Genomic DNA, 139,018 nt, shown 5'->3' on the forward strand with positions numbered 1-139,018 from the left:
CCTCAGGCCTGTTGTGCTTTTTATCCATCCCACTCAGCACAGAAATGTCCAGAAGATGTTTTTTGAACATCTTGTTGTACGTTGAAAAGACATTCCCAGAGGAGCTGGAATTAAAGTTTTGATGTCCAGTGTTGACATCCACAGGAATTTTAGCCCATTTGTTTAGTCACAAGTGTAAATGTTTAATTAATCTCATGTCTATTTGCTGCACCTGTCTTGCATCCAAAAATCTCCTTGAACTGCATGTCAGTGTCAAAGACAGGTCATATTCAGATGTCCACATACCTTATTTGCACATCATGCAGACAGATATGATCCCAGACTGACCAGTGCAAATAGACATGATCTGCACATCTGGCAGATGTCTCATATTTGTTGGAATCTAGACTGTTTTGGTGTAAGTTGCAGAGATTTTGAGATATTGGCCTTTATATTATTCTCTGAGCTGGTGCACCTTCCATCTGTGCAGTGATACGGTGTAGTTCATTAGAAGGAAAGAAGTTCCTACATGAAACTGCTCACAACGAGGTCTGTGGATTATCTCGAGCAACTGGGTCATTTGAGAGAAGGCAGACATTTGACACTGATATCTTCACAATTCTGCAACTCGAACCCAACTCTGCAAAACAGTCTAGACGGGTAAATCGTGCTACAGGTAAGAGGAAAAACATGCATTTTTGATTGTGGGGTAAACTATCAATTTAATAATGACAGTGAAATGAGACTTCCTCAGAAAGTCGTCTGCATGCCCTCAGCTCAGCCAATAAAAATAATGAGCTGAAACAATGAATTAATATCATGCCTCTATTATGTGTTTTTAGTGCAAATACCATCAATGCACTGTATCTTTCATGCCATGACTCTGCTGTGCGCTCATTCAGTTTCAAGTAAGAGTTGAACATTTGCTGGTGACATGTTCAGATAAACCTGAAACAACAGACGTTGTGCTGTTTCTTGCCTCAGATACCTGAACTCCAGATCAAGTAACTGGATCAGGATTAGGTAGTCTGCACTATATTTGGGGCTGTCTTTAGTTTACACACATTTCTACTGGGTGTCATTAGAAGAGCTAATTTTAGATTTTGCTTTCATGCAGTTTCTCAGGCAGAGCCTCCACGAAACCAAGACCAGTACAGATTATTACCTGTATCCTTTGTATCAGTGTCAGGACAACTACTGTAACTGGAGCTGTGATCCTTCCTAAACATCAGGGCACCTCAAAAATATATATTTATGGTCAGAGCAATTACAGAATTGCTGGTTATGACAGGAAGTGTGGGTCTGTTTACGGAAACTATGGTTTTGTCCAACCAATAGTACAAACCCCAAATAAATTAAAGTCACTAACAGGAAAAGAAACAAATACGTTTTTTCCTAAACTGATGCCAGTATTGGAAAGGCCTCCAGTACAGCCCCATGTTGTTCATTAGTACCAAAACACGTTGCTATACAGCTGATAACAAATAATAATAATATATAAATGCACTGGTATTTCACTGGTAGGCAAAGTTCAAGTATCTGAATCATACTGGGAGGCAAAAAATGTTATCAGAAAATCTCTAAAGGTGTTTTCATAGTAGATAGAAATTTAAGTTTGATCGTTCCCCAAGTGGAAACTGGCATGAAAAGATTTAAGTATGACAAATACTCAGGTACAGTACTTGAGTAAATGTATTTAGTTACAGTTAATGAATTTAGTTTAGTATATGAACTTGAAAAAAATATTATATAACAAGATGTTTTTCACATTCTAACAAATAATTTCACATTATAACATGATAATTTCATAATTAATAAATTATCAATTTCATGATAATTTTATTAAATACTTTGATTAGTTATCTGCAGAACTCTAAGGTCCGTTATTTCTGTATAACAGACTGTTGGTTTGTATTATAGACTATTGCTCTGACTAACAGACTGTTATATGCACACAGTTCTGATCAGGGACCAAGTCATTTTTAAATCAATAATTTATGAACAATTAATGATTTTTTTTTTTTTTTAAGTAAGTACACATGTCATTTGCAAGATAATGTACAGTGATTATTGCATTTTAAGAGTCCTGCTTACTACCCAGGCTTGGTTATAACAAAAAAGTTTCTTATTATCACGTGATACGTTTGTATGTTGTAATTACGTAGAAATATGTTGTAATAACAATTCAAACATTTTTTTTCTGGCATGACAGTGCTGCAATAACATGTTAAGAATGCAGAACTGATAATGGTACCAGTTTTATTATGACAGGCACACGGACTTTATAACCACCGTCTGTGGCCCACCGGCAGGCCACGCACTTGTTGCAGCAGTAGTCCCGCGAGAGAGCTGGAGCCGTGGTTGGATAGATGGATGGATGACCCTGCTGCTCCCTCCCTACCAGCCCCAGCTGTCAGCTCCCCCTCCTGACTTCCCCACCCTGCCCCCGGTACCATGGCGTCCAGCGAGGAGGACGGCACGGTTGAGGAGAAGGAAAACAACAACAAGAAGAGAACGAAAAGCGCCCTCGCCACCGCATGGCTCACCTTCTACAACATCGCCATGACCGCCGGGTACGTGCCCAATTCCGCCCCCGTCGCCTATTAATAAGAAAAGCCTTTAAGTTAGCCGCTCCCTAAAAAACTGAAGCGTGTGTTGCTGTTTATAGAGCTGTGTGTGTGTGTGTGTGTGCGTGCGTGCGTGTGCGTCCTGCCGAAAGTGCCCGTTCAGCTCGCTCAGATTCACAGGTTCAGTGTGGCTGGGAAAAAAAAAACCTGAGTGAAGAATTTAATGTTTGAGACAAGAGATAGAAATGCCAGTATGAATGTGAGCGTTACACAATGAATGAAGTGTGTTTGGTGAAAGAGACGGGCTGGCGCTGCAGCCGTGTCCAAATAGGGCTGACTGCACGGTGTCAGCGTCAAGGCCCGCTGCGCTTCCGACAGTTGCAGTGATAAGTATAGCCGGACTGAGCGCTGACACTGGAGCTCACGACTGGGACACCGAAATGCTCAATGGGCAGATTTTTTATTGACAACATAACATTTGTGAATTGCAAAACAGAGCGCGCCGCGAACCGATCGATTTCGTCTCGTGTTTGTATGATAAATTGGCAAAATCAATACTTCTCTCCTTGTGTCTGGCGGTGGCGGAATAAGTTCTCAGATCCTTTACTTAACTCAAAGTACCAATACCACAGTGTAGAATAGGTCAACTAACGATTACTGTCAGTATCGATTAATCTGCTGATCATCTTCTTGATCAATCAATTAGTTTTCTCGTCAGAAAAGGGCTAGAAAATGTTGATCAGTGTTTCTCACAGCCCAAGGTGACGATCTCAAATGTCTTGTTTGTTTGTTTGTCTTGTCTTGAAAAGCACTGCATCCTTTTCAAATCCAAATTTTACTGGAGTAAACATACAAGTATCTGCAAAAAATACATACCAAAGTAAGCGCAAAAATATACTTTAAGTACGAAAAGTACTCATTATGCAGAATGGCACATTTCAGAATAATATATTTGTAGTTATTGATACATTAATGTGTTCATTATTTTAATGTTGTGGCTGGTAAAGTTGGAACTTATTTCTTATATACTTGATATAATTGATTATCAATTGGTTTGCAATTAGTTTAATAGTTGACAACAAATTAATTAATTGCCTGATCATTGCAGCTCTAATTTACAGGAACACATTCTACCCGTGAGCAAGCATTTGGCAATAGTGATGAGGAAAAACTCAATTTTACCACACAAAAAAGCCATAGGTTCAAAATTGTGTCCATAAGTAGTAGCATAAAAATATGCAGCTAACAGTTATTTTAATTATAAATTAATCTGATGATTATTTTCACAATTAACTGATTATTTGTTTAATCAATGATGTCATAAATGCACATCATAATTTCCCAGAACCAAAAGTGACGTCTTCAGATTCCTTCTTTTGTAAAACCAACAGTCAAAAAAACCAAAGAATCTTCATTTGTTATCATAAAAGACAAAGAAAAGCAGCAAATGCTTAAATTTAAGAAGCTGCCTTTTCCTTGAAAAATGACAGAAACAACTGATTGTCAAAATAGTTGGCTAAGGACAAATTTTCTTTTCAATCAACTAAATGATTAATCAATTAATAACTGCAGCTCTGATGTAGAAATACTCTTTCGCAAGTAAGTCAAGTCAGTTTTATTTATATAGTGTCAGAAGTGATCTCAGGGCACTTTTCATAGAGAGCAGGTCTAGATCTATTTACAGAATTACCAACATGAGAAAGCACCTGGCAGCAGTGGCAGGAAAAACTCCCCTTTTAACAGGCAGAACAGCCCTACATTCAAAATTTTACTGAAATAAATATTCATGAGTATAAGCTGAAAAATATAAAAGTACAAAAAATAAAAGTAGTCATGATGCAGAACGGCCTATATATTTTTACTATATGTAACATCATGGCTTGTGAATTGTTTGTTGCATCGTTACTCTGAATCTGCAAAGTAACTTAAGGTGTCAGATAAATGTAATGGAGTAAAAAGTACTAGTATTTCCTTCTGGAATGTAGTGGAGGGGTCATGAGATAGTTACTGGGAGAGGAAAGAAGAAAAATCAAAGTTCTGCCTCAGAAATTTAGACCAATATTTTAGACTTTTCTTTTATATTATCTTATTTTATCTTATCTTTTTAGTGAAATATTGTATAATGCGATATCTTTGGGATTTAAACAGTTACTTGAATGAAACCATGTGAAATGTTTAGAAGAAAAATGTCCAATCAGCTACTCAGAGACATCTGAGACATGACATTGGAGCCAAACGAGACCAATCATTGGTTTCATTTTTAAGAAACTGCATTTTCAAAACTGATCACATGTTTCTTTTAATGTAAAACCTCAATTTGTGAATAGTCATGCACGGGTAGTGTGAATGATCATTTTTGCTCCACTTTCATTTTCACACAAACAAAAAAACAATTAAAAGTATGAAGGTGTCACATTTGTTGGCGGCAACACGTTTTCTTACATCTGGAGAACAAGATTTGTAGGTCAGGGCGTCTCTGCAGCGCTACAGTACTGTTTTTTCATACAGTTTACCTTTATCAAAAAAAAAATGCAGCTTCTGTTATTAATGCACCCATAACTGCAGTTATTTGATAAATACAGAACTGTAAACTGAAAGCAGAATGAAGAGACGGGTGACGTAACAGTTTGTTTAAAGTTTTGGATTATATTTTGGTACTAATGCCCAGAGCTCAGGAACACTCTGTTACATCTACTCAGAAATTTTTTAAAGCCTTAATTAAGGAATATAGAGATTTTTGCATCAGTTGGCTGTTGTTGACCTCATTCACCCCAAAGCTGCATAATAAGACACATGTTCATTGTTGGATGTTAACTGTGATCATCTGTTTATGATATCTCGTCATAAAGGAGAACTGTAGAGGAAGTGGATTAAATCAGAGAACGATTTTCACCTTGAAAAATAAAACTGCAAAAATGGATGCACACTAATATGTTGCACAATACCCATAAATGTTGGACAGTTAGCATGTAAATAAAACTTACGCAAGCATCACTTTGAAGCAGACATTATAAGATTGAAATTGCAAGGACTAATGCAGAGTCACCTTAACTTTTGTTGAACAGTGTCATGAACTCTAAGAAGATGTACATTTTTTGTAATAATGACACATCCGGTCAAATGTCAAATTTAAAAGTGCTACAGTTCTGTGTTTCTGTCTTTCACCATCTCAAAACCATGATTTTTTCAACGTAATTATTCCTTTTTATTATGTTTTATCAAGTCAGTCATCACCCGTAAACATTTCTTGTCATATAACTTGCACATTTTGTTGATTTACAATATGAGGAAGCACCGGAGCAGCCAGATATTCTGTGCACGCCTAAAAACTGTCCTCACACGGTGTTGATGCTACACTTGGTCTCCTAACTGAAACAAGATTATACAGTATGTATGTGAGGGAATTGATTTTGAAAACTTAATTAGGATTATTACTATTTGTATTTGCTATAATTTGCTGTAAAGGCTGGAGAAAGCTGATGATTTTTCTGCTCACACTTAGTAATTATGTAATATTATTATTATGGTGTAATATTATGTAATATTGCCTGTTGTTTGTGCTGCAGGTGGCTGGTTTTGGCCATGGCGATGATGCGCTTCTACATCCAGAAAGGCACACACAAGGGTCTGTACAGAAGTATAGCAAGGACACTCAAGTTTTTCCAGACCTTTGCGTTAGTTGAGGTAAGAATTTGAGGAGAACAGTGCTTGCTTTCAGATCATAATCAACTTACATGTTATTATCGATGAGGTAAATTAACTTTTTTGTATGTATTTTGTCTTGCAGGTGGGACATTGTGCCATCGGTACGTGATATTTTGTGTTAATGGCTTATGATTTGTGTTAAAATGTGAACATATATGCTCCAACACGTCCGCAGCTATAAGCAGTTTTATGTTCTCCGGCTCTGCTGCAGGAATCGTGAGGACTTCTGTGATTGTGACTGGGGTGCAAGTGTGTTCACGGATTTTCATGGTTTGGTTCATCACCAACAGCATCAGACAGGTGACTGTCACAGCACAACACAGAGCCTGCTGCTACTGTATGTTTTTTACTTTTCACTGTACACACAAATGAAAAATAACATCAAAGGTAAAGGAGATGGAAGAATTTAGATTGACCTCCACACATACAGTGAATATAGTGATAATATTCTGTAAGAAAAGATTCTCAGAGACCAGGTTACACCGACAAAGATTAAATTAATCCAAGATTAGTTCTTATCAGAGTTTAGTAAAACTAGATAACCAGATTTAAAATTAACATCTCTTCCTTTCTCTGTATATTTGCCGCTTTTTCTGTCCTAAATGAAGATCCAGAGCGAAGAAAGCGTAATCCTATTCCTGGTTGTGTGGACGATGACAGAGATTACCAGATATTCCTACTACACATTCAACCTGCTCCACCACCTGCCGTACTTCATCAAATGGGCCAGGTGGAGATGCCATTACTCGGTGGCCGGGATGAGCTTGAATTGTCATTACCGTGTCGGACATTGTGTCTGAGCATGTCGGCTCTGATCTGGCCATCTCACCTCTGGCATGCTTCCCTCCCCGGGCCTAGACCGGCTTTACATCAGGAAGTAGTGCAGCCGTTTGTGTATTAAGTATCGCCTGGCTCACACAGAGAGGAGAAGCATGTGTGTGTTTATTGATTAGCACCTCATTAGCTTTTCTGTGGGCGAACTGACCACTAACATTGTGCTCTGACAATACTGATGATTCAGAACAGAGGTTACAGAAGATAAGCTGAGATTTAGAGCTGTTTTATCAAAGATTTATTCATCTTATCTAACTGTAAAGGAATGAATCTCTTTATGTTTGTCTTTTGATTTTCTTGACAACTGTTCATCTGATTGACTTTGCGGATGCATTGCTGACGACCCAAGGGAGTGCAGTGTTGAATTTGGTGCAATTTGGCCTGTAATTTTTGAGCTGTAAGTCATCAAAAATCTTTCTTTTTCCTGAATTCCAGACAGATCTATCCCTATAAGCCACACCTGTTTGAGTCTCAGTCAGTTTTCCGACATTTTGAATTTGATTGTTTGCTATTCCTCCTACAAATTTTGAGCAATCTTCACCAAATTTGGTACAGAACATCTCTGGACCAAGCTGGAAAAAGTTATTTTCCTGGACCCCTGATATTCTGTACAGTTTTACTATAGTCGGCCCTCGAATTCCACTCAAATGCTTTGGGAATATATTATACGATAAAAAATGTCATAGCTCCTGAATGCTTTGTGCTATTGCAACCACATTTGGTGGACAAGTGTAGATACGATACCTAAGTGGCTATGACAAATATAATGTCATTTGGTCAATAGGTGACACTGCAGGAGCATCATCTAATTAAAAAGGAAGGAATCTGTCTGTCTGTATGAGTGTATGGTTGTCCTTCACATATCCCAGGAACTGTTCATTCAATTGACTTCACACTTGATGGGATCATTGCTGAGTAGCCAAGGGAGTGCAGTGTTGAGTGTAAAGTTGATCAGATGAGCAGTTTTCAACAATACTGCAAGCTAGACCTCCAGTGGCGAAGAAATCTGTGTGCACACTCTCTGAACGGACCCAGAATAGATTTGAAAATATAATTAAACATGATGTATAATGCGGTATGTTTTTCCTAACATACAGTTTGTAACTCGTTCTAACAAACTGTTAAAAAACATAATTTCTGGAAACGTTAGCAAGCAAAGAAGTATTGTTTTACATCAGAAGCCTTAGAGGAGCAATATGTAAGACCCTAGTGTTAAAAATGAGTACTGCAGTCGTAATAGTGAGTTGGAGCCATAGATTGAAGCCCTATTTGATATACAATATATGGTTGAAGCCCTCGCCCCTTCCTCCACTCAGGCAGGTCAATTTAGCATGTATCCTTAATCTCTGATGGTCATTTTATGATTTACCACATTAAATTTATTACATATTTCTCCTTTAATTGGTAGTGCAGAAAAAATTTAAACAACTGCATTGATTATCTGTGAAACGTGACGACGATCAACACATTTCTCAGCTCTGGAGTGACATAATGCCTGCCCGCCTGTCTACTACTGTATGAAGAGCAGTTGTGACGTGGCAGTCTGGCCTTACGTGTCCCTCTGCTACAGTAGCTCAGCTGAAATTGGAGTCCTCGCCGGGAACGTCAGCTGTACACATTGATAGCCGTCCAACACACAGGCTTGGCATCTTACAGCCCAGAGACAGCTTCAGAATACTGAAGTTTACATATTACATCAACTCGTTTACAAGGTGAGACATTGTTCTGTCTCGGGGTTACCACAGTCGGCAAAAGATCCATTTTTCCGCGCCTTCTGTGTGTCATGTAATCATCAGGAGAGAATGCAGCTTTGTGCCAATCACTCTTTTGTCCTGGGTGTTGATTCTCATGCATTGAATGCCTCTCTCTTCCTCCCTGCCCCCCCCCGCCCCGCGCTTGCTTCACGTCTTTCTTTAAGCATGGAGGAGACGCCAGGCCCCCGGGAGAGGGGCTCATGTTCAGCTGCTCCTGTTTTTAAGACCATCTGTTTTGGTCATGGAATGTTCACCCAACATTTCTCTCACATCCGCTGAGACGCTCCCCCGAGCCTTTGCTGTGGTCTCGACTAAATGCAGGATCTCTGCGGCCCCTGAGTCATGGCATACACCGTACGAGAGGGGCCATGTGTCGCCTCAGAGGGAGGCAGGCCATCTCACACTCATGTGAAGTGACAGGCGGTTGTAGTAGACAGTTAGTGAATAATTTAGCAGTGGTTCTCCACACTTACCTCTGAGAGATGGTGTCCACTAGATCTGGACAGATAACATGCAAGTGAAACCACATACTATACACAAGGGAAAAAAATCCATGCAACACTTTAGCGTCAAACAAAGATTTTATGGATTATGCATTTTGTTGATTGTTGAACTCGTCCTTGAAACTTTGCATTTGAGTGCAGCTTCTGTTTGTTGAGTGACTTTCTGTGTTTGGGCATCTAAGCATGTGTGTGATTTAACATCCGTAAACGAGTGTTTGCTGCTGAATGTTAAAATCGATGTTTTCACTCCCCAGATACAACCTCTTCATCGTCTTGTACCCTCTGGGAGTGGTCGGAGAACTGATGACCATTTATGCTGCTTTGCCGTTCGTACGCAGATCCGGAATGTACTCCATGAGGCTCCCCAACGTGTATAACGTGTCCTTCGACTATTACTACTGCCTCATCGTCGTCATGCTGTCCTACATCCCACGTAAGCATGAACATTTTAAATCCTACGCTGCACTGTTTGATAAAACACGTGGAGGAGGATGACTCTGTTGTGGAGATCACTGGTCAGATTATGATGCTAATGGCCTGTTATTTCATAATAATGATAATTAACATGTCAAGTGAGCTGTTAACATCCCACAGTAGATAATGACTGAATTAATAAATCTACATGATTAAGTCTGATGCCATGTTGTTGATGTGATCATCACAGAATGACTTTCTACTGAGGATTCACTTCATCTTCCACTACATGAGGCTTTATAGAAAGCTACAGTCTCCTGCAGTGTTATGACAGCTGCTCAAATGGTCTGAAATATTGTTCATTTTATCAGCTTTTTGTCATGTAGTCTCAGTCTTGTGTCAAATGTTTTTGTTAAAAAGTTTAAAACTCACCCTGTTTTTCTTTAGTCAAGTTAGCTCAGGATGTTTCAGTCTTATCTTTGTCATCTTTTGTGGGTTTTATTTGTCATCACATTAAACTGAGCATTTCAGTCGAGCTAGTCTTGCCATTTTAAGTCAAAATTATTTCACATTATTTCACAGATTTTATCTTATCGTTATCTGATGAAAAACACAGCAACACAGCCTACATAATGTCACACCACCGCCTTACCCCTCTGATGAAGCGATGCATTTATTTTTTCTCACCCACATTATGACGAAAATGGGCCCAAATATCACCTTGTCTCTTTCTCCTAAGCCCTCTTATTGTCATTGTTAATGTTAATTTGCTTCCTGTAAAATAGTTGAAAGTCATTCTGCTGGTGTGTTTTGTATCCTCCTGTTTGTCAGTGAAAATGACAAGAAACTTATTTTTAAAGTTTTGAGAGTGAAATTGTTTCCAATTCTTGCTCGATGCACGACTTCAGGTGCTCAACAGTCCAGGGCCTCCATTGTCGTGTTTTGTGCTTCATAATGCACCACACAGTTTCAGTGAGAGACAGGTCTGGACTGCAGGCAGGTCAGTCTAGTACCTGAACTCTTTTACTACAGAGCCACGCTGTTGAACCACGTGCAGAATGTGTCTTGGCATCAACTTGCTGAAATAAACAGGAATGTCTCTGAAAAAGATGTTGTCCAGAAGGCAGCAGATGTTGCTCCAAAATCTGTATGTACCTTTCATCAATGCATCAATGGGGCCTTTGCAGATGTGACTATTACCCATGATGCCATGGGCACTAACACACCCCCATACCATCACAGATGCTGGCTTTTGAAGCTAGCGCTGGTAACAATCTGGATCGCCTTTTTCCTCTTTAACCTGGAGGTCATGAGGCCTGTGATTTACAAAAAATCTGAAATGTGGACTCATCAAACTACAGAACACTTTTCCACTATTTCAGATGAGCTCTGGCTCAGAGACGTCTGCAGCGTTTCTGGATGTTGTTGATATATGGATTCCTCTTTGCATAGTAGAGTCTTAACTTGCATTTGTAGATGCAGCGACAATTATGTGCATTTTTAATAGAGTTTTTAATGCAGTGCCAACTAAGGGGTCCAAGATTATGGGTATTCGATGTTGGTTTTCAGCTTTGCTCCTTACATGCAGAGATTTCTCTTGATTCTCTAAATCTTTTAATGATATTATGGATTGTAGATGGTGAAACCCCTAAATTCCTTGCAGTTTTGTGTTCAGAAATGTTCTTAAACTGTTGGACCCTCTGCCCACAGAGTTTTAAAGTGGTGAACCTCACCCCATCCATGCTTGTGAACGAATGAGCCTTTCAGGGATGCCGCTTCCATATCCAATCATGTTACCAATTAATTGGTATTTTGAGCTTTCCGCAACTTTCCCAGTCTTTTGTTGCCCTTGTACCAACTTTTTTAAAACATGTTGCAGGCATCAAATTCAGATTGAGTGCATATTTACAAAAAAAAAAAAAAACTTTTTTGGGATTGTGCTTCTACAAAAGTGATTGATCTTGTTTATTTCTTTTTTTTTCCAGTGTTTCCTCAGCTGTACTTACACATGCTGCGGCAGAGGAGAAGGGTGCTTCATGGAGAGGTCATAGTAGAGAAAGATGACTAGATGAGCAACAACCTCGTGCCTTCGTTTGAGCCAGCCCCGCCTCCACATCACCCTCACCTCCCCCACTTCATCTCCACCTCATCTTTAGCACCATCGGCCGTTACCTTCTGCACTGCGCGGGACTGGAAAGAGCCACGCAGATGACGACCTGTCTGACGAGAGCTGCAGCCAGTGATAGTTAGGAAGAAAGGAGCAATAATAACTGATCCTAAGTATTTATTTGCAGGATTAACTCCTGTCTGAGTGGTAATATTGGAAACATGTTTACAGTCCCAGTGTTGCTGGAGCTTGAGACAGAAGCCTGACATTGTGTCCGAGTTCACCCACCAGCCTTATTGCACCTTGCTGCACTGAAAAAACATGAGCCACCCACCTGTCTGAAGGAGAATAAGGCAAATGAGAGGCTTCCAGAGAAATGTGAAATGAAACATGGGAGGAAGATTGTAAGTTGTGTCTCCTGAGTCGCCCCCACTTCAACCCCCCCAACCTACACAATTGGCGGTTTTATTCTTTTTTAAGTGTATCGCACCACGGTGATTTTATACAGACATAGTGTGGCTGTAACAAAACAAGGTTTCAAAAGAGAGATTATCCATAGTTCTATCATACCTCAACAATAAATCTACATTTAGACAATATGCTGCTTCTTTTGTGTATGTTTGTTTTACCTGATGTGTAAATGGTGCGATGTGAAATGAGCAGTTAAAGGGATCATTTGGACGTTTTTAAGTGGGCTTATATGAGGTGCTTATTGATAGTCAGTGTTTTACCACTGTAGATGGTGGTTCGCACATATGGGCTGTTTTTTCGCTGGTGGTGGCAGCGGCGTGGTGACAGATGGGTTGAAATTGTATGTAGCTTGAGTATTGTGTTTCATAGAAGATCTGGATTGAACTTGGGTGAGAGTATCTGCTGTCCACGGTTACTGTATGAAAAGCTCCTCCTTTAATTCATGACATGCCTGCAGTATCTGAAGGCAGCAGGACTGATATGTTGATAAATCCACAGCTGCTGAGAAGTGCTGCGTCAGAGTGCAGCGCTGTTACACACGGCCTGAAAATCACCTGAAAACAACACCAGGCTGCCACAGTATAACCATACAGACTTGTACATACATCAGACTGGTTGGTTGTAACTCCTTATGTAGTTTTCTTTATGAAGGAGACATCTAGTCATCAGGGCTCATCATAGCCTCATCGTTTCCAACTCTCTTTTTAACAAAATAGCTAATGCTACGGGAGTTTCCCTTGTTGCTGGGTATGCCCCCAGTTTGGAGAACACAGAACAACATTTTACTTTGCAGAACATGGGAGTTGCTGGTTTACCACTGCCTTGAATATTTAGTTTGTTTGTGTTATTGTGTGACTTTGGTGAGTCTGAACTAACGTTTTAAAACACCAAAGTCACACAATAACACCAACAAACTGACAGATTGAGGCAGTGGTCGACCAGTAACTCCCGTGTTCTGCAAACTAAAATGACTGATTTCACCTATGGAGTTTGGTTGGTTTGAAATATTGATTTTTATAGGTGGCTGAAATACCTTTTGTTTCTGACCCTGTCCACAGCAGTACATTGCTGAGCTTCCTACACCGGGACTCCTGCTGCTTCTCCAAACTGAGGGCATGTTGATATCTATCTAATGTAGGAAATACAACTATGGATAAGTGCCTCATACAATCCCACTACAAATAATCTGAATTATCCCTTTAATAATAAGCATGTTTCTTAAAGATAATGTGTTCCCAAACTGTATCACTTAGAGCAAGCACAGCTCAAACTTAACATTTTGTCTGCTTGGCTCAGCTCCTGCATTCTTTTATGTTGCTTTGATGTTTATTGTGTCAAATTAATTTGCAAAGAGTGCATCTTAAACTAATTTGAGTCGTCCAAAGAAAGCAGCTTTCTCTGTAGACCGCTTTTTCGTGAGCACTCGCAGTCTTCAATCGCTGTTGTGTTTGTTTTTTAACATAAGGAATCTCATGTTCGTGTTGATAGACCGGCCCACTAAAGGTGCTATTCTGACATCATTTCAAACTTCTGTGCAGCTGAAGAAGAGACTGATTGACCTAAAGTAGGAAAGCAGGATGTGAAATGATTGAGCAGAAATGTTAGTCAATGTACTGCATATTGTAGCCCATGATTATCTAAGAAAATCAACACTCTTTTCCTATAATCTGGGTTAGAACGGAGAAAAACAACAAAAGTCAATGTCAAGTTATTTTTCAAGAAACAACAACAATAGAAATGTGAAAATACCTTTTTGTGCAAAAACAATAAACTAAATTCTACAATACTGTGGAGAGTTTTGTGATGACCCTCACGCTGAGACTAATCTGATACCAGATCTGTTTATCTGAGCTGCATAAAAATGTAGAAGCCAACAAATACAAACATCTGCGGGATTTTTTAGCTTTTTATTTGTGTTTCCTTCATCTTTTGTAGTGTTGCTTAAACTCAAGTGTTTTTATAACAGGAAACAGTACCTGAGTGCAGAAAATGGCACATTTTATATTTGTAGGTAGGATCCACAGATTCATATTAAAATATGTACGTCTGTAATAGTGAAAAATAAATCTCATAATTACAAAATACTGTATCATACATAGATTATTCTACTGTAAACTTGCAGTCTTGTCTGATTGTGACATTTTTCTGTATTTATGTGTAAATACTTCATTTGTTTCTACTCATATAAATGAAAATGCTATAAAGACATTCATGAGGTTAGATAAAAGGCTCCTCAAAGATAGCATATCAGCGACATTATGTTTTTTGCGCATCATTTTGCACCTTTTTATTTTAAGACATATTATGAAAAGCACTACGGTAAGTCCACTTGGCTTCATAGAATTTATAATTTCCTACAAAACTTGCATAATGAAATATACATTCAGATACTCAGTTGCACATGGAATACAGTTTTATAAAATGTATTTCAAATAACCATAAAAATATTTATATATATAAATCAGTTGGTGATTTAAAAAATACAAGTCCTCCTTCTTTGGTTGCCCTGCTGTATTGCACTTGCTGGTAAAGTTGGTTCACTCTGGAGGAGAAAGGCGTCTCTTCAGCTGCTGCAGCCCTGGGCTCATTTCAAAATTGTCCCTTTGCTCTCTCCGTACGTACGGACTCTCCATGTGCTGCTGTGTCAGTGGACCAGTGCCGCATGGGGGAAGTCTAGCTGCTCGCTGCAAGCTTCCTTCAAGAAGACGTCGCTACGATCCAGGTGATCTCGCTGCAGAAGAAAATACAGAATGGCACATTTAGGACACCTCAAAAATCAACTTTAAGATACATGTGAATAAAGACAGAAGTAGACGTACAGGTCTCCATGTCCTTCTCACAGACGTAGCTTATGAGATCTTCACAGAAGAAATCATTCCACAACCCTTCGTGGATCAGTCCAGCACAGTCTTCTCCCATTTCATGCCCGTGGCCCCAGTTGTCAGGCTGACCGGGCTTCCACTTTCTGCAGGCAAACGACAGGGGGCGATCACACATTAGATTTATGGCGTTCATACCAGAGACTGGTGGAAAACCACAGCAGTAGAAAAGAGAAAGAAAGAGAAACTACAGCAAGCTGATGTTTGATCATCTGATTTCTTTGGCAGATTTAAACACTTTAATTGACCACCAGTGCAGATCGAATAATTGTCCTTTATTTGCAGTGTCATGAGCTTCAGTGTTTGTCTAAATGTTGGATTTTGGCTTTTTGCTTTTGTTGTCCCGCATGCACATGTGAAAGAGAGGGTGAGCTGGCCTGACTGGACCACCCTTAATAAATCTTTTTTTTTTTAACCTTAATTTTACAAGGAATATTCTCACTGATGTTCTGACTCTCCTCTACAAAAGAGTCCTGATCAAGACAGCAGCTTCAAAACACAGGAAAAACAAACAATAGACTTAAAACAAATAGGACATGTACATTCGGTGGTCAAATAGTTCTTAATCCAGTTTACATAATCCAAACTTTAAACGACAGTGCAGGTTCAAGAAGCGATGTACATAATTTGCCCGTGTGACAAAGGTAACTACTGATATTTTCTAAAAATCTTACTGTTAATTATTTAGAAAGCCATGTCTTGATAAAACTCCTTCGGTTGATTACTTATAAGCTCATCTAAGACTTTAGTTGAAACAGAAATTTTGGCCCTCAGCTGTTAAGGTTAGAAGGATCTCCAACTTTCAATAATGGAGTGACATATTCTGCCTTCCCTATTTTACCACTTTCTATGGTTTATTTAATGTGAAAGTATTTGTTTTGTTTTGTCAGCACGAATAGAGTTTTGCATGCTGGTCAGAAAGTTGAGATTTTATTCAAGAGTTTATTTGGTGTTCTTTTATATATCTGAAAGCCCACTGCTTGTTATTATAAGTGAAAAGAAGCTCTTTGCACCACTCTGAAACAAAATATCCATCACAGCTTTCATACAGGTTCCCTGTGATAGAGGTATTTTCTGATGTGATACTGACGTGAAAGCAGGTTCAGTCCCGTCCAGCCAGCGCCAAACGTTCTCCTCCTCCCTGTCGGTCAGACCCATCCAGAAGTAACCTTTTCCAAAGGTCTGCTTCTTCAGCCATTTCTGAGGTCATATGAGGAGAGAAAAAGCACTGAGTGAAAAATAAGGACTGACCTCACACATTACACAGCGATTCCTTCCATTACATAATGATTTTAGGGGGGGGGCTTCACTCTTTAAGGGCCAAAAAACACAACCATAACTAGTCACCTGTTCCTCCACATCGTTGATGATCACTAGTGAGGCGGACGTTGATTCACAGGTTGCCTTCGCGTCATCGAAACTGTGCAGGTCTTTGGAGAAGAAGTAGCACTTGTCTCTGTAGTTTAGCCACTCATGGGGGCATCCTGTAAAACAGTGGGTGATTTAATTTGAACACAATTTGGTTTTTGGATTAAACAAGCAAAATATAAGCTACTGTGTTAATTACTTCACTTTGAAGGCGCTGGTAGTCAGATTCTGTTTCTTTTCGACAGAGCCAGGTTGGCTGTTTTCTCCTGCCTCCAGTCTTTTTGCAAAGCTAAGCTAACTGGCTGCTATCTCTAGCTTCATAATCACCATATAGATATTAAAGTAGTGTCAATACTGTCATCTATTGTGGGAATATTCTAGTAAATTTGTGCCAACCAGGGCAAAGACTGATGCTAGCTGATTTAATGCCTTACTTCAGGATTTTATGGGTAGATTCTAGTGTTAATTAGGACATTAGGACAATTATTTTCACTTTCTTATTAGGGCTGTGTATTGGCAAGAGTCTGGCAATAAGGTACATATCAAAATACAGTGCAATACAATGAAATATTTTGGGATACTCTAAGCAAAGTGATATATTGCTCTTTTTAATCTAATTTTAGGGAAACTGTCATAGTAAAGAACACACCGCTGTATGCAATCTATACAGTGTTACAAAACATAATATTGTGATACTCATGTGTATCCATATTTTGTGGATGGGACCACTTCTGTTTTTTTTTCATTACTCCTCTGTTAAAGTATTTAAAGGGTTTAAAGGTGGAGCTATAAACACTGCAGTCTGTTAACTGGACAATAGAATTGTCTCTTCTTGAGCAACAAAGGACTCAGTGCACAAACCCACCATTTTAAAATTTCCCAATGATTGCAACAAAGACTCTAAATAAATGTAATACCCAGCCACATACTGACAAGAAATAACACAATATACTCCATGTCCTCCATTGTGTTTTGTGCATGTAGGCACAGGTTGGGAACGAATTTCAAAGGTACTATACGAAAACTGTTTGGTGGAAACACAGGTTTGATGAGTGAAGTCGTACCTGGGGCCCACAGTGTAGGAGCTACTGCCTCATCCTGCAGAGACACAGGGCCATAAGGAAGTACTGGACCGCGGATTGGCACTCCTGGTTGTCCCGGAGGTCCTGGTGGCCCTGGAGGACCCACTGGTCCTGGTAGTCCCCTTGGCCCTTGCTCCCCTGCTGGTCCCATCGAGCCTCTGATACCCGGCGGGCCCTGCGCCCCCTGAGGACCAGGCTGTCCGTCTCTACCAGGCAGACCGGCGGTACCTGGCTCTCCTTTAGCTCCAGGAGGTCCGGCCCTCCCTCCTGACCCACGGGAGCCCTTGGACCCTGGGCTGCCAGGTACACCTGGCAGACCTTTTAACCCTGGCAGACCAGGTGGTCCTGGGATACCCTGTTCTCCTCGGGCTCCTCGTATACCAGGAGCACCCTTGTCCCCTTTCTCTCCCTTCTGGCCAGGCTGACCAGCTGGTCCCTGAGGTCCTTTGTCCCCTTTTGGTCCTCTGGGACCAGGAGGACCTGAAAAATGAGACATACTGTAAGATAGTGAAACAAATTGTAAAGCATTTTTTTAAACGAATGATGCTGTAGTTGCTGTACTAGTTACTGAGGGTTAGTTGAATAGATTGATATCACATTCATGTCTTTAAATTTAATGTGAAGCTACAGCCGGTAGCCAGTTAGCTTAGCTGCAACTTTGGTTTTTAACACTTTAATTTTTGTGCGAATTAAACAAACAAGATATAACATGTTAATCAATGACTTTTACAAATGCTGTTAGGTGTATTTTGTTACCTTTAAACCAGGCCAGGCTAGTTATTCCTTCATTTCTATGTCTTTGTGCTGAGCTACGCTAACTAGCTGCTGGCTGTATCTTCATAATTAGTGTACAGGCCTGAGAGTGATCTCAATCTTTTCATCTCACTCTTGAAGATCCCATGATGTTAAAATTCATGCTTTAGTGTTTTCATCACATATGTATTACACTGTACATCACTGGGGAAGGTGACTCACTGTACAGAAGCACAACTCTATAACCTTATTCACTAATTTGGTTGAAACTGCATAAAATATTTTGTGGTTTCTCCCCTGATGCTCTCTGGCTGCCCAGCCACAACTGTTGGCCTTAAGCTTACTTGTCGCTAAAGTACCTTAGCAGCCTCACAGTGAATACAGAGGATACAGTACTGAAACCACTTGCAGAGTTTCCTGATGGAAAGACTTCTTTAATGTTGCTAAAGTAACTTAGCTGCTGTTAACTCGGTTAGCCATGACCCGGCCCCAGGGTTCCAGCTGTAAACCTTGCAATAAAACCACCTCTACACTGTGGCATATTATCTCTTGTCAAACTGGTCTCTGTTGACCTTGGAGGCTGTTTTCAGTCCCGATCTAGCTCTGAAAGCTCTGTCCGGCAAGTCAGGTAATCGGACCATTCTCCTAAACAGAACATTTCATTACTACATCACACTGCAGACACACATCTCTCACCCTTTAAAATAGTGAAGTTGGTTATTAGTTGTGAGTGCTTGGTGTCCACCAGCTTCATCTCCTCCATGACAATAGAGAGGTTGCTGACCTCCTTGTCTAAACGTGATGCCAGCTCCTCTTGCTGGGACTTCAGACTGGCGGCATCTGTCCTCACATCCGTTACGGTGCTGTTGAGGTTTATCAGGAAGTCTGAGTGACGGCCGACGGTCTCCGAACACTTGCGTAAGTCGTTCAGGTTAAGGTTGATGGCGCCCAGGAGCTGCGTGGTGAAGCTGATGTTACCGGTCACGCGGTCAACACCCTGCTCTGCCTCATCCAGACGCACCTCTAGGCGGTCGAACTTGGTGGATGTGAGGTTACTAAAGTCCCTCTGCTGGTCCAAGATCTCCCTCAGGCTCTGGTCATGAGCGTCCGCCAGGCTGCTGGTGTTCTGGAGCTCGCTGGCCATCAAGGCGAGCTGTGATCCCACCTCTTCCAGGCTGTCATTGTTGGCCTTTGCAAGAACTGAGACATTACTGGCCAGGACCTGTAGGTTTTCCACCTTACTACGAAGCCACTCAGCATCAGCACGTGTCTGTCTCGCCGTCTGCTCGAGGCTCTGAAAGTCATTGCGCATTTTCTGGATGGCCTGGCTGGTGTCATCCACTGAGCGCTGCAACACGGCGATGAGGCCTCTTTGCTGGGTCTGGGTGAAGTTGAGGCTGCTGATGCTGAGCAGCGCCTGGTCCTGAAGCTTCACCTGCTGCTGGAGTTCTCTCTGCAGCCGGGCCGTGTCGTCCTGCAGACCCCCGATGATGCTGCCATAAGACTGCAGGGTGCCGTTTATAGAGTGCAAGGTGGCCGTGTTGCTATCCAACAGTCCCTGAACGGAGCCCTGGTTGTTCTGGATGTCTGAGCCAATGTTCTCCAGCTGACTCAGCTTAGCTTGATCGCTGTGAATGCGCTCCTCCACCGCAGACAGCTGCTTCTGGAGAGTCCAGATGTTGTTCTTGAAAGCCTGGATCTCTGTGGTGGTGTTCTCTGACTTCTCCCCTGCTTGATCATCTGAAGACAGAGATTTGTACAACAAATTACAAACATGTTTCAACGTCTCACTGTAGCTTTTAGTCAAATTTTAACCCAGGAACTTACCTAGCTTTTTCAAATCAGTCTCAACAGCAATTATCTTTCCTCCATAGTTTGCAATACCTTCAGACACACTGTCGACTCTTTGCACCACTGAAAGAAAAATAGGACAGGCAGGACAAAGGTTAGTCCAGACCAGAATTGCCTGCAACCACAGACATCATATATAACAGGGATCAGAGCGGAAACCAATGAAATTCATGGAGAGATACTATAAGGGATGTGTCTACATATCTCGTAGGCATGTAATAATGGTGGACTTGGTTATGGTAATCTCTTGGGTTTGACCAGATTTAGAGTGTGACAGAGGTGCAGAGACGTGGAAAAAGCGGAATTTGGAAGTTGGAGCACAGTTACATTGAGGGTGTGCGGAAGGAGGGAGAAAATAACATTGACTCAGCAAAGATGGAGTGGGTGGTCATTGACAGAAACTGTGGTTGGAGATGCATGGGGAGACACTGGCGAGGGCCCTAGGGGACAGGAAGTGACCTGGAGCGGGGGGGGTCTTCAGTAAATAGGTGGATCAAAGACAGCCCAGAGGAGACAGACGCTGTGGCAGGGAGGCTCTTCACGCCCCCACAGGCGACACCAGCGTTCATTTCCTCTGGAATGTGTCTGGGATTCCAGGGAATCAGCCCACTTCTACCACCAGCCTTGCCAGGGGGACACATCCTCTGACTGGGAACTGTTTGGGCTCCTCTGCTGGGAAGCTGCATCCCAGCTGTTTGCTCCAGCAGTTAAGTCAACAGTCCAGTCACAGGGCTTCCACCTCCGGAGGTCAAATCACCAGAAAGACAAGATGATCTGGCTTAAATCCACCCATCTCTCCAGAAGAGGACACAAGTTAAGCCTTTTATTCACGGCCTGATTAACTCTAATAGTAGCCTTAATTTTGTGGCATAATAGTTAGCCATGAGTTTATATCCCAATAATCCTGTGTATATTAAACTTGAAGCAAAACTTTGACATTGTCGGGAATAGGCTTACTTGGTTTAGTGCTGAGAGTTAGATGAGAAGATGATACATCTGCCTGAGGTGTAGATTTGGGTCACATGACTTGGACTTGAGCCAGACTCAAGACACAAAGTTGATGACTTTAGACTCAACTTGATAAAATAAAAAACTCAACTTGGACTTCAACATTAATGATAACAAAGGCATTTTTGTTATCTTTGGGATCAAACCACAAGGTGGTGAACAATAATTGCATTAGTTATTTAAAAAATGAAAAGAAAAAAAAAGTTTTGGTTTTATCATGGTTTTTTTGGGCACAGTGAGAATTACCTGCAAATTGTGAGACTAATTAAATGCCAGGTGGGAACACTACTTCTCGCTCTTTAACAAAAGCAACCAACCAACCAAACAAACAAATATTGATTTGAAAATGTTGATAATCATGGCAACAGTAGCTTTGAAGCTTCAAACCATTCGAGCTAGCCCCAAACAGCTAGCTGCTCCCTGCCTGAATGCTAAGCTATGCTAACTATTGTCTGTCTCCAGCTTTACATTTACCCTACTGATAAGAGAGTGGTATTGATCTCTCTGTGAGAAAGTGTTTAATTCTCAAAATGTCAAATAATTCCTTTAGCTCAAAGACTTCATAAAAAAAATAATCCTATTCTTCAGTTCCAAGACTGCAAATAGAGAAGAACTTTTATTGTTATGGAAATAAATTGCAGAGGTACCTCAGAGAAATTGACTCTGAAATGTTTGGGAAACTTTAAATTGGAAAATGAATGTTTAACCAATATGGTCAAAGCTGTTTTTTGTTTCCTGTCTTCACTCAGTTTGACATCTTAGAAACATACCTAAAGTTGTCTCATGGAACAAATAAACACTTTTAAAACCATATGAACCAATAAAATTATCCAAGGACTACCACAATATTTTAGTTGTGAGAGAAACTGGTCAGTTGGACAGAAAATGTTCCACACATCAAACTAAATTTCCAGACACAGAACGTACAGTTCAGCAGAGCACAGAAGACACTTTGACTTCAGGTCAGCAGGCTGAACCATAGCCTCCACCTATGGTGCATTGTTTCTTCCACCAACACTTAAACATACACTCGCCTGGAAACTGAAACCAACGCAAGCGGACTATCACTTACGGTCGTTTCTGGGCCTTTTCCACATGTTCTGTTCATGCACGGGCCTCCAGAGAGACTCACTGCATCACATGTGGCAAAATTAACCATAAAACACACAAAAAAGTTGCAACAGGGCCACAGAGGAAAGCGTTATTTTGGCAAGGACCCTCTAGCTCCAAATGTTGTAAAAAATGAGCCTTTTTTGTACCCAGTGTGAACTCATTCCAGCTCTTGTGTGGGTGGTTCTTAAAACTGTCCGGGTTGTCCTGTAAAATCCAACTTCCTCACATACATAAAGTCATAAATAGTAAAAATAGTTATGAAGTGAGTAGAGTGTAAACTCCATGCTTTGGCTATTTTATCATTTCTCAGAGCCGCAGGGCAAGAATCTAAAACCTCACTGTACAGCTAAAAGTACAACTGTTAGTAGAGATGAGAGACAGAGAGACTGAGATTTGAGGGGCAACTAACAATTTAAATAGAAGTTAATTCCTGATCAGTTTTCTGTGTGTAAGTAAAATAGACCTGAACAGGTTTTCAGCTTCAGGACAGCGGTCGCATTATCTTTGAGTCTGAGCACAGAGTAGAAACAGAGTAGAAAAAAGGCATGCATGTGATGGGCGAGTCGTGCTGACTGTAGCCTGAGAGCTAGCTGTAGCAGCAGTCTGTTATCATCTAAATGAATCAAATGAAATAATATTTGTACAGCATATAGCATACGATATTTACCCGTGGTAATGGAGCCCATGTTGCGTAGACAGATGTCTAGTATCTACAGAAGACACTCGACCGACTTGTGCAGGATGTTTAGCTTCTGTGACACTTTTTGCAGCTGGTCTTTGAGATTAAAATGGCATTCACACTGCAAAAGTTAGATTATGTCCTCTTCCAGTCACTTTTCTTACCCTCTTTAAGGAAAATTTAAAGAGATTTAAAGCCTACAGCGTCTTAAGAATGACCTCATATTGCCTTTGGTAGTGTCAATCAAGACAGAACAGGCTGTAGGGGAGACGGCAGGAGGTCACTGAATCTCTGCCAGACTTTAAGGTCAAACTGCACCAAAACAAAAGAGCCACATAGAGGATGAATCTGTGGGTCACTGATGGAGGACAGAGGAAAGCACACATGTTAAGTGCATAGAGCTCTCTGGGTCTCACTACATAACCATCTGGAGCTGGGAGTGTGTTTAGGCTGAGCTGTGGTTCCCTTGACAGAGCCGTGCCTCAGTGCCAGTAAAAACCCAATTTCAGTGGGTTCTGCTGGAATTGCACTGAGTTCACTCGCTGCTCATCTGGGATCAATTAGGCCCGCATGAAAACATGCAGCATGGAACAAGTAGGACCGACTGAGCTCAGAGAGTGAGAGGACATCATTGTTAATGTACTCGGGACTCACAGATAACCCCTGAACACGTTAGCTTCATGCACTTTTCATGCACTAACTGAGAATAAGGAGGGGATACACAGATGCATAAGGGAGTGTTTAGCGCAATTAGAGGGAGGAACATTCAGAGTTCAATTCTCCGAAAGACGGCGGGACCGTCCCCCGACCTGGAAAAAATGCGAAAAAGCCAACCAGGAAGTTCAGCCCCAGAAAGGCTGAGGAGGACCCTCCCCGGAGGTGTGAGCTTTGGGGGTGTTGGTAAAATAAACCAAGAGACGGCTGTGGGGTGGAGACAGAGGAGCTGAAGCACAGATAGAGAGGGGACAGGGCTGCAAGGGAGTCTTTGCCAATTTTAGACATAATGTTCAGCCTACTTGTCATGAAGAACACATGCGACATGTAAAAACATGTATTATGCTCTCTGTGGCTCTGAAGATTGGAAACCTATTTCTGCTATAGTGAAAGAATAATAATTATTATTATGAGATAACAAAATCTAAATTATGAGATATATTAAAAAAAGAGATAAAAAGTCAGACTTTTTTCTTATAGTAATGACTTTTCATCTTCTAATTATGACTTTTTTGGCTTTACTGAAGAAAGCTTTGTAAAGTCTGAGAAAATAACCCTGACAATGTTAGTAAAAGACAGAGTTGCATTATGGGAAATGTAGGATCCAGTATTTTTGGAGATTAATCCACTGTAGTGCCAAAACATTAGGATATATCAGCTATTGCTTCGGTATCGACCAAAAAAAACTGTCTATTGTGATTCTTCCAATGTTATGGAACCACATTGCCTGAGACATGACTCGACTTGATTTGTGGTGCTCCCAGAATTGGAAAGCATGGTAAAAGCAGTATTTCTCAACAGTTTTCATTGGACTGATTACATGGCCTCCATAAAAACTGTTGACAGCGAGGTCTATGGAAAGTAATAGGGACTTTGTGTAAAAGAGAGGATGTTGATGAATTCTTTAAATGGACTTTTTCAGTGCTCTACACACTGAAAACATAATTCCATTTTACTCCATTGTGTTGAGGCAACGATCGAAACCTCAGAGACAGATATCTCAAAGCGCTGACAAATAATGCCAAAACTGTGGTTTCTGCATGGCTGGATGCTGCTCAACATTAAAGAAACAGCTCAAAATTTGGGGAAATACACTTATTCGCTTTCATGCTGAGACTTAGATGACATTAACAATACGTCTCTAATGTCTGCATGCCACACATGAATCTACGGCCAGTTAGCTTATCTTAGCTGCAAACGGGACAATGGCTAGTCTGACTGTCTGAAGCAAACAATATCACTGAATCACCACCTCTAAAACTCACTAATTAACATGTTGCTTATCTTGTTTATGCGGTACAAAACTCCACTTGTGCTTTACAGTGACATAATAACCTTTCCTTCTTTTTTGTTGTCTTTGGAGGTTTGTTGTCAACATGCAGTTGCCAGACAATCAGTGGATATTAAACAAACAAGGTGTACCATGCTAAATTATTGAGCTTTACCTGTGCTGGGTGAATTCTGTTTCCTTCAAACAGAGCTAAGCTAACTGATTCCCTCTGCTCCCAGTGTTTGTGCTAAGCTATGCTACCTAGCTGCAGCTTCATTTACAGCAGACAGATAGAGTATCAATCTTTTTTCCATCTCTGAGAGAAAAACTGCTGAGTTTTCTTTTAGGTGTGGTGGTCATATCCTCATGTTTTCCATTACCGATCCACCGCCTTTAAAAATGACACAGAAAAACTGCCAAAGAACATTCATGTCATGCTTGGACGCGCAGAAAGCCACTCGGTGAGTTCCTCATCACCAAACACCCACGAGGTCTCAGCGTACTCATGCGCTCATTAAACAGCAATGCTCTTATTTCTTGGCAGCAGTAAGAGAAACCAAAAGCTATGTTTGGACACCGGCGCTCTCAGCGCAGTGTAAGCAAATCATTTTAACTTTTTAGGAAACAAATTGCATCAGTGAAGTGATGTTTAGACATGTTTGTCAGCCCGGGCCCCTGTAATTGCACCCATCAGATCACAGTGATGGAGGAGCGTAGAGTGGAGTTTACATCTTACCTTTATATCCCAGCACAGCTACAGCGATGGTGAGGAGGGTACACAGCACATAGAGCAGAGCAATGGAGGTCTTCAGCGCCCATTCATTCTTACACTTGGTGCACTGGGTGCCCTCCTGGATCCCTGTGCAAAAACAACAAAGAAGACCACATGATTCGGTTCATTTTGCTGCTTGGTGGACATTTTCCTGGAGGTCTAAAAAGGACATGTGGGTAGAATTTGGTGTTAGCTAGGGACTCTCCATGTCCAGGAGTCACACATCTGGACAAACAGCCTGGAGTCTACATTAAAGAGTCCAGCAGGTCCCTGAGGGCCCGGGTGGTGAAGGGGCAGGGGACACAAAAACAATCCCCCCCACTGACTTGTTTACACTCTGCGACAAGCTTATTTTCCTGAACTCAGTCTTCACTCAACAAACTTCCTCTTTTTTCAGTCGATAAGCACAAAGATTCCCTCCCAGAGAAACACAAACAGACTTCAGGAATTTAACACAAGAAGCACTGAACTTTAATCATGTGTAACATACTTTTGTGTAACCTTAAAGGGGCATTTTTCCTCCTACCTGTAGTGCTATTTATCCATCAAATTAGTTTTGGTGTCAGTTGCTCAGTGCAACTCTGAAGCATTGCTTTAAATCTCCATCCAGATGGGCCTTTCAGCAACATTTCAGGAATAATCCCAGTCGATACTAAGATGCATGAAAGTGCATATTGCATGAATGACCATTCACTGCACAATTAGAGGGAGGAAACAGGAAGCAGACAACAGGACAAACATGATGAGACGGGGAGACATGCATGCTCCTAATTTCCCTTGTGGATAATGCTATTTTGTTATTAACATACTGGGACTGATAAGACCTAATCAGGGAGCACACAGGGGTGTCTGCATCATTATTTCAAGAAGATCTGCCCATCTGGACTGCAGCACAACCCCAGAGTTTTAAAATTGAAACTGGACCAGCAGCTTTTCCAAACATCTCCATTTTAAGTGTGGGTGTAAATGTAGTAAAACTCATGCATTTTAAAATGAAAACACAGCAGTGTGTAGCCTCAGATGGCACTCAGCTTGTGGTGGGGTGACAAAAAAATATACATTTGAAAAACTCAACAGCAATGTCTCTTTCCAGAAATCAAGACCTCGATGCTCCACAGGTAATCCGCAGTTGTGAGCAGTTTCATGAAGGAACTATTTTCTTTTTCCACTGACCTTTACCTTTGTTGAGTCCTGAATATTAGTTATGCAAAACATTTATTCAAGAAGCGCAAACAATTGTTCTTGTCTGTCTGTCCTTAAGGGCAGAGAGGGCAGACATCCTTATCTCCAAAACTCTGCAACCGACACCAACACTATCTAGGTGGATATATGGCACCATGGTTAAGAGGAAACGTATGTATTGCTGATTTGAGAATGAAACGCCCCTTTAAATGCAGCTTCTTCATGAATCTGCACCTTTTAATTCTCCTCCTGCAGGGTCAGTTGACTTTGGAGTCGAGCTAAAAAGCTAGTGGGGACACTTGTGGAATAATTTTTCAGAGGATATCTTTCATGACAGATGAGTGGTGAGATCCACAGTGCTGACGGGAACACAGCTGTGTTTCATTTTCAATTCAGGAAGTGTGTGTCTGCGTTGTGTGTGTGTGTGTGTGTGTGTGTGTGTGTGTGGAGAGATTGGGGGGTGCGTGCTGGGGTACGGGGCGGTTCTGGTTTTCATGCACCTGGAATGAAACTCACTTCACATTCACAGTGTGAAGGAATAGCTCTTATTCAGCATGGCAACACAAGACTATCACCATCTCAAGTTCAGTCAATCACATGACCATTATTCATCAACCTGTAAAGCGCAGTGCCAAAGATTTCACCACACATGTAGTTCAAGTGCTTTCTAACAGGTGAGGTAATACTTCTGAATTAAAAATGCAGCGCCGATTGGCTCGTCAGGGTCTCAGTGGGAGTTTAGATGCCAAAGTTAACAACTTGACTTGTTCTTATGGGTGTGAAGGGATTGTTAATGACCACCGAGTGTTAGACCGCAGTGGAGCACCAAGTCCAGCTGGAAGGGAGGCCGACCTGAGAGAACATGAGATTGGATTTACCGTAAGGAGCACTGGCAAGTGCTGCAAAAAATAAAGGTTACAAAGGTTTTTAAATGTAATACTTCCAGGGTGTTGAATCTTTGCCAATGACAACAGCATCTCGCAGGCCAAAATACAGACTTACTTTACTTCATTTGCCTGAAACTGCACTCTGAGTCTCCAAAAATGACTCTCATCAAAGTCTCGTTCAATCATTGCATATACAACATTGAACGTGTTGGCTGATAAGTAACAAGACAAAACCAGGTTTGAGGTCATTTAGCAGCAGTGTCGTTACATCAGTGTAACATCCCACTAATCTGTGCACATTGCCTTTTCCTGTTTCATTCTGAAAGACTAACATCTCCTCTTTCCTGCCCCAGTGTTCCTTCCTGGTCCTGATCTTGCCCTTGGTAAACCCTATATATGATATATGCTCCCCTGCACAGAAATATATGTAGGTGCTACCTTGTACTTAAGCGTCATCGCCATATTGGTCCAGGCAAGACTGACCTGCAATGCTAAACAGAAGCACCAGCTCTGTGCGTCTTGCGTCCCAGCTGCGTCTGACTGGTGAGCTGAAAGGTTTATTTAAACTTCAAGTCTATTTTTGACAATACGCATATAAATGCGAGGCTAGTGTCCATAAAATATGCACCAAAAACATACAGTCTTTTACCACATTATGTAATCTATGCAGAGCAGAGTGTGCTTCACTGCCAGAGCGCAGCTCACTCTCCTCTGGTTTAAGTCCACAGACTCTCCCTTCACTTCCCCCAGCATCTCATCTCATCCACACCCGCTATGCACACACAAACACACACACACACACACACACACACACACTGCAATGCATATGAGTCGTGCTGATGGAAAATAGATCAGGAAAATTCACACATACTGAAGGGGAAACTGCATATTGCATGAAAATTTTGGCCGATCATTTGTTGCTGCACAAACAACATGGAGCCAAAGGGACAAGGGGTTGGGGTTTGGTGACTCGGGTCGACTCAGGTCAGCTTTGAAAAAAAAAAAAAAAAGGTTTAATGTTATGCTTCTTTCAACTCTTTGCCAACAGAGATTGACACCGCTGCCTCTCAGGCCAAGTAAGAGCTATATTTTACTTTTTCTGCTTAAAGCTGCACTGAGAAATCGGAAAATAAATCTTATCTTGAACATCTGTTCCAGAGAATGACAAAGTATAAGTCCATAAATTTCATCGAACTGTTTCAAATCACGACATCTTTACATAAATGAAATCAACTATTCGTGACGTTTGTCGATTTCTTGCCAAGTCTTCATATCTTCAAAGCAAGCAGCTCATTATGTTGGGAAAAAATGTTTTAACAGAGTTTGAAAAAACTGTGCAGTGTTGATTTCAACCTTATATATTGTACCACACACCTGAAAATGACATCAGCTTTTAGAGCCTCCAAACATGGCCGATGCTCGTGTCCAAATCACGTAAAGAGCCTCAGCGGGCTCTTTAAAATGTATTAACAAGTGTATATGCCTGAGAGACATTTGTCTTTTAGAAGCACAGCTCCAGCTCTGGGTGTGGAGTGAGTTACTACACACAAAGTGGTGCACAAACACAGCTGTGTATGAAACATCAGGAGTTACCAAAGCCTTCCCTCGCCACCGGTTTAACCGGACACTATCAGGAATAAAGGTGCTAAGTAGAACGATAAAGTGTTCTTTGGCTTGTCCCTGTAGGAAAACCCTTTGTGGTCCCTGGATTAACCACTCCACTTAGAACCCTTTCATAGAGTTCTACCTAGAACCCAACATAAAGGGTTATACCTCAAACTGTGAACTGTTTTACCCACAACCCCCAGTGAGAGGTTCTACAGAGATCCTTTCTATGGTAATGGTTCCACCCAGAACCCTGTCTGAGAGTTCTGTATCCAAAACCTTTAGAGCCTCCAAGGATGCTAACAAAAACTAACCCAAGGGGTTCTATCAAGAACCTTTTTCATATTATCAGAGTTTCATCTAGAAACCATCAAGGGGTTTGTACTGAGAACCCCTTTATATTCCAAGGGTTTCATCTAGAACCCACCAGGAGGTTCTACTGCAAACCCTTTTATATTCCATGAGTTTCATCTAGAACTCAACCGGGGTGTTCGCCCAAGAGCCCTTTTATAATCCAAGGGGTTTTATCTAAAACCCACTCAGGGGGTTCTCCTGAGAACCCCTTTACATTCCAAGGATTTCTATTTAGAATGCTCCCACAGGGTTCTACAGAGAACACCTTCATATTTTAAGAAGGGTACAAAGAACCCTGGATGATAGAGTTTGTCAAGGAAAAAAGTCCCTTTGTCTTACAAAGAAACCTTTCTTTAAAAAAAAGGCATTTCACAAGCGAATGGTTTTGAGGAACCTCTGAGGAAGAACCCTTTTGGCACCCTCATTTCTAAGCGTGTAAGCGGAGAAGTGCACTCTGGGAATAGAGCCACGATAAATGATTGCATTTCAGAATCATTCATAACTGCTGACATGTTTGAAGTGTCAGCTCATGCATGCTTCCACAATAAAGCAAACATATCAGTTCATCAGTTCACAGTAATCAAAGTGCTGCTGCCCAAATTTGCTGCTCCAATCCAAACAGGCTGACAGTGTTTACAAATCTACTGCGCTGAAATGATACCCAAACACTTTGTAAACTATTACACAGGCAAAAGGCTTTTCCATTTCGCCGCTCACTTGACTGATGAGCTTCAGATGCTCGATGGATAAAGCGGAGAATTTAAAGTTGGCTGTCAAATGTGGAGGACACCTGGCATAACACAAAACACATGGCCGACAACACAACAACAAAGGAGAGATTTTGGTTTCACAGCTCCTCTGCGAGCGCACAGACAGAGAGAACAGACTTCATATGGAGCAGCTGTAATCTGTTCAGTGTCGACACACCGGTGGGCTGTCGAAGGCTCTATCAGGGGTTGCGACCTGCTCGCTGTTCATTTCCCAGTGGGTCACTTCCTGGATGAGCAGGACAAATAAGAAGACAGACAGATGCTGGACTGGACTGCTGAGTGAGGCTTCAGCATAATATTTGTGTTTTTTAAAATTTGTGTCAATCATTTGTGTCTCATGTCTCTTTTACACTGATCTGTGTGACGTCTATAAAATACATATGTACGTCATCAACATAAGTGAAGACATCAGGTTTGTTTTCTTGCCTTCAAAAAGCTGTTTGCCGTTCATGTATTGTACAGATCAAGCTTGGTGTTTTTACAATCAATCAATCTTGATAGATGCCCTTTACATTAGGTAACTGTACCTTACCACACAATCAAATGTTAGACTGACTTTATGAAAAGTTTCATCATGCTAAGAATATTATATTAAGAGGTCAAGCTCATCTAATAAGCAAATATGCGATCAAAGCGAGCTTTCATTTCTTGCAGCCATTGTGGATGCAGCACAATGTGGCCAAGTTTAACGGGCATGCTTTGTAATGTTTCCTTGCAAATGCTACCAGCAGCCACCGGCTACTTTTAAGGTGTTGACACTGTGAATCAATGCAACTATGCAAAACTGCATATTAAATATTCATTTCCAATTTTTCTCCCAAATATTCAAAAAAGTAAAAAGGTTCAAGAACAAGTCTTATTCATGCTAAGTTCTGCTTATTTGCAGGGAGGAAGAAAGTAGACATCCAGCAGTTGAGGTTTACACTGGGATAGTGTAAGTAACTGTCTAGGTTGCGTACAACTGCTCTTTCAACATCATTTAAATGACTACATTTCAAAGTGAGTCAGGCAAAAGGTAATCATTGAAATCAGTTAAAACAATGGTTATATAGCCATAAAGCTCATGTTTCGACTAAATTTAGCCCGGTTTGAGCTCAGACGCCTAGGTGTCCTTTAACCTGCAAATTATCAAAGCCGTGCTTACATGGGATGTGGCTGTGTAAAGTATATTGTCCCGTTCATGTCTTCTTACTCGGAGCAGCGGAGTAGAAAGTAAGGTCAAGCTAGATTTGACACAGTTGGTTCAAGATGACAAAAAAACAACTGCAAACTAAACTAAAACCAACACATTATGCTTTACAATAGCACTGGGACCTGCACTATAGACAAAGAGAATCATATTTTGTCATTAAGTACCACAGGGACACATTCCCTAACTGTCTGTTTAGATGACAAATGGCCAGATGGATATGAGACAGTCAGGACAAATGTCTTTCACACGTTCTCAAATATCTGTCATACTAACGGGGCCCAGATGCACAAAGACATGGATAAAATATCTGGAGGTTGTAACATGAAGTTTGGCTACATGTGGAGCTATTTGTAAGAAGTTCACTCCTGCTGATAAAGTGAAAAAAGACGCTTCCAGGGTTACACAGTTATTAATGAATATTCAAAATTAGGAATAAGAGAACTGTGGAAAAACATACGTGAACACTGACCTCCTTGTTCACAGTTTAACATCAGAGACTCGGTTTCCTTTAGTTTGGCTGCTCGTCATTAAAACAGACACTGATTCGTCATCTTTCCCCTTCGCCTGCACAGTCAGACGCAGGCGGATCTGACCGACCGCAACCGCAAAAACAACCGTCGTCCAGGATGCTCCGACCACGAGCTGACAACAACACTTTTGCTGCTCAAATCAAAACAAAAAGGATGCGCCGAAGACAAAGAGCCTTTCCAAAACAAGAAGAACCAGTGGTTTTTTTAAATTGTGAACGGACTGTTATTGTGTGTTTTTGGATAAAGACACCCATTGTTCCTGCAAAACCTCTATGCTGAAAAAACATCTGAACAGTGTCCACCTTACTGATAATTGAGTGTCTCCAAGCCCGTGTCTTTCACCAGCCTCATTTCCTGCAACAAAGGATTACCAAAACATCATCTTTTTCATCTCAAGACAGCCATTAATTTACTCCTGACATGCCATAACAACGTCCACGGTCGATTCACGGGCCTCGCTCATTAAAAGACAATGTTTATTTACAGTAAATAGCAGAAGGGACGCTATAGTAACGGATGAGAACACAAAGCTGTGAGCAGCTGAGGTCACACAAACTGTGATTTGGATCCCTGCCTCGCCTAACACACACTCAAACCCTTTCCAGGAACCAGAGTGCAGATTACTCCAAGAGGGCAATCAGCGAATTATACCTGGCACCAGAGACAAAGAGACGAGTTCAAGACAAACTACAGCCGTGGAGGAGGTCCTCAAAGGCCTTGACTTCAGGGAAAGTAGGACAGAATACACTGTCACAAGTCCACTATTTCAGGGCAGTTGAATAAAGTTAGTAAAAGTAGTAAGAGACCAGTTAAAGAGGGAAGTTTGTTAGAAAGAAGGGAAGAAAAGGGGGAAGAAATAAGCAAAGGATCAAAGAGGGACAGAAAGAAGAAACAAAGACAGAAAGAACAAATCATCCAAATTAAATGACAAAATCCATCCAGTGTCCTCCAGAATGACACACACAAGCTCTTTCTGATGTTACGCCACTATTGACATCATCTCTGTTTCAAAAGTCAGTCTGTTTTATGATGTGACAATGCAATGGTTAAAGTTCGGTTAGGTTTAGTCACAAAAAAGAACTTGGTAAGGTTTAGACACAGATCATGTTCTGGGCTCAAATAAGTGGGAATCACCTCAGTTTGGGAGGTAAGCTCTACTTTGCTTCATCATCATGGTTAGAATAATATGTGGTTATGGTCAGGGAATGACCGGATCATGACTGACAGAAACTAACATTGACTGTCAGCATAGAAACAGGAAACAAACAGCAGTCTCCCATGTTAAAATCTGACAGTTCATCCAACTGCTTCAACCTCCTCCCTCTATGACTTCATAATCATCATGGCCACTAGCGAGCTTTGTCATGTGCGTACACAAATGTTTTTGGATATGATGAAATGAAGTCTTGTACAGCTTAAAGAATCCTCTTAAAGCTTCAGTGTGTAAGATTTAGGGGGATCTATCTGCAAAACATGGCAGAAATGCAAGTATGTTTTCATTAGTGTATAATCATCTGAAAATGAGAGTTGTGTTTTTGTTACTTTAGAATGAGCTGTTTAAATCTACAGAGGGTGAGGGTCCACCATGCTGCATCACCATGTTTCTACAGTAGCCCAGAACAGACAAACCAAACAAGATACCACCTTTTGTGTTTTTGCAACCACCACAGGTTCTCCTTCTTGGAAGGGGAGTGTGAGCCAAGGTGTTTTGCAATCTGCAATCCTCCACACTGGTCTTTTAGGTTGGAGAAACAGGTCTCCTTACTTTTAACTATGTGTTTGTGTGCACATGATGGCTGCCTCAAATATTCTGCATCCTTCTGAAGTGTCTGCAAACGTTTTCAGAAATGAACGCTACTATGCACATGAGTGGGTGGGGCAGTATGGGGATGTGACAGCATCAGGGGTCAGTAGGCAGGTCAGCAGTGACAACAATGGTGGAAAGTTGTGGAGTGTGTAATCATCCACATCTGCACAATGTGTCATTGCCACTGCACAGTGACACATATGCTTGTCAAAATAGTTTGGCAATTGTTTTACATACCATCTACAGTGGCAATGCTGTTGCTTTTCTGCCGTTTTCATAGAATTAACTAAGTAGAAACCTCCTCAAGTGCTGCCATGTTTAGTTTTTACATCGTGCAAATCTGGAAGTTATGTACGGCCTGAGTTCTCCAGTGTGCCCTCTAGTGGAGTCCTCCAGTAACACACAAAGCACACAGGCAATTAAGTACGTCTGTTCATAACACAGCTGGCTTTCTCTGCAAACACGCGGTTAAGAACCAACTTTATCTCCAGCCTTAAATCCTTGAGAATGCCTTACAGACTTAAGACTTTATCAGGGTTCCCCAAAAACACATTTCTTTAACAGGACTTGTTCTTCTTCTGCTTCTTTTTTGGTAGTATCTAAGAAAGTTTTTCCTTCAGAGATTATGCACAACTCTTTTTCAGAAGAGACAAAATCAGCTGAAGTGAGTGTAGTAACTTTTTGAGAAATTGAGAGTTTTTTTTTTTTACTTTTGCCATTCCCATCAATCTTTTCTGATGAGATCCTTCAAAATGTGCATAAAAATGCATTGATAGAAACACAGCTAGTAATCCATGCCACATATAGAAGGAAAGAGACACAAACTTCTTCAAACAAAAGCTGTGCCTCAAAATTGTACTCAAGTCCTGGACATGAGTAAATGCATCCCCCCCCCCTCTGACAGTCTCATGAAATCACAAAGACAATGGACGGGGCTGATTGTGAAATGTCTTTTTTTGTTTTGTTTTGTTTGCTTCCAACAGCTTTTTTTAAAGCAGCGTGTCATCTGACCTTCATTACTCCAACAGAAATGAGAAGTTTTACAAGATCTGTGATACTCAGTAATCGAAGCCAACATGTTTTACAGTCAGGAGGGAGATGATGGCTCAATGAATGAGTCATACACCGCTCAGCTTTCTCAATGGCACGGTGAGGTGGCCTGCACTGAATCATGTGCTGCGATGGTGTGCGTGCACCAATGTGTGAGTAACGAGTGCGCTGGTGCATGAGTTTCATTGTTTGTGGACATAAATCAGGGGCTTTCTAACCACTGCTTTCATTTTAAAGAAATATTTCCCCTTTTGGCTTTTGATTGATATGTGATTGATGCACTCCAGGAGAAAGTCTCTGATGTTTTAATTTACCTCAGTGCCTACTTTTTTAGGTCATTTAGAGGCATCATCATCACATTGAAACTGTTTCATAACCAATTAAAACCTTCTTGTTGTAGCTTTAAATCAATCTTTGTTGGTGCAATCCAGTCATAGAGATGAAAATGACATCACTAACAGCTCTTGTAGCTGCACTTATGGTTTTTCCCTGAAGAAACGTGTAAGGAGAGGTGCTATACGGACACGCTGAACACGATCCACAGCCAATGCACAAAGCTCTCTTAGTGGAGGTCCTGACTGCATGGTTACTCCACCTAATAACTGACTGTTTAACAGCTTGGAGAATAAACTCAGTCCTACAGCGTGCCCACTGCGCTCACTTTGAGGCTGTACCTGCCAATGATGCAATCAGAGGAAGTACAGAATTAGGGCCAAGGGGTTCTGAGTTCATGGGATGGCTCTGGGGCCCTGCAGGAAACCAACACCATCCCGGCGCCATGTGTGGCCTGATTTAGGCTCCATCTCTTTTATTGCATGTGATGGAAACCATACGCCTCCATCACAGGAGACAGCAGGGCATGATGCTCATGGTTATAAGTGAAAGGGTGAGAAGAGGAGTGAAGACAGGCACGACAAGGAACAAAAGGAATAGCTCCAGAGAAAAAAAACTGAGAAAATACACGGCAAAATTATTTAAAGATTTGAGAGGTGGAAAGAAAGCAGTGACGGATGAACTTTAAAAGCCAGTAACTCCTCTGTGACATCGTCCACAGCGAGCCAAGAACCCCCCGGAGACTGTGACACGGGCCAGTAAAAAGTCCACGTAAAAATGGGAAGGAGGGGAGAAACGTGGTGCCTCTGTGGCAGAATATCTATGCCTGGGCTCTGTATCACGTCCAACAAAAGGCATTGTCAAAATATGAGGCAACCAAGATTGCAGCATCCAGCAGCTCTCCCTGGCTCCAGCTGTCTGCCGCCTCACCGTGGGGGAGCGAGGCAGAACTTCATTTTTCCACATAAAGATTTGATTCAAGTGTCAGATCTGCTTTGATCAATGACAGGTTTATGGGGTTATATTATTAAAAAGAAAAGAGTATGACATAACACAACTACATATTAACAAAAGCTCTAATTTTCTACTTCTTGCTCGTGCATAAACACTTAGATCAGCAAACATGCAGAAAGTTACTGTTTATAAGCATTGCAACACTTATTTTATGGAAAACTGATTTATGCATGTATTTATTTTTTGGCCACTTGAGGACAGCTGAAATCATAAATATCATGTCATAAAGTTGTTATGGTCGTGGACAGACTATGAGACGATGGGCCCCTGGACACAGATATATATAAAAGTCAGGACACATAGGCTTTGTGATTGTTTTGCCTCCATTTTGTGTCTCTTTGTAGTTGTTATGCATTTTTCTGTAGATTTATGTCTCTTTGTGGTTATTTTGTGTCTCCTCGTGGTGGTCGTCAAATGCAGCAGTTCAGTCAGTCGCTGTAAATCTCCTCCTTCAACCGAGCCTTCACTTGCACTGACAGTTGAGCTCAATATTGGCTTTTTATTCCTCCAGTGCTCTCGCTGTTTGGTTAATTTCTGCTCAGGCATGTCGTTCGGGTCAATTTAAGGGATATTTCTGGTACCAAAGACTGAAGCAACCAAAGGTACTGACATCTTATATTTCTTTGATTCATGAGATTTGTCTGGGCTTTGATAAGCCTGTCGCTACGCGTTTCAGACTGTGCAATCACACAAGGAAACATTAGAAAGATGTGCATAACTTGGAAGCTTTGTCTCTGACTCCCCTGGCTTTCTCACAGAAATAACATCAGATGTGATTGCTGTCTGTGTTGTGCACGTGTAGAGCTTCGCAGTCAAGTTATCAATAATAAACATGAAACTTCCAGGTAGACTTTCAAAATAAAGGCACAAAAACGACTTGGTTAGGATGGGAAACAAAACTACATTAGAAAGTTTAGAAAAGTTTATGAAGTTTAAATAAGTCTGATAATGTAACATAACATGATGTAACTTGCATAATGTCTTAAAGGTTGATGAGTGGAGTTGCAAGCTGTAAAAAACAAAACTGTTAACTTCCATCTTGAAAGAATATTAATGTTTTGAGTTTTTTTTTAAATCAAGTGTTGCCTCATGTTGTTTCTGTTTTTTATGAAAGTTCCAAATAAACGAAGAAAATTGTTGTGATATATGACGACACCATGATACAAAATTAGATATATAGTAGATTATAGGCAGCTTTTCTGATTTAAAAATTAAATGCAAGTGTGTTTGCTTTGTTTCTTTTCATTCTTTGAACATACAGAATCTTGAGGTGTCCTTCAGCTTGAAATAATTCAGACAGACGGAGAGCCGGCCAAACTGCCCACTCCTCATCCCACCATAATGACGTCTCACCAGCTGATAGTAAAGGTGGAGAAATAAACACCTCCAAAATGGTTTTCAGATGAGCTGTGGTCAGACACGCACGCAGGCGGCGGCAGCATCCCCGGCCTCGCCCCTGTCCTGCAGCCCTGCCCCCTCCTCCCACGAGTCCAGAGGCCCCCGCTTGGCTCTGCACAGACTCAGCCGCGCTCGCTGCAGTTACACAAACAGGTCGTCTTTCCAGAAAACTCCATCAACAATGGAATGGGGAGCGGGAATGGACTTACTCAGCGCAGGGATTTGGGGCCCGCGGAGCGACTTGGGTTTTAGTTACAAAGCAAAACATCGAAGCTTAAGCACCCCAAATGTTGCTGCTCTCTAGTAAGTGTGTGTGTTTCTTTATGTCTGTGTGTGTGTGTGGCCCTCTGGTTAATGACCATCACATTAGCATCCAGAATTTGATAGCCTGTCTACGCTCAACCTTGAAAGAAATACAACACCATCAGCAAAAAGAAGAAGTGAGTTCAAAGTGAGAATGCAGGAGAGCAGGACAAGAAAAATAAAACTTTATCCAATGAAAAACAAGATTCAAAGGCTGTTTGTCTTCAGTCAGCTGCCATTCAACTGTGAGACATGATCACAAACTGCAGTACTTCACAGTATAACCATAAAGTATTTGAATTTGAGTCTTATTTCCTTTCAAATAAAATTGCAACACAGGAAAAACTGAGAATCTGTAAATCTCTCTCAGTCAGCATTTTCAGGCATCCAGAACCTTCCTGAAAAGTCAACCTGGATCTGAGTTTCTGTCTCTGAAACCTCATCTGATCGAGGTCTACCCTCCCGGGTCTCCGGCTGGCTGCTTCAGGTGCCAGTCAAAATGTGAAAACAACTACAAAGACCCCCAGTGCTGACGGGGAATTGGCAAGGACTTTAAAGAAAAACAAACAGCTAAATGTCGCCAGTCAGAGAAAACCAGAGATAAAATAAATAACGTGACGTTTTCCCTCTGATGAGCAGCTGAGATAATAAACCACAAAAGGGTATTTCAGGCTTTAAAATCTACCCCTTTCTGTCCTGTTGGCAGGAATGACTCCCCCGTGTCCAAAACTACTTGCTAGCAAGAAGTGTACATATACTGTATTCTCCTGCATGCAAAAATAACACTAAAATATTAAGGTTGGAGTCACTCCTCTGAAAGAGGAGATGCATGCTTCAGAACAGAAGACATCTGGATTCACAAGATCATGTGAGTCCATCTTTCCAAGCTTCAAGTTTGAAAACAACAATGGCAGCTGCTAAAGAGCTTAGATGCTGCTATAGCATCAGCTGAGTATTTCTTCACTGAAAGAAGAGCAAAGAACAGCAGTGAAGGCTTTTCTCAACGGAAAAATGTTTTCGCTCTTCTTCCAGCTGCCTTTAACTACATCACAGGGTTCTGACTGCCTGCAGTTAGCCCCGTGGTAGACGGAAATAGACATGGTTCCAGTCACCTGCCATGTATTTTTCTGAAAGTGCCTGCCCTTTTCCAAGGACAATCTCAGATGATTGCACTTGAGGTTAAACCAAGATGCACCCACCACAGCTGAATCTTGGTAACGGTGCCTTAAGATGCGGATCCGATAAAAGGCTTTAGCAGGTTCACTCTTAAATGTCCGTTTCCAAAGCAAAGTTTGAGTCCAGCGTGCACAGTGCCCAAAACAAGCTACACCAACAGGCGTAAACACTCCAGGGTTCAGAGGTCATCTGCACAAAACAAGGTTGACGCTCATTTTAATTTTCGTACAATGTATTGACTTGTGATGCATTTTGATTTCTCCACAAAATCGGCAAAATCAGCAACAGAATGACCCCTGTTTTTTTTTACAGGCCAGTCTTATCTCCAGACAAAACTTCACAGTGCTCTTTAAACCTCTAAAACTAAAAATATCCAGTTGTTGTGAGCTCAGATGAAATTTCCAGTCTACTGTTGCACTTGTCCTACTAAAACAGTGTGTGAAGTGTAAATGGACTGAAGCACGGTTCCTGTTCTGCTGACGTGCTGCCAGATTAAACCGGGAAGGCTTTAAAGAGCTGTGCAGATTTTCTGGATGCTTGAAGGAAAGCCGTTCGGGGGAAAGTCTCAAAGGGACAGTTCTTACAGGCCGTGCCCACATCAGCCAAACTCATCACCATGTTGACCACATCCGTCACTGACTCTGCCAGATTGAACGAGGACACCGAAGCAGCTCTTGTGTTTCTCCACCAACACATCGACCGTGGACTGACATTTTCTCTCCGACCCGGCGGTTTCTGCTCTGGTGTCGCTTGTGGGTAAAGTCGGTATAACATTATGGTCATCGTGGGGTGAGCCGCTCTATGATTTCAGGGTTGCCTGTAATAAGAAGCTCTATCATTTGACGGTGGCTTTGAGAGAACATGGAGGGCTGCAAAATGTAAATATGACTGTGGCCTGTGTGTTGTCAGGTGGTTAAGCTGAATTAAAGAGGCTTAGAATTAATTCAGCATGCAAATTTGGAAAATGTGAATGGTAAGGAAAACTAAGCTGGTGTTACTTTCATAATGAGAAGGCTCTTCTTAATCAATTTTCAGGTGCAGGAAGGACACATGCACACGTGATTTTATTGACACCATGTCAAATTACTGAAATAAATGTCAGCGCCCAGCCACAGAGGAAAGAGAAGTTGAGTGGACAAAAAGTTTAATTTTGATCAAAATGTGTGTGCATTGTAATGTTGGATGAATGGATTGATACTGGCTGTCCATGACTTGATGTTAAACTTGAAAGCTGTAAGTTTTGCCATGTCTTACGTTGTTTTAGTATTTACTTTGTAGGTCAGTCTGTTGAATTTGATGTTAGCATATTGCATGGCTAACGTGGCCATTACTGCATGTTGGACTAATGCTGTAATATTGACAGACAGTTAAGAGAAACTGTATGAACGTTAAAAGAGCAAAAAGCTTAGCTTATCTATAAAAATACACACCGGAGCTGTCGTTCAGTGACGGTTATAAAATGTACTCCTTGTAGATTATTGATGATTTCTAACACCTCATAAATAGCTACATGTGAAAAAAACTGTCAAACTGCAGGAATTCATTTACTTGGCAAAGTTACGTTATAATAAATGAATCGTTTATAGCCTGTTGTTTCATACAGTGTCAGTTTATGGTAGTTGTTAATAACTGTAAGTAGAGAAGGGTGTTATGAGCAAAATATGCATTGCTCAGTGGGTGGAAACTTCAGAATGGAAACAAAAGTTATGATCAGTTGGACGAAATGCCCAAAACAATAATTCATTCAATAAGTCAAGAGTGAGAGCAAACCACAAATTACAAAATTATACAGTTTTCCTCCAAAGTCAGCAAGACAAAATACAAAAAGGAACAGGTCTGATGGGATGAGATGCTCTCTGAGGTGGGTGTAACAATGGAAATGCCTTCTGTTATGCAGCATCATGGGTGTTGGAGTTCTTTCTGGGTGGCCCCGCCACGTCTGCGGTCAGATACGGGGGTGTGGTCTGTCAGGCTGAATGACAACAAGTCATCTTCTCCCGCCGCTGGTCAGGAAGAAGAGGAAGTTTCTCTCTGCCAAAATCTGTTCTGACAGACGCACCCCAGACATGTGTGGCACGCTCCTCCACCTCAGAGCAGCCTGAAGTCAAGACAAAGCATCGAGACGCAGGAGGAGCTGCCTGACATCTGGGCAGTGATTCGCATGGAGGCAATAACCACTCACTGAAAGCACTAATCAACACCAGACAATGGCTTTAAATTACTCCACTATTTGTTTAGGCTAATTTAGAAGAGGTGCTGGAAAGAGAAATGATGGAAGAACTGAATCCGTGCTGCACAGTGATTATTTTATTACTCCAAACAACAAGATCTGATTACCACAGCTTCAGTGACAAGTACTCTGCAGAGACGGGTAACAGAATACTGTAGAAGGGATTGTGTGTTATATCATCCTGTATTAACCAGGCAAAATAATGTATTCTGTCTACAGATACTCATGAGAACTTGAAGAAAATGTGTCCTTAAATAAAGTAGGTTTCCATGCAAAGACAAACCAGTGAGTGAGATTAATTTATTAGTCTCTGTAGAGACATCTTGGCTGGGACTCTGCCATTCCATTCATACCAAAATACAAGATTGCTAATCCGGTATCCTGAGGCGTCTTCAATAATCTACTGTAAACAAGTCCAGTTGCCAGTCCGGTTAAGTATATCTGCTAAATGTCAGACAAATGTCAACAGGTTAAAAAACTCTTAGCATCATCAGTATGCAGCACGTTACTGTGGTGTTTACATCGGCAGATCTACATGACCTGGATATGAAGAGTACATAGCGATCAAGAAAGTTTTTACAGTGAAGACAAAGCCCCTTTACCCTTTACTCATAGGTGTGTTCATTAATCTGGATATAGAGCCTTGCTGTTTGTAGTTGCCAGTAGCCTGTTAGCAGTTCAATTAGACTGGGACTCAGCCTCTGAGACTGACGGAGGCTGGTTTGAGAACAGGGAATACTGTAATATTCCTGGAGTGATGTACAGGACTATGACGCCAGGGACAATGAAAACACGGCGGGTTCAGTAGGGTAGTTTGCTTATTGTTTCTTACACAGTCCCTTTGCTCTGTATGATGTCTTTCCACTGAGTTTCTGCACAAAAAAAATTAGGCTACTTTTTCTGGCAAATTACTGATTCTTAAGCTGCCCAACCACACATGGGGAGCTGCAGGCACTGAACATATGGAGTCACCAAATACAGACTGAATGTGAACTGTGCATTAACACAAAACTCTGCATGTTCAGAGTCACTTTAACTCAAAGTGGAGCACCAAGATCCAATCAGGTGTGTGATCTTTGGAAGACCAACTGAAATATACCGTAGCATATCCCTAATTAGTTAATTAAGCATATGCATTCATGCATGACAAGCTTTGTGTAGAGCTCTGCGAGGTGCCAGAAAGTGAAATGTAGTGAATTTTCTCTGTCTGCAGCCACACATGGAAAATGTGATAGTCATTATGAATCTGACAGAGTTTTGGAGCTGGACTGTTCCTCTCTGCTTCAACTCCCTTTTGCAAACCAGGAAGCAGTAGGTTGATCTTGGCAACAGTCACAGTCATTTTTTTCCCCAGTTTCATTAACATTTTGGACCGTGAAGAACAGATTTAGGAGGTTTTATTACTTTAAACTAAAAGAAGAGAAATTAGAACCCCCAAATTCATTGTTAAAGTGTTCCTGTGTGTTCTCCTGCCGGAGGTGTTGGAGAACTTTCAGTGGTCACAGACACCTGAGACTCACATGCATAAAAGTCAGTTTGTGTTACAAAAGTGTGAAGCTGTGTGTTATTGTAAGGCTGAACACACACACACACACACACACACACACACACACACACACACACACACACACACACACACACACACTGGAGGGAATACACTTTTAGAAACAAAGGTTCCTTCCTGAAGAGCTGAAGTTTTATCCAGAACAGTTTGCTTCTGAAGAACCCCTTTTTGTTGTGAGGTTTTGTCAAGGCCTCTTTCTAAGATGAAGAGTTCCATTGAGAACTGTTTTCATCTGAAAGAACTCTTTTTGGAAGAACGAGCTCTTCAAGGAAACTTCTTTCATCCGTGTTACCATAATTCTCAGTAGAACCCCCTAGGTGAGTTCCAGATAAAACCCTTGGAATATAAAAAGGATCTTGGCAAAAACCCCTGGATGAGTTCCAGATAAAACCCTTGGAATATTAAAAAGGCTCTTGCTAGGTGGGTTTTTGTCGGCACCCTTAGAAGGTGGAAAGGTTCTGGATAGAATCCCAAGAGAGGGTTCTGGGTAGAACCACTACACCATAAAAGGGTCCTCTGTACTCTCTGAAAGGGTTTCAAGTGGAACCAGGGGGGCAAGGCGAAGAACCCTTTACGCTTCTAGTTAGCACCTTTATTTCTAAGAGAATACAAATTTAAAATCTAATGTAGAAGCATGTTCCCTGCAGAACAAAGAGCTGCCAAATGGAACACAATTTTTCCACGGAAGGTGTCAAAGGAACGCAGGTGTCCTGGAGCGCCGTCTCTCCGCTCCGCTATTCTTTGATTTTATCACCAAATCAATGACTCAGACCTCCTGTTTGAATGCTCCCTGAAAGACACTTAAATAAAGGCTGAACTCCGGAGACCCTCCCCTGACATCTGCATGTGGGTCACGTCAAGGACACCGGGGCTTATTATGGTGTGTGAGGGCTGGAGGGGACAGCGACGGGGTTTGCTGCTTTTCCTCACTCTCAAAGGTGAGTCACCGAAGTCACCGGCACTTGGATGATCACAGGCCAGATTGAAAATAGCAGCTAACCACCAGCACATGTGTTGTTCTGGCAAAAATATCACAGATCGACGCCTGCTCTTTACATCTACCGCCCAGAGTCACGTTACCGCTGTTTCATCCAGCCTGATGAAGACGAGAGAAAGGAGGAGGAGGATTTGGAGGAGGTTTGGAAAGTTTGGATCTCTTTGAACCGACTTTTATGTTAAAACCATCTATTGTGCTGTAGTTTCTCTACCTGCCGACTGTCCGGTGTTGAAAGATGTTTTCAGATCATTTACTCAAAGTGTCAGTCCACTGATTCCACATGTCAAGTCAGTTAACAAACCGTGAGTAACACTCAACCTGTGAAAACAGTTAAAGTCTTGTGTGGCTCTAGAGGAGTTTCTACAGTCTGACACAGTTATTCAGGGATAATCATAACCTGTGGAGGTTGAACTTGAAAGATGTCCACATTAACTAGGAAGTGGGGTCTGATGAAGGAAGAAGTCAACTCAAAAGAGTTGAGAAGAACTGCAGAATGAGGTGATGATTATTTGTGTATTTGTTGCGTCATGCTGCAATACTAATATAAAACATTGATAGAACAGCTTTAAGTGTCAAAGAGACCAGTTATTAGACAAATTTGCACACATTGCATCATTTTAATGTTTCACCTAGTTAAACAGATTGTCAACAAAATTAATTTGAAATACTTTTATTACTCATATTTATTATATCAAGTCACATTATCTTATTTTCAAAGGTGAAGGGGTGAAACATCCATTATAAGAACAAGAAAAAAGAAAGAACAAGAATGTGTGAAAATAAATGTAAATGTGCAAGTAACTATAGCTGTCAATTAGGAGTTTTTCCACAGAACATTTTGAATTTTCGCAGTAGGAAAATCCCAGGTTTAAATAACAATAATGGCTGAATTTGAATTCAGTTTTAGGGTCCTGGTATTGTTTATGTTTGGCTCACTGTCACACACAAGCAGCTCAAAATCATACTTGAGGACAGCATGTGTGTAAATGTAAAAAAAAAAAAATGTGCTCATAAAATCCATCTGTGATCTGCTGCCATTTCCCTATTTGACCTTTCTTCACATTCAGACAGTTCAGTGGATTCCAGGTCAAAAGCACTTAATTATGACAGAGATAGGACAATGTCCAAATGTCTGCGAGCCAGACTAATGAAATCTGTTAGCACTGCTGAACTAATGATTTTTAATCATAGATGTGTACGCTCTTTTGTCAAAAGGTGTGTGCGAATCAGCTCCAGCTGGATCTTATACCTCTTGTTACCTCCTTTTCCTTATCTACCATCACACACTCGCAACCCCTTATCTCCTCACAAAGAGCTCCTCTCATGCTCCTCCAAACCCATCCATCCACTTCCTGCTCCTCTCTTACAACCGGCTGTGTCTCCTCCACTTTCTCCCACTTCCTTTTCACTCCCTTCCCATCTCCTGGGATAAAATACCCTCCGTCCCGGCGCCCCCTGCTCTTTCAGCACATTCAGCATCTCACTGTTATCTCCGTCTGTCCTGTCTGGCGATGTGAGATTCTCCTTAAACCAGACACGACTAAATTTGTCATCCCCCATCTGTACATCATCTTTGTGTTTACACCACTGAGGTTTAACAATCTCTGGGTGAACTTTCCTCTCAACACACAAAATAAGACCAAAGTCTGACATGAGAAAACCGAGACACGGAGCTGGTTTCTATAAGCCACTGGCTGACATCTGACTTTATTTTTTTAATCACATTATACCTCATTGTTTCTGGGTGCCTGCTTGGGAAATTTCATTTGTAGTCTCTGCCTACATTTTTCTTTCTCACACTCACAGAAACACGAACACTTAAGTCTCCTCTTCACCACATTAACGTCTCAATTTTTCTCAAACGTGCTTTGAGACGTTTTCAGGGCTCCCCACAGCTTTTTAAAATACTTTAAAAAGCTTGTGGGTATGACCGTTTTTCAATCAAAAAATAAGCTCTGTGCCCAGACTGAAATAAAACATAAAGCAACTGAGAATCTTCTGCACATGACACCAGACACCACAAAGAACTGAAAAAATGCCAAAAAGACAAGTCAAAGGATGATATATTTTTTAAATTAGTGCAGAGAAGTGCAGCATGAGAGCCAAACAGAGCAACAGGACACAGTTTTGGGCCTAATTAGTCAAAAAGCAACAGGTGTGGAGCTGCAAATCACAAATAATGAACAGCAGGTGTTAAAGAGACACAACAGGGAAAAAATGTGCAATAAAAATAATGCTTGAAAAAAGAATTTATTGCCTTGAAGTCAATTTCAGTCAAAATGCATCCACTACAGAGCTATTTTTACTTTACATCTGGAAGAATAATGGATATTTATGTTGATGCAGCACAGCTTTTGAAGTTCCACCATTTCACCATAAAGATTATGAGTAAAACACGAGGCTTCAGTGATGCGTAACCCAGAAGCCAGTGTTTTACTTCCTGATTTTTACCAGACAAACCCTGGGTTTTATTGCTGGTCTGCAGCACTTTAGCAGGTGGCTTCGGTAAATGTTTCTCCGTCTCTGTCTGCTCTCTACAACAGGTGTTTAACCCGCTGCATGCTCAGGTCAACTACATCTGGAGCTTCTACAAGAGCTCATTTCAGCAGAGGAGGTCACTGCGAGGCACTTAAACCTGCCTTAACTTAATCTTGCGTAGCCAGACCCATCTCCACGGAATTACTTTCATTTTCCCCACAGTTGTGTTGAATAACACGTTCTTGAATGTCCATGGCACAGAATAAAACGCACATGTGACAAGAGGCTGTATATCTGCATTAATCAGCCTAGATTTTTGGCTTTATGGCTGCTGCTGATTCGGCGTAAGATTTACACCCGGTCGTAGCAAGAAGAAGGCTTCATCTGAGATGGTGCAACTTTTCAGTTTGGACTTAGAATGCCTAATTAAGACCAACTTAGATTAAGACCAGACGTAAGTCCTGTTGGTGCAACTGGCAACTGGTGAGGGTAACTTGACATTTTCAGCATGAAAGGTGCTAGCTCGGACGTTTCTGTTTCCTGGGGCAACAGGGATTTTGAGAATAGTAATACATAGATAGTGAGGAGGCAGGAGAACAGCATCTGAGAAAGGAGGCCAATAGCAGGCTGTTACGACCCCAAGTTGGGCTAGGGGATGAGGGGTGCAACATTAAATAAATTAAACAAACAAAAGGGTTCACTTAACCTACTAAATTAAACACAACACACGCACACACACAAAAGACAACAAGTGTCCATGCTAGCCAGGGAGGCTAACAAGAACACAAGCACAGAAACAACACAGAGTGCCTTTGCTAGCTGGCGGGACTAGCAAAGCACACTGGGGCACCCAAATGAGTGCCCTTGCCAACCATGGGGTAAACAAGGCACATGAAACACAAAGACTAGTGACTTCACTAGCTGAGTGACCACAAGTAGTCTAAACTGCTGCTGCAGGATTAGTCTACAGACTATAGCCTGCCGAATAGCCCACTGACCCCAACATGCAGACTTTTGTCCACCAGATATCCCACTGACCCTGAATGGCTGCACTCGCCAGGCTTTTAAGCACCAGGTCCTGATTGCAGAGCAGCTGCACCTGATGCCAATCACTGCAGCCTGCAAGGGGGGAGGGGCAGAACCTGGGCACAGGAGATCACAGCACCACACAGACACTGTGGCACGTAACACAGGCTTATATTCACAGTCTACATCTGGCAAGCCAGACTCACCTTAAATTAGTTTTTGGCCACTTGTGAGCAGCAGAAACAAGTTGTAAACATAACATTGGCATATTTTTACCTTTTAAGTTGATATGGTGCTGTCTTATATGTTTCATCGATCCAGCAAAGCGACATCAGCATTTATTTTAGTTGTGCTTGGGTCCACCTGATGTATATAAGTCCAAAGTATTGATTCTAACAGTTGTAATGACAAAATGCAATTTAGGTAGTCAGAAATACAAACTGACTTCATGGACTTTGAGAATTGCATGAGAAAAAATGCAAACATTTGCAGCAAAGAGAGGCACAATCAGAAAAAGACAAATGCATTTCTTCTCACACAGACTAAGTGTGTTTGTGAAGGCATGCTGACTGTGAAGTATCAAGGCCAGAGGAACATTTCTGACAGCGGTATGGCAGACAGTGAAGAAGGCTTTGTACACTTTACAGAAGTATTAAATGATCAAAACCTGCCACGCAACTTTAAGACAGAACTAAGAGGCAGAATTTGAGATGAAACCACAACACAACACTGTAAAAAAAAAAGGCCAAGAAACCACAGCAAAGTGCCTAAAAATCCTCATCAGACATTCTGACAAACACGCTGTAAAGTATCACATGACAGGCTCTGTCAGAGTCTGACTAACATAACCATGTTTGAGTCCATGTTAGCCAGGATGGATGAGGTGGTGGGTGAGGTGTCATTATGGCTACAGCTGAAGGTGGTTGTGAAGAGGAGGAGCGCTCTTTGCCAGAGAAACCCACCGGACCGAACCAAGCCCCGGCTGTGCTGACACAGCTGGTTCCAGGCACAGACGGCCCAACACCGCGCTCGGCTCCAGGAATGTTCCGGGCCTCGCTGGAGAAACCATAACAAGTGCAGGAAATAGATTAGTGCACTCTGGGTTCCACACCGGCCGCAAACCTCCTGAGCCCGGCCTCTCCAAACCCACATGTGTGGGAACAGGAGACACAGCAGCGGAGGGAGTAAGACCCCCATCCAGACATCAGAGCAGGTCCCAGGAGGACCTGCTGCATGGAGCAATCAGGCCTCCATTGTTTCCTGACTGCTTCTGACTCCTACCTGCACACCAACACGCAAGTCCTCCAGTAAAAATAGCCCAGAGTACATTAATACCATCATGGCACGAAATATATGTAAAACATCCTGTCACTTGTAACTAAACTCACTGAATTCATACCTTGGTATTCTGACATAGTTATTTATTGTCAAAATATATGATGTTCAGAGCTTTAGATCTTTCATTGGACAAGAAGTCTTTATATACTTTTTGCTGTACTGACTTTGCCTCAACCTGTATATGTCCAACTGTCTCAGGCGTTAATGCTAATGCTTCCATTGGATGCAGGGACTGTCCATTGTTCTCACGGTCCATGATTCCAAAACCCCAACAGTCCGATAAATGTCCAATTACACCCAAAGCTCATTTGTCCAAACAAACCTCAGAGCGCAGGTTTCTACAGTTGGGACAGGGTCTGCGTGAGGTTAGATTAGGGTTAACCCCAACAACATTGTAAACCTTTCCGCAAAACTGAAATCGCTTGAGACGTTGTTTTGGTGTCAGGCCAGAAAGACAGATTTTTAAGGGCAAAACCCCCATCAATTCAGCACCATGGACAGGGCCAGCCGTCATCAAATTAACAAGTGTGTATTTTTGGAGCAATGGGCCTTCGGGGCATTTTTCTGAGGGGGATAAAAGCCTGTTAAATAAATGTTTTTAAGACTATTGGGGTTTTGGAATAATGAGTTTTTGGAACAATGGCATGGTACCTTGGCTGCCACTGGCATTTTGTTAACATGAGCTAGCGCTATCTGGAAGTTACATCTTGATTCTTGATAGTGCATGTACCTTAACTTGTTGGATTTAGTTGTGAGTTATATACAGGTCAACTGAAGTTACTATTACTTGAGAAACTAGCTCTCCTTTAAGAGATTTCTTTCTGTATTATTGACAACAATTTGATACTGAATAAATAATTAAAAAAGCGCATGATGTGTACCAATTGTTGAAATATTTTCTGCTGTTAAACTAAGAATAATACATCCATGTGTCAAGCAGTATGCAGTCAAACCAGACAAATGCACAGTCAAATTTAATAATGCTTGATTTTCATGGATTCAGGCAGACGGCAGAAAGCAAATTGGATATCATTTCAGTGGAAGAGAGCAGGATGTTAAAGGTTCAACAAAAGCTACACCTGAATTTTTGTTGCCTTGTCTCAGATTTTTTATTCAGAAACGTACCTGCACACTGGACTCAGAGCTCTTCTTTGCTGCTCTTCGTTTGCAGTTTGCATGAGGATGTTGGATTTTTTTTTTCTTTAACAAAGATGTGATATAAACTTTATAGTTTGAAGGTTCCTGTGACTGGAGGCTTCATGGCTTGAGTCAGGCCAGTGAGCGATGATTATACCAGCTCTGCAGAGTTCAGCCAAAGCTCAGGTAGATTTCTGTTTTTATTCTGATGGCCTTCTGATGTCAACCCCCCACAGAAAAATAAATATGTTTAAACCTTGAGCACTGTGGAAGCTATTCCGGTCTGGCTTCAGCTTGGCAGGAAGAGAGATGGGATTACCATATGAATTCACTCAGTGAGAGAACTGATGTGTATGAATGTGTGCATGTGTGTGCGCGTGTTTGTTTGTGTGATGTGCATTTCCACTTGTATACAAACCAGTGGAAAAATGTGTATTTGTGTAAATATACACGATGTATGCATGCCTTCTGGATGATGTTTGTTTAAGACAGAGAATCAGAAACAGTTCACTCTGTTCAAAAAGTGTGTGTGTGTGTGTGTGTGTGTGTGTGTGTGTGTGTCTGTGTGTGTGTGTGTGTGTGTGTGTGTGTGTGTGTGTGTGTGTGTGTGTGTGTGTGTGTGTGTATCTCCCCATCAGGCTCTTTCTGACCTTCGGAAAGCTGACTTGTTACTTTGGACGTCAGCAAACGTACAAACATCCCCAAAGGTGCTATTAAAGATATTTCAACAACATGGTCACAATGTGTTACGCATACATGTGTGTTGATATTACACATTGTACTTATAATGCAAACCTTCCAGAGGTCTTTACAGAGCGGCTGGAGGCCAGCCTGTGTTTGTTGGTGGGGATGAAGTTCAGCCAAAGCAGTGAAGAAACTGAGTGAACTCTGCGTCGGATTTAAAGTCAGATGAGTCCATCAAACCATGGAATTTAAGGAATTGGAGAAGATAGATGAAGCCATTCAACAGACCATATGGTATTTTTTTACTCTCCAAATACATTTTTTATAAGGAAATCTTAAAGCACAGCAGCCTCCCAATTCTTTATTCCACAAAACTGAAGCATCTTGTTGAAAAACCACAGTGTTTTTGCACGTTTTAGCACATTTTGCCGTGAGTGCAAGTCATTTATTTTTTACAATACAGGAGTCAGTGTTTCCCCTCCATTGTTTTGAGGAGCAGGATTGTATACACTGTCTCTTACCCATGTTCACGTCTTAAAAGCAGCAGGATTAAGTGTTCTGTGTCTGTGTCATCATCGTCTTCTGAGCTCACTTTTGCACAACAGTCACAGCTTTGACACATCACTACAATTTAAACACTATCAGTCTCCTGGGAGATTGCAATGACTTCAAGCAAAACATGCGGGGAGGAAATAACCGCTTGTTTTCCCCAGAGTGCTGACATTATGGTGCTAATAGTGGAGGAATGAGCGTTTGTGATGGTTTGCATGAATGCAACTCTATTGCACAATAAAGCCTCTGGAGTGGTGAGGCGGACCCCTCAGAGCCGACCCTTCAAAACAGCTGCCGTGTCCCTGAGAGGGCCAACGGCACTCAGCTCAGAGTTCAGCAGCCCTCTCTTCCGACTCCTTCGAAAGTCAAGAGTTCATTTGAATAAAGTTAAAAGTGAGCTGGATTTGGCTCCCCTCCCCGTAGCTCTCTAATCTAATCCATGAGCGGCACTCGCACGCGCTCACAGAGAAAGACAAACAGGATGCCTCGACTCGGGTGACTCTGGATAAAAGAGGCTGTGTTTTTAAAACAGTTTGAACTCGTCTCCGCCGGCGGTGTCGTCCGCTGCCCTCACATCCACCCTCAGGGACCTCGGCCGAACTGTGTGCGAATGAGTCATACTGCAGCAACACCCTGAATACAGAGACACAGAGGCTCCTGATCCCAAATCAATGTTGAATCAACAGAACGGTGACGGAGCACGCGGTCCGCCTCCAAGGAGAGGAGTAATGATGTGTTTGAGTGTGTGTGTGACACAGCGTTTGCCCTCGGCTGCCAGTGTTTTATTCTTTATCCAAAAGCATTTGATGGAAAACTTAATGCCTCACAAAACCCAACAGCAGCAATTAGAGAAGTGAAGTTAACAGATCCTCATGTGTTCTGGTGAGATCGTGCATCATTAAAGTGGCTTTGGTATATTTTTGACCAGGCCCCTATTTTTCTTATGTTGGTCCAGTGAGAAAGACTAAAACCAGAAGTGACGCTGAGCTGCCATCAAAGTAAGTCCACTAAAAGTGTTTGTTTTAGCTACTGACACGCTCAGATTGTCAATTTAGGTGTCTGACAACATTATGGAAATGACTGCTACACGTGTAAACCTTTAAATAAAGAGTAAGATCCTTTTTGTTCACCAGAAACAGCCGTTAAATCTCTCTGTTCATAGCGCCAGACTCCACTGACAAAAGCAGTAATTTTACCTCTCTGGTCTACTGCTGCATCAACTGGTTAGTTTGTTTATGTTATTGTGTGACTTTTGGTCTTTTAAGGGATTAAAGAAGAAAACTGTAACATATTTACTGAATATAGCTAAATTTTAAAATGACCATGATATTTCACCAAAGATTAAGGAAACATGCTGAGTTGAAATACGGCCTTCTCAGAAAACAGTGTTACCAGTCTGCATGATCTCCTTTACAATTTCAATTCCCGTCTCGCACAACTGTTTTTGATCAACCAGTTCATATTTATTAGAGTTAAATGCAGAATGTCTGTTTATAATTCACAAGAAATCATGAATAATCTTTTAGAAGGAGAAGATGTTTGCGATGGTAAAATGGAACAATAAGTGAATGGAGTCTGGGAGGCAGTGAGACAAGCAGCCACATATATTACTCGTCAAAAAAGGTCTGTCTCTGTAGGGATCCTTTCCATAACGCTGTCTGACACTTAGAATATTAATCTGAGTGTGTCAATGTCGAAACAAACACTTTTAGTGGACGTACTTGGAAGGTACAGTTGCCTGGAGTGATTTTGTTGTTTGTTGTTTGCCAGCTGCAGCACTCTCCATCAATACTGGACCAGTCTGATTGCTGTCCTCCGTCACTTACACACAAAAACATGGGGAAACAGAGTACAAAAAATGTAGCATGTAAGAGCAACAAATTGGGCATTTATTAAATAAAAAATGTGCTGCATTAAATGAGAAAACTGGAAGGACAGAAGAGACCATATTACAGTGGATGAAAAAGAAAAAAAGCAGGCTACAAATTTAACAGGATCAGTTCACCAAAATTGCAAAAGACATATTTTTCCACCTCATAGGAAGTATTAGTCATAGGGGTTATTTCTTCAGCAGAAAATAAAACCTGTTTATGGTGGAGGATTTTCCAGTATAATGGAGACACTTTTTCTGAAAATACATGTTCACGGCTCAATAATAAGGCTTGCTCGCTTGCCATGTCGGGCAAGGAAGTCTGGCAACTCCCTTGCCTGATTGGGCAAGTGGTAAAAAAGAATTACACTATTAAACTATTAGTAACTACAGCTGGTAATTGTCCATATAAAAATGGCAGAAAATGTGTTTTTCAGTCTCTAAAATATTTTGATTTCCTGATTTTCCTTGTTTCTGATCATATTAAACTAAATATCTTTGGATTTTTGACATCGCTTTTGCTTTAAAAAACTAGGATTTTTCAGTATTTTATGCCATTTTATAGACACTGTAGCCCTAGATTACACAGATTGAACCTTAAGGCTTTTTTATGTTTGGGCCCTGATGTTGCTTCATGGTACTGGAGGAAAAAAATGTCAGGGAGAGATACATCAAAACTGGGAAAAAATGCAGCCACCGCTAGCTGCATGGTTTGAGTGTTTGTAATTTGCGTGAACTGACCCTTTACCTTTTTTTATCCTTATCATTCTGGTCTTGTCTGGTTCACTGCCAGTGTACGATTCAGCTGGGAAAACACTCAGAAAATGGTGCTGAAAAACAACAACCAACACAACAACCACGCTGCACGTGCACGGGTACACTTGTACACAAACCAGACGCACGTGAATTCTGTCCGCGTGTGTCGCGCCACAAAAGAAAGATGTATGTTGACTACAATTTCAGTTCGAGTAACTGCACATTTCTGAGGTCCCGGGGCATGTTTGTGTGAGTCAGTGTGTTTAAGTGGCTCGATTTAAGTGGATAACAGAGAGAAGAGGGATTCTGAAGCTCCTTGATCTGGCGAGCTCTGTCAGCAGTCATCGGGCCTGTGGTGAGCTGGACCTCACAGACTGTCAGCCACATTTATGTTCAACCCAAACCCTGCAGAACCATTAGCGATTAACCGAGCCAAGCATCAGGACAGATGAGGACAGTCCTGACATGAAAACCGTGCCTTGAACTTTCAATTAGAGCGACATGCATATAAATATCAAGGTAATTCTAGGTAAGTAACGGGAGAAAAGAGGGAAAGAGTCGAGCCCACACACTGAGTGGCTTCAGTTCAGAACATTTTATTCTGAAAACAGTAAAAGTTTTATGATTGCAGCTCAGAGTGTATCAGCTTGTAAGAAAAAACAGACTTTTCACTCACCGAACCGCTTGTATCCAAAAGACTGTACTTCCTCCTCGTCTGCAAAGTCGTCTGTGTGACACAATGAGAAACATGACATAAACATATCATATGCACGCTACGTGGGGCACACACATTGTGTATAAAGCAGTTGGTGGGACTCCACAAACAAAATAAAAAACAACAGAGCAGCTGCACAGTGCCAAGAATTCAAACAGTTATCCTTGAATACAGAGTGGAGGCAGCCAACAAGGCATTAGGTTACAGATAGTGGAGCGTCATCTGCAGCGTGTGTTTATGTGTGTGTGTGTGTGTGTGTGTGGAGATAGGAGGTCCAGAGGACTGTAAAAGCCACAGGCTGCGGTTTCTCTGGGTTGTTGACAGTAAACTCTAATTACACTCTGCTGCACTACACTGCAGACTGGAGCAGAGCTCACAGAACATCAGTGGTAATGGTAAACAGATGGGACTGAGGGGGGCGACAGGGGAGACTGGGTGGGATGAGCTGAGTGTGTGTTTGTTGTTGGGGGGGGTTACGAGGGGGTTAGAATAGATGAAGAGCCATTTATATGCCAGCTGAATCAGGTATTGCACCTCAATTCCTCTTGGTAAAATGAATGAAATGTTACAGATACTGGGGATGATCAGTCTGGAAACGGCAATGAATCCGCCTCATCGGACATTGTTCTGTCTGACAGAGACATTTGGTTTACAAGGAAACTTAAATTTAAACTTAGAATGAGAAAACAATGAGAAAGAAACAAGTGCTTTCTGTGTTATTATTAATGATTACTCGATTATCAATTGTTAGCAGCAGTGCAGTGTAATTACACTGTAAAAATATGAAAAAAGTTTTTTGCTTTAACTTTAAAAAGTTAGCGTACAGGCTGCCCTAAAACTTTAGGTTGAATGAATTTGAAAGCACAAATTGAGGTACGCCGGTGTAGCTGAACTGATAGAGCATGTCCTCAGCATACAAATAAACTTTTTTGCTCAAATTTGATATTGATTCAATGATATCAATCAATAGCTGGGAAAACAAGCAGTAAGATGGAGAAACTCATGTTTATGAGCTCTGAAGTGTTCTGACAGTAAATACTAGAAATCTTTGGCTTAATTAACTTAAATAATAATATATTCTTATACTTTTTAACAGTGAAGAGACTTTTCATTATATGTGTTCTTCAAACTATAAAAAAGACGGGTCTCAGGAGAGATTTAAGTCTAAAACAATGACTGCTGTGAAGTCTGCTAACATGCTGATCATGTTTCCTTTGAAACTTAATTTAAGAGTTGATTTAACTCTGTACAGTACATTCATTCAACTCATCACTTCAAGTTAGAAGAACTCATAGTGATAAATTCTGACAATACACACTAGAACTTTTAAGTTAAATTAACTTGAATAAATAAAACTTGTATATTTACGTTAATAGACGTTAAGTTAATTCAGAAAGAATAGCTGAGTCCATTAAATTTCTGCATGATTTTTTTAACAGTGTATTGATGCTACAGATACAGATGTTGTGGCTACTGGTTGGCGCGTGAGCACAAATACAGCAGTTAGTGATGAAGCGGTGTCATCAGTCATGCAGCATCTTCTCTTTTCAATGATAAAAGTTCTTTGGAAAAAACATTCTCACCAATCACAACTTCAGCGAGTTTAATTTGGGATTCTTCATGCATCAAGTGCCATTTTACCAGATTTGCACAAACATTATCTGCTCTTTTATATCCTTCAGTGGGATGAAACTAAGTGGTGGAAGAGAAAAAGAAGAAAAAAAAAATCGGGCATTTCACAACTTCTGCACCGCAGTACCGTAATGTCGTCCAGATGTGAATCGCGCACCACAAAGAAACACGCAGACTGAATTAAACGAACAAACAGATTAATCGGTGGGTGAAAATTAAAAACACACACTTCGATATCAGCTTCACGTGAAGGCAACGTACCTTTCATGGCGTTTTATAACTCGTCGAGGACTGTAGAAGAGATGAGGACCCCTGTCACTTTCTGCGCATCTCAGCATCCAGTGCAAAGGTGTAAACTTGTTCCCCGGAGAGCGACGCGCACTTCTGTTCAAACAAACAAGAGAACTACAAACATGTCTTCACGTCGAGTCTTCAATTTAAAATCCCATCGTCTCTGTTCTCACGCGGAATTTGCCTCAGAGGAGTTTCTGCAGGAGTGAAGTGATGTTCGGACTCGTCCAGCGGTGAGTGCTGTCTGTTAGTGCCAGGGTAAAGTTACACACAAAGACAAGGTGCACTTCCTGTCTCCCCTTCAGAATTAAATCGTTTTCCCCTTCCTTAAAGGGATAGTTCACCCCAATATGAAATTTCTGTCATACTAACCCTCGTCTACAAAACACTGCTGGAGTTTCACAGGAAAACAGTGTTGCAGAATCTCCTAAACAATGTAAGTGAATGGTGACCAGTTTTCAAACAGGAAAAAAACAACCAACAAAACAAAACAAAACATTCCTGTGCACACATCTGAACTGGCCGTGTGTGTGGTGTGACAGTGTGTGCGCGCACAAGTGAATGACATGTCAAGGCTTTAGGAGATTTGGATCACACCAGATGAGCAATATGGAGGCATTTTTAGCTTTTTTTCTGTTTTTTTTTTTTTTTTTTTGTACATTTGACTGGTGACCATTCTGCAACGCTGTTTTCCTGTGAAACTCCAGCTGCGCTTTGTGGACTGAAAAAAAAAGTAAACCCGCCCTTCAGTTGACCGAATTTTGACTGAATTTTCAATTTTGGGTGAACTAGTGTGGAAAGTACAGTGCTTATTCGTCAGTGGAAATACTCTGAGATGAAACAAAAACGCTGCAGCAGCACACATGTGGAGTCAGGATGTTAATAATTAATCATTAATTGATTAATTGCTGTTAAGTATTTAACCAATTAAATATGTATTCATAGATATTTAATCAATAATCAGTAATTTGGAACTCATTTGACATTGTTTTGTCTGACAGAGACATTTGTTGAATAAGGAACAAATAAGGACACGGAGAAAAAAAGACAAAGTAGTAGTAGACAAACACTTTGTACTTTGACTTAAGTATTTTTCTAACATCAGTACTTTTACTTGTAATTTAGTTGTTGTTTTTTCAATGTAACAGTACTTGTACTTGAGTACAGATTTCAGTACTCTTTCCACCACTGCTTAATAGTAGGACAAGGGGAAAAAGTACTTTTCTTAATTTTTTTTTATTTTCCAATGTACTGTTTGCCTCTTTGTCAGTGCCTTGGTGTACTGGTATGTTATGTGATAGACAGAGTTAGTTTAATTTAAAAAATTCGAGGTTAGGGAGGTGGCAGGAAAAGTGCAGGAAGAAAGGGAAATAAATACGTATTAATGTAAGTTAATTGATTTTCTAACTTTTTCACAGGTCCCTAACATTCAGTCCAAGTTTTCCCAGAAACAAAAGCCAGCCTACAAAAACCCCATACTCTTATTTTGAAGGCCTGTGTGCCTCGTTTCCGGGTTTTCCTGCCTCTCTGTCTCTCTCGAGCTTTCTTCTTGTAACTTTACATCTTCACCGGTTACTCCTGCTCTCCACCACCGTCCCGCGAGAGTTTTGAAGTTTTCCCTGACAGTCCCGTCCGTCCCCCGCTGACTGTCCCCCCCGGGCAGGGGACGGAGGAGGAGCGGCCTGCTGTCATCACCACAGACCGCCACGGACCGTCGTGCACTAAAATCCAGCCGGAGATGAGATTAAGTTACTGGGGGTTGATGGCAATCGCGTCCCCGGGTGAAAATCTGGTACCCATTACAGATAATTTCAAAGGTTTTGGGAGGTGGAGCGACACCGAAACGGCGACATTTCAGCTCAGTTCCTGTGTTTTTACATCTTCACATCTCATTTCCTTCAAGGATGAAAAATCACTTTCATATTCATATGATATTCCTGCAGGACCATTTGGCCTCTCTGTGGTACCCAATAATAGTTTAATCATGTGGTTTAGGGTATTTTATCAACTGGCTGATCACGATAACTTCACATTCCTGTAATACTACAAGTCATTTTTTTTTTCAATTATTTCCATAAAACGAGAAGAAAAATGACAGCCAGTAAAAGTATTTCAATCTGGTCTAATCTCATCAACTTTCGCTATAAATCAGTATCTGTATCTTAAAAGAAAAACAAATCAAGGCCTCATGAATTAAGTTGATTTAATTAAGTGATCTTACTGCAGGGGTGATTTTCTTTTTTCATTTGTTTGAGGAAAGTGATTTTTCCTCACTTAATTATAAACAACAATCCACATATGATGGCATAGATTTGAGCATTTTTTGCTATAAATGTGTCTGGTTTACTGTTGCCTAAAAGGTTCACCTTGGTAGTGTGTGATTGATATAAGAAACATGATTGATTTGCTTTGTTGTGATATATAATATCCTTCTTAACTTTTTCATAAGATGATATGGATCTTTTGTAACCCACTGTAAAGTATAAAGTATCATTATATGATGTCCTGTTATCTCAAAAAGTTACTCAAAATGATGATTTAGTATCACATAATAATGAGAAACTCTTAAAATAAGGACCTACATATTTGAAATATTGACTTAGTAGTACTTCCTAAAATAATGACTTAGATATGTCATTATTTTGAGAGATTTCTCCTTATTTTGAATTATTAATGCATCGTTTGTCATTATTTTGAGATACTAACTAATTTCTTTGAAAGTTTGTCATTCTATTGTGAAAGTTTTTAATTATTTTGAGATACCAAGTCATTATTTTGAGAAACTTTTGCATTACAGTGACTAACATCTTTTTATTTTATCACATTGGCAGAAATAGGCTTTCATAATCCTTGCATTTGTTTACTTTTACCATAACACTGTTTTACGTTGCATAAAATGGTGCCACTGGCGGCCAAGACTAACCATAATCTCTCAAAATTAGACTGTAACAGGCGGTCATTTGCCTTTAACTCCTCCAGGTGCGGTGATAATTTCGACAGTTCCTGTGTCCATAATCTCTCCGGCCTGCAGATGCAGATCGCTGATCAAAGGCTGAAAAAAGCTGCATCAGACATGAAAGAACGGAGTCAGACCCACTCTCATGTCTTCACAGCGCAGGTTAGTGTCACTGGGTCACATTTACACTCGCTCAGTTCGGACCAGGTGATTTACGGGACAAAGATATAGATAACACAAACGGTCTCAGCTCTAAAATCCTCTGAGCTTCAACGCAAACATCAAACAATGATCTGTTTTTCCTCTGTCTTTGGATAACAGAGCCTTCAAACCCAGGCTCACGGCTAATAGCTCCAGTTTGACCCAGTTCAGCACATATTAGATTCCAGACCAGCCTGAGATGATAAAGCGACTAATTACTTGTTTTCCTAAAGGCTTCAAAACTGTTATTTTACTGTCGGCTATAATTGGAGCAGCAGGCTGGTATTAGGCCTCAGATAGGGATCGTGGCGAGCTGATAAAAAGCAGCTGAGGGTCAGGTATCTTACAGCCGCACTCCTGCTGGTCCTCATTCAGAGGTTGGGACCTCATTTGCTGGGTCAAGGCGTTTGGCAGTGGGCTCAGATTAACAGAGGGCTAAGAAAGCACACAGGAATTCCACATTTACCACGCCGCTGCTGCCACGTTTAGATATCATGATAAGAACAACTCTGATTGTCTTGTGTGCTGCAGGAGAGAGTCGCTGGTGGCGCAGCCCCGAAAATGACTTTTTCTCCTACCGTGTGATGAATGTTTTACATTATGTTAGCTAAAAACTTGCAGGAAAGTCTCAGATTACCATCGGTTAGATTTGCGTTAAACAAAAATCAAGGGGGAGAGCACACTACCTTGTTGAATCCCATTGTACTTGAAGCTTGAATATTCATTTTGGAATACTTTGTATTAGTGCTTCATTTAAACCTGCAATACTTTTTTAACCACTTGGGGGCAGTGGAAACAACCTTTCATGTCGACATGCTGAAGTTCTTCGTAAATAAAACGATTGCCGCTAATGAGCTATAATGTAAGGGAGTGAAATATGTCATAATTCACTACTATTGTGATTCTGAATACCACCAAATAATTTGCCAAAAATAAGGGATAATTTGTCAGCAACATGCAGGTTTAAACACATGACAGTTTTTAATGGCAGATAAAGAAATATTCTTTATGTGAATCAATGTGGGGATGCACATAATAGCAGTAGAGATGCAAATATTGCAGCACTTCCTGTGCCCAGGACGTTGCTTCACTGTGTTCACCAGCTAGTTGCTGACTGTGTCTGCCTGACATTTAGTTTTGGGCACGTAGTGTACACTACCTGTTTCAGTTTGACCTTTCTCAGCCAAAAAGGCCAAAAGCAGTGGGAGTGAACCAAAAACAGCAAAGTTGTGCACCGGAAAACCAAAACAATGAGCTGAAGGACGTTAAAACTATTAACTAAGACAGATCTGTGACAAGACACAACAGATCAGTCTGGGATGTTCTGAAAACCTGCCAGTTTACACCAAAGCAACTAAACAACACGTCGTATCATCTCCATCAGTACAACTGTCTGTACTTAAGCTTTTTTTTTTTTTTTGCAGCTGGATACAATTTGTAGTGTTTTAAAGCTAGTTAGTTTCTACCTTGTTATGGAATTAATACTGATGTCTCTATATAAACAAGACCATATTTTTAAATATCTGCTTCTTGCATAGAAAAGCCTGTTCTGATGCATGATTTGTATGACTTTTTTAAATTGCTGTTTGTTTTATTTTCATATATTTTGTGAAGCTCTTTGTAACCTTATTATTTTTACTGTTATTATTAGTATTGTTAAATAAAGTGTTGTCACTTGTGCTACTAAAAAATTGAAATACCCCTTTAAATCAAAGCTTATTTTCAAAACATGCTTTTATGTTTCAGAGGTTTGAACATTATGTGTAAACCAATAATGACTGAATTTTAAAACTGTGCAGCATGCATTTAAAATGTGAGATATGCAGGATATGATTTGTAGTCAGAGTTAAAAGTTGCAGGTCCACAGGTTTCCTCTGTCATGTTTTTGTATTATCATGCATATTTGCACATGTACATGTGCTCGTGGCCTGCAGAGCTCAGCCAGGACCATGCCTGTGTGTGCCAGGTCTCTGCAGGGAGCCGAGGCTTACTGTCTGTCTGATGGATTAGAGCAGAATGTTTTACCTGAGAGGGGCTCCTTAGTATGTTGGGAGGCAATTAAATGAGATAGACCTGCAAACAACAGAGCATGTAATATTCACCGTGCATTAAAGCCTGTCTTAAGCTGATCTGTAGTTATGCTGTGAGCGTACGGCTTAATAATGCAAACACACTAATAGGATCTGTGCTGGTGAGTAGATCCATAAAAATAGAACAATCCTTTGAGGAGGCAGGCGTCTCACTCTCACCTCTCCAACAGCACAACCTGCTGCTTTTGTTCTGGAGTTTGATGTTTTCATAGTTGTCAAGGTAAATATTTTATACCTCTTTTTTACACTTTATATCTGTTCTGCAAATAGGATGACTATAATGCACTCTTTAATAGTTATTTATTTACAGGAGGCATAAAACACAGTTATAATCTTTCAGTTTGATTGGCCTGGGACACTGATATACAGAAGTTAATAAAAAAAAGACTATGTTTTTTAATTTATGTGAGCAGGTTCAGTTTGTCCTGACTTTAAGTAATTTTTGCTTTGCCTTTTAATTTTGTTGACTGACACATGTACACAGAGATGTCATAGAGTCTTTATGGTTACATCTCATTATACAACATAAGACAGCAAAATTTGGGTGTTTTCGCTCCTTAACATTGTAGCAACAGCAATAAAAAAAAGGCAGTGAAATGGTATTAAAATATAAAGCAATCCAATAATAATATATAACATAAGCTACATGATGTGCTGTGTATGTAATGTGGTAAATGTGTATATCTGTATGTGGTTGATTATAGAAGACTAACTATAACTATAAACAATGAGCTGCCTGCTGTTGCTGAATGTCCTCAGTCAGCCTTTACACATGATACAACTGTACCTGAGTACTCTGGTTTATTTACTAAGGAAACACCAAAGTATTCATGTGAGCTTTTGTAATTTTGGGAACTTTTGAATATAAATAATTCACTTGCAGTTCAACTGTACATAGTTATTATCCTTGTTACGTAATGTGATTAGTTGACTGCAGTTAACGGGGATCTCTTTTCATAGTCTTTTCATGTTTATTCAGCGTTACACTGATGTGATCGTTCATGCTAATGAATGAACATTTTATTCCAGTGAGATCAGTGGCCCTTAAAGTTGTATTCATTATTTTAAGAACCTCTAAATTAAAATCGTTGAAAAATGGCACCACCTTGTGGTCAGTTCTATGACCGGCTCATGACTCAAAGCGTGTCTTTCATGTGTCTTACAGTAAAACTGGTGTTGTGTGTTACTTCTTTGCAGAATAGTGTGTAAATTATGCACTTTTAAACTCAAGTCAACTTATCCTTATTTATATAGCACTTCTCATACACACTTGCATCCCAAAATGCTTCACACAGCAAAACTGCAAACCAAAAAAAGAAGAAACAAACAAAATAAAATGACAAATAAATAACTTAACTTAACTTGGTTAAAACTTTACAGAGCTAAAGACAGGATGAAGAGGCTGCTTGTTCAAATTCTTTTCATCACTGAAGTTTTGCTCTGCACGGCTGACTCTCCACCACTGAGCGAGGACACGCTGACAAGTGAGGACCTCATTCATGAATGAAACTGTGATGGCGTTTTTCTTACTGATACGGGCTGCTGAACTGAATTACAGCATGTCTGACTGGTTTGTGTGCAGAGCTGTCTGCAGAAGGAGAGCAGTATGTCGATGAGGAAATAAAGCGGGCCTTGCTCGGGGTGAAGCGGGTGAAGGAAATGATGGAGAAAAGAGAGGAGAAACACAGACACCTTATGGACGCCCTGAGACGCAGCAGCGACAAGAAGAAGGTATGAATTGTCTTTTTAGGAAAATGTTAAGTTATGCTATAAAAAAAAAACTTCACTTGTCACAGCAGCTCAAAAGTAGAAAACAATGAGTGATGAATAAAAATACAGATAAAATAGAAATAGTTTAACCTAAATAATGGCACAGGATGATTGCACGGTATATTATTATATTATTAGGTATATTATATGATATACAGTATTTCTGTAGTTGAAGTTACATGCCAGTCTTTATGCATTATTCTGAAGCTCATCACACATTTTCTGCCTCATAAAGACAAAACCACACAGAGAAACCTCAAAGCAGACAGTGAATAATGTATGTGGGAGCGGGGCTGGTTTGGGGAGTCGGGGTATAGTTTTACAGCAGACGGGATAAATGAACTGTCTGTAGATTAATCTGTTTTTTAATGTTATTTCAAAATAAGAGACGGGGGGCTTTGTGCCAGGGCCCCAAACCGCATCTTATCCCGCCTGGCTTATTAAGAAGTAATGTATCTGTGACAGGAGTTTCTGTTTTGGGTATTCATCAGGGGGCGATGCAGCTGGTCCAGGAAACGGAGCAGAAACTGGAGGAGGCGGAGCAGAAATGTCAAGATTTAACCAGATCTTCCTTTGAGGAATGTCGACCGTGTCTTGAAGATACTTGCAAGGCCTTCTACACCTCAACGTGTCGCCGTGGCTTCGCCTCTTTTTCATTCAAGGTTTGACCTCAGCATGTTCCTGTTATAACTGTCCCACACCTTCAAAATGATAAGGGACAGTTCACCCCAAAATAAAAAAAAAAGTTTTTCCTCTGCCCTATAGTGTATTTAGTTGAGGGATGTCAAATTCATTTTAGTACATGGACGACATACAGCTCAATTTGATCTCAAGTGGACCAATAAAACCATTGCATGATAATCTCTCATTGGGGCATACGATTTTTGCAGCTTTCAGCATGCACATCTTCACAAACTCACCGTCAGAGTCTGGCTTTGATGCTGATGACGTGTTGTCAGCAATAAAGTTTAACAGCTGCATTTCTAATCTCTCTGGTACGACTGAAAACAGACTACGTTTTTCTCAAACCGGCCAACAATTCTTTTATCTTCTCAGATGTCCTTGGAAGTTCTTGTATTTTTAACTATCCCTTTAAAACTAATTTGTAACTCCAGATATGATGGTTCCTCTGTGCATCTCTCTGCAGGTGGAGGAGTTTTTCAGGAAAATGGCTGCCCAGCTGGAGGCCTCAGATCGTGTTTACGATCAAAATGAGGAGGATGTTGGTCGCACCAGCTCACCTGAGAACCAAGTCACAGAGGATGAGTCAGATCTGGAGCTTCTGCAGGCGGATGCATTGTTCAGCCAGCTGCTGTCAAACATCAGCCTCCTGCACAACCACAGCGTCACTCTGGTCAAGAAGATGCAGCAGGTGTTTGGCCACTCCTTCCTGGCGGCCTTCAACACAGAGCTCCGGCCGAGCCCGCTGACGGCTATGCAGGGCGACTCGAGCGCCGGCTTCCTCAGGACGGTGGGTCTGGATCACATCGTGGATTCAGTGTATGACTTTGGGAGAAACATGCTGGAGGAGTTCAGCTCCACAGTGGCTGATGTGTTTGAGGAGATACAAGAAGCTGAGGAGTACCTACAGCAACCGAACAGAGGTATCTGAGCAATACATGTGTATTCACTTTATTCACTCCCATATACAGGAATGATAACCACATTAACATCTGTCTTTGTACGTTTATCTCCAAAGACACAGGATTACTTTCTCCTTTGGGACCAAACAGTTATCTGTGCAGACGACTCCGCAGTCAAGCGTCAGAGTGCTGGCAGCTCAACAGTTTGTGCGAGGCGTGTGAAGAGTATCTGTTGAAAGGTAAATAACTGGCACAGATAGTAAGTTTGTTTTTAGTGAGCACTGTTGGCTCCAGATAAGGCTGCACCAATTAATCAAAATATTATCAAAATTGCAATATGGCCAAGTGCCCTATCCAAATCGCAGATGCTGCAATTTTTGATGAAGGAAAAATGTGTGCAAAAAACAGCATCATAATGAAGCACTGTAGTTCTGCAAAGACGCCCTGGACTACAAATCATATAATACCATATCTAGTTCCAGATGTATTTAGCTGCTTGTCTCACACAGTCACATATACACATATAGTGATGAAGCAAAAATGTTCCTGTCTGGACCTGAAATGCAAATTCTGGTCCAAATAATGTGCTTTTTACTGACAAGGACAATTAAAAACTTTTTTCACAAGTTGCAGCACAGTCTCCTTCACTTTGAAGTCTTAAACTTGTCAGCTAGTCTTCGTAAGTGAAACGCTCTGCAGGACTGTAATTTTTTTTCATTATAATTTACTTGTCTGATTGTCACATAGACCAGCGGTGCCAAAACTTTTTTTCTGATGGAGGGCCAAAACTGAAAAAGGGGCCTGCTGTATTATATTGTTAAGATGCAAAATATATTAATGTGCACATGTGCAACAGTAATCAAGCATTATTCAAGTGCAGATTCCCAACCTCGAACAGTTAGAATTAAGCGTTTTCCAAACTTTCAAGACTTTGAACAAACACGGATGTGATGTGATCGTTTGTGCTTCCAGAGTGTCCCAGTGTGAAGCAGCTACACTCTGAGATGGAGGAGATGCACATGCTGCTGAACGCCTCCCGCCAGCAGTACGACGACCGGCTGCAGCTGGTTCAGAGACACACCGCGGACACGCAGAGATGGCTCGCCACCATGGACGACAAGTACGGCTGGGTCAGCCAGCTGTCCAACAGCACCGTGGGCACACACAACATCTTCAGTGTCATCACAGTATGTTTTTATCTTAAATGTGGGGACGTTATGACGGTTGTTAAGTGCCAAATGCATCAAACCAACAAGGATTACTATAGATCTAATCTGGAACATGTGAACTTCTTGACCAAAAGCATTCTTCCATGTATAATAGACTTTTTATCTAAAAAATAAAGAATGAACAAGGTTTCAATTAAAAGTTTACAGTCAAACCTCATCCTATAAAGTTTACCTGACTCCAGGACTCCTTATGTTAGAAAAATTAATTTTAATTTTTTTCTTTGAGCTTTCCAGGAAGTTTTGTTTACAACTTTACAATTGCTTAATAAACAATTTATAAAGCATATATGCATATCATTTGAATGTCTAATAACTATTAACTGAGGATTAATTGTTGATTAATTTATCATTTACTAATGATGGTTAGCATTTGTTGTTCTGTGATCACAAGAACCGATTCGCTCGATCTCGTTTTTCAGGTGAATCCACAGCAGCAGATGAAGAATATCAGACCTACAGCCGACAGCACTGTGGTTGTAACTTTACTGGACTCTGCCCCGGTAACCGTCTCCGTCCCTGCAGAGCTGGAAGTGGACGACCCTGCTTTCATCCAATACGTAGCTCAGGAGGCTCTGGCTCTCCACAAGCGGCTGATAAGAGGTATTGATCCTGGCAGCGTTGTGGCTTAGTTAATAATTTGGCTCCCGGCGTCAGCAAAATGAGCAAAATGAATTGTGATAATTTGAAAAGCGCCTACTTTGCGCCATGATAAATCCCTGTTTGTTTCGTCTAATTTCATTATATTCTGAGAGACAATGCAAATAGGATGATGTGTTATAATACAGAATGATGAGGTAAATAAGAAACAATCATAAATTTAACCACTGTCTTTGTATTAAACAAAAATTGATCCAATATGCAATGTAGCATTGACTTTCTTGTGTGGACTTCTTCTGCACACCTACATCAGTTTAAACTGTGGTTAATTTTCTTTAAAAACTGTTGTGTTTTTGTCTACACAGGGAGGGACTGATGTCAGCAGCCGAGCGTTCACATGGTCAGAGTCCAGAGTCAGATTTCTTGAAGTCGATCTCCGTAAAACTTGAAATCCATATAGACCTCTATACCTTTACATGCCCGGCTTATTTTCTTTTTATTAACGCATGTTAATTCTTAGGGTTTCAAATGTCTCTGCAATAAAACTGTGTACACTCTGCTCCAGCCATTCTTTTGTTATTTTTGTCACAAGTCATCCTATAAATTCATGTAATGACTTCATCAAACTTCATCAGATTTTTAAATGTAGTATTTGCATATTTTTTTTTTCAAAGCCGTTTGACAATAATAATAGAGTAAATCAAACAACAGCAGAGCCTGTTCTGGCCAAATGGTGAATTTTATATTGTAAGCACAATTTCCTCATATTTATACATACCTTTACTTAAGTAAGATTTTGAATGCAAAAGTTTTAGGCCTACTTGTAACAGAGTATTTTTTAAATTTTAGTGTTGCTACTTTTACTTAAGAAGTCAAATTCCATCACTGCCCTTATTTATTATTTATTTATGACTGTAAGCTATTTTATTAAGTTATATGTGGATAAATGCTCCAACTGAATTAAAAGTTCCAGGAGGGAACTTTAGTTTATTTATTATTTTCTGATTTACTACTGGGACAGATGGTATAAAAAAGCACTGTAAAAAATATTTGTGGGTCTTGTTTGAGTTTGTGTGTTCTGTTTTAAGTGTATGCTGTACAGAAAGAAAGAAAGAAAAAAAAAAGAAGAAACCTAGCCCGCTTTTTTCAGTACTCTCGCGAGATTTTTTTGGTTTAACAGGAACTTACGTGGTTAGTGAGGCGTGCCTATGTAGAAAAACCGGGAACATTCAGCAATTTAAGTCTGCACAGCGCGGGTTGTCCCGAAAACTTCTCCACTTTCATTCACAAAAATGCCCGCCACTTCAGAAATACACACCGCAGAGCTGCACACAGATGGCGGCTGTAAGAAGGAGGAAAAGACCCCCGTGATGGAGGAGAAGAAGAAGAAGAAGAAGAAGAAGAAGAAGAAGAAGAAGAAGAAGAACTTCGGTGTTTTCTGTGATGAACAGGGGTACCTGGATCAGATCGAGTACGTCCTGCAGCACGGCCACGGGAAAGGAGACCGGACCGGGACAGGAGTCGTGTCTGTGTTCGGTACCCAGGCCAGATACAGTCTGAGAGGTGCGGTACTTTTTATCCTGTTTAATCTAAATGTTAATAATACTGCTAACAAACAGTGGTGGGGGAAGTATTCACTTTACCACGAGGCGAAACTACTCAAAAGTTTGCAGTGCATTCAGTATACATTATAGAAAGGAAAAGTAGTATCTGCAATATAAACTTAAAAGTATTGAAAATAAATCGCATGCTACTTTTAGACTAAATACAATTGGATAACGTCTTAATGTTTTAAGTCGATTTAAGTCGTTAAATCGATCAGCAGTGCACTTTTTGTTTTTAACGAAGTTATCATATTTTGTTTGTAATTTACAAATTACAACTCGCTGCTACATGCCGCCGCCGCTGCCGCCAATTTTTGATTCTGTGACGATGCATCAAACGTGCAGTTTTTGCGTCGACGTCATCGATTACGTCGACGCGTCGTCCCAGCCCCATTTGTAAAATCTTTTAGTATTGACACATACTCTATTTTGGCTTATAAGTGACAAGAAACTGCAGTGTCGAAATACTAAGGATATTTCTGTAATCTCAAAACTTTTTCACCGTGACACCAGGAAGTTTGTTCGTTTTTCCAACTGTAAAATTAGTAGGACTGCAAGTAATGATTATTCTCATTGTTGATGCATCTGTAAATCTAGATCTGTAGGTCTCAGAGGACATAAGAAACATCTCAAAACAACTGATCAGTTACCAAAATAGTTGGTGATTAATGTAATACATTACATCAATTGATTAATCTACTAAATGTTGCAGCTCTAAAAGTAAGTATTAAATAAATTAAGGTGAGTAAAAAGTAAAATACTTTTTAGTACTATTTTTACTATTTATTATTAGTGGAGCAGCAGTTTAAAATTAAAATACTTGAATAAAGTTAACACAGACAGTTATTGTTGCTCTGCTGGTTGATGAGTAACAAGATTTGTTTGTGGAAGTTAGAAATCGTGTCACCATTACATAGTTTGTCCACCAGGGAGCACTGGTGGACAAGTTTATTTATTAGTTCATTTTTCTGCAGTAAAATTCCTCATACATGCTTTGTGTTGGTCAATTTTTAATAACCAAATTTAGTGTATGTCTTGTTTATGTAAAGAGGGGGAAAAAAGTCAGTTGATGTGTCTTTTTATTCCTTCCTTCGTCAGGCTTTAAAATGTACATTGAACTGGAAATGATTTGCTGTAATTAATGTAATTATGTTAATTAACTTTTTTTTCTTTTTCTTTTTTTTTTTTGCAGATCAGTTTCCCCTGCTGACGACCAAGAGGGTGTTTTGGAGAGGGATTCTTGAAGAACTGCTGTGGTTTATCAAAGTGAGGATGATGAGTTACCCTGTTCTTCTGTCCAAATTAGTAGAAAACAATATTTTCTCACTTTCCTAGTGATATATAGACATGCAGATATTTTGGGGTTTGATTATTTGGGTTTTGGTCCATTTATTTTGGTAAAAAGGGTAGATTTTAAAGAAAGAGTGGAATGGTTTTCCAGAAACTGAAATAGTCCCTGTGAAAACTGATGATAAAAGTTTTAGAGCACCACAAAGTTTCAAGTTTATTTCATTTACATAGAAGTTAAAGAAGCCAAAAAAAACTTTCAACCCAAGTGCTTCACAAAGACGGACACATATGTAGGCCTAGACACACACAACCATTAAGACATGTGCCTAACAGATGTTATGGAAATAAAAAAGCAGCAAAAAGCCCTGCATCCCTGAGCCCCCACCCCCCCCTCCAAATACTGGGGCATAGCCAACATGCCACAGTGGGAGGATCTGAGGCATCTAGTGGGGCTGTAAACCAGGGTGAGAGGAAATTCTGAGATATATGTAGAGGGGAGACCATGGAGAGATATATATATAAACAATTAGAAGGATTCTGAAGTTTATCCTGAAATGAACAGGGAGCCTGTGTAAGAAGAAAGCAAGGATGTGTTTCATTCACTCCCTCTGTTTTTAATCTGATGCAGAAATCACAAACATAAATATCTCAAAATATATCCACAAGGCTACACACCTTAAAAGGTAGCTGAGAAAATATTTTTGTTGAAAATTTCCGTTTGCAGGCGTCATTTCTGTCTGAGGTTTTGTGTTAAAAAAGCACTGGGGGTTCTGATGTTTCTTTATTGTGTGGCTGCAGGGATCAACAAATGCCAAGGTGCTCTCGGAGAAGGGAGTGAAAATTTGGGATGCCAACGGGTCTCGGGAATTCCTGGACAATCTCGGGTTCAAGGACAGAGAAGAAGGCGACTTGGGACCCGTGTATGGTTTCCAGTGGAGGCACTTTGGTGCAGAGTACACAAACATGCATGCAGGTACAACATGTCACAGCCAAACATTTTACCGTGCGTCTATCTGGCTGACCATCACCTCTGCTAAACTCAGAGGGGAAAATAAACATTCCTCACCATCTAGTGGACAGAAAAACCACTTGATTTTATTATCCTAGCACCAAAACGTTTAATTTGTATTTGCAATATTAGTAATTCATATAATAAAACTGATACTTGGCACCCATGATACACTATTACCATGCAAATTATTGTGCTACTATGTTTTTTTTCTTCCCCACCATCCATAATTTATCGATTCCCTAAACAGATTACACTGGACAAGGTGTTGACCAGCTGCAGAAGGTTATTGACACCATCAAGACGAATCCAGAGGACAGACGGATCATCATGTGTGCCTGGAACCCCAAAGGTGAAGCCTGTGCAACATTCAAAACTACTTAAACTAATCTCAAACATGTTTAAGAGCTCTTTAAATCTGATTATAATGACGTTATTATAAATCTATATCTTCTTATGTGTTGTTGCAGACCTGCCCTCCATGGCTCTGCCCCCCTGCCACACCCTGTGTCAGTTCTACGTGTGTGATGGCGAGCTGTCGTGTCAGCTCTACCAGCGCTCAGGTGATATGGGCCTCGGCGTGCCTTTCAATATCGCCAGCTATGCACTTCTTACCTACATGATCGCACACATCACAGGACTCAAGGTAAGTTTGTCGCTCTTATTTTTAGCATATTCTTGTGTGCTCACTATCATCACCTCACCAAAGTGTTTTTTTTTTTTTCCCCCGTTCTTCTCTTCAGCCTGGCGACTTCGTTCACACTCTGGGAGACGCTCACATCTACGTAAACCACATCGAACCTCTCAAAATACAGGTGGGCCTGTTAAAGACAGTTTTCTCGTTTTTCTCGTTCTCTGCTTGAATTCAAACTTAACGCAGCCTCGTCTGTTTCACATGTGCAGCTTCAGAGGGAGATCCGGCCCTTCCCCAAGCTGAAGATCCTGAGAAACGTGGAGAGAATCGATGATTTCCGCACAGAGGACTTTGAGATCTGCGACTACAACCCTCATCCCACCATTAAGATGCAGATGGCTGTGTAAAAATCCCACTTTTAATGGTGACGAGGGGTAAATATGGTGTGTGTTTGAATGGGAAATGCTTTGCTTTTGGTGGACTGACACTTTAATCCACATTATTTTCTTACAGAAAAGCTTTTCTAGTAGTTTTTCACTTTTGTAGGTATAAATAAAAAGTTGGGTTTTATGTAGTTGACCTGCCAATGTGACACGTTTGATTCCTTCAGGGGGAATGTTTTGATTGTTTCTAACAAAGGCCAATTAAATGTTATATTTTCATTCTTTTATATTATTAATATGCTATTTTTAATAAAGAATTGTATTTCTGAGCTTGATTTGTACAAAATTATTGACCCAACAGGAACTTCGCAGTAAAAAGAAATTTAATATTACAAAAATCTGAATTTGACAGTGTATCACAGTTTAACATGTTTATACCTTGCAATGAATTGTGATCCATTTTCACTCAGCTTAATTGAGACTAATCATAAGTCTACATGTATTAATATATGGATGATTTGCTTCATTTTAAGTGGTGGGATTCAATGAGGGGCTTATCCATAGTCAGTGCAGCTGCAGTCCAGTGAATAAGCAGTTCAAGTGTACACTATATTTAGAGTATTTTCACCATATAACTTTGCTGTCAGACAACCTTTTCTGACAGGAAACTGCTGTTTTGTAAGACAAATATCGCTCTCTCCAAAGCAAAAAAAGACTGCAGAAATGGGAGTTGCTGGTCTAACGCTCCCTCAGTGGGTTAGTTTGTGTCATCGTGTGAATTCAGTGAATGCAGGAATTTAATTTCAAGTTTTCAAGGTTTGAAAAGTGCTTGGATTTTACAGAAAGAGCTTGAAATTGTAAATCGCACTACTTTCATAATAAAGCACTCTGACTGAATAGTTCGCTTTTTAGATAAATTAAATGTCGGAGAACCTAACTGCCTCTGCACACGTGGCCACACAAATGATTAAAAAAGGTCTACTTAGACAGGCGACATGTTTTGAAACATGAATCTTTGTCTTTTTTTAATTTGTCACCCTTCTGTAGAAAGCCAAAACAATACTGTTTGCACAGTAGCATCTTATTTAATGAGATGAAGAAATGAAATAGGTAGCTTTGGAAGGAGCGATACAGTGTCTTTCCCATCAGAAAAGGCTGTCTGATGGCAATACACCTACACCGATTTAAGTTTTTTCAGATGGTTTAAATATGGCAGCACATTGCTTAGCCTCCTACCACCTATCCCTTCGATGTTTAGGATCAAGTCATTTTTTCAGGAGCAGCTTCCACGCGTCTCCATCGGGGTACTGGTGTCTCTGCACTGATGATTCCAGCATCTCGCAAGAATATCCTGGATCCTGAGAACAATAAAAACAGCACAGCGTACTCAAACAAGCACCTACAGCGAGTGTTTGTTTATTTCAGAGTAATGCAGAGATTCATTATGTAAGTAATGGCTGGCATCTGTACTTGGTCTTACCTTGGGGGTCACGTAGTGGGCGTTATGAATCACCACAGGACTGGTGAAGTGTTCGTGCAGGTGATCTACATATTCACACATTCTGGAAAGCAAAAAATAAACACTGAAATACTGACGCTGATTGTAACGCGCTGCAGTCAAGAGCTCTAACTGCAGACGAAAACAAATCCGGCTCTTACCGGTCGTTGAGACTTCCAGACACACAGATGTAGTCAAACAGAATCAGATGCTGGACGAGCTCACAGAGGCCGACTCCTCCAGCGTGAGGACAAACAGGCACTGTGGGAAAAGACACAGTGGCATATGTTCAGTATTAGCCTTTTTTTGGGGGGTACAAATGCTTCACTTTCTATATGATAACACTACTGAGCCCCGAAACTGACAAAAGTCAATGAAAAGTTATCAGAAATATGAACTGAATGCATCAGATAGAAATACTGACCTCCCATTAGCTGGTTAAAAAAAAGAGGGAAGCTCTTTGTTTTTTACCTTTTTCCTTCAATCTTTTCATTAAAAAGATTAACAATTTACTCATGTTTCTAGGTAATTTTATTATTTTTTTTGTCATGGCACAAGTTTGACCATTTATCCATTTTCAATTTTCATTTCCAGTGATTGGAAAATGGGAAGTGTTGCTTGGGGGAAAATATGGAGCAATTAAAAGATTTCACTTATGCTAAGAGCAAAATAAAAAAGAAAAGAAAACTGAGGAGGTAAAAAATAACTAGGGAGAGATAAACAGAAGAGAGGATATTTTAATTTACTTATCTGACAAATGATAACCTTTACTCTGTTTTGTCACTTTTGGGGTTCCATATATTACTCTCGTGTGACAGTCATGCTTTGAGTTTTTACCCTGGAACTTGTGGGCCATCAGCAGCACAGCCAGGTTCTCGTTGACGCTGCCCAGCCGACAGCTGTCTATTTGGACAAACTGCAGGGCCGAGGCCTGCAGGAACTGCTTAAACATCACCCTGTTTTGACACTGCAGAGGAAACAGTTACTCAACTACAAACTATGAATTCTATAATTAAAAGTCATATGTATGTTAGGACAAACTGGAGCACTGACTTGCTCTCCTGTTGCCACTCCAATCCCAAGTGGAGCCAAAGCCTGCAACAACAACAAAGGGATGCAAAATGACTGGAAAGAGTGGCAAAACAACCACCGAGAGACAAACAATGATCACAAAGAGACACAAACCAACTACAGAACTGTTTTGTCTCTCTTTCAGTCTGGGTATCTTGTTCCTGTGCTGTAGTACTAGGGGGCGTCAACACACAAACACAGGAGCAAACTGTAAGTGTCTCTCACCTTAGAGATGGCAGCATGACCCAGGATGTCGTCTGGACACGTGGGCTCTTCAATCCAAAGAGGTTTGAACTCAGCCAGGCTGGACACCCAGCTGATGGCCTCGGCTACGTCCCATCTCTGGTTGGCATCAATCATCTAATGCGAAAAGAAAAAAAAACCTACTTCTTGTTCTTGTGATGCTGCAATGTTAGTCAAACGGTGCGGGCAAAAACAACCTTACCAAAGTGTTATTGGGTCCGATCATTTCCCTTACGAGACGACACCTGCGTCTGTCGTCCTCTAGATCAGCACCAACTTTCACCTTGAACTTGGTCCAGCCGCTCTTAAGTGCATCTGTGCAGAGCTGCGGAAACATGCAAAGGTTACGGTTATTTGAGAACGATCCGTCCAACCTGAGAAAAGTTCTCATGGCATAGAGACCTGTCTGAGCTGCTGGTCTGAGTACCCGATCCACGCACAGGAGGTGGTGTAGGCAGGATAACCCTCTTTCAGCATTTGATCCTCTGGCGGGGAAAAGAAGCAGTCCAGGTAATAAACACTCAAGGAGAAGTGTGTCTTAATAGAGCAATCATGGAGTGCAGGGACCTATTACACAGGCTAAAAGCACCCCTGTTAGTTTCTAAAGAGGCAATTTTGTTCCGCAAATGCCCATTCAGCCATGTAATTAATGACTCTTTTTAGTGTGCTCACCTCTCTGATGCTTGCCCTCCTGTGCTTTCACAAGTATGTCTGAATTAGAAAAGAGAAGCAGACGGGATTTGTTGCTGACAACACGCATCTTAAGAAAGGAGGGATTTCACTCCCCAAACTGTACCGGACATATAGTGCACGTGTCTCACCCAGAGCCTCGTCCTCTGTAAGCGCATCACTGATGTACCTGAAGTCGATGCATGAGACAATCTGCTTGGGATCCTGCATTGGCACACGTGAGACATGTCATTTCCCTTGTGATCACAGCCTCCCACCTGGACATAAATCAAACATTTCCCGTGACTCACCATGTCGACGAGCAGCTTCCACAGCGGCTACAGGAAAACGAAGACGTCAGGCTGTGAGTCATGATGTGTCATATCTGTGGAGTGGAATGGTGTTTTGTCTGATAATGCCAGTCCTACCTTGCCCTCTGCTCTCGCCCACAGGTCCCACACAGCGTTCAGGACTGCAGCAGTGGCCAGGTGGATCACTCCCTTCTCTGGGCCTAACTGGTTCAGACGAGAGCCAAAAAACAACCACAAAGAGAGGCCAGGTGATTACAAAGGGATGACTACAAAGAGACAGAAATTACCACAAAGACACAAAATATCAAAATAAATATGAAAAAAGTCTAAAGAGAAACACACCAAGTCATGTAAAACCACTGCAAAAGAAACAAAAATTACCAAAAAGGGATGTAAAATGGCTACAAAGAGACACAAAATAACTCCCAAGACACATTCAAGACAGTAAGAAGTGTGTTAAATAGAATTTATTTGCATTAAATCATCATGAGTCATGCATTAGTTAAACATTACTTAAGAATATAATTTGTACCCTCATTATATCTGACATTGCGCACGTAGCAATGCAATAATGCTTAACTGGTGCATGCATAAAAAAAAGGGGGCAGAGTGTGAGAAACTAGCAGCAAAATTAAGACCTGATGGAAATAAAGATGTAGCAAGATAATAAAAAGTGTATTAAAATAGAATTTGTAGACAGAATTTAAAAATTTCGACCACTTTGGCTCAAGTGATCATTAACCAGGACTTTGAGATCTCCAAAAATGAGATTTTTTCAAATTTCTTAACCTTTTGCACAGTTAAAAATGTCTTTTTATATATATCTTTAAAGCGTCTTCTGCACAACTGTGACACTACTACTTGAAAAACCTGAATTCCTCACAATTGTCAGTCTTAATAGAAACTTTAGGACCTTCAGAAACTAGACTAGAGGACCCGTGGGTGCTGTCATTATTATGAGGAAACAATTTCAACATGACAGTCAAAATGATTTTCAGTAGCACAGAGATTAAAAAGTGGCTGATGGTATGCCACTATTGGTTTAGTGGTGTTTTGACCATCCCTACAGTGGTATGCTGTTCATTCAGCTGCATAATTAAATCAGTAACCAAACAGGATTTAAATTGTTCAATAATAACTGGTTCTAGGTAAGTATGATGAATCATAGAGTTGTGGATGACGAGACAGAGGACAGAAATAAGAAAAAAAAAAGCAGTTAAAGTAAACCAAGACACGATTTTCATCTTGCCTGTGTGCTTGTTCTTACCCATCTCATCTGGCCATCACTGGTCAGGAGGCGGTAGAATCCACGAAAATCACTCACAATCTCCTGCAAGGATTTCCCAACAACCAGTCCTGCGAGGGCCTCGGCAGCACACACCACTGCAGGGTTACAGCCAACAAAAATCAGCCTCTGCCAGGATGAAAGCTCGACACAGCCTCACAATTTTTTACCAAACCTCATAAGAATATCATAACTGTATTCCACTGTGGTAGTCTTTGAAGAGATGCAAGTGATATCAGTTGTATTGTTAAATAAACATCACCACAAGATGAAAGTGTGCTTAGCACGTGAGAAAAGAAATTTTACATCAAAGTACAGTCAGAATCATAGAAACCTTTTGAAACCTAATTTTAATGTGTAAATGAGGAAATGTCTGCTGTTTTTAATGAAACTTTATGGTGTTTTGCAGCAAAAACAAATCCTACTCCAAGGATGAGGTGAAAATATACATAAATAGAAAAGAAATTTACCAAATGTCTCATATGACTGTAGATGAAAGATTAAAAAGGAAAAACCACACTGAATATGTATGCAGGAGAGTTTTGTGCTTTCTTCCTCTCCTGCACTGTACTTACTGTATTTTCTATTGTATGCATATTATTTATCCTCATTACTTTGCAAAAAAAACTAAACTATCTAAATTATTTACCATTATGATGCTCTGTTTTCTTTTTGTTTAGTAAATGTTTTTGCTTTGGTTGCATGACTGAAGTGCAAGTTAGTTATTCATGTTGAATATTGTGTATGTATTATGCTATTGGATTTGATTTATTCGATCTATATGTATATTTACAAAATTTTTCTTCATTATTAATTATTATTTTTTATTGTGTTTTGTAGAAGTTTTTGCTTGGTTAAGCTTCTTATTTAAATTAAATGTCGTGTATATCACTTAAGTTTACTAATTAAATCACCCAGCAACTATTGGAATTTGCAAAAATTTCCGATCCAGAAAATGGAAATTCGGAGTTTATTAGGAGCACTTGAACGCAGCACTAACAGTGTCACCGGCTCGCGTGGTTTGTTTTTTCGGTGCAGAAATCTCACCTATCTCCGTGCCTTTTCCCAGCGTGAACGTGAGACCGAAGCCTTTCAACCCGCTGTCCGTGTCGATGACCACGTACGCGGCTGAATAATCCGGGTCGGTGTGCTGCGGTGTGAAAGTCACAGACAACACGCTTCACTCATACTGCACCTGACAGCACAACGCGTTCATCTACGCAGCAACTGCAGCCACTTTCTTACCATCGCATCTGAGCCATGCTGCTCCAGGGACGTCGGGAATCTCACGTCCCTGACTGTCAAATTAATAATTTTGTGCACCATCTTGGCGACGGGTTCTCACCGGTCTCGTGACTCAAAGTTCCTGGACCGACCTGTAGAGGTTGATCCCTCCCACCTCAGGCAGCCATTGGTTTAAATATTTTTCCTCTGGGCAAATTTAAAGAGACAGTTCACCCCCAAATCAAAGGTAAGCATTTTTCCTCTTACCTGCAGGGCTATTTTTCCATCTGGATTGTTTTAGTGTAAATTGCTGCGTTTTGGAGATATTGCCTGTAGGAATGTCTGCTTTCCCTCAGATTTAATGGAACTAGACGTGTTGTGGTGCTCAAAGCATAAAAAAAAATGTATTTAAAAAACTCAGCAGCAACTTTGTCTTTTTTTTTTTTTTTTTTTTTTTTAACACAAATAATAACCTGGTTACTCAAGATAATTCACAGAATTTGTTGTGTGCAGTTTCATGTAGGAGCTATTTTTTCTACCAAACTACACTTGCAGTGGTGCTGACATTTTTCTTTTCCTTGTTTTTAAATCTTGCAATAAATGACGTCTCTTGTTATTGTACCTTGAGCTTTTTGGTATTAATACATCCCTAATGGGAACTACAGTATTACACCTGCACAGAAGAAACCGTGCATCTAGTCATTGAGGAGAGGCTCGTGCTCCTGACAGGGTGGGATTAATGGTGTCAGCGCCACTGAGCTAGCTAGCATGGTGATGCAGTTGGCAGGTGGAAGTTTAGTGGAAAGGAGTTAAGAATTCAACCAATTAAAATGTATTAATCAATAAGCAATAGAATAGAAATGGTAGTATTTATGCCTTATTTGACATTGTTTTGTTACGCAGAGCCATTTGTGGAATAAGGAAACTTAAAAAAAAAAACTTAAAAAATGGTAGAAGTCTTCAGTAATCAGTGGTTAGTGTTTTCATCTGCTGGTTACGGAAGATGCAAAAAACATTTGTAACTTTAGTAAAAGAAAACAGTTCCTACATGAAACTGCTCACAAAAAGGTCTGTGGATCACCTTGAATAACTGGGTCAGGACTTCTGAAAAGTTACACTGCGGATGAATTTTTCACATGCATCTTTTTTCAGTCTTTGAGCACCACAAGCCCAGTGCCATCTAGTTCCATTATATCTGAGAGACGGCGAAATCTCTATCTTTAAAACGAAACAAAATCAAACAATCTGGATGGATAAATAGCACTACAGGTAAAGGAAAAATATGCAGCTTTGATTTTGGCGTGAACTGTCCTTTTAAAGAGACAAATTACAACTTCTAATTTATAAAAACAAATACTGGACTGTAAAATCATGTATTTATTGTACAAATTCACTCAGATGAGTCTCCACCCACGACCTCCCTCCCAAATATATTTTGCAATCTTGTCCTTTTTTTTTTTTATTAATAATCTTATAAAATGAAGATTTTATAATGTACAAAGCCCTTCTTTACAAGCTCAGGCGTCAATTAGTGTTGTTCCCACGATAATACGGTCCCAAAGAGTCCATAAAGGAGCAAAATGCAAAGATAAAATCACTGTAAAAAAAAAACCTGCAATCATTGCAATACAAATAGTCTTTGTAGAGCCACCTTAGATATGTGAAAAGAAAGAGTCCCAAGTTTTTGGTCAGTCACATTTTATAGGATAAAACGGTTCTTTCCAACTTGCTTGGTGGCTTTGTTCATTATTTCCACTTTCAGAAAGAGATTTATAGCCAGTAAAATCTTCCAGTATCCTTGGTGTCACTCTGGTTTGGAAGGAGGCCACAAGTCCACCACGAGTTTCATCACTGTTTAACTCACTGACCCATAATACAGACTGTCTTTGTGTAAGCTTGTCTCTGCAGTGATCACAGTGAGATTATACAACCCGGGCAGCGAGGGACACAAGGAATTATGGCTAAAGTCTTAGCAGAGATTTCTGCATGATGATGATGGACAGTCGGGAAAGTCTTCAAATGAAGCTATAAATCCATGTCCATGTGATATGAATAAAGTGTGATAATAAATTCTTATGATAACAAAGGAACATGGATGAACATAGTATTAAAAAAATGCAATGTAAAAGATTAGAAAGGCATTAAGGACCATGTCACAGTCTGACTTCAGTCACCCATTTGCACCAAATAAAGAATTGCACTATAGCTGATGAAATGAAACTTAAGTTAAAGGGATAGTTCGTAATTTTTGAAGTGGGGCTATACAAGATACCGTTTTGTAGCAAAATATGGCTCTGACCAGACTCCACTGGCAAAAACAGCGATTTTACATCACAGAGCACAGGAGTTACTTGCAAACAGCTGCCTCAATTTGTTAGTTTGTTTGTGTTATTGTGTGACTTTGGTGTCATAAAAGGTTAGTTCAGATTCACCAAAGTCGCATAATAACACAAACAATCTAACCAATCGAGGCGGCGGTAGACCAGCGACTCCCTTGTTCTGCAAGGTAAAATTACTCATTTTGTCCATGGAGTTTGGTTGGTTGGAGCGAGTGATATTTGGCTTATATAACAACCGTTTCTCTTCAGAAAAAGCTGTCTGGAGGCAAAGTAAAATGGTGAAAATATTGTAAATAATGTGCACGCTTAAACTGATGTGGCTAAAATACTTTTTTTTGCTGACTTTGTCCACAGGAGGACATTGCTTAGCTTCCTACACTGGTTCTCCTGCTGCTTCTCCAAACTGGAGGGTGTACCGAGTGCCATCTACTGTAGGTAAAACACTGACTATGAATAAATACTTCATACAACCCCACTTCAAAAAAAAAAAAAAAAACCCAGAATCATCCCTTTAAACTGTTTGGGATTTACTTTTAAATAATCTCTGTCAAATGGACTGTGATAATGACCACCAGTCCCCTGAGAACTTGTCCCTATTACTTTAATATATTATCTCTGTAAATAATTAATCGTTTTGTTGCATAATTTACCAATTCACCACAAACTAAAACAATTTGGAGGCAAATTGAGAGTGAGATCTCCGCATTAAACCACATAAAAGCCCAACAGTTGGTCTGCCATTCTCAACAATATGTTCTACTGCGAGGAGGCATTATCACAGCTTACTTCACAGCAACACACTGATGTGTATTTAAAACAGAGCTGAAATGGTTGCAATTATTGTACATGGTGATAAAATCCACGTTTAAAATCAAACATTTCACACAGCTAAGACTTGTGTAGTACCATGAATGAAAAGAAAAATATGATAAAAAATAAAATGAAATGGCGGCGGACGCTGAAAGCAACACAAACACAAATCAAGAATGGGTAGAGCAAGTAGTGGTTTATGCGACTGGTTAGCCTGGTTTCCAGTCGTCTTTCTGTATTAAGAGCTCATGTCTTCTCTCTGTCTTTAAGCGAGTCTGCCCCCAGGCGTAGGGATACGCAGCAGAGTCCAGGCTATAGGTTCTCTCCAGGCTGGTACTGTGGCTCCGTGGCCGTGAAGTAGTCCTCCAGGAAGGACTGGAGGTACTCGAAAGTGGGCCTCTCGTCCGGGTCCTTCTTCCAGCAGAGCTTCATCATCTCGTGCAGGGACTCGGGGCACCCCTGGGGGCAGGGCATGCGGTAGCCTCGCTCCACCTGCTCCAGTACCTCACGGTTCACCATGCCTGAGGGGGAGACAGAGACAGAAAGGACTGTCAGAGCTTCTTTTTTAAGGTTTCTAGAATAAAAATAGAGGAATATCAATGACACAAGTGAGATAAGGAAACCTGAAGAAGCTCATGTGTATGACTACACATCAGATTAGGACTTTTTTAAATAATAAAATAAAAAACAATAAATAATTTGTCATTTGTGAGTCGTGCCACTAGAGGTCTCTTGTACATTAAAACAACAAAAGACAAACTTTGATGACATTGTGAAGTAGCGTGTGATTATGGGAGGTGTTGATGAAAAAATATCTGACTTGACTCAGGCAGGAATAATGTTCACGGACCAGATAATATTAAAGTTTTGATTTAATTATTCCTCAGTCCAGATTTATGTAATGTGCCCTGTGTTTTCCCAGAAGTTATACCAACTAGCTAGCAACAGCTAACAGGAGATGCACCATTATCTTGAATTAATTACAGATTTGTCTGTGTTTGAAGACTGAGAGGCTCAACATCCTTGTTTAATCTGTACAAAAACATTAAGTGTACGAAGTCCCTGCTTGCCTAGCAACCTCACGACACCAGAAGGTCATTGCACCCGACTGAGAAATGGTCCAGATCAAACCTCACTAAAACCACAACCTGTCATTAATGTGTTAATTAGTGCCCTTTGGAGATGCTAGCAGGCAGATATTGTTGTCTTAGGACAGAGCCAGGCTAGCTGTTTAGCTAATGGGCTGCATAGCTGCAGCTTCATATTTAGCATTCAGACATGAGAGTGTTTTAATCTTCTCATCTAACTTTCAGCAAGAAAGTAAATATGTGTATTTCCCAAAATGTCCAATTATTTCTTAAATCAATTGTCAAAATATTTTTTTGGAATTAATTTTCTCTCAGTGGACTAATTTATTAATAGTTTCCGGGCTACATCTGATTGAAAGCGGAGCTGAGTGAAGGTGGTGCAAAACACTGCAGGCTATGCTCCCCAGGGCAATATCAGTCTGGCAGATGGTTATAAACAAGAGTGGTGTTCAATCTCCTGATCGTCCTCCACCAGATGGTCTCATCTAATCTCAAATGTGCGTGTGTGTGCGTGCGTGTGTGTGGATGTCACTGTTCCCCCTGCAGAGGCATAAACAACCAGCGCAGACAATGTCAGACAGCTTCACTTCATCCTCCGACATTAACGAGCACGCCAGCTTGACGTCTACTGACAGACTGAAAGCTGATAACTCCTGCCGTGAATCACTGCCCTCCGTCACCACCTTGAACGTTTTTTTTTTTGTTTTTTTTTCACATGCGGCGTGTGTGTGAGAGCGCGTGTGCTGTCGCTTACCCGGGTAGGGCACTCTGCCTTTGGTGACGAGCTCGGTTAGTAAGATCCCGAAGGACCAGACATCTGACTTGATGGTGAAGCGGCCGTACAGAGCAGCCTCCGGGGCCGTCCATTTAATAGGGAACTTGGCTCCTGATGTGATGGAGAGAGGAGGAGAGGAGAAGGGGTGAGATGAGGCGATTCCACTAGAGGGCGTTTCCTTCAATTCTGCCCTCATTTCCAGGAAATCATAATGGCCATGGTGACCCACAATGACATCATTAAAATCACATCATCTTTTGGTATTCAGATTATACAGGCATGTACAGGCACGAAGAATAACCCTCAAATTTGAGCTTTAAGGGTTACAACTGAGTATAAAAGACGTTGTAAAGGATCTTGTGTTTGTGACCCAGATTAAAACAAGGTCGCTCACTTTCCATGTGCCCAAGCATGACATTATACAAAATACAAGCACAGAAATACCACTTCTGTAAAACAGTCATTGTTTTTTTCCTCTCAGAAGTCACAGTATATAACCATGCAGACAGTTCTGGTTTTCTGTGCTCGGATTTTGAGCTATTTATGGTGATTCCAGTGTTAAAAGGAGCAAATAAAATTCTGTCTGTGCTCACATTATAGCTGCAAGATTGTGCTTTTTGTGTTTTTCCCTTTGCTTTAGTGAGTTATAGCTTTTTTTGGTGCACGTACAAGGTCTGCAAAGTTAGAAAGCCCAAAGTCCACTCCGAAGGGAAGCACTTAAGCTAACATTGTATTCAGCCTTTTGTCAGATCTGTGACTGGGAAAATATCCACAGTGCCCGTATTGGAGCATTATCTGTAGATATTCTTCTTACAGTGATTCTTGAAAGATTGTTCAGTTCACTGCTAACCAAGCTAGCCTCTATATACTAGCTAAATAGGCTAATGTGTTTGTAATTACTTGACCTTTCCTTTTGACTCTATTTGTGTGCTTACGAGATTTGACCTCCTACGGGGAATTAATGTTGATCTTTCACTGACGATACTTTCTCGCATCGGAGACAATGTGACTCATCTGACAGCTGGTTTATGTAAACGTCTGTGAATCCAGCTTCATTCATACCATTTCATTTTGGCTCTAAGGTCGGCACTGTTGGTCGGTCCGGTCCAGACTAAAATATCTCAACAACGATTAGCAAGCTAGTTAGCTAGCATGTTGCCAATATTAGCCATTGGACATAACTTGCTGGCTAACTACTGATGTAAATTAGTGAGCAAGATAGCTATCATTTTGCTAACATTAGCTATCAGATGTAACTAGCTGGGTTACACTTGATGATGATTAGCTAGCTGGTTAGCTAGTGTTTTGCTAACATTAGATGACTTAAGATGTGACTATATGCTGGATAGGAAACTTCAAAGGCTAAAAGCTTTCTTTAACCATTAATGGAAGTGTGTGTGTACTGCACACTGTACATGTTTAGCTGCACAATTAGTGACGGCAGGAGACCTTCACTGTATTCGGTTGGAGGCAGACATTTCAGTGACAGAAAACTCAAAACCTGGGTAAATAAAACCAAAATTATACACATAGCTGGATGCCACTATAGGTGCGGTAAGGTCATAATTTAGGTGAAACAGCCCTTTAAAGAGCAGACATAGGAGTGAGTTGAATTCTTCCAGCATGCGAAAAGCGCAACTAATCAGAGGGAACAGGAGCATCTGGTTTCCACTATTATCCTAATTCACCATGATAGGAGGCAACAGGGAGTCGTCCTTGCTGTGAGGCCTCTGCTCTCTCCACCCTGACACCTGATTCACCTGTGACTCACACACTCTGTATTTGTGTGTGTGTGTGTGTGTTTATGAGTGTGTGTGTGTGTACTCACCTTGCCTCGCTGTGTACTCATTGTCCTCTATCAACCTGGCCAGACCGAAGTCGGCGATCTTGCACACGAGGTTGTCTCCCACGAGGATGTTAGCAGCACGCAGGTCCCTGTGGATGTAGTTCATCCTCTCGATGAAAGCCATGCCGTCAGCGATCTACAAACAGAACGTTTGACAGCATCTCATGACGGCCGCTTCGGTAAATAATTTTTAGCTCCTCGCACTCTGAACATCAAGCCCTCTGTCAGGCATGAAGTGGAGGCTAATAATGAAAGAACAAAAGCAAGGTGCGCCAAATCTGGGAGACATGTTTACCTGAGGCGGTCGTTCTTTTTTTAAAAAGCAGCGGCTTAAAATAGAACTTAAAAGCATCATTCACTGACACAAATTCTGCTCTTGTGAAACAAAAAATACAGGTATTTCTGGTTAGTCTCACCTGTGCAGCCATATCCACCAACAGGGGGAGCTTCAGGAACTTGCCGTCACCCTCTTTGAGGAAGTCGAGCAAGCTTCCTATAATTCAGAAACAGTGAGAGGTCATAATGCAGGACAGTTGTAATATACTATAGGAGCAATAAAAGGGCAATCATACCACCTGCATACTAATGTATTGCTACTATATGAAACGTTAAATATTTCAATTAAGCCCTCCATCCTTACCATACCTTGTTGGAAAATTAAACTGAATATTTAAGGGACAGTTAGGATTAATTTATGTGGAGAAGCAGAGAGCGACACCAACACAGAACATATTTAGAATATTTTCACCACTTTGCTTTGCCATCAGACAGCCTTTTCTGACAGAAAACCACTATTTTATAAGTCAAATATTGCTCTCTCTTTAAGCTGACCAAACTCCAAAGACAGAAACAAGAATTTAATTCACAGAAAACAAGATTTGCAGGTCTACCACTGCCTCTATTTGCTAGTTAGTTTGTGTAATTGTGTGACTTTTGTGAATCTGAACTTTCCTTTTAAAACACCAAAGTCACACAATAACTCAAATAAACTAACAGATTGAGGCATTGGTGCACCAGCAACTCCTTTGTTCTGTGAGGTAAAATTACCGATTTCTTCTCTGGAGTTTGGTTGGAGATAGTGGAGAATGATATTTGCCATCAAACAGCCTTTTCTGGAAGGAAACCACCTGTAGATAACCAAAATATTGCTCCCTTCAAACCAGCCAAACTCCACAGGCGAAATCTGTAATTTTACCTCACAGGCTGATTTTCAAACTATCCTTTTAAAACACCAAAGTCACACAATAAAACAAACTAAATAACAGGTCGAGGCAGTGGTAGTCCAGCAACTCCTGTGTTCTGTGAATTAAAAATAGCTGATTTCACTTATGGAGCTTGGAGAGAAATATTTGTCTCATTTAGGCATTTCCTATCAGAAAAAGCTGTCTGATGTCAAAATAAAGTGGTGAAAATATTCTAAATATGGCATATACTTAACCTAATATCTATCTTTTTAGGTGGACCTTTGTTAAGTGGCTAAAATACCTTTTGCTGCTGATTTTGTCCACAGCAGTTCATTGCTTAGCTTCCATGCTTCTGCAACTGGGGGTGTGGCATCTACTGCAGCTAATACACTGACTATGGATAAGTATCTCATACACCCCTACTTCAAATATTCCGAACTATCCCTTTAAATTAAGCGTGGGTGTGAATTGGTATGTAATTCATAGTAGTATCTTCTCATTTAGGACGCGTTTTTAGTAGCTGTTAAAAACACCACAGCAGTTACTCTCTGTGATCACGACACACACAGTGGATTTAGCCACGCATGCTCACACACAGAGGCATATGTCATAGAGTTAACATTTACACACACATAAATCTAATTACTCATAAAAGCCTGAAAAAAACGCATTGCAGCTGAAGCTACGAACGCCTCCCACAAAACTACTGCAGTTTTCAATTAAACATCCCAGTTTCAGGCCTCGGGGAGCCACATGGGACCTTCAAGGACTTTCAATCTGCACAGCATATTAATTAAAACACCCATAAAATTTACATTTTATCCTTTAAGGAAATAACTATGCGTATATCTGACGTAGAGCCCAGTGCCGTGCCTGAAAAACCAAGGCCGTGGGATCAATTTAGTGCCTGCGAAGTCCACTGGCTGATGCTCGATGTTGTTTTGTTTTAAAAATAGATCTCATCAGTGTCATGTAACAGGAAACAGCTGAGTCTTGTTACTCCCCAGGGCCGAGAGTTCTCAGAAAATCAGCTTAATTGCTAATCAAATATGCCAGTCGGAAGCATGTAATAGTTTTTCAGGTATGTAGACATAAATATGTAGACGCCGCATTGACTGCTTCGGCTCATTCCTGTGAAATGTCAATGCTGCTGCCATATAGGACCAGGCATGCGGACAAATACATGTAAACAGCAGACTTGCTATTTTTGGGATAACTGTAATGTTTACATTCCTCAACCCATTTCAATGACTCATGTTATATTCAAGGGTTTATGATCTACGTTAAGCTGGGAAAAAAGTTTTATTTTTCTAACTTACTCCACATAGAGAAGGGGACTGGGGGACATGTACCCCCAACAAAGGAAAGAGGGAAATTTGACCCCAACCCAAAAGAAATGTCACTCGTTTGTTCAGGTTTAAGCACATTGTCGTTAAACAGCCACTCCCTGTTTTTACCTTAATTAAATAACCCGAAAACAACACTTGGCTGCTGCAGTATCACTATACAGACTACATATAACAGACTGGTTGGTTCTAACTCTACATGGATATTCTGCTTTTCCATGAAGGCGACATCTGGTTACCAGGACTCATCCTTTTCCAACTTTCTTTTTTATCAAAAGATGCTCATGTTTTATCCTTGAAACACATCCCTGTGCAAAGACTGTTGTGTAACATTAAGTACAAAACCATTTGACCACGCACGAGATGAGAATTATTGCTAAACTAGCACTGATCAGGTGTAATCATCACCAAATCAATTTCCTTAGTTTTTATTTCTATCATTATTATATATTATATTATACTACTACTAGAAAATCAAACTTCATCTGTCTTTGGCTGCAGATTTGTGGTGTTTTTGTGACGCTCTGAACCATCTCCGTTCCGCTCCACTCTCCGATTGCTGAGCTGCTGTTACCAGTGATGTGACTGGCTGAGAGAGTGTTTAATAATCACAACACCCGCTGATCTATATTAACGCAACAGACGCATATTGGGACAGCCGCGGACGCCGCGGACGTGTGACCTACCACTTGGCATTTATTATTCAAATTTCAACTGAGGGTTTGAAATATTAAACTGAGGGTGCAGAGCATGCTTTTGAACTGGGCCTGTCATTTATCTCTGTTAACACTGTGGTTTCCAGTCACAAGCGAAACAGTGTGTCTCCAGCCTACAGCTTTGACCAAACCGCCAATATCTGACTGAAAACTTCGGCTTTGGTGGCAACGCTGACGTACAATCTAAAGGTAAATGTGGCATTTGCATACATATGTCTATGGTTTCAGTTACCTTTGGCCATGTACTCTGTGACGATATAAATGGGCTCCTCGGACACCACAGCATACAGAGGCACCAGCTTGTCGTGTCGGAGCTTCTTCATGATCTGAGCCTCTTGGAGGAAGGCCTCAGGCGACATGGTGCCCGGCTTCAGCGTCTTTATGGCCACTTTCGTGGTGCCGTTCCACGTGCCTGCGGAGACAAAGACGGGAGAGAAAAAGCCCAGAGGCCGCGGGGGTAATCAGTGTTGTTAATAGGGGTGGGAGCAGGACAATATCATTAATTAGGTCTTGTAATTGCTCAGACATGTTCTGTCATGCGTGCAAAAATATCCCTGGGATGAGCGGATCCGAGCTCGCGGTTCAGGGAGGAACAAATACATTTTGTGCGGAGCTGTCCTCCTGACTGAGACGATCTCTGGAGACAGACAGAACACAACAAACAGAGGAAGCAACTGCAGGAAGTGGATAATTCCCCAGTTTGGACAAAAATAGACACAATAAATATAGGCTTCAGACTGTTTGTGTGTGTTTGATTTGTGCATAATGTCTGAATTTCTTACACAAATCGGTGCTGATCTTCTGTTTCCACATCTACATAATTACCTCTGAATACTAAACAAATGCATGACACCACACTCTTAGAAATTAGGGCTCCAAAAGTGAAGAGCTGAGGTTCTACCCAAAACCCACCCTGGGTCCCAATGGATCTAGGATGAAACCTCTGGGATATAAAAGGCCTCTCATTAGAACCTTCTGAGTGGGTTTTAGATGAAACTCTTGGAATATCAAAAAGGTTCTTGGGCAGAACCCCGTGGTTAAGTTCTAGATGGAAATCTTGGGAAATAAGCAGGGTCTTGGTAGAACCCCCTGAGTGGATTATAGATGAAACCAAGGAAATATAAAAAGGTTCTCAGCAGAACCCCCTTGTTGGCTTATACCCCCTGGTTGGAATATAAAAAGGCTCTTGGTAGAACCTGCTGGGTGCATTTTAGATAAAACCCTTGGAGTATAAAAAGGTTCTAAGCAGAACGTCCAGGTGGGTTATATATGAAACCCTTGGAATATAAAAGGGCTCTTGGTAGAACCCCCTGGGTGGGTTCTCGTTTGGACTCTTAGATGGTGGTTAGGATTCTGGATAGAACCCAAAGAGATGGTTCTAGGTGGAACCAATACACCATAGAAGGGTTCAGTGTAGAACCTCTCATAGTGGGTTCTGGGTGAAACCTTCACAGATGGTTTTAGGTACAACTGCTGATGTTGGGTTTTAGGTAGAACTTTCTGAAAGTGTTCCAAGTGGAATACTTAGAAAAGGTTCTACCAGGAACCAAAAAGGGGTGAAGGAGGAATTTTCAGAGTGTGTTTTTTTTTTTGTGTCTTACCCATCCAGACCTCTCCGAAGCAGCCCTGGCCCAGTTTGAGCTCCAGTCTCAGGGACTCGCGGGGGATCTCCCAGGCGTCTTTAGCGAGCCCCTGGGTCTGAGGCTTGACTGTGGGGCACACCGTGGTCAGCCTGTGGCAAAGCCCGTCGGCGTGCTCTGTGATAAAGTGAGACACGGAGATCAAAACGCTACATTACACCCAGCAGTGCCACACACACACACACACACACACACACACACTCACAGGAGTCTTTGAACCAGCAGGAAACAGCGTTTTAAAGCCGGTCTCTTTCATGCATCGATTCATTCCATTTGATGTGGATGAATTTATACTCTTATGCTAACTGTGATGAAATATAAATGAGATGAAGTGGCTTCTTAACGCACCAAAACCCTCTCTAGAGTCAGACTGAAATAAAGTGGGATCACAGATTTTTAACCTCAAATCACCTCGGGCTGAACACGGCGAGGGAGGCTCGGAATCATAACTGCACCATCAATTGTTATTAAAATTACAGGCTATTCATCTCCCTTGGTAACACTGCTGGGTGGCACAGAGCGGCGGGTGTGACTGAGAGTAATTTTCAGGTGTGATGAAAAGACGGCGATGAATAATGAATGAGTGAGAAAGGAAAAAAAAAAAGCGCGAGCACGAAACATTGCATGCCGCATACCTGTGTAGTGTTTGACGAGCTTCTGTAGCGTGTCAAACTGCGCCCGTGTGGTGATGTAGTATCCCCCGTTGTCAAGCTTGCGGATCTTGTAGTGTTTCACATTGTCTCCTTTGGCTTCATCCCAGTCTCGTATGGAGAGAGAATAAGCACCTGGAGGACACGAGGGAAACAAAAGTGTCACTGATAGGACCATGTGGAGCCTGTAAAAGTTGCAAAGTGGGACGTGACGCTGGTTTCATGACTGGTTTCAGCAATGTCTTATATTCTCCTCAACATAGAAACTCCTTTGTTTGAATTTTTTCCCAGCGTTTTGGTGTGACAAATATCACGAAAACGATGAAAATACAATGCAGAAAACTGGATGGAAAAATGACTTTGATTTTTATTTGTTTTATAGAAGGTTCCACCATATCTGTGTGGAGCAATCATGGCTGTACTATGGACTCATGGGACCAGTCATCTTCTGATGCAGCTGCTCATCTTTTGTAAAGATAATTAGACCGGGAGAGTTTTGTCCTCATCCAAGCCTTTAAGAGCTCCAGCTACTTGTATGCTAGCATTGTCCACATGGAAAATAAACAGGATGTTTATCTATGGAAGCCTGAAAATTATCCTGCATTCATGTGGTGTTCGAATAATCAGAAAAATTAGCTTCCAACTGGGAAAATTCACATGAAAGTTCTGTCAAGTCCAACTACAGTCAGAGGTTGTTCTTTGTCATTTACACAGAAACAAGTTCAGTTGATAATTTGCGTATTATATTGCATATTATTTTTTGCAGGAGAGCATGTGAATGAAGCTTAAGTCCTTTGACTTTACTGCTCTGTTTATGAAGAAGCCGCGATCACCTTTAGTAGTTTCACTTTCTCGCACCAAGAAGGTTCCTCGATGGTTCCCTGGATTCAGCAGCAACCTCTCAGCATCTTTGCGTCCCATTTTACCAAAGTACCACCTATCAAGAGAGAGAACAAACATAAAAAAAACCTGCCAAACTCAAAATGCAAGTGGTGACTGAGAAGCTGTGCTAGATGATGTTGCTTAAAACATCAAAAATTGACTGTGGTCATGTTAGTGTTATTAGTCTCCTAATATAACAAGGTTAAAAGAAGCGTCAACAAGGCCTTACTCTTCAGCCTGGATGGAGTCAGCCGGGGCAACATAATTGCTCGGGATGTAGCCTTTCCTCCCCGTGTTGATGGAGCGAGCCTCCCACCAGTCTCCCTCTCTGCAGGAGGACAAAGACGCAGGAGAGATGAGACAAATGACTCGTTCATTTAACAATCAGTGAAGGCCGGGTGTCCCATACATCCTGCTGTGATTGATACTCTGTACGAAAACCAGTTAATAATGTTCAATAGTAAATAATTTAATGGTTTAAGGATTTAAAATTAATCACACTTTTAAGTCATTTGCTCTGTATTAATTTTAAGCTCCAGATTTGACACAAAAACCTTCAACATGAGAGGTGGGACTGGAAAATTGTCACACTGGGGACTGAATAAGACTAATCTACTTTACATTACAATGCTATAACCTCAGGCGACATGTGAGCCACACCATGAATGAAATAAAAGATTCACGGCACTGAGCAGAAAGCCTGCACCACAAAACAAGTTGCAATCAAACTCATTCATGAAGACAGACACACAAGGAACAGGTGCACTTTAGGATTACAGTATGAAAGAGATGCATCTCAACATCGCTGCTGCACTGCTTGCATGGAAACGTACCCAAACTTCATTTACTACTGAAACAGCTTAGACAAATCTTACTGATTCTACCTTTAATTTAAATTAAATTGTTCTTGCAACCGTGCAAAACCCAAAGACTCTTCATTTATTATCATAAATAACAAAGAAAAGCAGCAAATCCTCTCATTTAAGGTCCAGCAAGTGCTTGCCAAATGATCTGAACTGATCAATTTATCTGCTAATATTGTTACTTATTTAAAACATTTTGTTATTTATTCAGAATGTTTTGTTATTCATTCAAAACATCACCAGCCACCAGGCGGCTTTGCAAGATACAGACATCGACACAAAAGCTGATGAAAATTCTAAATCATTTACATGTGATGTTGGTCAGAGCCACCGTGTCCCAGTGGATGTTTTAGCTATTCAGAAAGTTAATGTTTTGGCACAAAGCTGATTAGATCGCCCTCAGTAACTGAATTTAACTTCAACAAGTAACCGCTATCATGTTCAGTTTCTCACATTTATAACAAACCGAGCATAGTGAAGGAGGCATCTCTTATTTGTTTACTAGCGGACCTTAAAATGCTCCGATATGGCGACCGTGCAAATGCACATTAGAGATGTTGGTGAAGATAACAAAACAAGCATGTATTTAGGGCTGGGCAATCTCACATTGTGCCTAACTTACATGGATCATAACATATTTGAATTGATGGAATTCCTCTGCAGATGCTCCAGTTTAAGATGAAATCAAACTTTTCAGTTTTTGAGCCAAAACAAAAGCCAAAATGTGGCCTGCAACAGACTGAATAAGCTTTGTTTGTAGCCTAGCAGTTGTTGTTGGCTAGCAGCCCCTCCCACCTGGTTAAGCGGAGTGAGGAGTCAGCAGTCGGTATAAAACAGAGAAGTCAGTAAAGTAGGTTTAATGAGAGGTCCTTGAGCATACAGTCAGGAAGAGATAATAAACACAACATAAGCTGAGAGGGATATTAGGAAAATGCTCACGTATTGTTGATGATCTGGAAGCGGTCTCCTTTTTTAAACGAAAGATCATCTGATGTTCGAGCTTCGTAGTCGTACAAGGCCACAAAGAAGGTAACACCACCTAAAAACACAAAAACAGACCCACGTGTGAAGAATAATTCTACTGTAACAACATTATGATGCTGTAGAGGGACCATATCAGAACACAGCAGGTTTGTTTGTGTGTGTGACCGTTTAAAGGCCAATTAAAGCGGATGAATCTGTCTCGCCAAGGTCTGGGAGCTCAAACTGTATTGATTTTCTTTGGCTGCATGGAAATATGACTGTGACTAGACTCCATAAAGACAGACAATGACACTCAGACAGGAGCCAGCGGAGAGTCAATACATCAAACTGTATTTTATTAGATTCATATCCCTGACTGTCATTATCGAGAAGTATGAAACATGTTATTGGCACAAGGTGTTAACATGAGCTCAAATTAAACATTTACAAGACAGAGTTCAGTAAATTACGCTGTAAATCAACTCATCTTTCCGTCTCGGGCCGACATCCTGTAAAACATTCAGCCTGCTGTGCAGCCACGTTCGCAGACAGATGACATTCATATACCCACCACTGACAACAATGCTGTCAACACTAATCCCATTATCTCCTGTAGAAAGCAAATACCACAGCAGTGACACCTTCGCCCCCCCCCCCCCCCTCCTGAGAGCAGATAATCCAACATGGAGGAGGATTACAACCTAAATCTCACCGAAACAGGAGGGTTCAATCTCATCTCTGTGCTCTCAGGATGCCTGTAAGCTGCTCAGGCACACTTAAGAGCGATCAGAGCTGATAGCAGGACCTGCGTTAGCTAGTTAAAACAACAATGACCAGGGCATCAGCTGTGCCACCAACATGCTGGATCAACAAACTGAGCAAGGTAAGGTCAGTGTTAAGTATGTTTGCATGTTTTAGCCCATTTACTGTTTAAAGTAATACACAACATTTACACTTTCCATTACTGCTGACCTTTTTCCTTACAGTACATCACAGCTAACATTATTATAAAACAAGAGTCTACAGTCCAGACCGAGGTCCAGATGCAGACTGAACGGCAGGTCGATCCAGACCCTCATGTTAGAGATTCACAGCCATCCTGTCCCTGGATGAATGTCGTTGTAATGTGCCTTATTTCCCTATCAATGACATCACTGTCATGGCGACTTTAAATGAGATCATCTGTTAACTTTACACTGCAAAACTGCTATCAGCTCCTAGATCACTTTTTCTCCCACTAGTCTCTAATGTATTGTTACTGTTACTGAGTAATAAGTGTGAGAATTAGCAAGGCTCTACTTGTGTACTGACAATGTTAACATCCTGATGTTTAGCATGTCACGTCATCCTTTCAGCGGCCCATTATTTCCAAAATCCCATTAGTCTGAAAAATGTCCCTTTGGACCAAAAGCCCATTTGTTATCTCAAAAACAAACACCTACGCTCCAAAGGCCCCTTTGCCCCCAACGTTCCCATTTTTCCCAGCAGTAACACAATAACCCCTAACCCAAACAGCTGCAGGGAGCATGTGTATTTTTGCAGCATTAATAAACAAAAGTTTAATAATGATAATGTTTCGATCCCACTTGGATCTTAGTCAGGCTTGTTACTCTGACTTTTGTGGCATGGAGTCAGCGTGCAGGTGTTACACCTACTTGATGTGAGTATAATTACTTTCCCTCAATTTTTGGTCCAGTGGGACGTTTTTTGGACTATTGGGGTTGAGGAATAATGGGCCATTAGAACAACAGGCAGTTTCCTGGCAGGTACGTTTACCATGTTCACCATCTTTGTTTATCGTCTAAAACATAAGTTTATTAGTACTGAACACTAAGTACAGCTACCATGGAAGACATGGATGCATGTAGAAAATGTCATGGAGATCAATCCAGTAGTTTTCAAGACATATCACAAATGTCAACCTCATCCTCAAGGAGGATCATCAAATTCATGATGACACATTGTTTGGGAACCATGAATGTCAATTCTGTGCCAATCTATCGAGTGCATGATGAGACATTTCACCGGATAAGAGAAAAGTTTGGCTTGCTGGTGGCGGCAGAAGACAAGTCAGGGGATTGGTAGTTATTAGGATTCGTCCTCTGGATATCTGTAACAAATTTCATGGAAATCCATCTAACAGTTGTAAAGACATTTTAGTAAATGGGGACTGGCAGATCACCATCTCTGGAGCCAAGCCACTAGCATGACTTAAAATGATGAAAAACATGATGGATTACACATCAGCTACAGAAGTCTGTACCACTTAATTTAAATACATATTAAAGATTGAATACCATATGGCGCTATAAAAATACCATGACAGAAAACAGATTGAAGAACACAAAGATTATGAGTGGTATACTTTAAAAGATGTGATCAGCAGCAAACAAATGGGCTAAAACCAGTGCATTGAACATAAATATAAAGAGAGAAATCCTCTCCATGGAGACCATTATCAATGTTGTGATGACATCTTACAATAAAACACTACTCACTTGAGACAGCACCAGAGAAAGAGTTGGACACAGGACCAGAGAAGGAGGACGACGCCCCTCCAAAGGGAGTCATTGCAGATGAGGAGCCACCAAATGGCGTGAGGGTGTGATTGAAGTTTACAGCCCCGGAGCCTGATGAAGAAGAGGGAGCTTGATTCTGCTGCAGCTGGGTGGGATCCGGTCCGTAGTGACCTACGTGAGGTGTGGCGGCGGCGGCGTTTGGGTCCGACCCCGTGGAATTTTCTGGCCGGTACTTCATCGTAGGGCCCTTGTCCTCTTTGCTCTTTATGCAGCCCATCGTCTTGCCCTGCCTGGACAGACAAGACACAGAACTGTCAGTTTTATGCCAGAAGATTGAGGAATACAGAATTCAAATCGTGACTGGCCTCGATGATACATAAATAAAGTGAAGGGCCAAGGGAGGTGCAGGATTAACGGCTGCAACATGAGGCCTGTAGGAACATGCGTCATGAAATGAAAATTTAATGACCTGATATTACTGTAATATGTGAATCATTTTGTTGTTGTTGTTGCAAACACTAAGTCTATAAGCCACTGGTAACTGGGACATATGGGAAAACATTAAATCCGCTTTGAATCACGCACAACTCAATCGTGCAGATTCAACAGTGCATGCAAATTCTGATGAATGCAAAATGGAGGGATAAAAAGGTGATTACCATTCCATGTTGGATCTGTAGTGATCTATTACATGTCATTGTTGTTCCATAAAGATCACTTAATGTTTACATATGGAAGATTAAAGCCAATCTGAAGCCATTCTGCCTTGGAATATAAAAAAAATAGGAATGCTTAGCAGCAGCAACCTACTGTAATCTACATTTCTGCCTTGTTTGGATTCAAACAGCTTTCTTTGGGTCCCTCAGCCTATGGACAAGTTACTTAAAAGGCCTGCTGGGTACAGGCCCTGAACGGTCAGCAGGTCCCTAATCCAGAGCCTCTGTATGAAGTGACAGTTAAAAAAGTCAATCAAACGAGATACAAAATAACCTCAAAGAGGCATGAATTGACTACAGTGAGACTTAAAACAACTACAGTCAGACTCAAACCTACAAAGAGATGCAAAATGAACAAAAGGAACTTAAAACTACCAGAAAGAGACTCAAAACAACTACAGAAAGACTCAAAACAACTAAAAAGAGATGCAAAGCGACTACAAAGAGATGCAAAATGACAACAAAGACTGATTCACCAAGAAGAAACAAAAAACAACCACAAACAGACACAAAACTCAGTGCAAAGTGACTAAACAACAACAAAGAGATGCAAAATGACTAAAAAGAAACTCAAAATGACCAAAAGGAGACTCAGAAAACTAGAAATAGACTCAATGCGACCACAAAGAGACTAAACGACTGCAAAACACAAAACTACAAAGAGTTGCAGGATGGCTACAAAGACATTTAAAATGACAACAGAGACACTCAAAACAACTACAAAGAGATGCAAATTGACTACAAAGAGACACAAAGAGATGCAAAATGACTACAGAGAGACACAAAACAAGTACAAAGTAATGCAAAATGAATACAACAAGTTGCAAACAACCACAAAGAAATGCAAAATTACCAAAAAGAAATGAACACAAAGAGACTTAAAACAACTATAGAGAGACACAAATGACTGCAAAAAGATGCAAAATGACTACAAAGAGACTCACTATGACCACAAAGACACACAAAACTCAATACAAATGTAGTTTTTGTGTTTTTGAGTTGTGGTTCATCTGCAAAATATTATGTCTTGCTCCTATGACGGAGGGTTGAAGGATCTTTTATCATGTCTGTACCCAGGGGCCAATTGCCTCATAATGGGTCCACGCCTCAGCCTGACCACGCTACAAGATTTAAGGCATCGGTGTGTCTACATCTGCGTGGTTGTCATTCCTCCTCCTAACACAATTTGGCCGGAGTCACACTGAGGCATTCTTTTGTGAGGTGAAGGCCCGGAAAATGTGGAGACAATCAGACATGCTTGTAAAGAAGTCTGCGCTCGGGGAGATCAGAGCGTTTTCATTGGCCAAGAACAACAGCTGCTCGAGAAGTTGGACTTAGTTAATTGGCGTTGACACATTACAAGACAGTAAAACAATAGAGGACTGAAGTGAAATGGGAGCTTTTCTTCAGAGCGGAGGACATGTGGAGAATGAAAGCAGACTAAACAAACACAGTGCTACTGGGCAGCATTGTGGCACAGTCGGTGACAGGAGTGACAAGGGCAGCAGTAATACACCTTTCAGTGATTTAAGATTTTTGGCCTTGATATTTTGAGGTGGGAGGGATTTTTTCGCATCGGAGAAGGAGGGGCGTAATCGAGAGTTCATCGAGTTCTCCAGCTGAACTGCCAAGGAAATCAACAAAACGGGGACAAACCACAGAAACCTTCCAAAGATTCAGAACACTTTGCTCAAATAAAACCTTACAACCGGTTAAATTGCAGGTTACAGCTCGTGCTGAGCCGTGGTTGGCTTATACGAAACCATTTTATGAGTGGTCAGTCACTGGAGATGTGTCAAAGTGAAACAGATTTCTTTAAAAATGTCTTCAAAGGAATATGCCAATAAATCTAATCTCAGATGTTAGAGCCAATATGCCGAGAATGTTGGCATGGAGAAAACACTTTTTCCGAGCCAAACTTTCCTTTAACCTCGAGACAAACCAGTGTCATGGAAAGCAGAGGTCTCGTCTCAGCGGCTCAGTCAACTATGGTGGGCTTGTGTTTCATCATCAGACAGACGAAAGCCTGGCTCGTTGGCTCAGCAATGAACTTACCACGCTATAAAACACTGGACAGAGGCCCAGGAATATTTGCGCTTTTAAGCGAGGATATTTTTTCCCTTCCAAAAATGAGGCATCAGCCATTTCATAAAAGTGACATCACCCTTCCAAAATTATCATAAGTGCACAAATACTGGGCTGAACTTACGGAGCCTTTTAAAGAGAATTCAGGTCCTTGAACATCAAAATAAAATACCACTAGTATATTGTCATTTACGTTCAGATTTTACAAGAAGTTTGCTTAATGATATGCATAATGTTTCTTTGTTTTGGTAGGGTTAATGCTGAGGCAATTGATTTAACCAAGTTTTGTGGGGAGCCTTGATGCCAGAGCAGTTTCAGTGCCAACCATGAACTGAAATCTCCCTGGTTCACATCCAACCTCTCTCTCCCCTCATTTCCTATCATCACTCTATTATCAACTACCTAATAAAAGCAGAAACACGACACATGGAGTAACCACATGATGAAAACCAATACCTTTAGTCATTTACTGTGTAAAAATACCAAATGTTTAATCTCCAAAGCTTTGCAATAAAGTGCCATTTGTTTTAAGCCATTCTAGTGGTGTGGCTCAATGTTAGTATCAGTCCATGGTCACCACACTGGTCCAGACTGAAATAACTCAACAATGTTTGGATGGACTGCTGTAAAATTTACTACAGACATTCAACATCCATTGAGGATAAATTCTAAATACTTTGGTGATACCCTGGTGTTTGCCTTCTGCAATCATCATAATAGCACCAACCTGCTGCAGCAGATGTCTGTGTAACTTCATTAACCCCACAATAACCAGCGCTGTACATTGATAAAATATTAATATTTAACCGACTAGTATTTTAGGTGCCAGCTAGTGAGCGTAGCAACATTTAATTGACTACTAGATGGCTAATCGCGCATATCCCTACTAAATACTAGCATACCGATGTTAGCATTTAGCTCAAATGACCTAAATACAGCCTAAAGCGGCCACAAGCATGAGTGTAGTCTTTTTTTTTTTTAAAGCAAATGATCAATTAATTAATTGAATAAACAGAAAACACGTCCATCATTGATTAAAATAAGTCTTGTCCATGTTACAAATACTCAGAAATTCCCACAGGAGAGGAGAGTGATTTAGAGCTTATCTGTCAGCTCGGGGTGTGTACATATACGCACCTGTTCCCTGTTCCCATATTTGTAATAACAGAGAGAAGCATGAAATATGATATATGGTCACTTATATTTACTAAGTGCAGAGCTAAATCTGCATTACACTACACAGACGAAATGAAATCTTCTGGAGAAATATATAAAATATGGTAAATCATTGCCTTTTATGCACATAAAAACACAATATCTGTGTGTGACGGTTCCTACAAAATCCAGGGTGATAAGTAGAGCTCTGCAAAGCAACAGAACAACTCAGATAAAATTCCTATTAGTGTCTGCTGTGTGGGCATAAAGAAAATGATTCAGATTCTGGTCTAAGAGAGAAACAGAGATGGGAACAGCAGGTTGGTTGAATGAGGGAGGGGACAACAGGCAGACAGTGCCAGCTCTACCAGCTTGAGCTACTAGGAGGATTACGAGAAGGGAGGATTTACCCTAAGAGGATAATAACAGAAAACAAAAAAAAAAGGAGTGACCACCACCAGGGCTTGGAGCTGAAATGGCGCCGACCCCAGGCTCCACCTGCATATGGTCATTTTGGCCTGAAGTGACCTTAAATTCTGTCGCATTGGTCTGAAAAGCACAAACTGTGAGATGACTATCAGGGATGAGAGGGGTCCGTGTTGGAGGGCTCTTATGGACTGTTGGCCTGGAGCCTCCGAATCGGTTCAGCTGACCCTCTATCAGCGGCATATTGGTTAAACCAGTCATCTATCACATAATGACACCAAGGGTAGAGCTGTTGCAATAACTGCAATTTTGAAATACCATGTTACTGACAAGCCAACCGCAGGGGATTGCCAGCAACCACAAAAACCACAGTTTTCTGTGATCTGACTTCAACCACGTTCTATGCTGCTTTAGTGTTTATGTCATAGGTTTCATTTCTTAGGTTAAAGGCTTATTTATGTTAAACCTTAAATATGAATACAGATGTGGCTGAAGCTTTCTCTCTGCACTCTGTGTTGATTTCATCCGTATTTCTGCACGTTTGTTGTTGTCAGAAGCTAGGGTATGTTCTTCTTCGGGGTAGTGGATGTATTGGTTCTGTAAAGAACGTAAAACGTAAAGGATGCCTGGAAGTATGTGGATGTATTTTCATACATTAAGGGGACATAAATGAGCCTTAACCTGCTGGACTCTGTTGGCATGTTACATGGTTAATGTGCCTCTAAGACAGGCTGGGTGATGTTGGACTAACGTTGCAATATTGAGGGACTGTAAAGACAAACTGTGTGAACGTTGAGACTCATTTGAAGCAAATTACATATGAGTAGTGGGTCTGATGCCGGTAACTGTTTCTTCATAAACCTAATGTCACTCAGGCTTCAACACTGACCAGCAACAGCAACCTCAAAGGGTCAAAACTTCAAAATCTAAACATACAAAATATTGTCTTATGGTGCCATAATGAGCAGGAACAGCTAAAAACAGCTGATACCTTCAAAAAGTATTTCATTTCTACTTTTCTATGCAGTATAGCTATGATGCTGATGTAATAAAACTGTGAAAGAATGACTGGAGACTGGAGTGGAGTCTGGGAATCATAATAAAATATAAAAGATATCACAATACTTGTAGGACCAATGTATGTCAGATCGACACCCAAGATAGCAACGGAGGCTGCAGTGACCCTGTCTGAAGTGACAAATTATGGAACAAAATAATGTGCCTCGTGTGGCATTTACGTCCACACAAAGATAATGAAAAGTGTCACGCCACATCTTTATAAATAAATCCAAAACTGTGCAGACAGATTCAGCAAAAGTGGATCTCAAATGTCAAACCTCACAGTCTTTTACATCCAGCTGAACATAACATGATTCCTGAACATCAGAGCCACGAAACCAAAAGGAAAATCTGCCTTGCTGCTAATTATAGCAGCTTATTCTTATTGCAGACAACATCCCACTGCCCCCAGGAAGATAACATGACCTACAACAGCACATCGCATGCAAACCTCCAGAGGACTCCCAGTTGCACCAGTTAGAGCCACGCAGAAACAATGGGAGAGGAAGGTGAAGAGTTTAAAAGAGGAAGTTTACATGTCATCACAAAATACAAACATGAACATACTGAGGCTCCTTCCTCTATCTGACTGGAAAGGCGTGGTGCTATTGTTTTAGCGCTGCTCCGTTCTGACAGATCCAGACAGAAAATGAGGACAAAGTAAGCTTGACTTCTCAGTCAGCTTCAATCAGGGCTTTGTGATTTGGAACAGATGGTTTGAAATGATCTGTTACAGGCAAACACTTCACTTTCTTCAGCCAACATGACCGTGAAACCTTAAAACAAACATTATTTCATTAAATGCTGGCAGAAGCCTTAAAAACGAATGCATAAGTAATTAAAATAACTTTTCTTTTAACGCTTAGTTCTTAGTTCTAGCTCTCAATCTCTCTATAGATTCAATTTATTGGCATATTTGTTGAATATTCCTCCTCCATGCAGCTCAGATTGCTGCTCCATCAGCTACCACAGAACTGATAGCTGGAAGGGATTTGCTGTTTTGCTCGAGGACACTTCACCAGGGCAGATACTTGCCAATGTGAGCCTGGATCATGATAACTACCCCAGTCGGTAGCTGGAGGGTAAACACTGACGCAGAGCGGCTCAGGGACACTTAGAAAAGCATCATTATTTTTTTAAATTGGCAAGAGTTGGTAGACACAAAGCAAGCTTTGGCAGCAAATATTTTGCTTTCATATGAGTCTTTGAAAGCCTTCAGTCTATGGCTGCAAGTTATTTTCCTGAGTCAAATGATAAAATATTTTGTGAAAAATGCCTATTACAATTTCCACAGCCCAAGGTGACATACTCAGATGTCTTATTTTATCCAACCAACAGTCCTAAACCTAAAGATATTCAGTTTACTATCAGTAATAACTGAGAAAAGCATCAAATTCTAACATTAAAGCACTTTTGCACAAAAAACACACAAGGTTATTCAAATATCTTGCAGATGAAAGGAGTAGTTCTGATTAATTGAAGTAGGGTTGTATGGGTTACTCATCAATAGTCAGTGTCAGTCTACCTACAGTAGAAGGTGGTCTGCAGACCCCCAGTTTGTAGAAGCACTGGGAGTATCGGTGTAGAAAGGTGGTAAAAAAGGCCCACCTAAAAAAAAAACCACAAAAACAATATCAGCTTAAGTCTGCACTATATTTAAAATATTTTCACTGCTTTATCTTACCATCAAACAGCATTTTCTGGTGGAAAACTGTCAGTAAATAAGACAAATATCACTTTCTCCAAACCAACCAGACCCCTTTGGAAAAAATATTAATTTTATCTTGCTTTAGACAGGAGTTGCTGATCTACTGCTGCCTCAATCTGTTAGTCTGTTTGTGTTACTGTGTGACTCTGGTGAATCAAAATTAACCCTTTATGTCACCAAAGTCACACATTAACACAAACAAACCGACTGATCGAAGCAGCAGTACACCAGCAACTGTCATTATCTATGTGGTAAAATTACTGTTTTTGCTAATGGAGTTTGGTTGACTTGGAGAGAGCGATATTCGACTTAGAAAATGCAGTTTACTGTTGGAAAAGACTGTCTGATGGCAAGGTTAAGTGGTGAAAATATTCTAAATATAGTTTACACTTAAAATGATACTGCCTCATCAAAGCTTCCAACACAGCCAATGAAAACCAAAACACACTTCTTGCAAGAGGCGTAGCAAAACCCCAAAAGCAGTACAGGAAATACATAATAAACAAAAAAGCAAATGTACTGGTTGACGTCTGAGAAGGCTCCAGATGTTCCCCCTGAGGGACCATGAATATCTGAGGTTCTTTGTGACCTTTGACGTCTCTTGTCCCCGCATTTTTCCCACATAGAACATACAAAGTTTGAGGCCTGTTACCAGAAGCATACACCCACTTTTATTCTTTACCTGTATGCTCATAAATCTTGATTTTTTTCGTCAATGCATTCTTCCATTACACCTTTAACAGAAGACCAAAACAGGTCGCTGTGAATCAGTTTACATCATCAGCTGTAGGAGAAAAACATTTATCTGAGCTATTCAAACCGGCTGTCTGTGTTCTCGGGCGATGAAATCAAAACTTTACATATTCTTCTGTTCCACTGATAACTCTAACCTGCAGTCTTCTTATCAGCGATCTGCCTACGCTTTCCTTCTCCCCGCCGTTCGACCACAGTGTGAGAATTCCACACAGGCTTCACAAAATGCTGATAAGACAGACGAGAGCCCAGCTTTTCCTCTCACACTCGCTTACAGCCTGAATGATGAAGAAGTCTGGGAGCTCACGGCGGTCGTGGATGAGAATTTTAAAGAAGGCTGCAGAGACAAACTTTGGTTGAGTCCTACTGTAAGTGCAAGCTAAATGCTAACGTCAGCATGCTATATGCTCCCAGGGACAACGCTAACATGCCGCAGATTAGCAGGTTTGCCGTGGTTACCATCTTAGTATTAGAAAAATTACAATTCTGAGTGGTTTGTACCAAATTTCATGACAATCTATTCAGTAGTTTTCAAATAGTTTGCCAGTGTTGCTAAAAATGCCAAACTTAGAGCTCGGTTTGAGCTCAACGTTGTTGTTTTTTTTCCTACCATAACATGGAAAAAACAAGCATTTTAAATGGTTATTTGACAGATAATCATTTAGTAAAACCTGCCACATTAACAACTATTTTAAGGCATAACTAAAATGTGCAGAGAAGTGAGGAGAGAAAAGACGGATTGAAGTAAAACTTGTGAAATCGAACGGGTAAAGTTATAATACTAAATGTATTAGTGAAGTATTCATCCAAAATTTGCAAACTGATTAAAAACATGCATTTTAAGTCACACTTCTCACACGAGACTCTGACTGAACGGATGCATTTTAAATGTCCCTTTTCATGCATTATAAATAAACTGAACCCTGATTCTTGAATATATTTTGATCCTTTCAGCATCTCACTTGTTTGAACAGCCTCCCCTCCCCTGGGGTCTGGATTATCTAGACTCTAATGAAGTTGACATTTGGCCGGACGACAGTCATACAGTCAGGCGGGGTACGACGGTAGAATTCCTCCATCCATCAGCCTTCAGGTCTGAGTGAAACCCTGCCCGGCTGAATACAAGCAGCTGAGGCTGCGGCTGCAGGATGGGGAGGAGGGTCTCTGGAGTTTTACTGAGCTTCAGATCTGCAACAGATGCTGTCTGCATGCCACCATCCACCACATTCCTCTGATGCCAAAGGGTTAAAACTGGATCTGGAGGAATGTCATGCGATGTTTCGATGTGGAGCCTCAGAGCATCTACAGAAACACCAATAAATGGCTCATAATGAGATTTACGACACGCTGGGTGGAGAGTTCTGTTGCAACAGTTTGAGGGCAAGAATTGACTTATAAAGGAGTTAAATTTGAGATAAATTAAATGTAACAGAAACTGCTGGAGAGATTTGAGAGCGCTTGGCTGTTTTACTTCAAAATACAGTAACCTAATTCCTCAGCTCTGTTTGAAATTCGAGTTACTATTATCACTAATATTGTGCTGCCAGAGAACAGACATCACACGTTTTCTAGAATAACAGGTCTTATGGGAATACCTGACTGCTGGCACCTGAGTCTGGGCTAAGTGTGAGCTATTTTGGGAATCTCAGTGTGTCTACAATCATCACTTTGTCAGCACATGAGAGGGCCGAGTGTTTGAACTGTCAACATCTAACAGAGTGACTGTAAAAAAGCCATGTGAGAGCCTGGATTAGGAGTAATATATTCACAACCCGCTATCATGTACAGCCTGCAGGCAAGAAGATCATCCTGCCAGAATAAAACATCCTGGTTTTCATTAGAAAGTTTTTTTTTGTCAGTGTGTGCAAGTGAACTGCTGATAAAAGTTTTAAAAATGTAAGAGGAAAAGTCTTGGGCACAATACTCTACTTCAATGGATCTTTGCTCCTGGCTGGTACTGAGGATTTCAAGAGCCGTTCCTTTCTTTGTTTTGCTCATGTTTTTCAACTTAACAGACCTAGCTTAGGGGAATTCTTATAAAAACCGATAAATGACAATTAGCTGCACTTAATTCAGGGGTGTTTCACACAGTTACAGTTTTACATCTGGTGAACGCTCAGCCTGAAAACAGCGTGCACACGTCTCCTCAGCTTTGAGGTACATTTTCTCTTGTTTGGTGGGCGTGTCAGAGGTGTTATCCAATCAGCAGTGATGTGCATAAACCTGCCTTATTAAAAAGGCATTTCCCTTATGTATAAAACAGGGTGTTCAACTCACCACTGTTTCTATCTAACTAAATGTTTAACTGTGTTTTGTCTGAGCTGAACGTGGTGCCAGAAACTGCCCAGTACAATCTGTCAGCCATTGAGCAGCTCCACTGGACCAGTTGAGGTTAAGGGCCTTGCACACGGGCAACTCAGTGGTGGTAAATGAGGGAGGGGTAAGTGCAGTCTTTCTCTTTCCCCTCCTAGATTTATCCTACTTGACCAAAAGGTTGAACCAACAGCCTTCCAGTTCTAAGCTCACTTCTCAAAGATTTAGGTCACCACTGCCCGTGTGTGATGTCCACTCAGACCTGGAAACCTCCCAGTGGAACCAGTGTTTTATAGAACTGCTGCTGCTGCTGGAGCAGGTGGAGGTTTGCTGCCTTTGCTCAACCTTAGTAGTTCTCCTCTCACCAATCAAGCACAGATACTTGGTTGGTGTGCTACGGCTGTTAGTCCTTGTTTGAAATTGTCTGGAGATATTTGGTCAGACTCGACATGCTTTCAAACGGATAATCGCCCTGACAGTACGCTGATAGTACACATAACCATTGCATTGCAACTCGCTTGGACATCGGAAAGAGAGGAACTGTGAGAGAGAGCTGTGGGAACCGAAAAAAAAAAAAAAAAGATGCATGACGCGTTAACTCCATGATTCTCCAACCAAAAAAGCCAGATGAAAGCAATAAAAGAGACTGCAGAAAAACTCTGGACTACTGGTGAGCCTGCTAGCTCAACATACTGGAACTGTTAGCTGTACAAGTTTGTTGCAACCTATACAAGTTAATGACAAAAATGCCACAAATGATAGTTAACAGTTAACCAGCCTGTCTTCATGTTCCAGCTAAAGACAAACATGAAAGCTCCCTTCTTCTGAATAAACCACTGCGTGCTCCAGACTTCTGATATTTTCAATGTTTCTTAGGTTTGAAGACATCTTCCCAATTAGCCTACAGTAGATACAGATATAGATATCGGTTGATATAGTAGTAAATAGATATAGATGTAAAACATAGAAGAGGACGTCTTCTTCACTTTCCATTTTAAGGTTCTTTTTTAAGTCGGCTCTATTTGTTTGATCAGTCTGCCACGGGCAGCAAAACAAGTGCCAACATTAGAGCATTTCCTGATGTTGGATTATGTTTGATTGGTGTGTCACGGACTTAAACGTTAATTATCTGCACTCGGAGCGTTCAGTCAGCAGCTTTGAACTTGCATCAGTCTTTCCTAAAGTCAGACAAACAGAAAATCAGATGAAAAATCAGCTGCTCCACACAGATTAAATGGCGTAGTAACCTTGCTGCGCTGATCCCAAACACCAGACTGGTGTCGGCTTGACACTGACCTTATTAAACTGTTTGGGCATCTGCAATTACGTAATATTTAGTGTTTTTCCAGTGTCATTTAAATGTCACTGTTTCCGTGATCAGTTGTATCCTTTCAATCTCTGCCTCATGGTACGTTAAAGCGAGTGAAACCGGACAATTTTATCCTTTACTTGAAAACATGAGAGAGAGAGAGGAAGATCTGCAAACCAAAAAGCTCTTTGTGGGACGTTTCGAGCGCCAGGCTCTTCCTCAGACCGTTTCTGATACACACAGAGAGTCGCCATCTTAAATACCCATAGTTCATCAGCCACACTGACATAAAACACCAGGTGTAGCAAACAGAAGCAGCCTGAGGAAGAGCCACTGAGAATAGGGATGTCTTCTTCACTATCTTTTCAACTTGAGATGTGCCACCTTTTCAAGTTTTGGGAATATGTCAAATAAAACATGTAGATTTTAAATTTGTATTTGTTTGCATTTGCATTTATTTCTCATTCATTAAGTATTTAAAAAGCGCATATGTTTTCAATAAATCAAGATTATATAAGGTGATGCAGTGAAATTGTCATATCTTCCCAAGATTTATTGATAAGGACTATTGTGAACTGGGTTGTGATAGTTTGTCATTTTTAAGAAGTGTGTCCCGGCATGAAAAGTTTGGGAAACACTGCTGTAAAGTTTATGAACAGGACTTTCAACCTTCCTGGATGTGTCATCAGAGTCGCTGTTCATTCATCATCTTTGGAGCGATGCCTCATTTTGATAACATGTATCTTAGAAACAATGGTATTCCCCTTTAACGTCCTTCAGTCCAGTCCACCGGCCCTTATATGGAGCAGTGATTCAGGATGAGCCGTGTTCTTTGCATGTCACGTTCTCCAGTCAGGTTAAGCGTAACAGTCAGTTTACTTTCAGCGGATAATTAATCCTCCGCTCCCCGGCTGCCCTCAGACTGGAACTAAAAGAATAAAATAAAGCAACAGCACAAAGAAACTGTGACTCAGCTGTTCAAAGTTTGAGTTCAGGCTGAGTGACAGCATCACCAAAAGGGCCCGAACCACCACCTCCTCCTCCTCCTCCTCCTCCTCCTCCTCAACTCTGATCTCACAATAATCTGAATCAGCATGAGTCAAAGAATGGGTTTGATATTCGAAATGATGAGGTGGCACTTTTGCCTGTCTTGTGTCTGGAGCCAACATGGCTTTATATTAATACAATAAGTGCAAAAAATGATGCAACAGTGATGAAAAGACACTTTTCTATAAGAACTGACTAAAAAAAGACTTGTAACATGTTTTTTCCCATTGTAAATTTAACTTTTAACCTTTTGACTACTATATTCCTTTAATTACAGGTTAAGCTTTTACATTTATATAAATTAAACCATCTGTTATTAACTATTTAACATATAAAACTTTATATTCTACAAATATATTTGATAATGACCCTACCCTATTTTAAAGTGTTTTTCTGGGAGCAAACCTGACTTAACATTTATAAAATAAGCAGAAAACATCTTCACTGTATCAACACAGGTGAAAAGAGCTGATTAAAAAAAGGACTTATAACTCTGTTTACTACCATATCCCTTTAATGACAAGCTGAGCTTTATATTTATGCAAATTAAACCATCTATTATTAACTATTCAACATATTTAAAGACTATTATTCTGTAAAATATCTGTGTTCACAATAACACAGATATTTTACAGAATAATAGTCTTTGCCCTACTTTAAAGTGTTTATCTGGGAGTCAACCTAACTTTAACGAATTAATGAAAAATACCACATTTTTCTATGAGAGTTGATTTAAAAAATGCTTTCAGTTAAATCATTCATTTTTTAATTGGAATTGTAACTTTTAACCTTTTTAACTCCCATATTCACTCAATAACAAGTTAAACTTTTTATTTAAAGAAACTAAATCATCTATTATGAACTATTTAAAATTTATATGCTATTATACTGTGAAATATGTGTGTTGCAGTGACCTTGCTCTTCTTTTTAAGTGTTTATCTGGGAGCAAACCTGACTTCAAATTAATACAGCAAGTGGAAAACAGCTTCACTGTTTCAAAACAGATGAAAAATACCACATTTTCCTCTAAGAGATGAATAAAAAAAGACTTACAGCATCAATTAAATCATTTTTCTCCCTGGAGTTTTAACTTTTTACTACCATATTCCTTCAATGACAAGTTAATGTTTGCATTTCTAGCAGTTAAACCATCTATTATGAGCTATTTAACATATTTAAATGTTTTTATACTTTAATATATGTGTGGTATAGTGATATGATAACATTTTTAAGTGTTTATCTGGGAGTCAACCTGACTATACTGTATCAAAACAGATGAAAAATACCACTTTTTTCTCAAAGAGTTGGATAATAAAGACTTAAAACATAAATGAAAATATGTTTTTCCATTGGAGTTTTAACGTTATAACCTATTGAAATGCTTTTATACTGTAAAATATGTGTGGTACAGTGATATTGCCCGACTTTACAGATGAGAAATATCTACACTGTATCAAAACAGATGAAAAAAGACAAACTTTTTATACAAGAGTTGCAAAAAAAACATCAATTAAGTTATTTTTTTCATTAGAGTTTTAACTTCTAACCTTTTTTTGGTGCCATATTCCTTCAGCAGCATTTATAGCAATTAAACCATCTTTTATGAATTATTTAACGGATTTATACTGTAAAATATGTGTGTTGCAGTGACCTTGCCCTACTTAAAAGTATTTATCTGCTGTCTGATATGGTTGCACTCATATTCCTGTGGGACTTTAAGCACATGCTGCACCTTTCTTCTGATTTAAAAACGATGTGTTCTTTGGAGATTTCCAGCACAGACTAGAAGCTACAGACAGGTATATATAGTACAGTATATATGTGATAAGACAGATTCACTCCTTTGTTGATGACAGGTCAGACAGGCGAGCAGCTGCTGTGTTTCGGCCCATCCTCATTTCTCACAAAGACCCCTTTAATTTCTGATCTTTACCTTCACAAATCCTCGTCTCCTTCTTCTCCTTCTTCTTCTGCTTTCTCCTTCTTTTCCTCCTCCTCTCCACCTTCAATCAGATCCGGGCAAGAAAGAGGAAAAAAAAAAAAAAGAAAAAAAAAAAAGATCCGAGTTATTCCAGCCGGGACCGAGCCGCCTTCATCCTCCTCCTCACTTCTTCTTCATCCATCCAGCAGTGTGGAGGTTTCTTTTTTCTTTTCTTTTCTTTTTTTTTTTTTACTGGTGAAGTTAAATCAGAGCAGTGTGACAGTGTTTAAGGATGGAGGAGGCAGAAAGGTGGAGGAGACAGTCATCGTTGTCAGACAGGAGGAGAAAATCCAGCGGCATGACAGAGGCGTAGAAAAAAAAAAAAGAAAAGAGAAAGAAGTGAGGTCCTGAAGTGTCCCAGCAGCTCTTTGTCGCCTCTCTCTCTCTCTACTTCCTACTACTAAACTTACATCAACCCCCACACAACAACATGGCCGACCGTGCTGCTGCTGCTGCTGCTGCCTGCGGGACTGGCTGACTGACTGACTGACTGACTGGAGACACACAGCTGGAGACGCGGAGCAGACCGTCCGGACCGTACAGCTGATCTGAGACCGGCGGGGGAGACGAGACGAGACGAGACGAGAGAGGGCAGGAGGGGGGAGACGAGGCAGCAGCGCGAAGAAAGGACAATTACAAAGAGATAGTAACGTGAGAGAGGGAGAGGACCGGAGCGGAGAGGAGGATGGTCTCCTGTAGGAAAAAAGGAGGACTCAAAGAGTCCTCGGTCTGTACCGTTTTCAGTCACAGACACGGAGCTCTGACTCCCCCTGCTGGTTGTCATGGTGATACTGCAGCTTCACATCTGTAGATCAGAGAAACATCATTTCATGAGGTGTAACTATTAAATTTACTGTCCCTCACTGAATCACTGCAGGACACAATGTGTCCCTTATTTACTTTAGTATTATTAGTATTAGTATTATTTATCCTGTATGGTATTATTTATTCTTTACAGTATTATTTATCATGTGCAGTATTATTTATTTTTTATAGTATTATTTATCCTGTATACTTTTATTTGGTCTGTATAGCATTATTTATCCTTTATAATATTTTTTAGTCTGTATAATATTACTTATCCTGTATATTATTATTTATCCTATATAGTACTTTTTAGTCTATAGTATCAATCTGTATATTATTATTTGGTGTGTATATAGTCATAGTTTGAAAAGGACATGAGCTCCCCTGAAAGGCTAATTTGAGTTATTCAGGTGGAGCTCTGAAACAACATCCAGTTAAAAATATAAGTCTGCCAAACACTGTTTAACAAATATTCACAATTGTTTTTTCCATGTGTAACACTTGAAAGGGTGTGTGTGTATGAGAAGCAGAAAAATGTTGCCTGTGACTCCCTGATGATTTTGTGATCTAAGAAAATCTTTTGTTTTGTTTTATTTTATTTTATTTTATTTGCTCTTATAGGCCTATTCTGTGATTTTGAGACAGTGGCCTAATGTTATTGTTATAGCCTCTATGAAGTGTATGAAAGGTTATGGACAGGAGTAACTATCTGTAGTATTTACTGTAGGGTTTTTTCACAATATCCCTGTAACTCAGTGTTCCCCAACCCTGGTCCTCAGGGACCCCTGTCCTGCATGTTTCCCTGCTCCAACACACCTGATTCAAATGATCAGGCTGTTGTCAGGCTTCTGCAGAGGCTTGATGACGAGCTGAAACAAAACAAGAAAAGACAGAGAAATAATACAATAAATAGCCAATAAGAAATGTATACTTGATTAATACAATTCCTAGTTAAAACGTGCATGTAAGAACATTAAAACTTCTAATCATGTTTTTTAAAATCTCCCAAAGTTATCAGGGACTCTGAGTGCATCGCAAGTTATTCCATGTGTCAGGAGCACAGAATCTAAAAGCAGTTTTTCCTAGATCAGAACTGACACGAGAGCGGGTCTGATAAGCGCCTGACCTTAGATGTAATAGTGATGCAAGGTAAGTTGGTAATTTGTTAAGGAACGCTTTGTAAATAAATAAATACCAATGTTGGTCTCGTCTCACAGAGAGAGACGGCCAGCAAACTTTATTATAAAGAATACAGTGATGGGTACTGTAGGTATCGAGTGGTAAACTGCATCCAGGAGCTTAAGGGTTGTAACAGCAGCATGTCTATAAATCACATCACCATGATCAAGAACAGGGAGTAAAACAGATTCAGCAATTCTTTTCCTACTAAACACTGGGAAGCAAGATTTGTTTCTGTAGAGAAAACCAAGTTTTGTCTGCAGTTGTTTAGCCAGTAAACTTTGTAAGTGAGTTTCTCATCAATCCAGATGCCCAGGTATTTGTAATGTGGGACTCTTTTGAAATTATTAAATTATTATAAAATAAAATATAATGCCTCCAGTACTTCTCATAACTACTTTTGAGGGATCAAAAATGTGTTAATGTATATATGCTGTTCAAAGAATATCAGCTGATATATTTAATTTAATTATAGAAGACAAAAATAAGATATATATTTATATTTGCAACTTTACTCACTATCATTTAACTTTTAGACTGTACTGCACTATTGGCTTGAATGTTGCTTGACTTTTGAGTTTTACTTGAATAGATACACATTTTATCTACCCTTATATATTTTTATTTTCAGTTCTTAACCACTGATTTCATGTAACTCTCTCTTACTCATCCTGCAACATTTTAATCCAGTATAAATTTGACTGAATAAATGTGAAACAGGCCGTGTGGCCAAAACAAAAACAAATGTTCTGCACCAGACTGGACATTTCAAAGTAGTCAGCTGACTGTAGTGCTACAAAGTGAGTATTTCAACTTTCCATGTACAGTAAATATATTACATACTTCTCCTTTAATGATATACTGTTTGGATGCTTGTGTTTTGTCCCAAAAAGAACGGCGGGTCCTCATAATGTGACTGTGTAAACAGATTTATGTCCCCACAACATGAGTAATACACGTTCCACACACACACCTCACAAATTAGATATAAAAAGCTTCTGTCTGTCAACACTCTGTGTTATAAAAGCTGAGTATTAAAATATTTGAGTCATGAGGCTGTAATTTCAATAAAACTCTTCAAACAGGACATGTCAACACCAGCAGGCGCTATAAAAAGCTAACAGTGCTAAAATTAGAGTGAGTCATATGTTCTTCACCTGTCTTGTTTGATGTGATAAAGCGCGGTCACACACTGTATGATGACTCACCGCTGTCTCTCCAAATAAAACATATGAAACAGTGTGAATTTAACACAGCTGCTGTTTGCAGACTCATCTCAACAAACAGGAGAAGATTTTATTTTACTATACGGGCCAAATGTGACTGATGAGTTACAGTAAAGAGGCGTTTTTTTTAAACATTTACTGTAATGTTGGTTTCATGTTATCAGTTTCATTAAAGAATCCAGATGTTATCAGGCGGCGATGTCCAGAAAAACCACAAACATTAAAGATTAAAATGCTTCCACAAATGTTCGCTCAGGCCAGCAGGTTTATTAATATTCCACTCTGATTATTACAGGAAGAATCTTACATGCTGCGGTGAGTCAAACATCAGGTGATTACTGGATAAATATTCTTATCTACTTAATGTTCTCAGCTCTGCACATGTACATAATTAGATGTTAAAAAAAAAAAAAAGAAGTGATATCCTGGTTACATCAGTGCAAATATTCTTTAGCATGATTAAGACATGCCGGTTGAGTAATTAGTAATTTATTGTGCTCTTGTGCTAGATATAATTAATTTCCACTCAATTAAGGGTCCAAAAGTAGCAGTGGAGATACGGGCAAAGACATGATTTTTTTCTTTTTCAGCTATTCCACATGTCCTCAATTCAGACAAGTGGAAATTGATGTCCAAATGACATATTTAGGTGTTGATTTTATTACATTTTGTCTGTTTAGATCTGCAGATTTTTCCTAATTTCATCAGAAGTTATCAGGTCATTAGATAATTATCTCTTTAACTGACCAACACACTGCTTATTGCGAGGAGTAAAAGTACTTAGTTACATGACACCACTGTTGAAAAGACAAACAGGTTTTTTTTCTGTGTGCAAATGTTATTCAGAGTTTACTGACCTATTCAAAAACCATTATGCTCCTGTAGTCTAATCCTCTAGCTCTCTTTCTAATAAGTTCACACAATTAAAAGCTGTAATATGCACTTCTTTCCTCTGCATTTTGAATACAGTGATAACTCTGTATGACTCAGATAGATCCTGTGTCTTGTATAACTCATCCCGTCTTCCTGGGACGCTCTACAGTGCACTGTCTTCTCAGATCCACTTGGGTGCAGTGCTCTCTCAGAGTAAACAAAGTGCTCCACGTCAGCGGGCTTTTTCCCCCCTTCGTCCCAAGAATCTAAAGTAAAGTGAGTCTTTGCACTGAGCAAACCGTCACATGACGTCAGAGCCAGAAGAGGATCGACCGGTCTGAATCACCCACTAAAGATTCAACACATGGTCCCGAGGACACGGCTGACTCTTAATGAATAGTGTCCAGGCCGTGAAGACAGTCAAGAGCCTGCAGATGAGACAAAGTAGAGCAGAAAACACCAAATTACTGTGATTTATTTGCACTTTAGTTTTTCCATTTTATGCCACTTTATACTTAAACTTCACTACATTTCAGAGGGAACTGCTGTGCTTTTTTATTTCACTACATTTATTTATAGAATACAACACATTGTTAAAGATTGAAGCTTTAAATGTAACATTTCCACATTAAAATGTCTAAAAACAGTAGATCTGTGTTATATATTTTGTTGAGTTGTGTGCTTTCATTGTCCCAAATGTTTCCAACAATGGTCCAACACAGAGAAATATGTAATTTATTTCAAGTAATGGTGCGTTTCTTTCTGGCTCCTAGTTTATATAACTTCCAGGAAAACACGGGATACGTCACATACATCAGCGAGTGCGGAAGGAAGTCAGTAAACGTGACTAAACATTACATTACCACGTCCATGAACATCACATCGATTTTCATCTGCAAAAGTGGTTGTTTAACAATGAACACAACATCTCCCATGATCCCATGCTACTTTACAACATCATCAAACTACATCTTTTGTTGTCTGTGTCCAAAACCACTCACTACATGCTACATGGTCCACTATATATTCTGTAGCGCTGTCCGAATGTATCATGAGAATTACAGTGTATTATACCCTCAAAGTATCCAAACAATGCATCATGAAATGTTGGGTACAACCTGGGGTCACTAACCAATCTCTGTATACCATGGTGCACTGCACTGAAAGACAGTGTCCAAAAGTGTTTTTTCTTCATTATATAGTGCTCAATCTTATGTGAGAATTGTTTTTGAACTGTTGATAAAATGTCTGTTTTCCTCTTTCTGCCATTTACACTGTATTGCTTTTTATGCACCAAATTGTATTTATCTGCTTTCTTCTTAAACCTGATGAATGTACGACTTGTTTGGTTTTATTTGGTACCTTTGTCGAGCGCTTTGAGACTGGGATTTTAAAAACTGCTTTATAAATAAATATTATTATTATTAACTTCCAGGTCATCTCATTTTGGCGGGGGCCTGACCCACAAGTTGGGAACCACTGAACAAAGTTACCTAATGTTGTTAAAACCAGCTCAACCTTGACCAGCCACACATGAACTGATGCATCAGCACAACATGTCAATCATTTAATAAAGTGTCATTGACAGCAGCCTTTTTCCTTTTGTTTTTGACCCATTGTGCTGATAATAATGGAGTTTGAATGCAGGACATTTACTTAATGTTTGCATGGTGTTATTGGTACTTTCACTCAAAAGTGAAGGATCTGATCTGAGTATTTTTCCACCGCTGGATTCAGGTTGTTCATTGATTATTTGAATTGTATGTCTGAGAGAGAAATATCAAGGAAAGCCAAGTGGTTAAAGAGACTGTCCTTCGACCAGATGGCTCAGGTCAAACTCTTAAGGATCTGATTGTATAACCGAGCCTGAACTCTAACCTTCACACAGGTGGAAAGGAAATGATCAATATATGTCTAAATGAAGTCAGCTACCTCAGAGACATCTCTTGGAAACCGTCAGTCACATTTCAGCACCGGACAGCTCCACAAGAAAATAGTTCATTTAAATATATTAATCTGTTAATATGTCAGCATTACGTCACCATCCAGTGAAAATCATGCATTCCCATATTTGGTGATTTTGAACGTTTTAGATCAGTGGTGTCAAACTCATTTTAGTTCATGGGAGCAGTGAAATCATTGCATAATAACCTATAAATAACTACACTTTCATTTTTTCCCCTTTCTATTTTAGTGTCAAGTAGGAAAAGAAGATTCTGAAAATGTTCATTAATGAACCGTTCATTCACAAATCAGATGATGAACAGCCTGAAATGTCAACAATGTCTTTGTTTTTCCGTAGCTGTCATTTTCCAGACTTTTAGTGATGCTGGTATCACAACACAACACTAACTAAATATTGCATTGTAAACTTAAACTAAATATTAAATTCCCTCAAAAATATGAAGTTATTCATTCATTTTCAACATTGAAAGCAAAAGGAGAACATCCAGTTGTAAATTCCATTGCAGAAGACAGTAAAAAGTTAGGTCTAGGGAAAAGGTAAAATGCCATCTAACTTTACCATCACCGGTATTCTCTGCTTTCCTTACATCATTTAACCGTCCTTCTCTTGTCCACTAAAATTATATCCAGTTGCCGTTGCTGTCTGCCTGAATCCATGTGAATGCAACATAACTGGCCAGTAGGAGCTGCAGATCAGCAACAACTGCACAGCTACAAGCTACGTACCTACTAGGTGTTGGTGAGTCCATTAGAGTTAGTGAGAAAAAAGGCCCATATTGACCCATATTGTTAGCATTTTCAACTGCTGGTTAAGGAAAATGCACAAAATTTTCAGCCCCTTTTATTTCTTTAATAAAATAAAATAAAAGTAGTCTTTAGTATGTGCAAAACATTAATTGTCTTGAGCAATTAATGTTTAAACTATGTGCATACAAACAGCAAAACACAAACACTGCAGCAGCCTGTAGCAGTCCTTTTCTTTGATAGAATAAAATAATTTATTACCATAATTTACCATGCAATATAAATGTATGCCGTATTGTGCCACTATTTAAATTGGGATATTGTGATATTGTTGCATCCCTACAATTGTTCACACTTTACAAAGTCATCATTTTGACAGGCCAGCCCTGACCCACAGGACATACATTTGACAACCATGTTTTAGAAAAACTGTGTAACCAGATTAAAAATCTCCTTCACTGTCAGACACTTAAGTGTCTGGTTGTTTAACTGACCTCTGACCTGAACAGAGATGGAGAGGTGAATCATGGGAAAATAACTTAAAATATGCTGCTAAATTAAGTGAGCTGCCTCAGAAACATCTCTTTGATACTTTATTTATAGAAACTTTTTGCTATGAAGGGGAATCAGTCATCTTTCAGCACTGGGCAGCTCCCTCCATCGCACCTTCAGGCTCCAGAGGCCACGTGATCCTGTTAATGGCGTGACGTCAAGTGTTGACATTAATTCTCTGTTTAATTAATGATCATGTTTGAATGCAGGATCCATTCTTTCTTTTTTTTTTATGACTTGGCTCGGGGTCTTTCATTGACGAAAGAAGAAGAAGAAGGATGCACTCCAATGGGACAGGAGAGGGTGGGGGAGGCAGCTATGACGCACCCACCTCCCCCCTCTCCAAACCCCCCTTCTCTTCCTTCCCTCCCCACCACCTACGTGACAACTTGAAAAAGGCATGCCTCCTTTCGGATTCATGAATAAAAAACCGAGGGGAGTTAAGTTCACAGGACGCAGGAAACTTCTCCGCAGACATTCAATGTTTGGCGCTCTTCATTCCGCCCATGACCGAATGCGCACGTAGAAATCCCGGAGAACTGAGCGCACGGAGGGCTGCTGCACACTGCTCGGAACAAGCACAAGGAGACTGAAGAAGACTGCGCTTCATCACTGAGGGGAAAGAGGAAGAAGAAGAGGAGAGGAAGAGGAGACAGAGAGACTGAGATAGAGATCCTATCTCACTCTCCCAGTTGAGGTCTTCAGCGGATCGCGTCTCGCAACTGGTAAGAGGAGGAGGCACTTTTTCTGGGCTTTTACGCAGCGTAAAAGTAGTATTTGGAGCAAAGTAGCTGTTTTTTTTTCTCATTTTATACTCGCAGGTGTGGTGTGAAAGTAACTAAATATTACAGAAAACAATAAAATATGGAAGAATTGTTCTGCTTGTACACCCGTTTACTCACCTTATGTCGTTTTTTTCTTTTCCAGCAGGACAATGTCTAGTAAAGCGACTTTAGCCTTACTCATCTATGGACTCATAATGCATTACAGCGTCTACTGCTCACCTGTGGGGCTTAGCTTTCCCAGTGTTAGGTACGTACACTCTTACTCGTCGTTCAAGTGTCACTTTTCAGGTGTTTGAGGGGAGAACTTGTGCGTTATTGCGCTCATCATCATCATCAGCAGCAGCAGCAGCAGCAGGGCACACAGGCTAAAGACCTTCACAGTCAGATCTGTCTGTGACTATAATAGCCCTATTGGATTACTGGATAACATCATCTGACAGCCGATCCATAGGGCTGCTCTCACAGACATAATTGCGCAGAAACATTCACCAGGGAGCAGTGATGGTAATGTGATTTAGGCGACTCAGGGAGTGAAGTACAGAGTCTCAATGTGTCCTGCGGCCATTTTAACCGATTTATGTGATTATATAATTAATAGAAAATGTTTTTGAGGAAAAATAAAGCTGATTTTTAGTATTTTTTAAAAACAAAAATGAAACAAATGTGACAACAAGTATCACCTGTGGATAATTATATAAAATGTTTGTTTTTTTTAATTTAAGACGTTAAAAGTTTGTGTGATCTTTTCATTCAGTCTGAATTTGGTTTTATCCTAAATATGCAGATAATGTTTTGTAGCTCCTCAGTCGCAGATTGTGACACCATGTCTACTTGTTTCAGACTCGACAGCGAGGTTTACGACGAGGATGGAAACTCCTTACCCTCCCTGGATTATGACAGAGACCAAATGGACGTGAGGAGCCCCCCGTCTGACGACGTCTACTCTTTGTATTACCCACCAGAGAAAAGGTGACTATCATCACCATTTAAAAACTTTTTTTTTGTCCTCCTGAACGTTGGAGACATTTCTGTTGAACATCTCATCGCCGTAGTCCTATTTCTGTCCACGTTTTGTGTGAATCAGTGTAACGTACTGTCAAAATGTTGTCAGTAAAAAGTTTTTATTATTTATTATTTATTTCAAGGCTATTTCAAGTCTTTCAAAACTTTATTACTTATCTCACGACACCAAATAAGTCTGTTTTGACTGAATTCCCAGGGGAAACAAGTCTTTCAAAGTCATGCCCTTTTTCAAAGGATGAACATGAATTAACATGTTTGAAGTGCAAGAAAAGAGTAAAAAATGAAATCTGTACCACAGTTTCAAAATCCATTTTTTAAAAGAAATCTGGCAAATTCAGCTACAAAACAAACTGAGTTTTTATTAAAATAAGTGGCATTCTTGCACCAAAATGGCAATTTTCAGCAGAAATTTTGAAACAAGGCGAAGAAATCGGTGCAAATTAATTTGAAAACAAGAAACAAGTGTATTTCTCCCCTTTTTCATTTAAAAAACAAAATATGAGGCTCAGTTTTACTTGTTAAGATTGGTAATTTTTTTTTTTGCAGTGCAGCTACTTGAATTTGTTGCCTCTTGCGCTGGGTGTGTGGTGATTTTTTATTTTTTTTTACTGTGTGGCTATCTATCATCCCAGAACGGAAAGGCATGCAGACGGCATGTTTAATAAAGCCTACAGGAAAGCGCTGGGTCAGTTATCAGCAAGGAAATATCTGCATTCTCTGATGGCAAAACGTGTAGGGTAAGAACATCTTCTTTGGTTGTCACCTCTTCTTTAATGTTTCCTGTCCTTTGTGCGTTTTTCTTTCTTTTTTGACTGATTCTTTAAATGCTCATAATTCACGCTGTTATCCGTGCTGTATATGTCTGTGGTCCCATTATCTCCCAGCGTGCAGCTAAGCCCTCTGAATCAGCCTTTATTAATGCCATAAGACCGTCATGGAGAGCACAAATGGGCACTTGATTGATTTGGGAAGTGTCATTCTCTGAGCCATGGCGCAGAGGGAAGAATTAACCCGCAGATTCAGGCTTAAATTTATTTCCATATGAATAATTTATGGGATGATGGGGTCCCAGTGGTTCCCGATAGAAGGATGGGGAGTCGGAGGGAGGGGGTGCAATTACTTTATAGCTTTATGAGAGGGCTTATCACATCTTATTACAGGTCGAAGATATATGGCAAATCGTCCTGGGATGGGCTAAAAGTTTAAAAAAAAGAAAGAGAGAGAGAATATGAGCATGCCTCTGAAATGAATATCATTTAGCATGGATTCTTTCTGCAAAATCTTTGTGCAAAATGACAGTGCAGGCAGCCTGCTTTGTTCTGAAATCGACTAAATGCTGAAATCTGATTATTTTCCCCCAAATGCTCCAAAATAAGGACACAGATTGTCTCTGTTCCCAATCCAATCTGATTTAGGGCTGCAACTATTGATAATTTTCATTAAACTGTCGATAATTTTCATTAAACTAACATTATCGATTAAGCTATTGATAATTTTCTCGATTATTTAATTAGTTGCTTGGTCTGTAAAATGTCAGAAAAGGGTGAAAAATGTTGAGCAGTGTTTCCTAAAGCCCAAGGTGACGTCCTAAAATGTCTAGTTTAGTCCACAACCCAATGATATTATGATAGGTCCCCTGCAATATTTAGAAAACATGCATATTAGGGCTGCAACTAAGCATTATTGATCATCATCGATTAATCGATCTATTTAGTCCATAAAATGTCAAAGAATTGTAAAAAAGCCCTGTTATGAATTCTTCACTTTTATAGACATTTAGGTTCAGATACTCTTATTTTGAAATTTTACTTTGAAATTACAGGTTTTTATCAATTTCCTTTTTCTCCGTTCATTTCTGTAGTGCCACCTTGTACACTATTTTCATTCTGCAAGTAAAGAGGGAAATTCAAACTGATAACTGGATGTTCCCCGACTGGAGCCTTGTAGTTCCTCAACTCACCAGGGTTCAATTCTCAACAACGCTCATCACAGTTTCCCAAAGTGACATCTTTTGTCAAACCAACAATCCAAAACCCAAAGACTGTTCATTTACTATCATTAATGACAAACAAAAACAATAAATCTGTACATTGATGAATCTGGAACCATAAAATCTTTGATATTTTGGCTTGAAAAATGATCGATTAATCAACTAATCAACTGTTACAGAGCTTGTGCATTTATCTCCCCCAATAATAACATGAGAGACTTTTATTTTGGCAATCCATTTGCCATTTGCCATAGAGCCTTACTGCATTCCATTCCAATTTATTTTGAAATTTGTGTTTCAATTTACATAAATAAAGACATTCCCATTATAAACTAGTGCAGAAAAAATACAAATTGGTGCATAAAAATCACCAGAATGCAGGAAATTAAGTGTTTATTGCTCACAATTTCATAGGGGAGGATAACTGCATCAATTAATCAATTATAAATTGATTATTAAATTAATTGTTATTATTCTGATAAAAGATTAATCAGTTTAACTAATTTTTAAGAGCATAAAGTCAAAATTGTATGATTCCAGCTTCTTAAATGTTATATTTTCTACTTTCTTTACTTCTCTGTGACAGTAAGCTGAATATGTTTTGGTTGTGGACAAAAAAAAAGACCTTTAAGGACGTCATCTTGTGCTTTTAAAGACATTTTAGAGACCAAAGAACTAATCGATTAATCGAGAAAATAAGTGACAGATTAATCAACGATGAAAATAATCATTAGTAGAAGAGGAACCTACGCCCTTGCCAGCACCACAGGCTGTACATCCGGGGGAGGGGGGTCATGTGACTGTAAACGCATCAGTGTGGCGGTAGTGAAACCTGCCTCTCGTCTCTCTGTCTGTCTCACAGCGGGGGTAAAACACTGGACGACAGCTCAGAGCCTCTGTCCAAGCGACACTCAGACGGCATCTTCACGGACAGCTACAGCCGCTACCGAAAGCAAATGGCGGTGAAGAAATACCTGGCGGCAGTCCTTGGGAAAAGGTATAGACAGAGAATTAGAAACAAAGGACGCCGGCTGGCATATTTGTAGCACCCTCCCCCTCCTCCCCTCCTCCTGAAAAACAAAAAACTTAAGTGTGTGCAGCCCCAGATGAAGTCATTTTGAGATCTGAACAATCAGTGGATCGCTTTTTGTGTTCTTAAACATGTATTTATGTATGAAGTAAGCCATTAAAATGAATATTTTGATAATAATATTGTTTTTTATTTTGTACTTAAAGCACTTGAGGACACACATATCTACTTTGTGGACCAATTTTTGTTCATTCTAAACGAAAAAAGAAAGAATAGCCTCTATTTATGTATTCATTGATTTATTTTTTTTAGACCTATTTATCGAGGGGAGACAGTTGTTCACGTGATGATATGCTCCAACAGCCCTTGTCTTTTAAACATTCAGTGAAGAGATTGATGATTGTGAGGAAAATAAATAGTTTAAAAGACAATCAAATGTATTGAATGCTGCTTTTTGTAAAGTGACATTAAGAGTTTAGTTGTCTCTATTCACAACAGCCTTGAAGACATAGGTTTTCACCCAATCCTACAAGACATAAACTTTGATGCCCTCCCGGACGGGGATGAGTTTGAGGCTTTTATGGGAGACTGGCTGAAACAGTTCTCTCCCGAATTTCCGGTGAGTTTCAGGCTCTTTCCTGAGGCCATGTACGTGTCCTCGCAGGGGGCATCTCATGTCCCCTCCCTTTTTCTCACCTTTAACTCTTGTGATCTTGCTCCAAACACTCAAACTTCTTCTTCTTCCACCTCATTTGTGCTCCTGTCTCTCTAGAGTCTCACAGATTTCTACCTTTGACCCCACCTTCAGTAACCCCACAACAAAGTAAAACAAAAAGGTTGAGAAAACACAAAATTTCAAGGCATCTTACCTCAATAGATTTGAGCTTGGATCCCAACTTAAATTCTTTCTTTAAAAAAGTTTTACATGAGGGATAATGTACAGTAATATACATTATCCTGCTTATTACATGGTTACCTACCACCCAAAAATCTATAGTTTGACATAAAATATTAATTTGATGGATTTAAAAATGATTTTATTGTTCTTCCAGTCTATGATCAGAACTGTGTCCATAGCAACAGTCTGCTATACAGAAATAACAGACAAACAAACAAACAAAAGTTAAATAATAGTTAATAACTTAATATTTTCAAAAGGAACCATTTCATTTTCAAGCATCTAAATAATAGCAAATCGAATTTACAGCTCAGTCTGAACAATTTTTAAAATACAGATTTTGGTGCTTCTTATACTCAAAGATTCAAATTTATCAAAAGAAGAAAAGCAAAGTATCTCAACGAAAGCTTGTAAGTCGGCAAAACTTTGTTTAGTTTTCGAGTATTTTGAAATTCTGAGTTTTCTCAACTTTTTTTTTACAGTGAATGTGGAGAGACTTTGATTATATTGATATGTTATACATATCATCATTGATTGATACAAAAGAGATTAGTTAGTTTCCTCTTTATGGATGCAAGGATGATACATGATGATGAGATTAGAAATTATTTTAGCAGATCTGGGTTAGACCACACTGTAAAGAAAAACTTGAGACAATTCAAAATTTCAAGACAACTTTTGAGCTCAACTCCTGACCTATAATCTTAGGTTGAGATAATTTACTTTTCTTCTTTAGATAAACTTGAATATTTGAGTTTTAGAAACTCTTTATAATTACTGTATATTTAAAAAATCGGTCACAGTGAGCTGTGGACTTATTTGTCATTAGTTGTTTTAATTGTAGTTTTAATTGACAATATTAAATATTTAGCCAAAACTCAAAGATTCATGTTCAAGAAGAAAATTATCTCAACAGAAGATTTGTAGTTGGTAAAACTGTTTGGGTTGGGCTCAAAACTCAAAATTACAGTAACTTCACTTAAAAGTTTGAGTTTTCTCAACTTTTTCGTTTTTACTGTAGAGATGAGAGCCCTGTTGGCCTTAAAAACTTTATGAAAAAAAAAAAAAAAGCCAGTTATCCATCTTTAAGTCCCAAAACCTGAGATGAGGACCAGAGTACTTCTGAGGCTTTTCTTGTCCTTTTCTTCCGCAGTGTTTACAGAGTGAGCTTACACCTTTTGACTCATGTAAAGTGCCAATCTTGTGTTTCTATCAACTGGTTTCGGAGGGTTTTCTCATGTCTCTCTGCCCATATAATAAGTATCAATCAAGACCTGAAGGTACCATCAAGCAAATTTTAACAAAAAAAAAAGCATAAAAACAACAAGAAATGATACTTGTTACATGGCGACTTACCCATTGATTTGTTCTTTGTGAGAGACATTCGAGGCAGTTTGAACTCTTGTGTTTGAACCTTCTGGGTCTATTGTGCTTCCCTTTTTCTTGTCATGTGAAACAATGTAAAAAAAAAAAAAAAAAAACTACAGTAGATTGCATGATTAAAGTAATTGCACTAGCCACCGCATCTGTGCAGACGACTCCAACTAGATGGTTTTGCTTGCTTTCTGACTACTGCAAACATAACATACATTACCTGCCATTTCTGGATGTTGTTTTGTGTTCTGTTCTTCCTCACTTGACATTTCTACATGAGCTGTATGTTGATATTTTGTCCTCCTTTGATGAAGAAATATCTGAATGTACTTAACTGCTGGCAAGAATCTCTCAGTCTAATGTCATGCTTTATCTTTTAGGACCTGTTATAAACCATTCTGTAAGCAGCTCTTAAAAGGACGGTTCACCACAAAATTAAAAATACTTATTTTTCCTCCGGCCTGTATTGCCATTTATCTATCTGGATCATTTTTGTGTGAGTTGCAGAGTTTTGGAGATATCTGCAGTAAAGATGTGCAACTGCGTACACTGGAAAAATCATGTTGTGGTTACTGGTCAGATTATCCATAGATCTTACTGTGAGCAGTTTCATGTAGGAACTACTTTCTTTATAGTTGAAAGAAAGTAGTCCTGGTAGATCTATAGTAGAAAGAAAGTAGTTCTGATAGATTCTACCATTGAAAGTAGACAGAAAGTAGTCCTGGTAGATCTACAGTAGAAAGAAAGTAGTTACGATAGATTCTACAATTGAAAGTAGACAGAAAGTTGTAGAGAGAAAGTAGTTCTGGTAGATCTACAGCAGAAAGAAAGTAGTTACGATAGATTCTACCACTGAAAGTAGACAGAGAGAAAGTAGTCCTGGTAGATCTAGTGCAGAAAGAAAGTAGTTCTGATAGATTCTACCATTGAAATTAGAAATTAGTAGACAGAAAATAGTTACAGAAAATTCCACTGAAGACAGAAAGTACCTTCAATAGATTCTACAAGTGAAAATAGTAGATAGGAGTTGTTCTGGTAAATTCTACTGCAAAAAGCAAGCAGTCATCAATCCTTTTTCCTTTGTACTGTAGAAAAAAGTAGCTCCACCGAGTAACCGGGTCATGATTTCTGGAAAGAGACATGGCTGTTCAGGTTTTCAACTGTCAGCACCGCAAGCCGAGTGCCATCTAAGGTCTGTTATATTGGAGAGAAGGCAGACGTCTCTACGGCTCTCCAAAACTTAACGCACCTCACACTGAAACTATCTAGATGAATAAATAGCACTACAGGCTACAGGAAAAATAACTATTTTTGATTTGGGCGTGAACTGTCCCTTTAAAGTGTATCTGAAAGAACAGCTGTGATTGGACATTTAAAGTGGTCTTGCTCTATTATCTACCTGTAGTGTGGCATTATTATATTTTAAAAAGAGGAAGGATGAGATGCACACAAGAGGAAAACAGAGAGACATAAACAGAAAGAAAATAAAGGAAGAAAAGGGTGTAAAATCTACATGTAAGACTATAAACTAAACAAATCACAGTCCTTTACCCCCATCTGCACACTTCTTACCAAATTTATGAGGAAAGAATACAGATTTTTTTGCAGAAAAAAGCGAGTTAGGGTAAAAAGTTCTTCGATCTGTGTTTACTGTATCAATCTTCTCTTTAATTTTGCATTCTCCTCTAGGCTTTGTGACGCAGGAAGCAGTTTGCGGCTGTGGTGCCTTGCATCGACTTTAAAATCGCCATGAATCACAGATGGCTATTTAGTGGCCCTACAATGCTGCACATCATCAGCTTACATTTCACCCTTTTGTTGTTGTTTTTGTGTTTCACGGACGTTAAATAGCAACCAGCTTATAGACGTCAAGCGTTTCTTGCTTGCACTGCTTTCTGTTGCACTTTGTTTTGTTTTTTTAGAGCACTAGATGTAGATCTTTTGTGAAAATTTTGAAGAGGGGTGAGGATGAGTTTCCCGCTCTCCATGAGACATTATATGTATGATAATGAAAGCGCCAATAGCCTTACTAAAATGAAATAATCTTCAAAGATATATATATATATATATTTACTGTGTAGAAAGTGAATATTAGATTACTACTTCAAATGGCGATCTGCAAGGGTCAAGTCAATAAATGTTTAAAAAAAAGTGTTGTAAGATTTGTATGAATAAATTTTTGTAAACAACAAAAAATTTCGTCTAATCTTTGAAGCCAATATCACCATAAGTCTTTAGGTTAAGACACATTTAGGAGGATGAAAATGAGTAATAAAGACCGAACTCATGATGGAGATAGAGCATCCCTCGACAGTTTTAACAGGATGTTACATAAGAAAGAAAAGATGAAAGAAATCAAGAGAAAAATCAGCTTGTGAACATCACAGAGGGACACATTAGCAGGATGAAACATCAAAAAGACCACACACAATCACACAAGAGATACTGCAAATGAGTTTCACAGCACAAACACACATGCACACACCTACTAACTGGGAAAAACTGTTAACTTCATGCTGAAATAACAAAAAATAAGAACTGCTCATCAGTTTCCTCTCTTCATTGCTGTGGGTGACAGTCAATAACTACGAGATGTTACAAAATAAATCCGAAAACAATGGATAAACTGGTGAAAAAGGGAGCAAAAGATCCAAATCTCTGCCCCATTTTCGTGGTGACTCAGTGGCTCTGGCGGAGGAACAGTGACACCAGTTGGCCGGGTGTCTGCCTCCCCTCGGGACAGCATGAGTAAAGAGACGTGGGCGGGATCACCCAGGCCGCAACACACACTGCCTCGCTGCACTTTACACCTCTCCAGGACTTCAGCAGTCACCATGCACCGCCAAAGGCCGGCGGCACTGGTGGAACAGTTGGCGGGTCTCAACTCTGGTACATATATTTTTGTGCCAAAAACAACAATGTCGACGCGTGAAGCAAAACAGCCGGTGGTGCGGACTGGTTTCAACTAAACATGCACAGAGATGAGGGAATGTATCTACATGCATTATGATAGAAATCTGCCTCTTTATGGGCGGTCTTACATGATAATCAACATCAAAAATAGACTTAATGCAGTTTAATTCTGTGGTGGAGAAGCCCTTTAATTTCTGCTTTGGTTATATAATGTTTAAAGTTACACATGGGTTTTTTTATAGAGGATCCTACTGTGACACAGCAGTACTTTGGCACCATGTATGCATTTATTTCAGTGGACAACAGACCTTTTTTACAGCAGCTGTATTGATATGAAATAGTAGGGTACACACAGGTGTTACCAAGGATACTAATTAGGGCCTTGTTTTATTTAGTGTGGAGCCTTTCCAGTGAGCCAGCACGCACAGTAGCAGCACCCTTGACCTGAATGGAAATGAGCCTTAATTAGTATCATTAGTAAAACCTGTGGTTCCTTTATTTCGTGTCCTAATAACTGCTGTGAAAAAGGTCTATTAGTCAATTAATCCACTCAGCTGCCATAAAATTAACCAGCAACTATTATGACAATATAATGATTGTCCATTTTAGAGCAAGGATGTAAAAAAAATATGAAAGCCCCGCTTAAACCATGGTTTTTCATCTCTATTCTCCTCCAAAGGATGAAATTCAAAGGGTCTGTCTTGTGTGCAGGACTTTCGTCAGTTCTGGGTCTGTTTGCAGTGGCAGATAGACCTCTTGCAGAGTGTGGTTTTAGCCTTGAAAGGATTTAGCTTTGCAGTTTCCAAACATCACAGCCAACTCAAAGCAGGACTAGCAGAAGATGCAATGCTAAGCTAGCTAACTTAGCTGAGTAGTTATGTAGCAAATGTCAGGGGTATGCCAATGTTCAGACGGCATATTATTTTGAAACCCCAACAGTCTGAAAAGTGTCCCATTGGACAAAAAGCCAATTTGTCTGACAGCCAGTAATCATAAAAACAAACATCTACTAGTTGGAAGGCTTGTTACTCACAACACAACCTCTCCCTGCAGTCGCTAACCCTAAACTCTTTAATGACTAGGGGGACAGGGGTGCGTACTAACCGATGTGAAACTGTCCTGACTTTATCTTTGGAAATTTGTCTGTGACACAAAAATTGCTTGAGCTGTTGTTTGGTTTGCATTAAGTGCAAAACCCCCACAGATTCAGCACCACGGACAGGGCAGTCGCTGAACTAACAACAGCAGGGAGAGTGTGTATTTTCAGAACAATGGGCCTTTAGAAGAATGGATATTAAGAGACAAATGGCTTTCAGTTGATTTCCTTTTTTTAATGTTAGAGTTTCTGAGTAATGTGCCATCGGAACATCATGCACTTTAAAAAAAAGTTGAGACAACTCAAAGGCAACTTTAAGTTGTTTCAAGTTGTCTTCAAGAAAACTTATATATTAGATATTTGAGTTCTAAGTCCAACTAAAACTCTTAAGTTTTAAAATATTTTTTTTTAAAAAGTTTTGCCGATGTTTAGCTGAACTAATTAATTTTCTTCCTTGGATAAACTTGAATATTTGAGTTTCAGAGACTAAAAAATGTATTTCTAAAATTCAATTTTGGAATTCTTTGGTGGCTTTCCAAAACTCAAAGATTCAAGTTTATCTAAACAAGAAAAGGAAATTATCTCAACAAAAGATGAGTAATTGGTAAAAAAAACTTTTCAAAACCTAGAAACTTGAGTTGGGCTCAAAATATAACAGTCTATTGCAGTAAGTTGCCTCGAAATTTTGAGTTTTCTCAACTTTTTCACTTTTACAGTGTGCAGCACTGTTTTTGTTCTAAAAGCTGAAATGATAACTAGCTTTATTTTTGTTGGGTCATAAGAATACCATTTGTTCTTTGTCACTTTGGGGTCCAAAATGCCGGCATGCATGCATCATTAATGTTTGCTAAACCTGTTACTTAACTCAGCCGAGGTGTCCCTTTTGGGGGACATTTTACCGGTCCCCAGCCTGGATAAAGGAGGAGGGTTTGGGTGTGTCCACCCCGTAAAACCCACCGGCTAAAGAAACTGTAAAATCACTGCCCCACAGTGACGTGTGGTTGCAGCCCTGTGCTCCACCGAGGAGCTGAATGAGTCAAATAAGTCAAACCTGTTACTCTCCTGCTATAAGTCAAAATGTCTGCTGTGAAAAAGGTCTGTGGGTCTTTGTATAAACAACATTTTGTTTCTCTGTAAACTTGTTGACTGTTGTAGCTGTCTTCACAACAACACAGACAAAGGTCAGTTCTTTTCAAGCGTTTATTGCTTGAGCATGTCTTATTCCTCTGCTGCAGCCTCGCCTTAGTCATGCCATCACGCCATCAGGCCTTATGCTATGAGAACTGTGTGTATTCACAAATACACACAGTACAAATATCTCCATAAATTATGAGGCACATGACATGAAAACGAAAGTAAACACAAATGACACTCAGCGCAGACATAATAGTTCTTGTCATGAAAAGCAGTGTAAAGTCCTTGAAAAGTCCTTAAAAGTTTCTTGAAGATTTCTTAAAGTACCTTTATCATCTGCTTGTGCTGCAGATGTGAACACAACCTGAATGAATAAAAACTGGCAGGGCCTCCAACAATGAACAGGACAAAAGCATACGTGCTTACATCCATTTTTAGTAAATTATGCTAATTTTTACCTGGCACGTTTCCTTCCTGTTGAAACCTCAGGGGAATCCCTCACTGTGGGTGCAGCAGGTGGCATTTGGAATACCATCACCCCACCCTACAGTCCTCCACCCTGTTCTTTTTCTCCATATTTTTTTATACTTGTGTGTCACTCCAGATTACAGTTAATGACCTTAAATAGATCCCCCTATATGTCATAATATCTGATAATAGGTCACCACAGAGCGGGACCTTTTCTAGACGTCGAAGGCTGCTCTGTACACCCCCGCTCGGACCTGCTCTCTCTGGGGCAGGTCTTCAATTACAGTCACATCGCCTGTGACTGCGAGTCGTTGCAGCATCACACCGAAATGTGTGGCGTGGGATGTCAGACCGACCGACCACACAAAGCCCGACATGTCTCTCCCAGCTCCCCTGTGTGCATAATAACCCCCTCTCAGACATGATGGCAGGGCTTTGATTTTGTGGCCGTGGCCTCAGCTCTCAGAGGAGTGCACAGGGAAGATGATCAATGGGAGTGATCTGATTCCTCCGGCCCGTGCCAGACCCTTTCTTAACCCTGCTAACCCAATCAGCCAGTGTTGCTGGGCAACCGGTCCCAGGAGGATGCGCTGGGATTGGGCGGGGCGCCGGTGGCCTTCCTGGGCACCCAAAGATCACCCTGGATATATTTCATTCAAATGGCTTCAGTCTCAGCTATGTTGTCTTCTACTGGCTGAAGTGGCAAGCTGCAGGGAGGGGCTGATAGATGGAGGAAAACAGAGGCTGAGTAATGCAAAGTGATTCATAAAAGAGCACAGACCTAAAGAATGACACAGACAGGGACACACACTGTAACTAATGCTTTCACAAATTAATCACACATCTCAGCAAGAGACGAGACGCATTTCTGACAGATAGAAAACGTGCTAAAATACAATCAATTCTACAGTCGAAGAGGAAATGTGAATTGCACATTTGAGCAACTTCTTATAAGTGAATCAACAAAAATTCAAAGGAAGATCTGGGTGAATAAGATCTACAGCTGTGATAAAAAAATCTGTGAATTTGTGAAAGAATGACTTTTCCATTTCAATTATTATCTTATCTGAAGAATTCAGGGGCCTGAAGAAGTCAAAGTTTCCTGTGTTTTACAAGAAAAAAGCAGCAAGACTAAAGCTGGGGTTCTGTCAATCTGTGCTACCTATTGAGACATGCTACTCGGTTGTTGCTCACCTTGGTTTGATTCCAGCAAAGTTTTGTGCAGCTGCTTCACCTACAAACTATATTATCTGGTAAAAATCAATGCTGACATTTTTGGTGTTTCTGTTTCCCTTCAATAAAGCAGTCAACAGGGATGAGGGACTAATTAACGAGGTTGAGAATCTTATATGACCCACAGCAACCTTTTCATGGGAATATCTTCAAAATGAGAACAGGAGCTGTTGGGACTTCTGAGTAAGCAAACTGCCTCTCAAATTCTTAGAAACAAGGTTGACTCAACATTGTACCACGTTCAACATTGTGAATTTAGTGTATTAATATGCTAACATTTGCTAATTTTAGCACTAATCAAAAAAGGGCCTATAACTGAGCCTGATGTGAATTTTCATTTAATTTTTTTCACACTTCTACAAACAACAAGTCCTTGTCTTTCCTATGCTGTCTTTAGATAAGATACAGACAACATGATCAAACAACAAATATATTCAAATATAGGCCAATGTGCTGCCATTATTCAACATTGTTTCTGCTATTTCAGTTGAGTCCAACTCTGCTGTTGACAACCTGCTGCCTGAAACACTCAGACTGTCTCTCCTTTACGTTCAGCTCCTACTCCACGACCCGAACTCCGAGCTTCAACCCAGGATCCCCCCCTGCTCCTCTGGGGGACGTGTGAGTGACAGCTTTCTGGAGGGGGAATCCACATGAAGCTCTTTCATCTGTGCTGCCCCCTGGGCCCTGCTTGACTGACTGCAGCACAGTGCAAAAGTTCAGACATTATGAAAGCTACTGCCGTATTTACACTGGTGAAACATGTCATTTAATGCCATGCATCAAATTAAAAAAGGCCATTTATTATGCAAGTGGACAGAATCTGACTTGGGTCCATCATCTTCCACCTTAAATGGAGGAGACTTTTTTCATTTAAACTTGGTCTGAGGTGTTTGGTATGAGGTTTTGTGCAATTCTACCAACCTCACCGTCTACGTAGAACAGTCCTACGTGTGCATTGTTTTTCAAGACTGGATGTTGTGGTAATATTTTCTTTTGAAGCTGTGAATCACCACCATTTTTTTCTATTATTAAATCTCTTCAAGTCTCTCTTCACATCTATTCATTTAGAGGAAATGACAAGAATTTCACTCACGTCAAGTCTCTGAAGGAGCTTTTCTGCAAGTGTCTACACTTGATTCTGAGCAACTCTTTAAAGATAAACTATAAAACTTCTGAAAGAAGAAATAACACAAATAAAAAGAGAAATTCATGGCATTAAAAAGCTCAATTCGGCACACTTAAGAGTTTTGCAGCTATAGCCTCTCTTGGTCTGGTATGACCAGGACATTATGGAAGCTAACATTAGTCAGGGAAAGATAGTGGTTATGGCAGATAAAGTATGACTAAGGCATGGATAAGGTTAGGCAACAAAGGGATATATCATAATATAGTTGTACTGAGGCTATGGATTGCCAGCATTTTGCTATTCCTCAAACCCTGTCACTTTGGGCTCACGCTCTATCTGCTACACTTAAATCTCCCCCATACAAATGACCATATTACCTCACTATGCAATACAACTGTGCAATTGTTTACTGTTCTTGCACTGTTGCTCTGTCCTTCACTGTTGCTCTGTCCTTCACTATGTTGTCGTCCTTTGCACTTTTGTATGTTTGCATTATTTGTCAAGTATGTTGTACCAAGAATGAGAAGTCCGCATATGAGCTTTTCATTATGCTTTATACCTGATGACAATAAGGTAAGGACAAACTGGAACTGAACTGAAGTATTACTAAGCCAGCCAATGCAAAACACTCAACTGACATAATTTGATGCCTGCTGCACACACAAGATGCAACCTGTAGAAAATGTACCATCTCAGGATAAACCCCTTGAGATGTATCTGCTCGTTTTCAAGGGGGTCCAAAACAAACACTAATAAATGAAAAGCAGAACAGTACAAAGATTGCAGGGCCTCTTCAGTTTTTGACATAGGAGGTTTTAATGAATAGATAATATAGATAAAAAAGAGTGAGATTGGTAACAAAAAATGAGAAAACAGGTGGTCCTAAAGTAAAACCTTGAGGCACACCTCTCTGCTGATCAAGCAAATTTAATTAACATCCTCTAAAAACAACACATTGCTTTCTCTGCTTACTAGGGAGATTATCTAAATGAAGATAGTGGTCCACCAAATCAAAAACTTTGGTAAAATCAATCAACATTGCTCCTGTGAGATGAACCTACAGACAATAGGAGCAGTCAGCTTGAAAAGCAGTGGCATATCCCATAGAAACATAAGAATCTGGGTACTTTGATGCATATGCAAGCAGCTCATGAATGATCCTGTCATTTAATTATAGAATAGTGGTAGAGGACCACATGACTAGTTGATATGTGGCACTTGATAATGGCCAAGCAGCTGGCAATTTGTCTGCAGTCAGCTACAGTGTGTGTTTGTGTCTTACTCTCTGTTCTGTGAGTGTATAGAAAATAGAGAGAGTTGACAGCAGTTCACAGCATACCTTGTTAAGTGGTTGTTTGCTTTTTTCCCCCCACCTTTCTAGCTGAGGGGTTAAGTGCCGTAGTTTTTTATTAACAACAACATCTGAACAAAGACTCATATTTAAATAATGAATTTATACATAGATGTGGGGTTACCGTGGTGAAATTCAGCCCTGGACTTATCTCTCTCTGTTTTAATAGCAGTATGTTTCATTACATGAACATTTACAATGAGCCCAGAGGAGTACAAAACAGGTTGACTTCCTGTCTTACTTTATGCTGTTTACAAGGTTCATTATTAGCTCAATTTATGTTCATTATTCATATTAAAGTACCCTCTGTTCCCAGCAATCTCTCAAGTGGTCAGACTGTTAAACCAAACTCCATTCTAAGAGCAGGTGTTTTATGGTAGGACCATTTTTTTTTTACAGTAAAAACCTAATTAACACCATCACTTAGACTCTTTTCTGATTCGCCTCTATTTAAAGGCACAATCGGCACATGTCATTTACTCAGTAACGTCATTAGCTAACCTGTGATGAAGTGTTTGCCCCAGACAAACATTGCATGCATTGCCTGGCCCAGCACTACAGCAGTTGTTTCCACGAGATGAAAATGATGCATAGGTGGGGTACATAAACACAAACATCAAAAATGGTTGTTTATGTGTGAATTATATTGGTTTCTATTAAATATGTAGTTTCAGTAACATAAATTATTTTGAAATAATTTATTTGGGGTGGGTAACTTCATGTTTTTTAGAGGTTTGGGTTGACATGTCCCCTTTACCCCCCCTGGGGTCTGTGTCCAAGTCCCCAGCAAACACCTGAGCAATTTCTCATGTTTCTCCTCCACCTTCCACCTCTCTCTGTGGACACCGTACGGTACATAAGAGCCCAATTAGCATCCTCCCGGCTCAGATGTCACGGGCAGTCCGGGTTCAGAGGCCGGAGGTAGGGGAGCATGTACCTGGATTTGGACTGGACGCTGTACTCATTATTGGGCTGTCAGCTGACCCCTGATGTCATTTTCCTCACATCATTAGAGCCACTGTAGGTCTCGAGGCTAAACTGAACACTCATACACACACACACACACACACACACACACACACACACACACACAAGCCACAGTACCATTAATATGCATCCGCTGACGTCACGCTATCGATCCATCCATTAGCACGACGTATTACCTCATGAAATCATCACTGAGAAAGGACAGTGGCTGTAACTTTGCAAGCGTACAGGATGAAGAAGGTCACAGACACTTTGGGAGATTTGGCAGATATGAACACAATTAAATCACACACTTCCCTGCACATTACAGTATGCTCTTGCCCACTGTGTTGAGAGAGGTCATAGAAGAAAAGAAAAACAAGGCTATAAAGTGTCTTGTTGTGGTAGTTTTCATACCGAGACGTTCATCATTCATCTGACACCGATGAGATGGCTGTAATAAATCAGTTCAGCTTCTTGCTCTAAATCCTGCTAAAGATAGAGGTAGAGTTAATTTATCTCACTTGTGCTGACGTGGATATACCTGTCCTCTGTTGTTGCAGGAGGTACACTGCAAGCAGATAAATCATATGCTACCAGAATAGAGCATTCATCTCTTAAAAAGGAGCATCACACTTTTCTAGCCTTAGCTTTGGCTCCTTTACAGACGATTGAAAATATGTTTTTAACTGAACAATGATTATTTCTTTATTATCCTTAAGTATTTAGTAAGAATACTTAAGGCAAAATAAGACTTGAGGAAAGCTTTGATAAGGCATATATGCTACTTTCAGTAAAGCAAAAATTTATTCTTAAAATTTATAATGTATATATAAAAAAGGCAACAATACAATACCACTGATGGACTCAATGGGGGATGGGAGATTTCCGCCCTGGTGCCGCATGTCTGAAAAAAAAAAAGATGCAAAAGTACCACCTTTGATACCATCCATCCATCCAGTCCGAGTTCTGGGTCTGGGTCTACCCCAGGGTCTCCCAGTTGAAAACCTCTAAAGAACGTCATCCAGGAGGCATCCTGAACACCTCGGCTGGCTCCTTTCAACACAAAAAAGCAGCGGTTCGACTCTGAGCTCCCCCCGAATGTCTTATTTCTGAGGTTGAGCCCAGCCACCCTAGCTCGTATCTCTGATCTCATTCTTTCAGTCACCACTCATAACACTTGACCCTAGGTGAGGGTTAGAACATAGATCGACTGTAGAACCACGTCATCTACAAAGAGCAGAGACGCAGTTCTGAGGTTCTCAGATCAGACGCGCTCCTTACCCTGGCTACGCCTTGAGATCCTGTCCACGAATATCACGAACAGGATCGGAGACAAGGGACAACCCTGGCAGAGTCCGGCACTCACTGGGAACGTGTTTGATGTAAGCCTTCTAAGCCCATAAAACACATACAGACTGGATGCTCAAACTCCCATGACCTTTCAAATCCCCACTGATTTTTCTATTTGACACACGTGCTACTGAAGTTGACTAGCTCTGCTCCAGGATGCCCTTCTTATGTGACACTTTAACGCTAAATGCACCACAGTATGTTCACAAACTAGTTGCTAACTTTGTCAGAAGACATTTGCCTGTGACCGCTGGAAACAATGCTATGAGAGCAGTGAGAGTGAACCAAAACAGTAGAGTTGCAGATTAAAAACAAATCCAAAACGATGAGCTGACAGATGCTAAAACTCTTCGTAGAACTGATGTTAATTATATTAGCATTGTTAATATAGGGCAAACTTTTGATTAGGGCAGCTGGAAGGTATCTTTACTCAAGACAAAAAGTTTCACACTGAATTGAATTGAATTGAATCATAAAAAGTGTGTGTGGCCAAGTCAACACTGATTCTATAAAGGGCCCATTCATTCATCTGGCTCCACATCAGTACAGCAGTTGCTTTGGGCTGGCATTTCAAAAAAGGCTCCTGTTATTTATCTTCATTGGAGATTTCCTCCATCAGTCTTTCCAGCTGCCAAAGTGAGCGGCAGCCTAATAAGATTTCATGGATTCTTTTAACCCCTGTAAGTGGCCACCTTCATAATGGCACACAAATAAACAGGTGATGAATAAGAAAGGTAATAAGACATGACTCAAGCTGAGACATATCTCTAAATTAGCCGAGCAATGACCATTGCAATCTGCTCTGCGGAAGGAATTAATTTCCTGTCATACATGATTAGACAGCTTGTTCTGAATATTATCTTGTTCACGGTGAAGCAAATGACTCATTCATTCAGTCTTTGGATTTTACATGACGTTAACCAGTGGTGGAAGAAGTGTTCAGATCGTTCAGCTGCAAAACCCCTGTACAAAATATTCTATTACAAGTAAAAGTATGGAAGTATTAGCAACAAAATGCATTTAAAGGATCAGAAATATAAGTAATAGTGCATTCATTAATGGTAGGCAACTGGATTTGCTAAGGTTCTTGAAGATGTTTCACTTCTCATCCAAGCATTTCTACTCATAATGCCAGGAGCTACTGTCAGAGTTATGATATTATATTATTTGATATTATTTTACTCAAATAAAAGTGGAGTATAAAAGTAAAATGAGCCCTCTGAAAGACATTTCTACCCACTGTTTCTGTGCAAAGCTAACCGAACCTCACTTTTTCTCCACAGTCAAGTCTCTCTTGTTCTGTTTCGTCTGTCGCCTGTGACATCATTACAATGTAAAGTCTGCAGCCGTGCATTTAACTCCTTTTCTCCGGTCTTTGGTGAACATCTCCTCGATGATGCTGATTTTAGAGCTCCTATTAGTACACAGTATGCAAATGTTCTTGTTTCATGTCGGTGGATGACCCTGAAATACCAACATGCACTAATTGTGAAGAGTTTATGTAATGAGTCAGTAGGTTAATGACCAAAAACAGCAGCAGGATTGTTTCTCAGATGTTGGGCTAATTTGCAGCTTGACCACTAATCAGCAGCTAACTAACCTTTGTCAATTAAACATCCATAATTACGCCGGTGCTCGCTGACTGAAGATAACCTCTGGATGTTTAACAAAACCAGCTTTGTAGTCGGCCAAGATCTGAATGAGTGCGCTATCATTCATCTCCTCTGCCTGTTTCATATGTATCTTTAATATCTCCAGTTACTAAAATAGAGTCTCTATCTTTAGCTGTTCACAGTTCATCTTAGCAGACAGTGACTGCTCCTGAAATAAAGTCTCTTGTCTTCTCAGATTCCTCCTGAGGTAATGCTGCCGGGCAGAAGTGTTGATGAAGCAGCAGGGAGCGAGTGCCTGAAAAAAAAAAAACAGCACACTTTCAGGGACTGAAAAGCATTGACATCATCATTTTGTAGCTGCTAAATAATGCCAAAATAAGCTATTATAGATGTGATGGAAACACAGAAAAACCACGAGCAACTCAGCAACCCAGCAGCTGCACACTTAAAAGATGTATGGATGGAAAAAAGTTGTATTCTTTTCATAAAATCTATGGTTTCCTTGAAGCTTAAAGTCCTGAAAAATGCATGGTGCTCGTTTATTTTTCCCCCTGCACGCACTGAAAAATCACAGCTGAGCAACAAACAGGCCTTTATGTCAGAATCAGCACCATTACTGTCTGACAGTGAGCTGCACTGTTAAGCTCTGAGCTTATTAAAAAAGACTGAGGATGCCATATATGCTGACAGCCCTGAATCATCCAGCAAAGCCTTTTTCTTACAGTCTGGTAACATGTGGAGGGGCGACACTCTTGGGTGTCATCATATGTACTTTCTTTTCCACCTTATGTCCTGACGCTCC

At 40.3% G+C, this 139,018-nt stretch overlaps 7 protein-coding genes across 10 annotated transcripts; 4 read left to right on the top strand and 3 right to left on the bottom strand.

Moving 5' to 3' along the window:
- Positions 1 to 2,330: 2,330 nt before the first annotated feature.
- Positions 2,331 to 12,462, top strand: hacd1 (3-hydroxyacyl-CoA dehydratase 1). The gene is made up of 7 exons (XM_084747714.1): positions 2,331 to 2,552; positions 6,113 to 6,230; positions 6,334 to 6,352; positions 6,463 to 6,551; positions 6,860 to 6,981; positions 9,597 to 9,775; positions 11,742 to 12,462. Exons 1-7 carry the CDS (start codon positions 2,434 to 2,436, stop codon positions 11,822 to 11,824), a joined length of 729 nt encoding a protein of 242 aa, XP_084603840.1. The 5' UTR covers positions 2,331 to 2,433; the 3' UTR covers positions 11,825 to 12,462.
- A 1,760-nt stretch (positions 12,463 to 14,222) lies between these two features.
- Positions 14,223 to 56,949, bottom strand: LOC146307663 (collectin-12-like). Its single transcript, XM_084747495.1, has 10 exons — positions 56,665 to 56,949; positions 54,733 to 54,783; positions 25,788 to 25,910; positions 20,244 to 20,330; positions 19,113 to 20,156; positions 17,646 to 18,143; positions 16,561 to 16,697; positions 16,304 to 16,413; positions 15,154 to 15,299; positions 14,223 to 15,065 (listed from the first exon to the last, which is right to left on the bottom strand). Exons 1-10 carry the CDS (start codon positions 56,669 to 56,671, stop codon positions 15,046 to 15,048), a joined length of 2,223 nt encoding a protein of 740 aa, XP_084603621.1. The 5' UTR covers positions 56,672 to 56,949; the 3' UTR covers positions 14,223 to 15,045.
- Positions 56,950 to 59,645: 2,696 nt separating this feature from the next.
- On the top strand, positions 59,646 to 67,679 carry LOC146307664 (clusterin-like protein 1). 3 transcript variants are annotated; one of them, XM_084747191.1, is made up of 9 exons: positions 59,646 to 59,812; positions 63,322 to 63,425; positions 63,524 to 63,672; positions 64,203 to 64,373; positions 64,859 to 65,315; positions 65,411 to 65,533; positions 66,267 to 66,481; positions 66,943 to 67,123; positions 67,486 to 67,679. In XM_084747191.1, exons 1-9 carry the CDS (start codon positions 59,796 to 59,798, stop codon positions 67,494 to 67,496), a joined length of 1,428 nt encoding a protein of 475 aa, XP_084603317.1. In that variant the 5' UTR covers positions 59,646 to 59,795; the 3' UTR covers positions 67,497 to 67,679. The 3 variants fall into 3 exon arrangements, with proteins under 3 accessions (XP_084603317.1, XP_084603316.1, XP_084603318.1); XM_084747190.1 differs by lacking the exon at positions 67,486 to 67,679 and having other exon boundaries at positions 66,943 to 67,152; XM_084747192.1 differs by lacking the exons at positions 59,646 to 59,812; positions 67,486 to 67,679 and adding an exon at positions 61,967 to 62,161 and having other exon boundaries at positions 66,943 to 67,152.
- A 718-nt stretch (positions 67,680 to 68,397) lies between these two features.
- Positions 68,398 to 72,261, top strand: tyms (thymidylate synthetase). Its single transcript, XM_084747280.1, has 7 exons — positions 68,398 to 68,683; positions 69,917 to 69,990; positions 70,813 to 70,987; positions 71,274 to 71,375; positions 71,494 to 71,669; positions 71,767 to 71,838; positions 71,927 to 72,261. Exons 1-7 carry the CDS (start codon positions 68,413 to 68,415, stop codon positions 72,062 to 72,064), a joined length of 1,008 nt encoding a protein of 335 aa, XP_084603406.1. The 5' UTR covers positions 68,398 to 68,412; the 3' UTR covers positions 72,065 to 72,261.
- A 497-nt stretch (positions 72,262 to 72,758) lies between these two features.
- enosf1 (enolase superfamily member 1) lies at positions 72,759 to 78,479 on the bottom strand. Its single transcript, XM_084747281.1, has 15 exons — positions 78,363 to 78,479; positions 78,165 to 78,267; positions 77,100 to 77,215; positions 75,950 to 76,036; positions 75,833 to 75,859; positions 75,674 to 75,746; positions 75,525 to 75,563; positions 75,255 to 75,337; positions 75,055 to 75,177; positions 74,835 to 74,969; positions 74,592 to 74,633; positions 74,376 to 74,505; positions 73,700 to 73,799; positions 73,521 to 73,602; positions 72,759 to 73,398 (listed from the first exon to the last, which is right to left on the bottom strand). Exons 1-15 carry the CDS (start codon positions 78,441 to 78,443, stop codon positions 73,306 to 73,308), a joined length of 1,314 nt encoding a protein of 437 aa, XP_084603407.1. The 5' UTR covers positions 78,444 to 78,479; the 3' UTR covers positions 72,759 to 73,305.
- Positions 78,480 to 80,700: 2,221 nt separating this feature from the next.
- LOC146307667 (tyrosine-protein kinase yes-like) lies at positions 80,701 to 111,410 on the bottom strand. Its single transcript, XM_084747707.1, has 12 exons — positions 110,467 to 111,410; positions 95,942 to 96,252; positions 93,420 to 93,519; positions 91,847 to 91,945; positions 91,569 to 91,672; positions 90,721 to 90,870; positions 90,047 to 90,202; positions 88,678 to 88,857; positions 85,616 to 85,692; positions 85,182 to 85,335; positions 83,333 to 83,464; positions 80,701 to 82,011 (listed from the first exon to the last, which is right to left on the bottom strand). The coding sequence occupies exons 2-12, from the start codon at positions 96,237 to 96,239 to the stop codon at positions 81,803 to 81,805; spliced, it is 1,659 nt and encodes a 552-aa protein (XP_084603833.1). The 5' UTR covers positions 96,240 to 96,252; positions 110,467 to 111,410; the 3' UTR covers positions 80,701 to 81,802.
- Positions 111,411 to 118,363: 6,953 nt separating this feature from the next.
- On the top strand, positions 118,364 to 127,146 carry adcyap1a (adenylate cyclase activating polypeptide 1a). Of its 2 annotated transcripts, XM_084747187.1 has the most exons (7): positions 118,375 to 118,585; positions 118,788 to 118,892; positions 119,486 to 119,614; positions 120,301 to 120,405; positions 122,521 to 122,655; positions 123,187 to 123,307; positions 126,650 to 127,146. In XM_084747187.1, exons 2-7 carry the CDS (start codon positions 118,795 to 118,797, stop codon positions 126,656 to 126,658), a joined length of 597 nt encoding a protein of 198 aa, XP_084603313.1. In that variant the 5' UTR covers positions 118,375 to 118,585; positions 118,788 to 118,794; the 3' UTR covers positions 126,659 to 127,146. The 2 variants fall into 2 exon arrangements, with proteins under 2 accessions (XP_084603314.1, XP_084603313.1); XM_084747188.1 differs by lacking the exons at positions 123,187 to 123,307; positions 126,650 to 127,146 and having other exon boundaries at positions 118,364 to 118,585; positions 122,521 to 123,124.
- The last annotated feature ends 11,872 nt before the right edge of the window (positions 127,147 to 139,018 follow it).

This window comes from Lutjanus erythropterus, chromosome 21, assembly GCF_056507025.1.
Source record: "Lutjanus erythropterus isolate fLutEry1 chromosome 21, fLutEry1.hap2, whole genome shotgun sequence".
Taxonomy (NCBI): Eukaryota; Metazoa; Chordata; class Actinopteri; order Lutjaniformes; family Lutjanidae; genus Lutjanus; species Lutjanus erythropterus.

Excerpts from the sequence above, each read along its gene's own strand:
- tyms (XM_084747280.1), top strand. The coding sequence starts at position 68,413 with ATGCCCGCCACTTCAGAAATACACACCGCAGAGCTGCACACAGATGGC. Across the intron at positions 69,991-70,812 it reads AACTGCTGTGGTTTATCAAA|GGATCAACAAATGCCAAGGT; the intron begins GTGAGGATGATG and ends GTGTGGCTGCAG. Across the intron at positions 70,988-71,273 it reads GTACACAAACATGCATGCAG|ATTACACTGGACAAGGTGTT; the intron begins GTACAACATGTC and ends TTCCCTAAACAG.
- enosf1 (XM_084747281.1), bottom strand. The coding sequence starts at position 78,443 with ATGGTGCACAAAATTATTAATTTGACAGTCAGGGACGTGAGATTCCCG. Across the intron at positions 75,860-75,949 it reads GGGCGAGAGCAGAGGGCAAG|CCGCTGTGGAAGCTGCTCGT; the intron begins GTAGGACTGGCA and ends GTTTTCCTGTAG. Across the intron at positions 74,970-75,054 it reads TCGGACCCAATAACACTTTG|ATGATTGATGCCAACCAGAG; the intron begins GTAAGGTTGTTT and ends TTTTCGCATTAG.
- LOC146307664 (XM_084747190.1), top strand. Across the intron at positions 64,374-64,858 it reads TCGCCTCTTTTTCATTCAAG|GTGGAGGAGTTTTTCAGGAA; the intron begins GTTTGACCTCAG and ends ATCTCTCTGCAG. Across the intron at positions 65,316-65,410 it reads CCTACAGCAACCGAACAGAG|ACACAGGATTACTTTCTCCT; the intron begins GTATCTGAGCAA and ends TTATCTCCAAAG.
- adcyap1a (XM_084747187.1), top strand. The coding sequence starts at position 118,795 with ATGTCTAGTAAAGCGACTTTAGCCTTACTCATCTATGGACTCATAATG. Across the intron at positions 118,893-119,485 it reads CTTAGCTTTCCCAGTGTTAG|ACTCGACAGCGAGGTTTACG; the intron begins GTACGTACACTC and ends TACTTGTTTCAG. Across the intron at positions 122,656-123,186 it reads GCGGCAGTCCTTGGGAAAAG|CCTTGAAGACATAGGTTTTC; the intron begins GTATAGACAGAG and ends TATTCACAACAG.
- hacd1 (XM_084747714.1), top strand. The coding sequence starts at position 2,434 with ATGGCGTCCAGCGAGGAGGACGGCACGGTTGAGGAGAAGGAAAACAAC. Across the intron at positions 2,553-6,112 it reads AACATCGCCATGACCGCCGG|GTGGCTGGTTTTGGCCATGG; the intron begins GTACGTGCCCAA and ends TTTGTGCTGCAG. Across the intron at positions 6,552-6,859 it reads TCACCAACAGCATCAGACAG|ATCCAGAGCGAAGAAAGCGT; the intron begins GTGACTGTCACA and ends TCCTAAATGAAG.
- LOC146307667 (XM_084747707.1), bottom strand. The coding sequence starts at position 96,239 with ATGGGCTGCATAAAGAGCAAAGAGGACAAGGGCCCTACGATGAAGTAC. Across the intron at positions 91,946-93,419 it reads TTCCAGATCATCAACAATAC|AGAGGGAGACTGGTGGGAGG; the intron begins GTGAGCATTTTC and ends GTCCTCCTGCAG. Across the intron at positions 90,203-90,720 it reads GCTCGTCAAACACTACACAG|AGCACGCCGACGGGCTTTGC; the intron begins GTATGCGGCATG and ends ACTTTATCACAG.
- LOC146307663 (XM_084747495.1), bottom strand. Across the intron at positions 18,144-19,112 it reads CAACTTCACTATTTTAAAGG|GTCCTCCTGGTCCCAGAGGA; the intron begins GTGAGAGATGTG and ends CTCATTTTTCAG. Across the intron at positions 16,698-17,645 it reads TCCTACACTGTGGGCCCCAG|GATGCCCCCATGAGTGGCTA; the intron begins GTACGACTTCAC and ends ACTGTTTTACAG.